The sequence below is a fragment of the Esox lucius genome, chromosome 11 (assembly GCF_011004845.1).
Source record: "Esox lucius isolate fEsoLuc1 chromosome 11, fEsoLuc1.pri, whole genome shotgun sequence".
In the NCBI taxonomy this organism is placed as follows: Eukaryota; Metazoa; Chordata; class Actinopteri; order Esociformes; family Esocidae; genus Esox; species Esox lucius.
The window spans coordinates 10,797,669-10,941,847 of NC_047579.1; the positions used below are offsets into that span (position 1 = coordinate 10,797,669).

General features: G+C 42.7%; 2 protein-coding genes across 2 annotated transcripts; one reads left to right on the forward strand and one right to left on the reverse strand.

Moving 5' to 3' along the window:
* Positions 1 to 7,611: 7,611 nt before the first annotated feature.
* Positions 7,612 to 45,249, reverse strand: LOC114840344 (NLR family CARD domain-containing protein 3-like). Its single transcript, XM_034294910.1, has 10 exons — positions 45,174 to 45,249; positions 38,444 to 38,593; positions 37,817 to 37,915; positions 36,964 to 37,062; positions 26,159 to 26,397; positions 24,206 to 26,003; positions 20,811 to 20,984; positions 16,297 to 16,470; positions 13,851 to 13,880; positions 7,612 to 7,615 (listed from the first exon to the last, which is right to left on the reverse strand). The coding sequence occupies exons 1-10, from the start codon at positions 45,188 to 45,190 to the stop codon at positions 7,612 to 7,614; spliced, it is 2,784 nt and encodes a 927-aa protein (XP_034150801.1). The 5' UTR covers positions 45,191 to 45,249.
* A 27,869-nt stretch (positions 45,250 to 73,118) lies between these two features.
* Positions 73,119 to 112,136, forward strand: LOC105008547 (protein NLRC3-like). Its single transcript, XM_034295550.1, has 10 exons — positions 73,119 to 73,214; positions 75,566 to 75,730; positions 75,811 to 75,927; positions 89,722 to 89,798; positions 96,772 to 98,542; positions 100,950 to 101,120; positions 102,891 to 103,064; positions 107,605 to 107,778; positions 111,229 to 111,275; positions 111,456 to 112,136. The coding sequence occupies exons 2-10, from the start codon at positions 75,606 to 75,608 to the stop codon at positions 112,004 to 112,006; spliced, it is 3,207 nt and encodes a 1,068-aa protein (XP_034151441.1). The 5' UTR covers positions 73,119 to 73,214; positions 75,566 to 75,605; the 3' UTR covers positions 112,007 to 112,136.
* The last annotated feature ends 32,043 nt before the right edge of the window (positions 112,137 to 144,179 follow it).

Sequence of the window (144,179 nt, forward strand, 5' to 3'; positions counted from 1 at the left end):
CGCAGGGTGGCTGGGCGATCCCTTAGAGATAGGGTGAGAAGCTCGGTCACCCGGGAGGAGCTCGGAGTAGAGCCGCTGCTCCTCCACATCGAGAGGGGTCAGCTGAGGTGGCTTGGGCATCTGTTTCGGATGCCTCCGGAACGCCTTCCTGGGAAGGTGTTCCGGTCCCGTCCCACCGGGAGGAGACCCCGGGGAAGACCTAGGACACGCTGGAGGGACTATGTCTCCCGGCTGGCCTGGGAACGCCTCGGTGTCCCCCCGGAAGAGCTGGAGGAAGTGTCTGGGGAGAGGGAAGTCTGGGCATCTCTGCTTAGACTGCTGCCCCCGCGACCCGGCCCCGGATGAAGCGGAAGAAGATGATGATGATGATGACCAAGTATTCAATGTAGCTGAACTAGAATACCCAATTTGATAATGTCACCAGTAAGTCTGTTTCTCTTCTAAAGAGTCCAAACACGTCAAAAACCCATTTCAAACAGCCCCCCACCCCACACACTGGTGTTTGTGTCAGTCAGTTGAACACTCCAGAGGGTCTGTACCTCTCTTTACAATTTAGACTAGGTAAAACTTCTCAACTTGGTTTTCTAGTATAGATCTTGATGCAGAATTATTTCCTCACATAGCAAAACTTAGTAAACATGTAAGGAATAACAAAATGTGCTCTCTGCACCTTTTTACCCACTTGTTCCATAATGCATGAGATTAACCTCCTAAAGTCTAGGGAATTTGTCCAACTTTAATGCATGTCTATGTTACACCAACTAGTGGCGGTCAGCCAAAACCGCTACTTTCATGCATATGTGCTGCATCGACATCAAGATTGTTCTAGCAATTTACAATGGGGGATGACTTTAGGTCTCTACCCTCACTACAAGTATGGTTCAAAACCATACATTCCAACATGAAAGCTATTGAGAGGAAAACATATTTAGCTTGCACTTAACGTTTGATTATCCCAAAACTGAATATACTCATATTGGGGAATTTACCACAGATGAGACCAGTCAGAACACTCGAATTTAACCCGTAGTAATAGGCTACTTTGAATTAATGGAAAAGGTTGGTAAAGGACATGCTAGGGGGTCTAACCCCCTTCCTGAAGCCCTAAGCTTCACCCAGTTATGGTGGGCCATGAAAAAGGCCAAATGGTTGTGTGAAGTATATGAGATTTAAATACCCACACAAAGTAATCCGATACGGTCCTCAGATTATCCTTTCTATTCAGCCGACATCTTTCGTTAACTGAAGATTCTGATGTAGTGTCCAACCCATCTAACATCTGTGCTGTATGTAAAATGAATTGCTTATCTTATCAACACAGTAACAGCACAGAGAAAAAAACTGAGGAAAAACGAAGATGCACGATGTCACGAAAATCAAGGTACAATCAGTGAGTGATCCCAAGGACACTCAATCTAGAGCTCCAAACACTGTCACATCAAACCACCCCAATTGTCAGGTTAGAATTTGAAACGCCAGTAACGAGTATCAGGCGTAGGTCTGAAAACACAAGTATTATCCCAGTAACCATTGTAAAAACAAACAAAGTGAAACTACATTATTTAACCAAACCCAATTCAACATTTAAAATAGGACTTACAATTTGGCTTTGGCTATCTGGAGAATAAACGGGCCGTGGCTATTTTACCCTCTGTTGCAGGTTATGACTATATTGGATGCGAATCCAGTCTACAAGGGAAACAGCGCGGTTTCTTAACGTTAAAGACTATCGCCATGTGGTTCTGCATTCTACTCCATACAACGAGAGAGAAACACAATATTTTAACCTGTCCTAATTAAACCACAAGACCATATTCTACCAAAGTAGAAAAGCATCACTGTACCAATTTCCAATCTATCCTTCTAATTAAATTTAGGACATTATTCTCGTATACAATCCTCAGTTATCAGGCGAACACCTCCACGTGTGCCAGCCACCAGCACAACACTAGAAGGCCAGTTTCAATTTCGAGGATTTGGCACTAAGGCAAAAGCCGAAAGAATGGGCCCCGCCAAAGAAAACAACGACGCAAGGAGTGCGTTCACCCAAGTGTACACCCAACAAAGCAAAACCTGTCTAAGGCAAAACCTCCAGGCTAACAATAATCACAAACAAACACACAAATATTTTACCAAGGAATACACAATGCAGCCAATCGGATCCCTCATGCACAGGGAATACCAAAATGGAACAATGCATTTACTAGGTGTCGACCAGATATAGACAAATGCCTGGGACTCGGGCCACAATCTCATACAGAACAAGCACAATCGGCGCACGCGCATATACATCTTCATTAACGCAATTATTCGCCAAACCACAAGCTGACCAACAACTTTGGCATTTGACAGGAGCAATCCCTACTCCATCCTACAGTCTCTTAAAATGGTGGACATAGAGCCTGATAAAATCTGTGAGGGCCCCTGAGTGTAACAAGTGGTCGTGCCCCACAACATGGATACGTAACGGGTTGCACCGGGTAGCTGTCGGCAACAGGGTTCGCTCCCCCCGTGTCGCCGGAATTCAATCCGAGGACGTAGCACTGCTAACCCACAGGGACCGAATCTCCCCCACCTACCATACAGGCCATACGAGGAGACATAGGGGCCCAAAAAGCAAATAAGAAATATTTCTCGCATTTCGCACAGACAGTTGCACAGAAACCAATTCCACCAACAGAGAGCTACTTAAAATCCTGCACGAATCGCCCCGCAATAGGTTAAGAGCATGGGAGTGATACCCGTGCTATCAGGACACGGAACAACAACAGCCTTTTATTCACTACAGTTACTATAACTGAAATAGTGCTTAAAAAGTTACTTCTACAAACCAAACTTTCTCAAAACCACCTATCAACTTCCACAAATCCATCAAACCTGACTTACTAAACCCAACCACATAGTTTACTAAAGCATATGAAAGCTGTAACTCCTGTAACCTCCAAATATTAGAGAAAAAACAGGATTGCATTAACCTTTTCACGCGTGAGTTTCAAATATTCCTTACCGACCCCCCAGCGTGAGTTTTCTTGCGCGTGACTTCAGTACTCTGCAGCATTTGAACTCACGCCAGCATTTGAACAGTCACCTTGCTAGGTAAGGAACACTACATGCATTGCATTGCAAGCTTCTCTCGTTGACTCAAATTCTAAGAGCTACAAAAGTTGGTTGATTTATAACTGTAGCTAGCTAGAAAACGTCAGCTAACCGCTAGCAAACGTCAGCTACCCGCTAGCTAACAAATCGTGACCAGTAATTCAGTGCAGTGAAAATGAATAAACTATATAAAATGCATACAACGGGTAACATAACTTCTAGAAAGTTTTTGCAATGGTTTTGATCGGTAGTAGTCGCTAATATAATTCGTTTTTGTGTATTAGTGTTGGCTGTCTGTTGGTACGTAAGTAACCCTTCTTGTCTAGATTTGAATGCTTTCTACCTGGTTAATATCATAGTATGGTCTTGAAACAATTACAATCAGGAAATAAAGTTATAAACACAGTTAGAGCTAAATGTGAGTAAATAATAGCGCGGTGCGTTCTAAACAAGACGTTCTAATCACACCAGTGTGATCGTCCGAGTCAGGGGCCACTCTAGCCTGATCACACTGGTGTGACCGTACGCGTCAAACGGTTAAGGAATAATCTCACCGGTTGATGCTCTCTGATCCATCTCCTGACCGTCCGCACCCCTCCCTCAGGCAGGTTAGCGTTCCTGCGTGTTCCCGTTGGATCGCCCACGACGGGGACAAAGAGGCAGCTGGAACTGTCTCTATTCTTGCGGGAACAATACATCTAAACAACCGTCTTCTTGATTCCCAAGGGTATCTTCCCAAATCCATTGTCCAGTTGAATGTCTAGCGGTAGCTTCCTAAATTTCTATGTAATAGTTAGCATAGTCTCTCCCTCAACCCCGGGTCTGTAGTCTTCTTTGGTCTCAGTCGCTGCAAACACCGGAGATTACAGATCTGGTATTACTCCCCACTTATGGACCTTTTCTTGAAATGCGTAGACTCTCTCAACACTGCCAAAGTGGAGCAAAACGGCCTCAAGATGACCTACTGCATCACCACGTTCACAACAAAAAATGTCATAGAGTGAAACGAGTTGGGGGCTATCTCGGTCACCAGCGGGGTTGGCTACGTCAATTTCAGGCAAATGTTCTCCACCGATGCAGTGTCGCTGGGCGGGATGGGACGATGCAAAACACCAACTACAACACAGAGATCAATAAATCCCACACAAACTTTCCCAAAGCTTCCATCAGTCACCTCTTTCTACATACTGTAGCCTACGCCTTCCAAACAAATGTATATCACACCCTCTGCAACTTCCATACATCACCTCGGGCATATTCCTCCAACCTGCCCGGTAGGCCGGGCAGCCGTCACAGAACGAAAACGCCATTTACCGGAAAACCTAATAACTCTCAAAGATACATATGTTTACATGCCCAGACAACAGAAACATTAACTACGCCACCAAATACGTACCACAACGCTCACCCATTATCAAATGCAGCAAAAAACATGCAAACCGATTTTTATCAATTCAGCTCATTACACGTGAGCGCGCCCGCAACTTAATGTGCCCTAACACATATACCCGCGCCCCGCAGCTTAATGTGCCCTAACACATATACCCGCGCCCCGCAGCTTAATGTGCCCTAACACATATACCCGCGCCCCGCAGCTTAATGTGCCTTAACACATATACCCGCGCCCCGCAGCTTAATGTGCCCTAACACATATACCCGCGCCCTAACGCATAGAAGTGCCCTAACACATATACCCGCGCCCTAACGCATAGAAGTGCCCTAACACATATACCCGCGCCCTAATGCATAGAAGTGCCCTAACACATATACCCGCGCCCTAACGCATAGAAGTACCCTAACACATATACCCGCGCCCTAACGCATAGAAGTGCCCTAACACATATACCCGCGCCCTAATGCACAGAAGTGCCCTAACACATATACCCGCGCCCTAACGCATAGAAGTGCCCTAACACATATACCCGCGCCCTAACGCATAGAAGTACCCTAACACATATACCCGCGCCTTAACGCATAGAAGTGCCCTAACACATATACCTGCGCCCTAACGCATAGAAGTGCCCTAACACATATACCCGCGCCCTAACGCATACAAGTGCCCTAACACATATACCCGCGCCCTAACGCATAGAAGTGCCCTAACACATATACCCACGCCCTAACGCATAGAAGTGCCCTAACACATATACCCGCGCCCTAATGCATAGAAGTGCCCTAACACATATACCCGCGCCCTAACGCATAGAAGTGCCCTAACACATATACCCGCGCCCTAACGCATAGAAGTACCCTAACACATATACCTGCGACCTAACGCATAGAAGTGCCCTAACACATATACCCGCGCCCTAACGCATAGAAGTGCCCTAACACATATACCCGCGCCCTAACGCATAGAAGTGCCCTAACACATATACCTTTGCCCTAACACATATCCCCGAACCATATTTAACTGCATTGTGCCCTTACCTCCTGAGTTCAAAATTTAAGCCTGGGTACCTGTACTGATGAATCCCAGAAATAATTTAAGCCGGGCGCCCGGACTCTTTACGTAGCTAGCCCACAAGCGGGGGAGGATTTGGCCTCCGGGACCCAGTCTTCGGCCATGCAAGTTTAACCCGATAGGAAATGATTTCGAGACACCAGGTGAAGTAATCAAAGACGAGCTCCCAAAGTGTGATGGAAATTTCATCGATCAGAACTCATAAAGGAGTAAGGACAGAGACACAATTCTCTTGCACAATTTAATAGTTTATTTGCAAATAGAGAGACGCGTCAAACGCTTACAAAAATAATCATCCGAAGAGTCTCTAACGTAATACATGAACAGTTCTTATTTATAGTGGAAAAAGAGGTGTGGTAAGTTGCTGTCCTAACTCAACAGAACACATTCCCTTTGTTCTGTTACTACCTAGGCTTCACACAAGGGGCAAGCTGTCCTCCCCCACATGGGTAACCTCTTCACCCCCCTAAGATGGGTTATACAGATAGGCAGATTTACGAGTAACCCTATAATCTGCTGATACTAGTCAATAATGACCCTAAACACCAGATACCCCTCTCCTTAATTCCTTTTCTTATCCAAACAAGGGCACTCAGTACCTTTAACTAGTAACCCATTCATACATGTATAGGACCAAGTAAGTATCAGTTCAAGAATTTCCACAACAACATCCAGCGGGCGGGTTAACGGCTATAAAAAATGCGTCTTCATAACCCGGTTCCACTCCTTCCGTGACAAGGAAGCTGTGTTGCTGCAGATGGGGAGTGATATGGAGATTTTGAACTAAGGTGCATTTCAGAAATGTCAGCTTTTCTATTGCCTGGTATGTAACAATTTTCTTTGATTACGACACATGTTAGTATAAATATCAGCATCACTCGGTACTCTGACCATCTGTCCTTCTGCCTAGACCAAGAAGGGTATCAGTCCTTTGTTCCTTAGGAATGTGGCCCATGGGGGGAAGTAAGGTCAGTTGGCCCCTTAAGGTAAACACAACAGTAAACTCCCTCCCTTTGGGTAAAACCTATGTGACACAAGACAGATGTGCAGCAACTTACCACACTCCTTTTCCCCCTAAAAGTACTCATGATTGTCATGTATTAAGTTAGAGACTCCTCAAATGATTATCCTGTAAGCGTTTGACGCGTCTCTCTATTTGAAAATAAACTATTAAATTGTGCCAGGAGAATTATGTCTCTGTCCTTACTCCTTTAAATGTTTGATTGATGGAATTTCCATCACACTTTGGGGGCTCGTCCTTGGTTACTTCACCTGGTGTCTCAAAATCATATCCTAGTGGGTCATCCGTGCACTACCGGAGACTGGGTCCTGGAGCCTAAATCCTCCCCCCCGCTTGTGGACTGGCTACGTAAAGGGTGAGAGTCAGGGCGCCCAGCTTGCATGATTTTACCCGGGCTGAAATTTAGAACTCAGGAGGTAAGACCACAATACAGTTGCGGTTGGACCGCAAGGTTAAAAATCTGCAGTTGAGGTTGGACCTTATCGATCAAATCTGCAGCAAAGGTTGGACCTTTTGAGAGGTTGGACCTCTTTAGATCTGCAGTTAAGGTTGGACCTTATCGATCAAATCTTCAGCAAAGGTTGAACCTTTTGAGAGGTTGGACCTCTTTAGATTTGTAGTAAAGGTTGGACCTTTTAAACTAGATTTACTGGGTAACATTGTCCTAAGTGTCCCCCACAGGTTCCTCACCAGTCCCAACAACACAGCCACTAACCCTGTCCCCCACATCTTATTCTGACTTGTTTTACGTAATGCCTTCTTCACCAGTCCCACTAGACCAGTGTTTCCCAATCCTGGTCCTAGAAACCCAAAGATTTGCACGTTTTAGTTTTTGCCCTATCAATCACACACCGGATTCAAATGTTGCCCTAACAATTACATACTTGATTGAAGTTCTCAAACTATCATCTACTCTTTAATTTGAATCAGGTGTGTGAGTGCCTAGGCAAAAACAAACATGTGCAACACTTTGTGTCTCCAGGACCAGGATTGGGAATCAGTGCACTAGATGATTTACTAGACAGTCTCTTCAGCTGAGAGGAAGAGAGAAGGGAGAGCAGGGGTGAGGGACAGGGGAGGGAGACAGGGAGAGGAATTGGAGAAAGAGGATGATAGGAGAGGCAGAGGACAAGGAGGAATGAAAAGACAGGATCAGAGGGGGAGAGGAAGGGATGGGTAGAGGGAAAAATGAAAGTGAGGAGCAGAGGGGAGAAACAAAGAGAGGAGCAGAGAAGAGGAAAAGAGTACAGGGAGGGAGGAGGGGAGGAAGAGAGGAGAGGAAATAATGCTAAGAGAAGAGAGGAGAGGTGGAATGCAAGAGAAAAGGAGGATGAGAGCCAGAAAGGAGGGGGATAGGAGTTGGAGAAGAGGAAAGGGGGAGAGGAGACAAGGAGGTGATGGGAAGAGGAAGAGAGGAGCAGTGTGGGAGACGGGGAGAGGAGGCAATGAGGAGAGGTAGAGGGAGAAAGCCAGGGATGTTGAATTAAGGAGGAAAGGGGGAGAGGAGACATTGGATCAGAGGGGACAGGAGATGGAGTTAGAGAGGAGACACTGGATCAGAGGGGACAGGAGAGGGAGGTAGAGAGGAGACACTGGATCAGAGGGGACAGGAGAGGGAGGTAGAGAGAGACACTGGATCAGAGGGGACAGGAGAGGGAGGTAGAGAGGAGACACTGGATCAGAGGGGACAGGAGAGGGAGGTAGAGAGGAGACACTGGATCAGAGGGGACAGGAGAGGGAGGTAGAGAGGAGACACTGGATCAGAGGGGACAGGAGAGGGAGGTAGAGAGTAGACACTGGATCAAAGGGGACAGGAGAGGGAGGTAGAGAGGAGACACTGGATCAGAGGGGACAGGAGAGGGAGGTAGAGAGGAGACACTGGATCAGAGGGGACAGGAGAGGGAGGTAGAGAGGAGACGGCTGTTTGTGTAAGATTTCTAAGTACAATTAAAAGGCCTGCATCTTGCGATCGTAGGTTACGTGTAGGTATGTATGGCTGGATTATTTCAGTTTAGTAAACGATTTACAGCATTCTATCTGTACACACACACACAAGATTTTCAACACCTTGAATAATCTGTTTTAAAACACCTTTATTTATTCTGTCAAATCTAGTAGTCATATGGTTACAGAAGCAGAAAGTTTGGTCAACCATTATATAAACAAACATTCTACTGACATCAGTGTTTACATACACCAAAGATAAACATTAAACACCCGATGAATGATTTCTAAATAAGGTTTTACAAACCAGTGTAGTAATTAATTCTATTGATTAATGACTCTAGTTTAAAGGTTAACAGTGCAAGTCCCGCCCCCCAGCCCACAGTGACCCTGCAACCAGACCAGACCTGTCAAGTATCCCGTTTTGGCCGGGAAAGACACGTATTTTACCCTTCTTTCCCGCCGTCCTCCCGTATTAGTATTTTCCCGTAAATCTCTCGTATTTTAACCTGCGTTATTAAAAAAGAATAATACCCCAGGCCTGGGTGGAGTAAAAAAAAAACATTCCCAATCTGAGCTCTGTCACTAGCCTCGCGATAACCGCCACCTGCAGTAGCCTACTACAGGTACTGTAGGTGGCAGTTGTCACAAGGTTAGTGTGTGAGGTCAGATGACAAGCGACAACACTGGAAAAAAAACCAAAAAAAAACAGAGACGGATGATGGACGCTACTACAGAGACAGAAGGCACTCCTGCCAAAAAACCAAAACCCTCATGTAAATACAGCGATCAATGGGACAGCAAATTTACTTTTCTGGAGAGGAGCAGTGTGGGGGACAGTCACACGTTTTGTAAGTTTTGTAACTGCGACTTTAGCATCTCACACGGGGGAAGGAATGATGTATGTCAGCACCAGAAATCCGCCAACCGCCGACCCTTTTCGGGATTTCTGCCTACAGGTCAGCTGAAACCGGATATGGCCCATGACAATGACCAATGGAGAGTGTGAGTTGTTTTCATCGTGTTTTACTACGGTGTGTCCAACTGAACATGACCATGATTAGAGTGATACATCATGTTGTGTTTGACACAAGGACCATCTGACACAGAGACACTGAGGACTGAGAAAAATTTACCCTAAACCCTGGATAGAGGGGCTCAGTGAATGTGGTGTTGAATGTGTACAGGTGGGTCAGTGTGTCAGAGGAGACCCTGTAGAAGGACAGAGTGCCGGCTGGCCAGTCCAGATACACTCCTACTCTGTGGGAGTCTGAGGAGGTGACAGGTATGTCAGTTGTCTTACTATTGTGACAGACAGAGTAACTGTCATCATCACAGAACAGACACCAGGACTTGTCATTGTATCCAAGACCACAGTCACCACCTCTTCCTCTCCTGTTGATTCCTTTATATGTCACTCCTATATCAGCCTCTTTCCCACTCCACTCTACCTCCCAGTAACAGCGTCCAGACAGACCCTCTCTACACAACACCTGTTCCTTGACCTCAAATCTCTCTGGGTGATCAGGATACGGCTGCTCCTCTTCCCCACATGTCACCTTTCTGTTCTCCTCAGACAGAGAGAGGAATCTGTTTACTGTGTTTAGGTCCAGTGTGAGATCACAGACATCTGATGGATGAGACCAAGACACAATATTACACATCATCAGCATTCATATTATACACACACATGCACATTTTCTTTATGTGTTAAGACACTCAGACAAACACACACACAAGCAGAATGAAACAAATATGCACAAACGTGTTACACACACAATCATACATGTGAACACACACACAAGCTGTATATGTTTTCTGTATAATAAATAACTTACATTTCTTCAGTCCTGAATTCAACCTCCACTCTCCACCATGATCCAAACTGTGGAAGAAGCACAGAAGCAGACTCATTCAGTGTCACACAATCTATCGCACACACAACCACACAGCTTACATACCCGCAACACAAACACTGTTGTGGAAATTCTTGAACTGATGTATACTTGGTCCTATACATGTATAAATGGGTTACTAGTTAAAGGTACTGAGTCCCCATGTTTAGATAAGAAAAGGAATGTAGGAGAGGGGGATCTGGTATTTAGGGTCATTATTGACTGGTATCAGCAGATTATAGGATTACTCATTAATCTGCCCATCTGTATAACTCATCAGGGCATCTATTGTCTGTCCGGAGGCTGTGAGTTCTCTTCAAGAGTTGAAGAGGTTACCCATGTGGGGGAGGATAGCTGCCCCTTGTGTGAAGCCTAGGTATTGACAGAACAAAGGGAATGTGTTGTATTGACATAAGACAGATGGGCAGCAACTTACCACACCCCTTTTTCCACTATAAGTACTGATGATTGTCATGAATTAAGTTAGAGACTCCTCTGATGATTATTTTGTGTTTGACGCGTCTCTCTATTTGCAAATAAACTGTTAATTGTGCCAAGAGAATTTTGTCTCTGTACTTCCTCCTTTAAGAGTTCTGATCGATGAAATTACCATCACAACACATAAAGACATCACAGACAACCCCCTCCCAGACAACACACAACTCCCATCCCGGACTGACACACACAATCCCCCCTGTTCTCTTGAAAGAGCCCCTCTGTACTATTTACTGTATGAGTGCAGTAATTAGTACAGAGGAGCCGTATGGGGACAATAATTAGTACAGAGGGGCTGTTTGGGGACAGTAATTATTACAGAGGGGCCGTACGGGGACAATAATTATTACAGAGGGGCCGTATTGGGACAGTAATTAATACAGAGGGGACGTACGGGGACAATAATTAGTACAGAGGGGCCGTATTGGGACAGTAATTAATACAGAGGGGACGTACGGGGACAATAATTAGTACAGAGGGGCTGTATGAGTGCAGTAATTAGTACAGAGGGGCCATATGGGGACAGTAATTATTAGAGAGGGGCCATATGGGGACAGTAATTATTACAGAGGGGCCGTATGGGGACAGTAATTATTACAGAGGGGCTGTATGGGGACAGTAATTATTACAGAGGGGCCGTATGGGGACAGTAATTATTACAGAGGGGCCGTATAGGGGACAGTAATTATTACAGAGGGGCTGTATGGGGACAGTAATTAGTACAGAGGGCCTATTGTAAGTGTGTTGAATCAAAAACCTGTTGAAACAAAAACTAAACTGTGAGATGGCTGGGGGGTCCCCAGGAGAGGGTTGAAGATCTATGGGTTACATCTTACTTCTCCTAACTATTACATCAGCTTATTTTCTGATGTAATAGTTGAGGCAGTGATGTAAGGACAGTGATTATTACAGAGGGGCCGTATGGGGACAGTGATTATTACAGAGGGGCTGTATGGGGACAGTGATTATTACAGAGGGGCCGTATGGGGACAGTGATTATTACAGAGGGGCTGTATGGGGACAGTAATTATTACAGAGGGGCTGTATGGGGACAGTGATTATTACAGAGGGGCCGTATGGGGACAGTAATTATTACAGAGGGGCCGTATGGGGACAGTGATTATTACAGAGGGGCTGTATGGGGACAGTGATTATTACAGAGGGGCTGTATGGGGACAGTGATTATTACAGAGGGGCTGTATGGGGACAGTGATTATTACAGAGGGGCTGTATGGGGACAGTGATTATTACAGAGGGGCTGTATGGGGACAGTGATTATTACAGAGGGGCTGTATGGGGACAGTGATTATTACAGAGGGGCTGTATGGAGACAGTGATTATTACAGAGGGGCCGTATGGGGACAGTAATTATTATAGAGGGGCTGTATGAAGACAGTGATTATTACAGGGGCCATTGTAAGGGTGGGACATTATAGGGCTGATTACACCCAGCTATTGTTTACATTGTGTTCACAAAAAAATGCAAGTCATTTATTTCAGTAATTTGCAAGCTCATAGACCAGTCATTCATCCAGGTGTGTGTGTGATTATGACCAGTTATTATGGGTAGACAAAAAAGTGATGTGGTCAACCCAGTCCATCAGTACAGTAAGACAGCTAAACGGCTCAGTGGCTCTCTACCTGCACTCAAACCATCTGCAATTTGTGCTCATAGGTTTGCATAGCCTGACAGAAATTGTCAAATTTAGGCATTGATTTTGAAAATATGATTTTTATGTATTTTATTTAAGGATAGTGATCACAACCATAAGCGCTATGTTTGAAGAGGGGTCAACAAGGCCTATAATGAACAGAATACCATCCCCACTGTGAAGCATGGTGGTGGCTCACTGATGTTTTGGGGGTGTGTGAGCTCTAAAGGCACAGAGCATCTTGTGAAAACTGATGGCAAGATGAATGCAGCATGTTATCTGAAAATACTGACAGACAATTTGCATTATTCTGTGCAAAAGCTGCGCACGGTACACTCTTGGACTTTCCAGCACGACAATGACCCTAAGAACAAGGCCAAGTTGACCATCCAGTGGTTACAGCAGAAAAAGGTGAAGGTTCTGGAGTAGCCATCACAGTCTCCTGACCTTAATATCACCAAGCCACTCTGGGGAGATCTCAAACGTGCAGTTCATGTAAGACGACCAAAGACTTTGCATGACCTGAAGGCATTTTGCCAAGACAAATGGGCTGCTATACCACCTGCAAGATTTTGGGGCCTCATAGACAACTATTACAAAAGACTGTATGCTGTCATTGATGCTAAAGGAGGCAATACACAGTATTAAGAACTAAGGGTATGCAGAATTTTGAACAGGGGTCATTTCATTTACTTTATTGCTGTGCTTTGTTTTATGATTGTGCCATTCTGTTATAAACTACAGTTGAATATGAATCACATACGATATAAAAGAAATGTGTTTTTGCTGCTCACTCATGTTTTCTTTCAAAATGGTACATATATTACCAATTCTCCAAGGGTATGCAAACTTTTGAGCACAACTGTATGTAGGCCCTCTAAATAGGCTACAGATACACTTGTTCAGGAAAATAAATATTGATGGTGTGGTTACTATCTATAGAAAAAAAAGACAGAGTAGCTGATGTCTGAACATATTAACATTCATAGTGCAGTCATATTTAAATAATAATAATGAATAAATTAGTTTTCCTCAAATGTGTGCTTTCCCCCCAGTTGTTCAGCTTGATATCAAAGAAACTGTGTTCATGCTATGGAACATTACGGATTACCGATGGAGCAAACATCTACAGGACCTACTTGAGTTTCTCCAGTCTCCAATGTGGATCCTCCAGTCCAGCAGAGAGCAGTCTGACTCCTGATTCTCCTGGGTGATTGTAGCTCAGATCCAACTCTTTCAGATGAGAGGGGTTTGACTTCAGAGCTGAGACCAGAGAAGCACAGCCTTCCTCTGTGACCAGACAGCCTGACAGCCTGTAGAGAGTCAATCCTCCTTGAGTACAGATAAGGCTGTTTCTATATAAACACACTGGACAGTAGTGGGGTCGGGTGTTTCAGCTGTTTCTATATAAACACACTGGACAGTAGTGGGGTCGGGTGTTTCAGCTGTTTCTATATAAACACACTGGACAGTAGTGGGGTCGGGTGTTTCAGCTGTTTCTATATAAACACACTGGACAGTAGTGGGGTCGGGTGTTTCAGCTGTTTCTATATAAACACACTGGACAGTAGTGGGGTCGGGTGTTTCAGCTGTTTCTATATAAACACACTGGACAGTAGTGGGGTCGGGTGTTTCAGCTGTTTCTATATAAACACACTGGACAGTAGTGGGGTCGGGTGTTTCAGCTGTTTCTATATAAACACACTGGACAGTAGTGGGGTCGGGTGTTTCAGCTGTTTCTTCTCCTGCAACTGCTCACAATTCATAATAACCCATTTGCATCTATATGTTGAAGTGAAATTCATATAGATATAGAAAATGCTGCTGAAACATACAGTTCAGGCATCATTGCCCAAGAGGCTACATTGTTTAGTTTGCAGAAGAAGAAAACTATTCTCTGCCGACACATAGACAAAGGTCTGTCACGAAATGCACTTAAATATTTATATCATGTTATCTTAATTACTTTGTAAACGTCTGAGATAAATAACAATAACAGGCAGGTGCAGGCTTAGCTCACAGTATAAACATTAAGCAATAGAATTGTCTTGTACACAGTAGCTCTGTGGATAGGACAAGTACCCCTAGTGGTCCTTGTCCCCCTGATTGGGAACCACTGGATGAAGAGCTTTACACTGAGTCATCAGAGGCAAACTGTTGCCTAATTCTCTCTGAAGTAACAGAAAAACATTGTTAGGTCTAGAAATTTAATTATACCTTTTCCTTTCTCTAAATAATATTTTCTGACCTTATGACCCACTGCATGGTGGATTTCATTGCTGGGCTGTGGGTTATGAGACAACCAGTGTATCACTACTAGACCACAGACCTGTCTGAGTGACATCATGGTTTCTGTCAGAATGCTGCTGTGCTGATCTACTGTTAAAATTAGTGAGGTTGGTTATATCAGCATCTGCACACACCTCAATGAAATAATCTACAAATTCCTGCCTTCCCTCATTAGATTTCAAACTGCTTGGCAATGTTGTTTGAATTGGTGCAGATGCTTCCTTTCCTTGTTTAATGCAGGTTATCTACATGTGATTTGAGCTGGTCGCTGCAGCTCTCTTTTCTGACCAGTGGGCAGGGCTGGTTAAACCATCAGAATGACATTGGTTTATAGAAATAATACTCTGTTTCTGCACTGTTAATGTAGATTTTTGTTTTGGTCAGACATGCCTCTGGACATTTTTCAGTGACAAGTTCCACATGAAGACTCACATGACACACTGCCACAACCACTGAGCTAGAATTAAGGAACAACAAACACACACACACACACACACACACACACACACACACACACACTGTAATATCGTCTGCAATCTCTGGGATGGAAAAATTATAGGGACCTATTTGTGTGGCGAACACATAAAAATCAGTCAATAGGAAAAATGTTTGGGTTTCTCTACCCATTTTTCTGTTTTTCCCTCCCAATTTCATATTATTGATCTGTCTATTATGACCTTTCCTTGTCTCAACATCTCAACAGAAGTTATGGGATAATTAAAAGACTTAGACATTTCCTATAAGCATGTTTCACCAAGCTGTTCTGATTCTTATCACATTGCTCACTCAATCAGGAAATGTTTATCTGATACATGTGTGCTTGAGGGAAACACATTCTCCAGCTTTATAACCATGGCTGACATTACAGTCACTAGAGTGCAACATGACAAGGCAGCCCTGTGTGACATCCACCCATCCACCCTGGCAGAACTGAGACAAATTACTCTGTACTATGATGGATCCCTGGGCAGCATCAATATGATGTAACCAGACAATTCATGAAGAAATGTAACAGATGGGAAGTTCAAGTCCCTATGAGACAACATGGTAGAATGAAGGGATGTCTTCAATAAGAAAGAGTGTAACAATAATACAGTGGGAATGAATGGTGGATCAGTGGACATCAGAGGGGTGGAATGAAGATTAGTTCTAATGTGTGATGGACTTGGACTAACAGAAATTATTATTTATTATGTAAGAATGTGTTTTTGTTTGTCATGGTGGTCCTGTTAGTTGTGGTGTCTTTCCTTCCAGGCCTGTTGGGATGTCTGACAGGGATTGGTCTTTACCAGGGATGGAGGCTTGGACCTGCTGGCAGCTCAGAGCAGGTGGAGGTGGGAACACAGCAGACTTGGATTCCCCTTTTGTTTTGTTACTCCTCTGTTTGTTGTCATGTTTATTGTTGTGTTGTCAGTTGTTTTGTTGTTTATTATTACTCACCTCAGAGTCTCCAGTCTACATTGTGGGTCCTTCAGCAGAGCAGAGAGCTTCTCCACTCCCGTATCCATCAAGTCATTGTAACTCAGATCCAGTTCTTTCAGGTGTGAGGGGTTTGACTTCAGAGCTGAGACCAGGGAAGCACAGCCTTCCTCTGTGACCAGACAGCTTGACAGCCTGCAGAGAGTTTAACATGATTTCACAATCACATTGTTATTCTTTGGCGGTGTAAATATATATATTCTTGAGGTAGATGATGAACAGAGTTTACAGTTTTTTTACAATCGCTGGGACCCATTTCTCAATACTTAGATCAGTTTCCAAACTCTGCACAGTTCTCCTAAGCAACTCTAAGCTTGGTACAGCAGTTCATTTCATATTCAAAATGCACTAAAACAACCAAAACTCTTCACACGTCTCAAATCAACACATTATTTCATAACACTAGCAAAGTTTTTAACCCAACAAGCACCCTTTTTCAATCATAAAGCAATAACCTAAAAAAACGTAACACAATTTCTGTTCCTGGGTAGGAAGTGTTGGCCCAATCCCAATGTCCACACTCACAGACTCACGGACTTTGAAGCGCGTTCTTGCTAAGTCTTTCAGGGCTTAGGGCTGTCCCACTGTCAAATAGTCAAGTGCTCAAGGGCTCTTTTACAGACATTTAGAGCCCTTTATGAACACTTTTCATAAGTCCGCATTTCTGCTGACTTTGTATTAGGAAATTGTCCACAGTTCATAGCGTTGTAATGTGTGTTATGGAAATTTCTTGAACTGATGCATTCTTATTGATTAATGTATTGATTCCCCATGTTTAGATAAGAAAAGGAATGTCGGTTGTGCTGTGGTAATGGAAGTATGAGGTGTTGAGGTAAACATAAACCTATAGCAGGATGGGGGTAGATACATAACAATGGGTCTTAGGACAGGATAGAGGAAGAAACACAACAGAAGGTAGGATGGATAAGGAACGTGTTGTTTCATGTGGTATGACCATGCAGATTCTTATCTCCACCCATTCCATCTATAAGTATCTAATGTATTTCCAAATGCTTTAGAGACTCCTCAGTTGATTATCCTGTAAGCGTTTGACGCGTCTCTCTATTTGCAAATAAACTATTAATAGTTTTTTGTCTCTGTCTTTACTCCCTTAAAATACATATAAATCAGGCAGTCGGTCTATTAAGTGCCTTGGCTGCGAAGAAAGTAAAAAGTCCCAGACCCACAATAGTGTGCAACATGTTTCTGTGTCGTCAAGGTAACGTGATAATGTCCAAAGTGGTGTCCCATTACTATTTGTAGCACTTAGAGCCCTAGCAGCCTCTTGCACTCAATCACTTACCAGGTGACATCAGTTAACTGTGAGGGTTCAGGGCTTAGGGTTTAGGGGGACATTGGGATTGGGACATATGTAGCAGGCTAGTCAATTAAAGCAACATTGGTGGGGAATAATAGCCGTTTTTTATACTTTTGAGGGTTAGGGTTTCATAAGCAATTAGGAAATAAGACTTACTACCCAGGAACTAAAAAAGTATCATTGTTAGACGGTGAAATCATTAACATTTGGTAGCATTGCACAATGTTTTCTTTTGTAAAATGTCTTTACAAAACAAGAATGACACCTTTCTACTGTTTAGAATTCATTGCAGTAAATGTTACAAGAATGAATCAGACATGATGCAATACGCTTCAAATTTTATGTCATATTTTGGCATTGAGTGATAATAATTTGTATATACACCATTGACCGATATAGATACAGTAGCAATGCTAGTCATCCCTGTCTTCTGCATTTGGCCACAGGATCTCATCCACATCACATCTTATGTCATCTTGGGCAATACATCTAGGAAATAATCTTTTGGCATGCCTGGTCCATCCCTGGCAATCTTCTGCAGATATGCCCAGGCATCCAGCCTTCATTAGATCCAGGGACATTTGATCATGTGGATGGTGGTCATAAACATTCCACCTCCATCAGCAATGGAGAGTAAGTTAGCTGGGTCCATGTTTAAATTATAGTACAGAACAATTCCTAAGATGTTCCCTTTTGCATAGATGGGAATTAAATTGAACACCTGGGAAGCTGTTCATATACAATAGGAATCAGCTGTGGTTGGTCTAATTGTTTTGATAGTATTTCATTTTTTTATTTGGAATATATTTCAATACAGTATTACTGTAGAAATGTAGCAAATTGCTGTCTTATTCAATTTGGTGTTATGTTAGGTTTTGAACTTAAGTATACCAGTTTTGAAAACAGTATGTAAACATGTGCAAATCGGCCTGTAGGCACATAGAGTTTTGGTGGTGGTTGTGTCTGAGTGAGAAAAGAATTCAGGACATTTGAAAGATGTTGTCACTGAATGCATTTTGTGTCAAAGCCCACACAGACTGCTGTTATGCTCGCAGTGTGAAGAGTTTTGAGAAATGGGGTCGAAATGTGTTTGAGGCTGAGCTGTGACTCCTTTATTTCTAAAAATAATCAACAGATATTATGCAGAATTACTAAAAAGTTTAAAAAAGAAAAATTTACCAATGTCTGCTGGAAATATTTAAATTGTTAAACGTGTTTAGGTAGAGAACAAGAGCACCTCATGAAGTGATTAGAATTCAGATAAGAGCATAATGACTTACGTTCTAATATGAGAGCAGTAATTTGATTAATATTTAGGCCTCCATGCTGAATAAGATCATGGGCTGAGTCCGTGTTATATGATGCTTGAAGAAGTAGGTATACATTTACTAAATAACTTAGTTCTGGGCATTATCCTTGTGTGGAAAATGAATTTATCATTAAATCCATATAAATGAATTATTCTGTTAGAGGTTATCTTGTACTCTGATTGCTTATAACATTATGTGTACTAATATACACGTCTCCTCTTGTCAACATCTTCCGTTTTCTGTATCTGTGTTCAGGGGCAGTGATGAGTGGAACACTTTTCCATCTTCCACACTAGTAATAACTGTGACATTTTCAGTTCTCCGCTCTGACTGACATTTCTGACATCCTCTGTCCATGAAACCCCTCCACTGTGGTGTACATTTCCATCTCTATGAAACCCCTCCACTGTGGTGTACATTTCCATCTCTCTGAAACCCCTCCACTGTGGTGATATTTCCATCTCTATGAAACCCCTCCACTGTGGTGACATTTCCATCTCTATGAAACCCCTCCACTGAGATGACATTTCCATCTCTATGAAACCCCTCCACTGAGATGACATTTCCATCTCTATGAAACCCCTCCACTGAGATGACATTTCCATCTCTATGAAACCCCTCCACTGTGGTGACATTTCCATCTCTATGAAACCCCTCCACTGAGATGACATTTCCATCTCTATGAAACCCCTCCACTGTGGTGACATTTCCATCTCTATGAAACCCCTCCACTGTGGTGACATTTCCATCTCTATGAAACCCCTCCACTGTGGTGACATTTCCATCTCTATGAAACCCCTCCACTGTGGTGATATTTCCATCTCTATGAAACCCCTCTACTGTGGTGACATTTCCATCTCTATGAAACCCCTCTACTGTGGTGACATTTCCATCTCTATGAAACCCCTCCACTGAGATTACATTTCCATCTCTATGAAACCCCTCCACTGTGGTGTACATTTCCATCTCTATGAAACCCCTCCACTGTGGTTACATTTCCAGCTATAAATATTTTGGAAGGTTTGGGCGTCTCACGACCACCGTTCACACAGCTGGGATTAAAAGGTGAATTTAAGTTCATCAGCTTTATGTTCCTTGTGTCTTATTCATTGATTCAGCACATAGCTCCACTAGACGACTTTGATACATATCAGTGGTCATTACAGTGAGTGTCTGGACAATGTCTACTGAAATAGAGGTGCTATACTGTGTATACCTGCGTTGCCCCACTACACCACTGGGCTACTATATTAATAAGGATTATATGTGAACCCCCTTATTCCTTCCTACCTGAAACACTGACAACAACCTCAGTTCCACTACAATATGATAATACGCTTGGCTTTCTAAATATCTTAACTATTTTGGGCAACACTGTTCTTATTATGTATCGTGAGATAAAGCTTCCGGCCCCAGTCAATGGCCCAATTCATAACATCTATTAAATATCTACAACACTGGGCAAGTTGTGCCACTAGAATGGTTTAGACTAGCCTCTTTCCTCTTTGCCATAGACCCTAGGCTAATACTTTTGACAAATTAGATCAGATATGTTGCGAATAATTTAGCAAAAGATCAGAATGTGTGTAAGAGCAGCCAGAGTAGCCTGTCATTTAAAGTAGCTAGACACTGTAAAGCCCCGCCCCCAGGAAATAGGGCTCCACCTCCTAACAAAGACCAATTTGACCATTGACAATAAATACAAGTATTTTAGTCTTAAAACAGACTAAGCCCCAATATACAGTCAGTAAAAAGTTTAATGTATGGTTATTATTTTATTGGCCGTTGCAACGATTGTGGATCTGGGCATCAGTTATCACTTATTGACTAACTACAGTAATACTGACCTCAGAGTCTCCAGTTTACAGTGTGGATGCCCCAGTCCAGCAGAGAGCATCTTCACTCCTGAATCCATCAGTTCATTGTCACTCAGATCCATCACTGTCAGGTGGGAGGGGTTTGACCTGAAAGCTGATGATATCACTTCACACACTTCTGCTGTGAGTTTACAGCCAGCGAGTCTGTCAATAAAAAGGAAACATATTGTATTAATTGCACTCCCATTCATTCATGTCACTCCATTTATGTCACTGTGTGTTTTCCTGCTTACACTAGTGAAACAGGTTTCAGAACGCTCCGAAAAACTTTGCGACACTGCGGTGTTGAAACATAGTGTCAAAGCTTGTTTCAAAGAGGCCAAGTTACGTGATCTAAGCAAACAAAGTGACCTCACGTCACACTGTTTCGAACAGGTTTCGATCACCTATGCCAGTCCCTGAAATACAAGCCAATGAAAATGGACAGATTTCGAGTGTTGTTTGATGTAGTAGAGAGACAGAAATTACTATCAGAACGATTCAGTTAATTTGGAGAAGTGGAGGGAGCACAAAAAATAAGTTGCTGAACATAACCTTGTAAAATGCAACAACTGGGCCAGAACTTGCATTCACAACTTTCATACAAATTAAGTAGAAGCATATACATGTACCCTTATATATCGAAGTCCACCAATACAACATGAGTATTTTATACACACTATACAGTGAGGGAAAATATAATTTGATCCCCTGCTGACTTTGTCCGTTTGCCCACTGACAAAGAAATGGTAGGTTTATTTGAACAGTGAGAGACAGAATAACAACAAAAAAATCCAGAAAAACAAATGTAAAAAAATATATAAATTGATTTACATTTTAATGAGTGAAGCAAGTATTTAAACCCCTCTCAATCAGAAAAAATTCTGGCTCCCAGGTGTCTTTTATATAGGTAACGAGCTGAGATTAGGAGCACACTCTTTCAGGGAGTGCTCCTAAATTTTAGCTTGTTACCTGAATAAAAGACACCTGTCCACAGAAGCAATCAATCAATCGGATTCCAAACTCTCCACCATGGCCAAGACAAAAGAGCTGTCCAAGGATGACAGGGACAAGATTATATATAAACACAAAAGAACTGTCAATCTCCCTCGGTCTGGGGCTCCATGCAAGATCTCACCTTGTGGAGTTGCAGTGATCATGAGAATGGTGAGGAATCAGCCCAGAACTACACGGGAGGATCTTAAGGCAGCTGGGACCTTAGTCACCAAGAAAACAATTGGTAACACACTACACCGTGAAGGACTGAAATCCTGTAGCGCCCGCAAGGTCCCACTGCTCAAGAAAGCACATGTACAGGTCCGTCTGAAGTTTGCCAATGAACATCTGAATGATTTAGTGGAGAACTGGGTGAAATTGAGCTCTTTGGCATCAACTCAACTCGCCGTGTTTGGAGGAGGAGGAATGCTGCCTATGAGCCCAAGAACACCACCCCCACCGTCAAACATGGAGGTGGCAACATTATGCTTTGGGGGTGTTTTTCTGCTAAGGGGAAAGGACAACTTCATTGCATCAAAGGGATGATGGACGGGGCCATGTACCGTCAAATCTTGTGTGAGAACCTCCTTCCCTCAGCCAGGGCATTGAAAATGGGTCGTGGATGGGTATTCCAGTATGACAATAACCCAAAACACACGGCCAAGGCAACAAAGGAGTGGCTCAAGAAGAAGCACATTAATGTCCTGGAGTGGTCAAGCCAGTCTCCAGACCTTAATCCCATAGAAAGTCTGTGGAGGGCAAAACGTCAGCCTCGAAAACCTTAATGACTTGGAGAAGAAGTGCAAAGAGGAGTGGGACAAAATCCCTCCTGAGATGTGTGCAAACCTGAAGGCCAACTACAAGAAACGTCTGACCTCTGATTGCCAACAAGAGTTGTAAATGGCCATTAAACAGAATCTGAACCAAATGTTGCCAAATAACTTTTTATTTGTTTATATTTTGGTTGACTAATAATTTTCACTGAATAATTAATGTGGACACAGTATTCTTATTTATTTTTACAAGAGTGTTTAGATTTTCTACTTCCCACACCTTTATTTTGAAATCTGTGAAAGTGCAGCGATGTAGTGTGTACGCGGGCGCCTTTTTCTCTACGTGCAGTGTCCTGATTAACGTTACCTGAGGAGAAATGTATGTTCTGTTACACGCTGTGCAAATGTAAAAAAGGTTTATTTCTAACTCTTAGCTCCTGGCTGATGACGGGCACAAGGTACAGTTTTAACTTTATTCGGTGTGGTAAACTTTGAGAAACTTTTAAGTGTTTGTTTATCAATTTACTCAAAAGCTGTTAGCTTGCGTTTAGTGTGTCGTTAGCATAGGTTATGAATATCAGCGATGACAATTTATTTTGCTAATGTTGTTATATTAGCCTGTATATTAGAATGTGATGTTATTATTACACTATTTATGGTGTAGGCTAATTAGATTGCACAATTGTGGTTTGTATGTTTATGAGTATTTACATGCAATAAGTATGTCTGATGTTTGTCTGTTTATTCATACAACTCTTACAGTGTTTTATGGAAATTAAATCCTTTTATAAACATCAGTTCCTGAGTGTGAATTGCATCTGTTCAGCCGGGAATGCTACAAGGGTTTTACCACCAAGTACTAAGTCATGTTTTGCAGAGGGGTCGAATAATTATTTAACTCAATGCAAATCAAGTTATAACATTTTTGACATGCGTTTATTTTTATTTTTATTCTTATTCTGTCTCTCACTGTTCAAATACACCTACCATTAAAATTATAGACTGATCATTTCTTTGTCAGTGGGCAAACGGACAAAATCAGCAAGGGATCAAATAATTGTTTCCCTCACTGTAGGCACATTTCCAGATTTAGGAACCTTAGTTTGTGTGTATCTTCCACGGCAAACAAAGCTGCGCTTAAGATGTTACCGCTCTTTTATTAACGTTGTAAGCTAAATATTTATGATATGTTCCATGAGTAGACACTGCATTTAGCTGCACTTAACTGTTAACTTCTCAATTTGCTATTCAATGATTAGGCCTATATGCAATTCCAGCGTATGCCACCCACTACACCACTCAGTTTATTTTCTGAGTCTTCCAGTTCCATTAAATGTATTTGGCCAGAAGATGTCACCAGAGTGCGATCTTTTGAGTGTTTCAAAACAGTGAATCCTTTTTCGATACGATTGTTTCAACTGGCTCATATTTTCGGGAAAGCTTTGTTTCTCTCATCACTTGCTTACACCATAATGTGTGCATCATGCATACATGGTGTAACTATGTATTTTTACTATCAAATGAATTATTTTGGGGATTGAAGTAGAAACTGTATTTACCAACATTTTACCTGTTAATATCGGTTTGTGTGTGAGTGATATTTACACTAATACTTACAGAGCCTTTCTGCAGCGTCTGACAGCTGGGATCAGTCTCCCACGACCCTCTTGTGATGTTTTGTATTTCTTCAAATCAAACTCATCCAAAACGTTCTCTGATATCTGCAGCATGTAGGCCAGGGCTGAACAGTTTGCAAGAGTGAGGTTTTTGGAACGGTTGTCTGACTTTAAGTATTTTTGGATTTCCTCCTGGACTGAATGATCTTTCATCTCTATCAGACAGTGGAAGAGATTGATGCACCTCTCAGGGGAGATATTCTTCTTCTGCATCAGCTTTAGGTATCTTACTGTTTTCTGGATGCTCTCTGGACTGCTTTCTGTCTGTGTCACCAGACCTTCTAGGAGTTTCTGATTAGACTCCAATGAGAGGCCATGAAGGAAGCGGACAAAAAGATCTAGATGTCCATTCTTGCTCTCCAAGGCTTTATCCACTGTACTTTTTAGCAACTCATGTAACGTTAGATCTTCAGATGAAGCTTTAGTCTTTCTCTTGAGGAAGGGCTTCAGTGCATCCATGTTCTGGGTTGTGAAACAATGGTACATGTAGACAGCTGAGAGGAACTCCTGAATGCTCAGATGCACAAAGCAGTACACCACTCTCTGAAATAACACTGACTCTTCTTTGAAGATTTCTGTGCACACTCCTGAGTACACTGATGCCTCTTGTACATCGATGCCACACTCTTTCAGGTCTTCTTCATAGAAGATGAGATTGCCCTTCTCCAGATGTTCAAATGCAAGCTTCCCCAGCTTGAGAAGAACATCCTTATCTGACTCCATCAGCTCCTCTTTCATCACAACTCTACCATGATACTTCTGGTTCTTGTGGCTGGTCTGAATGAAGAGGAAGTGTGTGAACATCTCAGTCAGAGTCTTGGGCATCTCTCCTCTCTTATCTGTAGTCAACATGTGCTCAAGGACTATAGCCAAAATCCAACAGAAGACTGGTATGTGACACATGATGTGAAGGCTCCTTGATGTCTTTATGTGTGAGATGATTCTGCTGGCCAGGTCCTCATCACTGAATCTCTTCCTGAAGTACTCCTCTTTCTGTGGGTCATTAAACCCTCTCACCTCTGTGACCCGGTCAACACACCCTGAAGGGATCTGATTGGCTGCTGCAGGTCTGGTAGTTATCCAGAGGAGAGCAGAAGGAAGTAGATTTCCCTTGATGAGGTTTGTCATCAGAACATCTACAGATGATGTCTGTGTTACATCAGATATGACTTTGTTACAGTTAAAATCCACTGGAAGTCTGCTTTCATCCAGACCATCAAAGATAAACATTGATTTACAAGCAACAAGTTTCTTCACACTGTGTTTGTCCAGATCTGTGTTGAAGTACTTCAGAAGTCTGGGCAAACTGTACTGTTTATCCCTGATCAAGTTTAGCTCCTTGAAAGGAAGCACAAATATGACATCCACATCTTGGTTTGCCTTGCCGTCAGCCCAGTCTACGATGAATTTCTGCACAGAGACAGTTTTTCCGATACCAGCGATGCCCATCATAAGCACAGTCCTGATGGGTTTCTCTTGGCCAGGTAAGGGTTTGAAGATGTCATTGCAGTGGATTGCTGTGTCGTGTGAGGTTGGCGTTCTGGATGCTGCCTCTAGCTGCCACACCTCGTGTTCATTATTAACCCCTTCACTTTCTCCCTCTGTGATGTAGAGCTCTGTGTAAATACTGTTGAGGGGAGTCTGATTGTTCGTTTTTACGTTGCCTTCTGTCACACATTCATACCTCCTTTTCAGACTGGCTTTATAATTCTCTAAAGCTCCATGCAAACTCTCATTCTCTGTAAGAGAATAATGAAAAAAATAATCAAACACATGGTTTAAAAGATGTTTACAAAGGTTTGCCTTTTAACCTGTATTACTTAATGCATGCAGTGCCCTACATTAAAACCATGTTGAAATAGTTAAGTACAAACACGTGTGCAAATAGTCTTACTGTTTTCAGAGCCTCTGTCATCCTCACTGGGTTCACTCAGCTGCTGTAGTACAGGTCTTGTTCTGGATCTCTTTCTACACTGAGGACAGACATATTCTCCTGACGAAGCAGGCTGCTCCCAGTATCTGGTGATACACTGTCGGCAGAACCTGTGTCCACAGTTAATAGAGACTGGATCCCTCAGAACCAGCTCACACACTGAACACCTGGACTGATCCTCTGTCAGAGTTGACAGTCCACTATAGAGGATAAAGACACAGAGAGATCAATGGATATAGTTAATTACACCTGGACTGATCCTCTGTCAGAATTGACCATCCACTACAGAGGATAAAGACACAGACAGAACAATAGGGAAAGTTAATTACACCTGTAAATGTCCTAGAACTGAACATACTGTATCTTTCATCAATTAACTTAATAGGTTGAATAATAGACATGTCACTCTTCTTCACGGACACACACCTGCCTCCGGCGGACTCTAACCACTTTGTCCTGGTATAGCTGCCCATTTGTCTTGGCAAAATGCCTCCAGATCATGCAAAGTCTTTGGTCGTCTTGCATGAACCGCACGTTTGAAATCTCCCCAGAGTGGCTCAATGATATTAAGGTCAGGAGACTGATGGCCACTCCAGAACCTTCACCTTTTTCTGCTGTAACCACTGGAGGGTCAACTTGGCCTTGTGCTTAGGGTCATTGTCATTCTGGAAAGTCCAAGAGTGTCCCATGCGCAGCTTTCGTGCAGAAGACTACAAATTGCCTGTATTTTCAGATAACATGCTGCATTCAACTTGCTATAAATATTCACAAGGTTTCTGTGCCTTTAGAGCTCACACAACCCCAAAACACCAGTGAGCCACCACCATGATTCACAGTGGGGAGGTTTTCTGCATACTACAGGCCTTGTTGACCCCTCTCCAAACACAGCGCTTACGGTTGTGACCATAAAGCTTTATTTTGGTCTTGTCACTCCAAATTACAGTGTGCCAGAAGCTGTGCGGCGCGTCAAGGTGTTGTTGGGCATAATAGAGCTTTATGCTTTATTGAAGATGGCGCCGTTGAGGATGCTCCCAACCAACTTTGCGGATTTATTGTTGTTACTATTGTGTCATTTTGCTACATTCTCAACCACATTATTAACCTATAACAGGCAATCACTATTGGACATGAGAACTGCACTGGAATCATCTCTTTCATCCAGAACATCAAGATCATCAAACAACCCGGGATACCCTTTGTTGTGCTTACCTGAGCAAGCACCTGGAAAACGACGCAAATGAAGGAAACGTCCAGTCACTAGACAGCAAGCTGGACCAACTCAGGATCAGGTTTGCTTTCCTCTCCCAAGTATTCTCTTAGTGAATGTCCAGTCACTAGACAGCAAGCTGGACCAACTCAGGAGCGGGCTAGCTTTCCTCTCCCAAGTATTCTCTTAGTGAATGTCCAGTCACTAGGCAGCAAGCTGGACCAACTCAGGAGCGGGCTAACTTTCCAGAGGGATATTAAGAACTGTAATGTACTGGTTTACACTGAAACATGGCTGGAGATGTGGCCAATCCCAGATGTGGCCATTGTTCAGACAGGGCTATCCATTCATCAGCATGATCGAACAGCATAGTCCGGTTAAAGCAGGGGGTGGTGTCTACTTCATGGTAAACAATCTTTGGTGACTGGATGTGGACTATATCTCTTCTGGAAGCTCTCCTGATCTGGAGCATATTACGATTAAATGTCGCCTTTACAATCTACCCCGGGAGTTTACATCAGTCATTTTAACATCTGTGTACATCCCCCCAAGCCAACGCTGGGGCTACGCTCAACAAACTTTTTCAAGTTATCAATAGGCTTGAATGTTTACATCCGGAGGCTGCCTTTATTGTTGCTGGCGATTTTAATGGTGCCAATCCGAAGAAAGTCCTACCGAAGTGTAAAAAACACGTCAACTTCCCAACATGCAGGAAAGATACTCTGGATAATGTCTACTCTTCATTTCCTCACGGATATAAGGCCCTCCCCCGTCCTGCTTGCGGCAAATCAGACCACGCGTTGATACTGTTGCTCCTTGCTTACAGGCAGAGTCTAAAACAAGAGAAGCCAGTGATGAGGTCCATTCAACGATGGATGGACGAATCAGACACCGATTTATGTCACTGTTTCCTCACTACCGACTGGGAAATGTTCTGAGAAGTGTCTGGAGGCAATATCAATGAACACACAGAGTCAGTGACCGGTTTTATCTGCAAATGCATTGACGACGTTGTACAACGTACAACTACAAAATCATTTCCTAATCAAAAACTATGGGTCAGCAGTGGTATTTATGCCATGCTAAAGGCTCGGACTGCAGCATTCAACTCTGGCAGCTTGGACAATTATAAGAAATCCTGGTATGATCTCAGGAAGGAAATAACAACCTAAAAAAGTAAATACAGAGTCAAAGTAGAATCTCTCTACCAGGGCTGCAATACCAGGAACATGTCGAGTTGTCTGAGAACCATCACTGACTATAATGGCAATACAGGTAGTGTGGGGAAGTGTCAGCTTCTCTCCCAGAGGAACTGAACTCTTTCAATGCTCGCTTTGAGAACATCATCCTTGGCATGGATACTCAAATGGACCAGGATGGCTGCCCTTTCCAAATGACCAGGTCAGACGTCGGCAAAGCCCTAAAAAGGATTAACATACTCCAGGCCCCTGGACCAGATAACATCTCAGGCCGTGTTCTCAGGGTCTGTGCAGATCAACTGGCTGATGTCTTTACTGATATCTTCAACCTATTGCTACGTCAGTCAGTGGTCCCCACCTGCTTCATAAAGTCCATCATTGTTCCTGTGCCAAAAATCTAAAAGTCCTCTGCATGAATGACTACCGCCCTGTAGCACTCACACCTATCATCATTAAGTGCTTTGAGCGGCTAGTTAAAACTCACATCACAGACACCATGCCTGCAACACTTGATCCGCTGCAGTTTGCCTACAGACTTAACAGATCTACAGAGGATGCCATCGCTCTGACCCTCCACTACGCACTCTCTCATCTGTACAAGAGGAACACATATGTGAGAATGTTGTTCATTGACTACAGCTCAGCCTTAAAGGGCTGTGTGCTGAGCCCGCTCCTGTACTCTCTCTTCACCCACGACTGCCCGGCAACCCACGTCTCCAACACCATCGTTAAGTTTGCTGACGACACCACCAACATAGACCTGATCTCTGACAATGACGAGTCAGCCTATAGAGACGAAGTAAGGTCACTGACTTCGTGGTGTCAGGATAACAACCTCCAGCTCAATATCAGCAAAATGAGGGAGATGATTGTTTATCACAGGAAGCAGCGGCAGGGAGACCACGCCCCCACACACACATCAATGGGTCTGCAGTAGAGAGAGATCACAACATCAGGTTCCTCTGGGTCAACATCAGCGATGACTTGACCTGGTCTCATCACTCTAACATCTTGGTGAAGGAGGCCAGGAAACGGCTCTTCTTCCTATGCCGATTAAGGAGATTTGGCATGGATTCCAGGATACTCTCCAACTTCTACAGATGCACTATCGAGAGTCTCCTGACTGGCTTGTCACCGCCTGGTATGGCAGCTGGATCACAATGTCTGACCTGTCATCACTGCAGGATCTCTACACATGGAGGTGTCGGAGGTGGAGCAAACAGATCATTAAAGATCCCAGCCACCCAGGCCATGGACTGTTTACCAAGCTGCCGTCAGGCAGAAGGTACAGGAGTATTCAGTCCAAAACTAACAGGCTATGGGACGGCTTCTTTCCACAGGCTCTAAGGCTGCTCAACTCGGGAACCCCTCTTGCCTTCCAACCGTAGTCCCATGCACACCTGTCACTTATATCATGCACATCTGTCACTTTTACATTGCATTACGGTTGTATAGTTGTTTATTTATTATTATTGATGTGTGTTTTTGTTTAGTGTTATTACTGATTGATTGTGTTATCTTATTTTTCGAAATTATAATTACTGTTACTTTTCAACTTTCAACTGCACTGTCGGGAGTGGGAAAACCAAGCATTTCATTGCCGTAACTTGTTATTGCAAATGACAAATAAACCTTTTGAACTTGAACGTATTGTAAGCAGGATTTTGGTTTGGCACAGTAAAGGCTTCTTTCTATCGTGTTCAAGTATCGTGGTATTGTGCTCCTTGAAACAACCACACCGTCTTTTTCCAGAGCAGACGGTATTTCTCCTCAGGTCCTGATTGGCATTTGCAAGGCTTTGGATATCTTTTTATATCCTTTTCCATCTTTATAAAGTTCTAATAGCTTGTTACACAGGTCGGTTGACAATTATTTTCTGCTCCTCATGGCTCAGTATCTAGCCTGCTCAGTATCTAGCCTGCTCAGTGCATTCACGTGAAGGCTAACAAGCTTATTGACTATTTATACACAGACATTAATTGCAATTTAAAAAGACACAGGTGTGGGAAATTCTGCTTTTATTGCCATTTTCACCTGTGTGTGCTTTATTCAATTTATCTACATATGTTTTATAATTTATTGTACATTAATATTGTGATCACATGAGTCCGAAAGATGCAACTGATGAGCAGTGAATGCTGTGACCGTCTTGTCAAAACCCTGTTATTTACTGTAATATCTTTCTGCAACAGCCGATGCTAAAGCTATCAACCCAAGATCCTGGTGTAAGAGAGTTTTTTTCCTCAGTCTGCAGTCAGTAACACAAGACACCTACGTAATCTAGCCGAGGAGGAGATGAGCTAACAAGCTAATGTAATGTTATTGTATGCCAGAGGTAGTTAAAAAAGTAACAAACTAGATACACATTGAGCAGTAGCTGACTACTGTAGCAACCAAACATCCTTATACTGCACCTAATTGTGTTAATACTAGAGCTATCAAACAATTAAAGTAATTGTGATTAATCGCATAAATGTCTGTAGTTAATGATGATTAATCAACATTTTTGAATGTGTTCAACTTTGGTCCTAAATATAAAAATGTCTGTTTAAAAAGCAGTGCATTATGTTAAAGACATATAATGTACTATTGTAAACTGGACACTGCTTGATTTGAAATCAAATGTGCAGGAGTTGGTCCATTCAAACAGGGTATATTATGGCCCTTAAATGTCTCCCCTCAAATTATCACAATGACAAGCAAAATCTATTTGTATCCCAATAGTGTAGTTTGGCGTTTGCTCTGTAGCCGACTGGAAGGCCCTGCAACGGGTGGTGGAAACCGCCCAGCACATCACTGGTACCCAGCTCCCAGCCATCATAGACCTCCAGCACATCACTGGTACCCAGCTCCCAGCCATCATAGACCTCCAGCACATCACTGGTACCCAGCTCCCAGCCATCATAGACCTCCAGCACATCACTGGTACCCAGCTCCCAGCCATCATAGACCTCCAGCACATCACTGGTACCCAGCTCCCAGCCATCATAGACCTCCAGCACATCACTGGTACCCAGCTCCCAGCCATCATAGACCTCCAGCACATCACTGGTACCCAGCTCCCAGCCATCATAGACCTCCAGCACATCACTGGTACCCAGCTCCCAGCCATCATAGACCTCCAGCACATCACTGGTACCCAGCTCCCAGCCAGCGTAGACCTTCAGCGCAAGCGGTGCCTGTCCAGGGCGGGTGTTATCAGGGACTGTTCACATCCATGCCGCAAACTGTTTGCCCTCCTACCATCAGGCAGGTGGTACAGGTCTCTTCGTTCCCACACCAGCAGGCTCAGGAACAGTTTCTTCTTTTAATGATATGTGGCAGGAATTGTTAACTGTGGCGTATGTCACATGTCACTACTTTTTAGGAGTGCAGTTTGTAGACAAACTAGTATGCAAAGCGTAAATACAAAGAAAATGTAAAACGCAAACCCTTGGTTAACCAGCGGAAATATACAGGGCTTTTCTTGATAGGCATGATTGGCTGAGATAATCAAGGGGCTGAACATGCTGACATACTGAGTTCTGATTGGTCTGCCAAGTCACAAACAAATCTTGCACCTTACATATTTCTTATACATTTTGGTTATTTATTAATGCTCAGTCTACTGTTTTTATGCCCAGTACACTATTCTTAATTGTTTTGATATATTTTGTAAAAATTGCTGTTGTGAAACTTACTTGGCAATAATGTTGATTCTGATGTGTGATGTAGACAACCCAGTCCATCAGTACAGTAAGACTGCTAAATGGCTCAGTGGCTCTCCACCTGCACTCCAACTATCTTTACTTACAGTGTTGCTACTATTTATTAGGAATCCTGCAACTACGCTACTTTACCTTTCACTGTACTGTTTATACCTGATATATCAAGTCCACGTGGAAAAAAAACTAACTTGTATTTTATTATTTTATTTGGTTTGATATAGCATGTGTTTATTAGAGACCAACCAGACCAGTTTAGCACAAGGCCAGTGTGTCCCCATTTGTGACAGAATTCCTGAACAGGGTCCTATTGCAAAATTAGAGTTTGGCTTTTTTTTAAATAAAGTTCCAGATTCAGAACTTTGTACTGGTACATAATACAACTGTATTTGATGAAGTTATGGGAAAGATTTGTTGCTTTAAAAGTTGATCATCTGCTCTACTTAGTTCTGAGAAAAAAGCATTGAAAGACTCACACTTGCCAGAGAGCTGGTCCTTGTTTACGCCCATTCAGCATAGTTCACACCCTCTTAAATCTAAATAGAAAGTTGCTGGTCTATGATCCAAAAGTTCTACCATCTTCTACCATTGTGCTCTTGATCAAGGCACCAAGTACAATAACAATTGTTAGAGTATGTTTAAAACACCCATCAGCTCTTCTCTCCGGGAAAGCTGCAAGCATGTTATCTACCAGTGAATCACACCTATACTTTTTGAGTTATTGTACTTGATTATTTTACTTGATTATAAGGCTAAAATGTGGTTAGAATGGGGTTCAGGTCAGGGCCTGCATACAAGTAGCTTTGGCCACAGCCAAATACGTATCTTTATTAAATGATTTCCAAATGCCATAAGATAGGTTACTTAAATAGGCAAAGGCATAAGGTAGGGAATGTAGCCTGAGATGTTTAACCACAAACAATCAGGATCAGATATGTAATTTATTCTAAGCATAGATGTTTTAGTTATGTGATTCACAGACAAGTGGTGAGAAAACACGATTTATGACATGAATGAGTAGGCTACACTTTGTTTTATTGATTGTTTTATTGAAAAATAAATTAATATGAAGCGCTCTCAACCGCTCCATTTGTGCCATAAATGTTTTTATATGTATTAAAGAATATTGAATAGGTCATTCTGAGATCACTCAGGCCCCCAACATGCTCCAAAATCAATCTAAATAATTGTGCCGGTTTTTGCTGTAAATGCTTTTGTTTGTGCTGCATCTGTGTTTTTAATATTAGAAATGTAATTATTGGCGATGACGTCACTCAGCCCCCAACATGCTCCAAATTGAGTGAAAATAGGCTCATTGGTTTGTACTTCGTTTGTGCTGGTTTGTGCTGTTAAAGGTTTTGTTTGTGCTGCACCAGTGTTTTTTCTATTAGACATTTGGTTATAGGTGAAGACGTCACCAGCCACCCAACTCCAAATGGACTCAAAATAGGCTCAATCCTTTGTGGTCTGTTTGTGCTGGTTTGTCCTGTTCACATTTTTGTTTGCACTGCTATCATTTTTAGACACTTAAAATTCAATTAAAATTAACTGTCTAATATATAGACTTTTAATGGCACAAACCAGCACAAATGGAGCCCAAACAAACTGGACTATTTTGGTTGAATTTGGAACATGTTGGGGGGATGAGTGTCCTCAGAATAACCTATACAATTGTATTTAATATTTCAAAAAATGACTGTACAAACAAAAATATGTACTGCACAAACCAGCACAAACGAATGAGCCTATTTTGACTTAGTTTGGAAAATGGTGGGGTGCAGAGCGATGTCATCACCAATAATTAAATGTCTAATATATAAAATATACAAGCAGCACAAATGAAAATGTTGCCAAACTGTCACGTTGGGTGGGGGGCCAACTTCACACAGATCAGCATGAGTGCCAAATAAAGTATACCCGTATACTGATGCCAATGAATAAGTGACAGCTCCTGCTCAGGTCAAGCACTAATTATGGTTCTGAGGCTCAAAAGAAAAATGTGTTAACAGCGACAACATTTTTTATGCCGTTAAGCATTTTTTATTAATCACTTTTGACAGCCCTAGTTAATACCAATAGTATTATTGTCTGAATATCTACATTGGTGATTCACTAAAATATCCTACAGATTACATTGTAGTATTAGGTGACTTAGAAAGAATGGCAATTTTCATAAACTAATTGAATGATGGAAACTCAGTCACGTTTGTGATGCCTTCTGCTGGTTCCCTGCCTGCACTCAGCACTCCTTCATGCAAAATTGACCAACCCGGCCCCTCATCAGCCGACTACTGATCACCACTGTTTAATTACCACCTGTACTGCTACCCTGTAGATTATATTCTGTTGGGAGGTATGAGGTATAATTCCGTTGTGAGGTATTGTTTGTTCGCGACACTACAGAGCTCTTCTGTATTGCCAAAATGTACATTTTTAATACTTTGTTGAGAATCCTTAGCAAGCAATGATCTGTAAAGTGAAGCGCCGTCCAATCAACTTTGCTGAATTTGGCTGAATCTGAGAAGACAATAAATCCCGATACACTTCAGAATTAATCTGTCTGCTTCTGTCACATCATCAATAAACACTAGTGACCAAGTGCCATTGGAAGCAGTGCATGGCCAGGCCTTCCCACTGCCACCACCTTGTTTACAGATGATGTGGGACGCTTCGGATCATGAGCTGTTCCTAACCTCCTTCATACTTTTTTTCTTCCCATCATTCTGGTACAGGTTGATCTTAGTTTTTCTCAGAATGTACCAAACTGTTGATTTGCAGCCTAAGGGTGGCCTGTTTCACTTGCATTGAGAGCTCCTTTATCACATGTTATGCATATACACTCACCTAAAGGATTATTAGGAACACCTGTTAAATTTTTCATTAATGCAATGAACTAATCAACCAATCACATGGCAGTTGCTTCAATGCATTTAGGGGTGTGGTCCTGGTCAAGACAATCTCCTGAAGTTCAAACTGAATGTCAGAATGGGAAAGAAAGGTGATTTAAGCAATTTTGAGCGTGGCATGGTTGTTGGTGCCAGACGGGCCGGTCTGAGTATTTCACAATCTGTTCAGTTACTGGGATTTTCACGCACAACCATTTCTAGGGTTTACAAAGAAATGTGTGAAAAGGGAAAAACAGTATGCGGCAGTCCTGTGGGTGAAAATGCCTTGTTGATGCTAGAGGTCAGAGGAGAATGGTCCGACTGATTCAAGCTAAAATAGAAGAGCAACTTTGACTGAAATAACCACTTGTTACAACCAAGGTATGCAGCAAACCATTTGTGAAGCCACAACACGCACAACCTTGAGGCGGATGGGCTACAACAGCAGAAGACCCCACCGGGTACCACTCATCTTCACTACAAATAGGAAAAAGAGGCTACAATTTGCATGAGCTCACCAAAATTGCACAGTTGAACACTAGAAAAATGTTGCCTCGTCTGATGAGTCTCGATTTCTGTTGAGACATTCAGATGGTAGAGTCAGAATTTGGCGGAAACAGAATGAGAACATGGATCCATCATGCCAGGCTGGTGGTGTAATGGCGTGGGGGATGTTTTCTTGGCTCACTTTAGGCCCCTTAGTGCCAATTGGGCATCGTTTAAATGCCACGGCCTACCTGAGCATTGTTTCTGAACATGTCCATCCCTTTATGACCACCATGTACCCATTCTCGGATGGCTACTTCCAGCAGGATAATGCACCATGTCACAAAGCTTGAATCATTTAAAAAAAATACCCTTGTATTATCTTAAAATCTTTCTCCAGCTGCAATAATGCCATCAAATCTAACAGCCTGACTTCTATCCTTTAGAAGTGTTTCTCAACCCTGCTCCTTGGTGCCGACCCTGCCCTGCATTCAAGCCCGGCTGAAGTTTGCAAAAACACACATCAAGTCCCCCAAAAGCATGTGGGAAAATGTGCTATGGTCTGATGAAACCAAAATTGAACTTTTTGGCCATAATTCCAAAAGGTATGTTTGGCTCAAAAACAATAGAGTGAAGCATGGTGGTGGCAGCATCATGCTTTGAGGCTGTTTTTCTTCAGCTGGAACCGGGGCCTTAGTCAAGGTGGAGGGAATTATGAACAGTTCCAAATACCAAGCAATTTTGGCACAACACCTTCAGGCCATGCGTTAGAAAGATGAAGATGAAATTCACCTTTCAGCAGGACAACCACCCAAAGCACACATTCAAATCCACAAAAGCATGGCTTCACCAGAAGAAGATTAACGTTTTGGAATGGCCCAGCTAGAACACAGACCTAAATCCAATTGAACATCTGAGGGGTGATCTGAAGAGGGCTGTGCACAGGAGATGTCCTCGCAATCTGACAGATTTAGAGCACTTTTACAAAGAATAGTGGGCAAATATTGCCACATCAAGATGCCATGCTACCCTCGATAGAATGAGTTAGAATACATTTGTAAAATAGAGTGATGAACCAGGCAACTGTCATTTGAATTAAATATGAAATGTGTGGGACCTTAAGATCTGTGAAAGCAACTGTTTTCCTTTTTTACCTACAAATATTTCCCAAAATACAAAAAAATGTCAATTCACCATTTGTAATTCAGTAATACGAGAGAATCTGACAGGGGTCTGAGTACTTTTGCAATGTGCTGTATATGTCCTAGAGCTGAACATACTGTACCTTTCATCCTGGAACTTGATAGGTTGAATCATAGAGTTTTTACTCTTCATGGAAACACAGCTGGGTTCAGGGGAGGCTGGTCTCTCCAGCTGGATTGAGCTTCAAAACATCAGGGACAAACATAACTTCATTTATTTACTCTAAACTCTGACAGGGGAACATACTTTTCATTCTTTAAGAGCAACTGCCTGATTTTGCTTTGTTGTGTACAGCTTGTTCTTTAACACATTATTTGTATGGTAGCCCATATCAATTGTGGTAAATGTTTAAAAAACGTGCTTCAGCAAAGTGAGTGTTGCAAAACAAAACCTGTGTTACTGGTGGAACTTGGACGATATCTAGCTAGCTGCAATAAGGATTAGCTACAATAGTATAATTTGCAATTTTCCTTCAAAGTAAAAGTCAACCATTGGAAAACATGCAAAGAACTATAAACAGTGTAATCTTCCAACGATGGACTTTATTTTAAAGGCAAACCACAAATGTCACTATTGTGGCAAATTGTTATTATGGCTAGGTGGAACCAGGTACATTTCATTTGGAACCTAGGGCATATGAAGGTGTTGCTCTTCCATATATAGGCAAGTTAGGACATGACTTGTTGACATTGTCATTCAAAACCAACCCAGTATTACAGTGTGACACAATCAGGGGGACTTTGAATTAAATATTTATGTGTAGGGGTTGAATACCTGTGTAAGCAACAGATATCTTTTCATTCCTTACAAATATGTCCCAACATACAAAAACATTTCTATTCACCATTTGTAATTTATTAATATAAGAGTGTCAGTCAGGGGTCTGAATTATTTTGCAATGTGCTGTATATGTCCTAGAGCTGAACATATTGTACCTTTCATCCTGGAACTTGATAGGTTGAATCATAGAGTTTTTACTCTTTATGGAAACACAGCTGGGTTCAGGGGAGGCTGGTCTCTCCAGCTGGATTGAGCTTCAAAACATCAGGGACAAACATAACTTCATTTATTTACTCTAAACTCTGACAGGGGAACATACTGTTCATTCTTTAAGAGCAACTGCCTGATTTTGCTTTGTTGTGTACAGCTTGTTCTTTAACACATTATTTGTAGGGTAGCCCATATCAATTGTGGTAAATGTTTAAAAAACGTGCTTCAGCAAAGTGAGTGTTGCAAAACAAAACCTGTGTTACTGGTGGAACATGGACGATATCTAGCTAGCTGCAATAAGGATTAGCTACAATAGTAGAATATGCAATTGTCCTTCAAAGTAAAAGTCAACCATTGGAAAACATGCAAAGAACTATAAACAGTATAATCTTCCAACGATGGACTTTATTTTAAAGGCAAACCACAAATTTCACTATTGTGGCAAATTGTTATTGTGGCTAGGATGAACCAGGTCAATTTCTCAAGTGCAGAATGACATGGTGACACAGAGGGAACATTTCAAAAGTGAAGAGAGTTATCACTCTGGTTGCATTTTAAATGTATCATCTCACCTGTTTGCCTTGATGTTATGGTCACCAAGTGCACTCAATTCAGAGGCAGGGCACTCTTCTCTTTCCCCAGAGACACTCGTTTTAGAGGCAGGGCACCCCTCTTCTCTTTCCCCAGATAGACTCATTTTAAAGTCAGTGTCCCTTCCTTCCCTATTAAACACATAATGAAGAGAGAAATACACACTTTCTGGGTTAAGACCTATTGGCTTGAGGAGAGAGCCATCAATAGCAACATGTACAGATCTTCCTTCTTAAACTGTCTGCCATTTTACTTAAGCACCGTCAGATGAGTTGAGACATTTACTTGTTTAAAAAGAGACCACTGCACCTTTTCTTTCCTTTCCAGAAAAGTCGAAAAGGAAGGTTTTGAGTGAGGAAAAGGGTTAAAAATAAGAGACTACTGCAAATTGAACGCTTCTGTTCCTCACTCAAAACCATCCTTTTGAACTTTCAATTATGTATTTCTTTTTACAAGAAAATTTGAGTTCGCGCTGCTAGCCCCGGGGTTGGGGCTCGTATGCGAGCGCCTGGTGGCCGGGCCTTCCCCCATGGGGCCCGGCCGGGCTCAGCCCGAACGGGCGACGTGGGGCCGCCCTCCCGTGGGCTCACCACCCACAGGAGGGACCATAAGGGGCCGGTGCGAAGAGGATCGGGCGGCAGTCGAAGGCAGGGGCCTAGACAACCCGATCTCTGGACACGGAAACTAGCTCTAGGGACGTGGAATGTCACCTCGCTGGCGGGGAAGGAGCCTGAGCTAGTGCGTGAGGTTGAGAGGTTCCGATTAGAGGTAGTCGGGATCACCTCTACGCACGGCTTGGGCTCTGGAACCACACTCCTTGAGAGAGGATGGACTCTTCACCACTCTGGAGTTGCCCATGGTGAGAGGCGGCGGGCTGGTGTGGGTTTGCTTATAGCTCCCCAGCTCTGCTGCCATGTGTTGGAGTTCACCCCGGTGAACGAGAGGGTCGTTTCCCTGCGCCTACGGGTCGGGGATAGGTCTCTCACTGTTGTTTGTGCCTACGGGCCGAACGGCAGTGCAGAGTACCCAACCTTCTTGGAGTCTCTGGGAGGGGTGCTGGAAAGTGCTCCGACTGGGGACTCTATTGTTCTACTGGGGGACTTCAACGCCCACGTGGGCAACGACAGTGACACCTGGAGGGGCGTGATTGGGAGGAACGGCCCCCCTGATCTGAACCCGAGTGGTGTTCAGTTATTGGACTTCTGTGCTAGTCACAGTTTGTCCATAACGAACACCATGTTCAAGCATAAGGGTGTCCATCAGTGCACGTGGAACCAGGACACCCTAGGCCGCAGGTCGATGATCGACTTTGTTGTCGTCTCATCTGACCTGCGGCCGTATGTCTTGGACACTCGGGTGAAGAGAGGGGCGGAGCTGTCAACTGATCACCACCTGGTGGTGAGTTGGATCCGATGGCGGGGGAGAAAGCTGGACAGACTCGGCAGGCCCAAGCGTACTGTAAGGGTCTGCTGGGAACATCTGGCCGAGTCTCCTGTCAGAGAGATCTTTAACTCCCACCTCCGGCAGAGCTTCGACTGGATCCCGAGGGAGGTTGGAGATATTGAGTCCGAGTGGACCATGTTCTCCACCGCCATTGTCGAAGCGGCCGCTCGGAGCTGTGGCCGTAAGGTCTCCGGTGCCTGTCGAGGCGGCAATCCCCGAACCCGGTGGTGGACACCGGAAGTAAGGGATGCCGTCAAGCTGAAGAAGGAGTCCTATCAGGCCTGGTTGGCTTGTGGGACTCCTGACGCAGCTGACGGGTACCGACAGGCCAAGCGGGCTGCAGCCCGGGTGGTTGTGGATGCAAAAACTCGGGCCTGGGAGGAGTTCGGTGAGGCCATGGAGAAGGACTATCGGCTGGCCTCGAAGAGATTCTGGCAAACCATCCGGCGCCTCAGGAGAGGGAAACAGTGCCCTACCAACGCTGTTTACAGTAGAGGTGGGCAGCTGTTGACCTCAACTGAGGATGTCGTCGGGCGGTGGAAGGAATACTTCGAGGATCTCCTCAATCCCGCCGTCACGTCTTCCATTGAGGAAGCAGAGGATGAGGGCTCAGAGGTGGACTCGTCCATCACCCGGGCTGAAGTCACCGAGGTGGTTAAGAAACTCCTCGGTGGCAAGGCACCGGGGGTGGATGAGATCCGCCCTGAGTACCTCAAGTCTCTGGATGTTGTGGGGCTGTCTTGGCTGACACGCCTGTGCAACATCGCGTGGCAGTCGGGGACAGTGCCTCTGGGATGGCAGACCGGGGTGGTGGTCCCTCTTTATAAGAAGGGGGACCGGAGGGTGTGTTCCAACTATAGGGGGATCACACTTCTCAGCCTCCCCGGGAAAGTCTATGCCAGGGTTCTGGAGAGGAGAATACGGCCGATAGTAGAACCTCGGATTCAGGAGGAACAGTGTGGTTTTCGTCCAGGCCGCGGAACACTGGACCAGCTCTATACCCTCTACAGGGTGATGGAGGGTTCATGGGAGTTTGCCCAACCAGTCCACATGTGTTTTGTGGATTTGGAGAAGGCATTCGACTGTGTCCCTCGTGGCATCCTGTGGAGGGTGCTTCGGGAATATGGGGTCCTGGGTCCTTTGCTAAGGGCTGTCAGGTCCCTGTACGACCGAAGCAGGAGCTTGGTCCGCATTGCCGGCAGTAAGTCAGACTTGTTCCCTGTGCATGTTGGACTCCGGCAGGGCTGCCCTTTGTCACCGGTTCTGTTCGTAATTTTTATGGACAGAATTTCTAGGCGCAGCCAGGGGCCGGAGGGTGTCAGGTTTGGGGACCACACGATTTCGTCTCTGCTCTTTGCGGATGATGTTGTCGTGTTGGCCCCTTCAAGCCAGGACCTTCAGCATGCACTTGGACGGTTTGCAGCCGAGTGTGAAGCGGTGGGGATGAAAATCAGTACCTCCAAATCCGAGGCCATGGTCCTCAGTCGGAAAAGGGTGGCTTGCCCACTTCAGGTTGGTGGAGAGTGCCTGCCTCAAGTGGAGGAGTTTAAGTATCTAGGGGTCCTGTTCACGAGTGAGGGAAGGATGGAACAAGAGATTGACAGACGGATCGGTGCAGCTTCTGCAGTAATGCGGTCGATGTATCGGTCTGTCGTGGTGAAGAAAGAGCTGAGCCGCAAGGCGAAGCTCTCGATTTACCGGTCAATCTACGTTCCTACTCTCACCTATGGTCATGAGCTTTGGGTCATGACCGAAAGGACAAGATCCCGGATACAGGCGGCCGAAATGAGCTTTCTCCGCAGGGTGGCTGGGCGATCCCTTAGAGATAGGGTGAGAAGCTCGGTCACCCGGGAGGAGCTCAGAGTAGAGCCGCTGCTCCTCCACATCGAGAGGGGTCAGCTGAGGTGGCTTGGGCATCTGTTTCGGATGCCTCCGGAACGCCTTCCTGGGAAGGTGTTCCGGTCCCGTCCCACCGGGAAGAGACCCCGGGGAAGACCTAGGACACGCTGGAGGGACTATGTCTCCCGGCTGGCCTGGGAACGCCTCGGTGTCCCCCCGGAAGAGCTGGAGGAAGTGTCTGGGGAGAGGGAAGTCTGGGCATCCCTGCTTAGACTGCTGCCCCCGCGACCCGGCCCCGGATTAAGCGGAAGATGATGCGATGCGATGCGCTGCTAGCATAATATCCTGCTGCTAGAAGGTAATGAAGGCTTGTATGCATCCATGGCCATCACTACCTGTAGCAGACATACATCCCTAAGCTCGAGCTCACCAGTGCTTCCCTTCGTTCCTAACTGTGGTTTCATATTAAGTCTTATAACTTCATTTTCAGAGCGATTGTGGCATAGACTGTATATATAATGGACGACGCCCTTTTGCTCTTTTCCATTGGTGAAAAATGAAGCCACCAGTGTCCTGATACGGCGCTGACATCTTGGACTTGCGTCTGCGCAGATAGCGATCTTGGGACCAGTTCTGCGCAGTAGTTATGCGCAGTAGCGAGAAGGAAGTAAAGCCGTAAAGCCGCGAAATCAACGGCGCCACCCCTGTGCCCCGCCCTCACTCTCCCTCGCAGAATGCGCATACCGTAATCAATCGCAAGTCCAAGTACAGTACAACCTTTGCTTGTTAAACCTCATGTTTAACCTTAATTTAGAATAGGCCTAATACAAAAATAATTGGTAACTTCTAGCTAACGATCACCTGCTAGCTATTAACATGGCTATTAACGAGGCTTGTTGTCTTTTAGCTAACGTTAGCTAGCCCATTACATTTATTTACTAATTAAATAGCTTATAAATTTAACTTACGGAAAAAAAAATTGGGATTGGAAATGCCAGATCGGTTATCACAATGTACTGCAGAACAACCCATTATGTCCGTGTGAAATTCTATCAATTATAGAAATTTAGAGATTAAATGTAAAGTTCCAATCTCCTCAGTCCTCCAAAGATTCAGTGGCTCCTCGGCTCAGATAGCTGTCAATCACAGCTGTGAATCACGACGTCACACCACCGTTTTTAGAGCATTAAATAACTAACTAAAAACAAACTTATTTTAAAAACAAACTCTTGAATTTACATTAGCGTGATACAAACTACAGTAAATGACAGAAACCAGCTTCGGAAAAAATATATTTGAAGAGTAATTTAATTGTTTAGTTGATCTCGCGTCCCATTGAATAACATGGGGAGGGCGGGGTTTATGACCTATACTGGGACCACTCACCAGGGGGCGATCGAGACGTTTTGGCTTCACTTTTCAGGGCTTGTGCGGCACGCTTGGTGGGTAGGCTTGTATTCCAGTATTTGTGACCAAATGGGACGTACTACCTCGTCATGTGGTGGGGTGTGAAGAGATGTGTTGTTAAGTCCGCTTATAATACGCGACTTTGGGCTTTATTTGTTTTTTAAGTCTTTTGAAATAATCACGCGGGTTGCGGTTTTTTGGGCTTGTTTTAAAAGGTTTGGTCGCTTTTTAGGAAAATCTGACAGCGACTTTGTTTTTGTACATTTATGGTCGCTCCTTTCCCTGAATGCATTGATTGACACTGTCTGCTCACAGCTTCACAATAATAATAATAATAATGTAAGTGTTGTAGTGTGATTCGCTAAACTACAAATCCCCACGTGGATCTTTCCCGCCCCCACCTCCCTCCAATTGGCGGAAAATCAAGTTAGAATCGCAAGCGATGCTACAAGATTCAACGTTTATTTATCAAATGCACCGAGTAACTCAGCGTCATCCTGAACAATTAAATTATTGTGACGACAACTATGTAGTGATAGTTAAGTAAAATATATAAGCAAAGACATATATATAGCTAGACAAAAAATAAAATAAAGCAAATGCACATAACACTGCACACTAGCAGCAGTTTAAAAAAGTGTACTGTAAACTAGGAGAAATCTGGGTATTAACCTAACATTGATTATAGATATGGCAAGTAAGGCAGTAATATATATAACAATGTAAACTACCAGCTATTTTATAGAATTATTGACTGTTATAGATACATGAGTGTAATAAGCTAATGAATGGTGACATAGCAAACTACAACTATGTAGTGAGAATTAAGAAGAAAAATATATACACAGCAAAAATATAGCAAGAAGAGAAAGCAATAATATACATAACACTGTACACTAGCATCAGTTTAGAAAGAGTACTGTAAACTAGCAGCAATATTGGTGGTAGTATTGAAATTATACATAGGCCTATGGTTAGTATGGCAATAATATAGACAATGTAAACTAGCAGCAATTTTTGAAAGAGTAGGATGGGGAGTATGAACAGTATGGTAAAAGTATTGAATATTATAGACACTTAGTACAGCAGTGATGATGAGTTATCATTTATGACATTAGATGGCATAGCACTAGATACATTTCCACAAAAGATGCCACCAACAAAGTGGTCCAAGGATGGCAAATAGTACAAGAAAGACTGAACATCAAGTGGTCCGTGATGACAGTAAAGCTCTTTGCAGATACTGCAAAGCAGAAGCTATTATTACAGTTTATAACAAAAAAAACAAGCATACCATAGCCTACTCTTATATATATATATATATATATATATATATATATATATATAGCCTACTAATAGTACATACATACGGTACTAATGTATTTTACGCACCCCCTACTGCTCCTGTCCCCTTTGTTATCCATCTCTCCTCTCATATTCTGCTAGCAGGTGATCAGAGGACTGGATGGGGCCTGCTTTACATATACGCGCTGTTGACGTTTGATTATTTTTTGTAAATAATTATTTGCTTGTTGATGTTAAAATACATGTTTTGCGTTTCAAAATCTGAGTGCCTTCAGTTTAATATGTTGCAGGCTCATTCATTGAGCGTAACACGCTTTAACAGTATTGGGCTTGTTTTGTCCTTGTTTTGACGCTGCGGTTGCTTGTTTGACTCACGAGAGTTGGCAACACAGCGTTAAGGCCACCACATCATATACACATGGCAGAAATACCAAGCATTGTTGATGATGATTACTGGTATGTTTGTTGTGAGCAACTTGTTGTTTCCCAGGATATGGAAACTTAAATAAACACACTAAACTCATCATCTAAAATGTTGTCCACCATCTTACCCACTGTTTTACTAATATTATATTTCAGTTCTGGGTTACTAATTATTTCATTTTTGAAACCGCTGATTGCCAACCACTATTACAGAAGTACCAGCCCTTCTAACTAGTTATCTGTCGCTGTCAGAATCGTTGCCGTTACTTTAGATTATGGTTCTGAAATACTTACTTTCTTTTATTCGTCATAGTAGTAGCGCATTTTCTGCTGCGTTGTTTAAAAACTGCTCCTGGAACATTATTTTCACTTTCTGTTCTAGGCAAAAAACTAAGCCCCACCTATAATATAAGTGTTGCAATGGTTTCCTCCACAAGATGGCAGTAAACACCTGTTATAACCACAAAAACAGGATGTTCTGTTTCTAACTGGCCATGGTGACTGATGAAAGAAAACCACTGTTTTGTTCTGTCCCAGGTAGTTGTACATATTGTTCCTAAATGCAACAATTTCAAAGAGTTCCTTGAGTTCTGATAAAACCAAGATTAATACGTGAGGAACACACTTCTCCAGGTTTCCAGGGGTCATTGCTCACTGAAGTTGTCTAGAATGTCCTTCAAGTCAAGACCCTGAGGGCGGTGATGACACCAGGCGCGTCGGACCAGCGGGGAGAAGGGGTACTAAGTATAGAGAGGCCCTCGAAAATGTTTGAATCTTGAACAAAGTGGGGAGGGGCTCTCAGAGACTGCCTATGTACAGGGCCCAGAATTGTGTGCTACACCCCTGGATAACACAGACTGTCTTCCTTGAAATAGTTTCTGACATTTCCTGCAGATATTCTTCCATTGTCCAAACCCACAGTTTCATCAGCTGTCTGAGTTGCTAGCAATGTTAATTGTGTCAACAAAAACAGTGACAAAAATATTAGTTAGATTCAAATGATTTGTTAAACAACAATGAGATTTTTCCCACAGACTTTTGCGTTCCTATTTAACTAGTGGGGTTGCCGGTTGTATCAGTGGGGAAAAGTGTGCTTCTCACAAACATTCAGAACCATGGACCCTCCACTCATGAGAAACACAGGACCATGGACCGTCCACTCAGGAGAAACACATGACACAGGAAAAAATCCTCGAAGAGGGTCTTGAAAGAACTGTGAAGGAGAAAGAAAATGTTTTCTGGCTAAATAAGTGGAATTCAGAGGAATTTGTATATGGACAATTGGAGAGTGTGGAACACACCAAGAGAAAAGACAAAGGAAAATTAAGATGGCAGAGAGAGGACAACAATCGCGAGATGAAGAAGAATCGAAGGAAAAATACAGGATGGACAGACAGTTAGAACATGAGACATTCTGCCCACATGCCAAGCAGCGGCAAGGAAAGATCTCCCATGTATGGAATCCAGGAATCAAAGATGGAGGATTTCCTGGCGATACCTGGAACAGGAAAATAGTCCCACCCTGGGTTCAGAAAGCAGCACAGGGGTAGGAGTGCTTGACCCAATCCCTCTCCACACTGCCCTGGGTTAGAAAGAGTAACATAGGCTTAATTGGGTGGTCATGTCTGTTTTTAGTTTAGTCGTAAGTTTTATGAATGTTTTGTAATTTACACAATAATGTTAAATTACTTTGTAGATCTGTCAATTGCATTTTTACAAACTGCAAACAACACTAGATGGGTAGGACAATAAATCCGAACCTTCACTTAAAGGATATCGGCTAAGTTGAAAAAATAACATATTTGGAAAAAAATTACATCTGGACTTTATTTATAGCTCACCATATGTGGGTGAAGCCAAAGGCTCCAGGAAAGGGGGCAGACCCCTTAGGATGACCCCAAACAACCTCTCCCTTTAAATCAGTGTAGCCTATTACTAGGGGTTAAAATTGAGGGTAGAGACCAAAAGTCATCCTCCATTGTTGATGATGGAGTCATTTTAATGTCAATAGAACCACAGACATGGCCAAAATATAAGTTGTGATTTATTGTTTGGCTGACCGCCACTATTTGGAATAAAAATGAATCAAAGTTGGAGAATATTCCTTAAATATAGAAGGTTAATCAAGGTAGTTTGGCGGTTGCCTTTAAAAATGCAAAGTTTGTGTGCTGTAGATATGCTAATACAATCGCCCTGGTGGTTGCAGTAGGTACACCACTGGAACTTGGGCTGGAGATTTTCACTCCTACAACTTTGTTGCGCAGCTTATCCCCTAGTGGGCAAACCAATTAATGTCGGTATGAGCCACAAACCTACAGAATATTATAAATGCATGATAGCCAATTTCGCAGACCTATGTGAAGGTACTGAGGTAAAGTCAAATTTGAGAGCTGTTTAACTCTGTAAGACAAATGTGTCAATAGGTTATATGATTTATAATTCCTTCGCACAATCAACTGTGTTACACATTGATGTCTTTGATTGTGTTAGTGAATGTTTGTGTTTTTAACATTTCCACTTTGTTGTTCTTGATGAATTTACAGTATGCAACACCTTCTCAAATGGATTATAGATCCATCCCTATTACCAATTCTCTTTTTTTCATGTCGGTCCTGTAATGATGGCCAGTGCGGGTTCAGGATGGCGCCTCCTGTGGCCGTATTTGTCATTGTTCTGCTTTCACTCATGGTGTCACTTCCCATTGACTTAATGTAGTAAAAGCACGGGGGATGTATGATATGATAATTGATCATGATTGGAAAGAGTTGAGCTTAGGGCTCAAAGCAAATCCAATTGGTAATGTTAAAGAGTTACATGAAGAAAAAAAAAAATCTGTTTGCACAGTTATAATGGAGCAATGGAATCTGTTATGTTTCCCATCTTCCATTCACAGGATTTGCTTTTAATTTGTTTATTTGGAAATGTATTGTTTGATGTAAGGTCTAAAATTTTAATGGTTGAATAGCATAGATCTAACCCTTTTTGATTTGGCTAAGCAAAGTCAAGTCTGATCAGAAAACGGAATCTCATTCCACTGCCATGTGCTATCAGGCATAGAAATAGCATATTGAATGAACCATCAACCAATCCAGTTATGGATGGAAAAGGAAATTTGACATAAACTATTATGGAAACTTGTCTTAATGGGGTGTACGCTTCACTCTAATGATGGAATTTCTGAGATCCACAGGTTTTCAGGACTGATCTATTGTGTTCATTGCTGGGAGTTGGGGAACAATACCCAGTGGATGAAAGTCAGATGGACTGTTTAAACACACTAATCGTTGTTTTGCAGTTATAAGTTCAACAGATCGGGACATCACAGACACTGTTGTTAGTGAAGTGTTGGAACCTCACTGTTCCACTACACACCTTTACAGACAGAGAAGACTGAAGACAAAAACTACAGGACATTTGATGGGAATCTTAATTCCTAACAACCAATTGTTTTCCTAAACTGACTGGTGTTTTGATATTACATATGTGCAGTGGGGCAAAAAAGTATTTAGTCAGCCACCAATTGTGCAGGTTCTCCCACTTAAAAAGATGAGAGAGGCCTGTCATTTTCGTCATTGGTACACTTCAACTATGAGAGACAAAATTAGAAAAAAATCCAGAAAATCACATTGTAAGATTTTTTATGAATTTATTGGTAAATACCTTGGTAAAATAAGTATTTGGTCACATACAAACAAGCAAGATTTCTGGCTCTCACAGACCTGTAACTTCTTCTTTATGAGGCTCCTCTGTCCTCCACTCGTTACCTGTATTAATGGCACCTGTTTGAACTTATCAGTATAAAAGACACCTGTCCACAACCTCAAACAGTCACACTCCAAACTCCACTATGGCCAAGACCAAAGAGCTGTCAAAGGACGCCAGAAACAAAATTGTAGACCTGCACCAGGCTGGGAAGACTGAATCTGCAATAGGTAAGCAGTGTATTGTGAAGAAACTGTGGGAGCAATTATAAGAAAATGGATGACATACAAGACCACTGATAATCTCCTTCGATCCGGGGCTCCACACAAGATCTCACCCCGTGGGGTCAAAATGATCACAAGAATGGTGAGCAAAAATCCCAGAACCACACGGGGGGACCTAGTGAATGACCTGCAGAGAGCTGGGACCAAAGTAACAAAGGCTACCATCAGTAACACACTACGCCACCAGGGACTCAAATCCTGCAGTGCCAGACGTGTCCCCCTGCTTAAGCCAGTACATGTCCAGGCCCGTCTGAGGTTTGCTAGAGAGCATTTGGATGGTCTAGAAGAGGATTGGGAGAATGTCATACGGTCAGATGAACCAAAATGTGACTTTTTGGTAAAAACTCAACTCGTCGTGTTTGGAAGAGAGAGAATGCTGAGTTGCATCCAAAGAACACCATACCTACTGTGAAGCATGGGGGTGAAAACATCATACTTTGGGGCTGTTTTTCTGCAAAGGGACCAGGACGAGTGATCCGTGTAAAGGAAAGAATGAATGGGGCCTTGTATTGTGAGATTTTGAATGAAAACCTCCTTCCATCAGCAAGGGCATTAAACATGAAACGTGGCTGGGTCTTTCAGCATGACAATGATCCCAAACACACCGCCCAGGCAACGAAGGAGTGGTTTCGTAAGAAGCATTTCAAGGTCCTGGAGTGGCCTAGCCAGTTACCAGATCTCAACCCCATAGAACATCTTTGCAGTCCGTGTTGCCCAGCGACAGCCCCAAAACATCACTGCTCTAGAGGAGATCTGCATGGAGGAATGGGCCAAAATACCAGTAACAGTGTGTGAACCTTGTAAAGGCTTACAGAAAACGTTTGACCTCTGTCATTGCCAACAAAGGGTATATAACAAAGTATTGAGATGAACTTTTGTTATTGACCAAATACTTATTTACCAATCAATTCATAAAAAATACTACAATGTGATTTTCTGGATTTTTTGTATCTCATTTTGTCTCTCATAGTTGAAGTGTACCTATGATGAAAATTACACCCTCATCTTTTTAAGTGGGAGAACTTGCACAATTGGTGGCTGACTAAATACTTTTTTGCCCCACTGTATGTTCACTCCTCACAAGGCAGGTAGAGGACTACATATGATCACTACCCAAACATTGGTCATTGATACTTGTTTTTTTGTGTGAAGTTGCTTAATTGTCATAATTAAAACTATCCTGATATGTTTAATACTCATAATTACAATAACTATCCTGATATGTTTAATAGTCATAATTACAACAACTATCCTGATATGTTTAATAGTCATAATTACAACAACTATCCTGATATGTTTAATAGTTCCATATTCCTTTTTAAAGGTAGAATCTGTCACTAGTACATTCATTGGAGTTGAGAGTTGTGTTACGTTCAGGATATGTTGAGTCGTTAGTTTGATGCTGATGCATGATTAATGATATGGACAAGGGGGGACTTTGATTATTTAAAGGGTTTATTGGGAATGAACTATGCATTTCATGAATATGTCATGTTAAGTCTGTTTCTGTTGGACACAGGTTAGACTGATAGTGGCCTGGGACTTGATGTGTATGGTAAAGATCACAATGGTCACTACGACCATCATACAGTGCAATGTCATACAGTTATTGTTGTAAATGTTCAGGAGAGTGGATAGAGTATGTATTTCATATCCATTGAGTTACATTGTGGAAAAAGAGTGTGTGGAAAATATTGTGTTGCTAGATGTAGCACACCATTCCCTATGATTACACAGGTTTGTCTTACTCTACACACTCTTTTGAACATTTCCTACATTGCTTTCTCAGTGGAATATTCAATAGTTTATGAGTTATGAGGTAATATGTATTCCATATTTGGTCATTGGCATTGTCTGAATTTTGCCCTTGGAATGTGTTTTAATACCCACTTTTTATATGATCAAATATTAATTGTTATCAATGTTTTGAGAGGTACATTTTCTTAAACAATTAATAAACTCAATATGTGTTCGTTTTGAAGTACTACGTTGGTCTACTTTATTTTGAAAATGTCAACATTTTCGTGACCTAGAAGTGTTTCTTTAATGTTGCTCACTAGACACTGATGCACCTGGTTCAGGTACTGACAGAGTCAGTGCACCAAATGACAGTCTGTCGTTAGTGGCTGACTTTCAGTAAGTACTTCAAACAAAGGATATGTTATACATTCAATAAAACACTCAATAAAATAAAACACATAACCGTCACCAGCCTTCATTCTCACTAGATTGAATTACAGGTCACACTTTATGCTAGCAAGCGGTTTGCTGATGTTTGTTAGCTACAGTAAAATCAATCAGTATTTACAGCTGTTTGAATTCTAGTCAATGAGAGATGCTTACAGTGCAAGACTGTAGTGTTCCTTAGCTGGCAAGTGTGCTCCTTCGTGTCTACCGTCTGAAAGGCACTGAATGCATGTAGCTATTGTGAGGTTAAATGCAGAAAATTTGTTTTGTGTTGGTAGGGTTCACACACAATAGCTGAATTTCCAGAGCTACTGTAGTGAGTCAACCGATGGCGCAAACTAAAACAGTATTACAGTACAACTATTTGTGTCCCCCTCAATAATTGCTCTTGAGAAAATGTTTGGTTCCCTTTTATGATGTTAATATGTTACTTCATAGAATTGGAACCAACTTACACACAAAGGATGTCACGTCCTGGCTGTGCCCCTAGCCATCTCTGCGCTGGGCTCGGGGCATAGCCAGGACAGGACAGGAGGTGGCCTTTAGCCACCTCTACTCCTTTTTTTGGTTTCCCCAATTGGAGGCAGGTGTTAGTCATTGCCTCCAATTGGGGACCCTATTTAAGTTTAGTTTGTAGGCCCCAAGGCGTGGTTCATTTTGGTTTTGTTTGTCCTGTGTAAGGAATACCCACGTCACTGGTTGCTGCCTTTTTGTTTTGTTGGAGTCCTTCTTTCTTTTGTTTGATTAAAACATGGATTACCCTTGTGACCTTCAGTCTGCGCCTCTGTCCTTTCCACCCCACGACCGTGACAGAATGAACCACCAAAAAAGGAACCGCAGACGCACGAGGAAGACCCGCCATGGCCACAGGGACAACTCCCTGTGGTTGTGGGAGAAGCCAGAGACGCCGGAGGAGGAAGCTCGGCGTCTCTGCGCTTATTCCGGCTACGCCCCTCCGGTACACCCGTTGAGAGGGGAGTATGCCTGGAGAGGCGATTGGGGGGCTGACTCCCTCTCCCCGGACGACGAGGATGTGGTGTATGGGAGAGTGGAGGAAGACCCCCCGGAGGCGCAAACCCGGAGGTCGCCCCAAGACTTTTTTGGGGGGGTGCTATGGGGCGTGGACCAGTGGGGTGATGTCAAGCCCCTCAGCCGGCAGGAGGAGGGGGTCGTCAAGGAGCTCCTACAGGAGATGCAGAGGACGGAGAGGACGGGCCGTAGGAGGGGAGGCCAGAGGAGGAAGCAGCAGCCCGTGCCTCCTACCAGCCACGGGTTGGATGGTACGAGTGGTCCCTTGTCCAGTCGGCGTGCCCCACTCCCTACTCCGCAGCCTGCTCCTACCCCGCGGCCTACCCCGCGGCGCCCTGCTTCCCCTGCTGCCCGGGAGCCGCAGCAAGCGCCGCAAGCGCCCCCCGCTGCCCGGGAGCCGCAGCAAGCGCCGCAAGCGCCCCCCGCTGCCCGGGAGCCGCAGCCAGCGCCGCCAGCGCCTCCCGCTGCCTGGGAGCCGCAGCCAGCGCCGCCAGCACCCCCTGCTGCTTGGGAGCCGCAGCCAGCGCCCCCCGCTGCTTGGGAGCCGCAGCCAGCGTCCCCCGCTGCCTGGGAGCCGCAGCCAGCGTCCCCCGCTGCCTGGGAGCCGCAGCTAGCGCTCCCCGCTGCCTGGGAGCCGCAGCCAGCGCCCCCCGCTGCTTGGGAGCCGCAGCCAGCGCCCCCCGCTGCTTGGGAGCCGCAGCCAGCGTCCCCCGCTGCCTGGGAGCCGCAGCCAGCGCCGCCAGCGCCCCCTGCTGCCTGGGAGCCGCAGCCAGCGCCCCCCGCTGCCTGGGAGCCGCCGCCAGCGCCCCCCGCTGCCTGGGAGCCGCAGCCAGCGCCGCCAGCGCCCCCCGCTGCTTGGGAGCCGCAGCCAGCGCCCCCCGCTGCTTGGGAGCCGCAGCCAGCGTCCCCCGCTGCTTGGGAGCCGCAGCCAGCGCCCCCCGCTGCTTGGGAGCCGCAGCCAGCGTTCCCCGCTGCCTGGGAGCCGCAGCCAGCGCCGCCAGCGCCCCCCGCTGCCCAGTGGCCGCAGCCGCCAGCTCCTCCCGCTGCCCAGTGGCCGCAGCCGCCAGCTCCTCCCGCTGCCCAGTGGCCTCAGCCGCCAGCTCCTCCCGCTGCCCAGTGGCCGCAGCCGCCAGCTCCTCCCGCTGCCCAGTGGCCGCAGCCGCCAGCTCCTCCCGCTGCCCAGTGGCCTCAGCCGCCAGCTCCTCCCGCTGCCCAGTGGCCTCAGCCGCCAGCTCCTCCCGCTGCCCAGTGGCCTCAGCCGCCAGCTCCACCCGCTGCCCAGTGGCCTCAGCCGCCAGCTCCACCCGCTGCCCAGTGGCCTCAGCCGCCAGCTCCACCCGCTGCCCAGTGGCCTCAGCCGCCAGCTCCTCCCGCTGCCCAGTGGCCTCAGCCGCCAGATCCTCCCGCTGCCCAGTGGCCTCAGCCGCCAGCTCCTCCCGCTGCCCAGTGGCCTCAGCCGCCAGCTCCACCCGCTGCCCAGTGGCCTCAGCCGCCAGCTCCACCCGCTGCCCAGTGGCCTCAGCCGCCAGCTCCTCCCGCTGCCCAGTGGCCTCAGCCGCCAGATCCTCCCGCTGCCCAGTGGCCTCAGCCGCCAGCTCCTCCCGCTGCCCTGTTTTCGCCGCCGCCAGGACCCGCCGTGGACTGGCCGCCGCCCGGGCCCGCGGATGACTGGCCGCCGCCGCCCGGGCCCGCGGATGACTGGCCGCCGCCGCCCGGGCCCGCGGATGACTGGCCGCCGCCGCCCGGGCCCGCGGATGACTGGCCGCCGCCGCCCGGGCCCGCGGATGACTGGCCGCCGCCGCCCGAGCCAGCGGATGACTGGCCGCCGCCGCCCGGGGCCGTGGATGACTGGTTGCCGCCGCCCGAGCCAGCGGTTGACTGGCCGCCCGAGGCTGCGGATGACTGGCCGCCGCCGCCCGAGCCCGCGGTTGACTGGCCGCCTTGTCCCGCAGCGCCTTCACCTGCCCAGGAGCCCCCGCATCGTCCCACGGCGCCCTCGCCTGTCCCGGCCTCAGCGGCGCCCTCGCCTGTCCCGGCCTCAGCGGCGCCCTCGCCTGTCCCGGCCTCAGCGGCGCCCTCGCCTGTCCCGGCCTCAGCGGCGCCCTCGCCTGTCCCGGCTCTCCCTGTCCCTCCGCCGGCTCTCCCTGACCCTCCGCCGGCTTCCCCGTCTCCGGCTCCTTCGCCGGCTCTCCCACAGGGTTCTGACCCTCCGCCGGCTCCCCCGGCTCCTGCTCCTCCACCGGCTCCTATTCCCCCGCCGGCTACCCCGTCTCCTGCTCCTCCGCCGGCTCCTGCTCCCCCGCCGGCCGTCAACCCTCCGCCGGCTCCCCCGGCTCCTGCTCCTCCGCCGGCTGCCAACCTGCCGCCGGCTCCTATTCCTCCGCCGGCTCCCCCGTCTCCTGCTCCTCTGCCGGCTGCCGACCTGCCGCCGGCTCCTATTCCTCCGCCGGCTCCCCCGTCTCCTATTCCTCTGCCGGCTCCTGTTCCTCCACCGGCTCCCCTGTCTCCTATTCCTCCGCCGGCTCCCCCGGCTCCTACTCCTCCGCCGGCTCTTCCGCCGGCTCCTATTCCCCCGCCGGCTCCCCCGTCTCCTGCTCCTCCGCCGGCTCCTACTCCTCCGCCGGCTCTTCCGCCGGCTCCTGACCCTCCGCCGGTTTCCCCATCTCCTGCTCCTCCGCCGGCTCTTCCGCCGGCTCCGGACCCTCCGCCGCCTCCCCCGGCTCCTGCTCCTCCGCCGGCTCCTATTCCCCCGCCGGCTCCCCCGTCTCCTGCTCCTCCGCCGGCTCTTCCGCCGGCTCCTGACCCTCCGCCGGTTTCCCCGTCTCCTATTCCTCCACCGGCTCCCCCGGCTCCCCCGGCTCCTGCTCCTCCGCCGGCTGTCGACCCTCCGCCGGCTCCCCCGGCTCCTGCTCCTCCGCCGGCTCACGACCCTCTGCCGGCTCCCCCGGCTCCTGCTCCTCCGCCGCCGGCTCTCCTGCCGGCTCCTGTCCCTCCGCCGGCTCTCCCGTCTCCTGACCCTCTGCCTCCCTGGCCTGTCCCTGCAGCTCCGCCTCCCCGGCCTGTGCCGGCGGCTCCGGGCGCTGAGCCTCCGCCGGTCCGGGTGTGGTCGTCCCGGTCTTGCGGTCGGGAGCCCGCACCTTTGGGGGGGGGTACTGTCACGTCCTGGCTGTGCCCCTAGCCATCTCTGCGCTGGGCTCGGGGCATAGCCAGGACAGGACAGGAGGTGGCCTTTAGCCACCTCTACTCCTTTTTTTGGTTTCCCCAATTGGAGGCAGGTGTTAGTCATTGCCTCCAATTGGGGACCCTATTTAAGTTTAGTTTGTAGGCCCCAAGGCGTGGTTCATTTTGGTTTTGTTTGTCCTGTGTAAGGAATACCCACGTCACTGGTTGCTGCCTTTTTGTTTTGTTGGAGTCCTTCTTTCTTTTGTTTGATTAAAACATGGATTACCCTTGTGACCTTCAGTCTGCGCCTCTGTCCTTTCCACCCCACGACCGTGACAAAGGATTTCCAATGCTTTTGTGCTGTAATAAATGAAGCATTTTTGTGCTCAAATAATAATTGAAGTATAATAGTTCTTTGACCTTCTTAAATTTCTCTTTTGAAACTCCCTTTCATTGCAGATGGCTACACCACAGAACAGTTCAGTTACAGAAAAGTTTTACTTTATTCTTTAATTTTTTCAGGAAAGAAACAGTTAAATGTATCTGAATTTTTCTATATGAAATTGATGTTCACAAAAAATGCTGCACACAATATAATGTTTCAAATGTTCTGTTCTGTACTACTTACAACAGCAAAAAAATATTTATTTACGGATATATATATCGGCCCCAAATATAGATTATTGGTCTGCTTGATCACTAATTATCGGTATTGGCCCTGAAAAAAACATATCGGCTGACCCCTAGTGCATATTGTAAGACACCAGTTATTAGTAGGCTCTCCCTTCGAACCTATTGAAAAGTAATTGTATACATTTTTTTCTCAGACCCAGTGACTACACTTCTCCCAAAGAGATTTCATTTACAGTATAAAGAATAACGTTCTTATTCAGTAAATGGAAAATCAAACACTTCAATATCAGATCATTATTGCATGCTAACAAAACAGTGACTGCATTTTCACTCGCCTGCATTCCATTCGGTTCTATATCGGGAAGCTTTTCCCATAGGGGCTTCGCTCCTATTGGTTTACCTCTCTGCCAATAGGCAGGCACTGAAAATGTAAATATGCAAATCGCACCTCTCATGGCCACCTGTCCATGGCTATAAAAGAGGTCGTCATACTCTGTTCTGGCTCCCTTCCTTCTTCATGAGAAGGTTTTTAGTATGCAATCGGTGAGGCCCTGGTGCGCCAAAAGAAGGACAGGGAGGAGCGGCTCCGTTTTGGGTCCCCTCTTGCTGGTCCCTTCCTGGAGGTTGACTGCGTCACTGGGCGCAGCATCGCCTGCCAGGTTTGCAGGTGCTTCTGAGCCGGATGCGGCATGTCCAGCCCCCCGTTGTTGTCCCCTCCTCCTTCCCGCCGACAGAACAACGGGGGCCGGAAGGCCCCACCGTTCAAGAATACCTGACTCTTTGGGGGGGGAGTCTCCCTCAGACGCTTCCCCGCCCTGTGTACGTTTGGTGGGGAGCTCCTCTGTGTTGGTAAATAAAGCTGTGTTCACCTTATTTACCTGTGAGTGAGCCTTCATTGCAGATGGCTGTTGTAGTCCTGGGTAAGGTTAGTGAACGGTCTCCCTGCCCTCGGTCTCTGACGGAGGACGGTGGTGCCCAACTCCATAAGTCCGTGGCTTCCCTCCCTGCCGCCTCTGAGGTGGGGGCCCGGGCAGTTTTCTGTTGGGCGGAGCAGAGTTCTCTGCTCACCCCACTGAGGTATCAGGTCGGCTGTGGCGGTCAGGGCCGAGGATGTGTACAATCAGTGGCTGGCCAAGGCTTCCCAGCTGCGTGCTCGCCCGCTCTCTCTGTTATGCACTCTGGAAAATGGGGCGGTGACCCTAGTCCCATTGGGGCAGAGGGAGAAGGGGCTTTACTCCCCTTACTTCCTGGTGCCCAAAAAGACTGGGGGCATGAGGCCGATTCTAGACCTGCGCATTTTGAACAAATGCGTATCATAGAGACCATTTCGCATGCTCACGACAAAATGTCTCCTTGAGTGTGTACACCCCGGGAATTTTTGCGTCAGCATCGACCTGAAGGATGCCTACTTCCATGTTCCTATACTGCCACGCCACAGGAAGTTCCTGCGGTTTGCCTTTCAGGGTCAAGCATACGAGTACACGCGGATTCTGTTCGGGTATGCGTTGGCCCCTGCACTTTCACCAAGTGCGTAGAGGCAGCGTTGGGACCGCTGAGGTGTCAGGGGGTCAGGGTTCTGGCCTACCTGGACGACCTTTTGGTTCTGGTGCACTCGGCGGAACAGGCACGGGTTCACACGTTCCGGTTGGTGACTCAGCTCACTCGGCTGGGTTTTGCGTTGAGCTGGAAGAAGCGTGCTCCTCAGCTCAGTCAACTGCTGGTATTTCTGGGACTCCAGCTATCCACAGTCTCTATGAGGGCTGGGGTGTCCGAGGTGTGGAGAGAGGCCACTCTGCGGGCCTTGGCCCACGTCCGGCCGTTACGCACGGTGTAGGTATACGCGGTCATGTCTCTCCTGGGCTTGATGTCGTCAGCTCACGCGGGGGTCCCACTGGGCCTGCTACACATGAGAGGCCTTCTATGCTGGTTTGCCCGCCTCCGCCTGGATCCGGTGCGCCACCGGCGGCGGCTGGTCAAGGTCCCGGGCTATCTGGAGCCAGACTTGGCGTTCTGGAGAGACCTGCGCACTCTGCTGCGTGGGGTTCCTATGGGCAGAGTGTCGGTTCGGGTCCCTGTGTTTACAGACGCATCCCTGATGTGATGGGGCGGGACATGCCAGTCGTGTTCAGTCAGAGGCGTGTGGCCCCCTTTGGAGCGCCACATCTACTGGCTGGAGTTGGACACGATCAGACGCATGTTGCTGCACTTCACACCGACCCTGTGGGGTCGGAACGTGTTGGTATGGTCAGACAATCGCACGGCGGTCGCCTACGTGAACAGGCAGGGCGGGGTCATGTCTCTGCCCCTCCACCTGTTGGCGGTGCAGATTTGGGAATGGGCTCACGTGCACCTCAGGTCTCTGAGGGCTCTGCACATTCCCGGAGAGCTCAATGTGGGCGCAGACCTGCTTCACGATATAGAATAATTGTTACTTTCGTAACTCCAGTTCTATGAGTGGAGCGTCACCCATAGGGTTCATACCCTGACTGATCACTGACTGCTTTTCTCGTGAAGAAATGTATGTCGGGAGACAGAGTATGATGACCTCTTTTATAGCCATGGGGCAGATGGCCATGAGAGATGCAATTTGCATATTTACATTTTCAGTGCCTGCCTATTGGCAGAGGGGTAAACCAATAGGAGTGAAGCCTCTATGGGCGACGCTCCACTCATTCGGTTTAGTGATCCATAACATCACCAGTCTACAGTGAGGGGGAAAATGATTACATCCACTGCTGATTTTGTATGTTTGTAGTTTTTTTACTCAACATTCCAACAACACTTCTGAACACTCTGCTTATGTGCTATTGGCTTTAATATTATTGTTACTGACATTTTGTTCTATTCAATTAACTACAGAAAAACAATCACTTGTATTATCCATTGTATTAGTTCTGCTGTATGAATGCATTGAGTAAATAACTTGTAACGAGGACGCGCATGGAGGACGCGCGTCACCCCTCCCGACGTGGTGTTCGGCGCGCGTCATCGCCGGCCTTCTAGCCACGCCGCTCCTCCTCCCACGGCACTGTCCTGTCTTGTTATTGCACACACCTGGTGTCCATTCCCTCATTAGATCGCTTATATAAGTTCCTGTGTTTCTGGCTGTCTTTGTGTGGTATTGTTCTATGTTTGGTGTTTGTATTGCGTAGCAGTTGCACGCTTGTTTGTTTTACGCGTGCCTATTCTCTAAATAGAAAGATGAGTAACTACCTCCCTGCGTTTGGCTCCCTTATTCACGCACCTTGACACACCTTTGACATAACTTAAAACTTTCCATTACAGACGGACCATCAAAGTTTGATGTCCACCGCATTACTATTGGATCCTATAGGTCTTTAATTCTCCACGTAATTAAGTACCAAATCATTACTTCAGATAACTGACTCTGTGATATTAATGTCCATAACCATGAATGTCTGGTACTCACCATGAAGTATGTAGTTTCCCTGTTCTCCTGCTCTGTGTGTTGCTGTGTTCTCCCTCCTGTTCTTCTGCTCTGTGTGTTGCTGTGTTCTCCCTCCTGTTCACCTGCTCTGTGTGTTGCTTTGTTCTCCCTCCTGTTCTCCTGCTCTGTGTGTTGCTGTGTTCTCCCTCCTGTTCTCCTGCTCTGTGTGTTGCTGTGTTCTCCCTCCTGTTCTCCTGCTCTGTGTGTTGCTGTGTTCTCCCTCCTGTTCACCTGCTCTGTGTGTTGCTGTGTTCTCCCTCCTGTTCTCCTGCTCTGTGTGTTGCTGTGTTCTCCCTCCTGTTCTCCTGCTCTGTGTGTTGCTGTGTTCTCCCTCCTGTTCTCCTGCTCTGTGTGTTGCTGTGTTCTCCCTCCTGTTCTCCTGCTCTGTGTGTTGCTGTGTTCTCCCTCCAGTTCTCCTGCTCCGTGTGTTGCTGTGTTCTCCCTCCTGTTCACTTGCTCTGTGTGTTGCTGTGTTCTCCCTCCTGTTCTCCTGCTCTGTGTGTTGCTGTGTTCTCCCTCCTGTTCTCCTGCTCTGTGTGTTGCTGTGTTCTCCCTCCTGTTCTCCTGCTCTGTGTGTTGCTGTGTTCTCCCTCCTGTTCTCCTGCTCTGTGTGTTGCTGTGTTCTCCCTCCTGTTCTCCTGCTCTGTGTGTTGCTGTGTTCTCCCTCCTGTCCCTGTGACCTCTGTATCTGACAGTAAACCTGTACATGTGACAGGAAAACTGTTTGGACATATTTGATTAGAACTTCTGGTTTGACCGGTTGGACTAGTTGGGTACATTCTAACGAAAGAACACTTTGCATCTCATGTCACACCCTCTGGTAGGTACAGTTGTGCTCAAACGTTTGTATATTCTTGGAGAATTGGTAATATATGTACCATTTGGCTCAGTATCTAGCCTGCTCAGTGCATCCACATGAAAGCTAACAAACTCATTGACTATTCATACAGACACTAATTGCAATTTAAAAAGCCACAGGTCTGGGAAAATTCAAATTTAATTCACCTGTGTGTGTCACCTTGTGTGTCTGTAACAAAACCAAACATTTAAGGGTATGTAAACTGTTGATCAGGGCCATTTGGATGATTTCTGTTATCATAATGCATTAAAAAGGAGCCAAACAACTATTTGATAATATGGCTTCATATGATCACTATCTTTAAATGATCAGTCATATTTTCAAAATCAATGCCAAAATGTAATAGTTTCTCCTAGGGTATGTAAACTTATGAACATAACTGTAGACCCTTAGTCCAGATTTTATTTCCATTTCAATTGGATTCATTCTAATCTAAAATTACACAGTGCTTTTAATTGACTTCCCTGTGATCCTTACATAATCTGATGATATTCCTGGTATTATCAATGTGGAGGGGGTGATGGGGTCCTCCTCAGCCTGACTGAAGGGGCTGATGGATGGCAGGCGGGTGTTTCGGTGGGCGGGGTAGGTCATAGCGGTGGGCGGGGTAGGTCATGGCGGTGGGTGGGGTCAGTCATGGCGGTGGGCGGGGTCAGTCATGGCGGTGGGCGGGGTAGGTCATGGCGGTGGGTGGGGTCAGTAATGGCGGTGGGCGGGGTCGGTCATGGCGGTGGGCGGGGTAGGTCATGGCGGTGGGCGGGGTCGGTCATGGTGTTTCTGCCTCCACAGTTGCCGGGTAACTGTGATCCACCATCTCCGGGATCCTCTCACCGGAAGGGAGAAACATTTCTTCACCTGCAGTTGATACACTGCATTTATAGTTGTATGTTACGTTGGCACAGTCACTCTCTGACCCTTTCTCTAAACCATAACTTTGCAATATGGCCAACTTGTTTGCCACTACCGCGGCATGTTCCCTGGCCCTAACTGACTCACTGCTTCGACTGGTCCCCTGCAACAGCTCCAGGATGGACGTGAAGCCGGAAGACACGATTTTCCTAAGGACCCCCTGGCTGCAGGGGCGCTCAGGTGAGTAAGGTGGCTGTGGTTGGTCCCTGGGCTTCAGGCTGAGATACAGCTGGCTAATGTCACCCACTTGGAACTATGCAGCATGTCTGACTTAAATGATGCAGGTGTTAAGTCTGGGGTGAAGGAAGGCTGGGCATTGGGACTTGAGCTCCCCCTGCTGGTTAAGATAGGGCTAAGGATTCAGAATGACATCATTGTGGCTTTGTACAAACAGAAGAGACTTTCGGGTAGAAAATGCGTTATATGATCAGCTCTACAGCATTGTTGGAGGCAGTGAAGGAACATGCAGGTGGACTACTTGCATTTTTACTGTAATTGTACAAAGATTGGGTTATATTGGGAAAAGGTTAAGGCATTTTGGGATATGCTATTCCAAATACCTACCCTGTTATGTATCTTGGGAACACTGGCGATGTTGTGATGAAAGATTCTTACTTGCGGCAAGTGAGAAAGACATTACTAGAAACTGGGTTACTGTGACACTAGAACAGTGGCTGGAAGTTGTCCAAAACTTTGTTCAAGAAAATATTTCAAGAATTCACATTTGAAAAGAACTGGGGGAAATGGAATAGTTTTATAGGACGTAACACCAACTAAGTAAATGCCTAATTGAAGGATACTGTAGCAACACAAAGGCTATTGTCCATCTTCTGTTCTCACCATCTGCAGTGCTGGTGAATCTGCTCCAGCTCATAGGTGGTGTTTGGCTGGATGGACTTGTGAGAGGGCAGGCCAGGGGCGGAGGGCACGGTGAGTAGGTATCTGTATCCAATCACATAAAGAAGGGATGGCCCTAAGAGTAAGAGAGAAATACAGAGAGACAGTATCAGAGACATTTCGATCTTACTTATTCTGTTTTCCGCGTTGTATTATTCTATAAAAAGAAAATGGATAAACTGTTTGGTTAAAATTTTGAATGCTGATTGGCTGATAGCTGTGGTAGATGAGACTGTATATTATGACATCACACACTTCTTACTGCTTTAATTGCATCATTATCTGGTTTATAATAGCAAAAAGGTATCTCTGGGGTTTGTGATATATTGCAAAAACACCACAGCCACTCGTGCCTTATTGCCTAAACATACTATTGTTGCACTTATGGTCGGGGGGTGAGCATATCGACATGGCAGTCGCAGGAGATACATTTCAAACTCTTTACTAGTTGACTAAGAAAGATACACATAAACATGAACAGCTTTTTTGAGAAGTTCCAGTCAGGTTTCCAGCAGGCCCACAGCACTGAAACAGCCTTACTCAGGGTCACAGATGACATTCTGACAGCTGATGCAGGCTCCCTGTGTCTCCTCATCCACCTAGACTTGCGACCCCCCACCAGATCCAGTACTCCCCAATAACACACCTCACCACTGCAGGACAGATCATCCCTCTCTCTCCAACAGTCTCCAATCTGGGTCTAAATGTGATTCTACTCTGACTTTTGACAGCCATTTCATACAACTGTGTATCATTCTACCAGAGAAGCTCGTCCATGCTTTTATCTCTTTAAGGCTAGACAACTGTAATTCACTCTTCTTCTGGCTCCCTGGAAACCATTGTGCAAATTGAGCTGATTTATTTATTAATTACAGCATTGTATAGGAAAGTGTAAAATCACTAGCTACCTACTGTATTGATAGGAAGTACATTCATTCACATATTGCACTTCCTACTACTAATAGAAAAATGCAAGATGTGTTGATACAGAGATAAACTAATTAGAGAAATAAGCCTAGGCTGATTGACACAAGATTTACGTGTTGATACAGAGATAAACTAATTAGAGAAATAAGGCTGATTGACACAAGATTAACGTGTTGATACAGAGATAAACTAATTAGAGAAGTAAAGCTGATTGACACCAGATTAACGTGTTGATACAGAGATAAACTAATTAGAGATATAAGGCTGATTGACACCAGAATAACATGTTGATACAGAGATAAACTAATTAAAGAAATAAGCCTAGGCTGATTGACACCAGATTAACGTGTTGATACAGAGATAAACTAATTAGAGAAATAAGGCTGATTGACACCAGATTATCGTGTTGATACAGAGATAAACTAGTTAGAGAAATAAGGCTAGGCTGATTGACACCAGATTAACATGTTGATAGAGAGATAAACTAATTAGAGAAATATGCCTAGGCTGATTGACACCAGATTATCGTGTTGATACAGAGATAAACTAGTTAGAGAAATAAGGCTAAGCTGATTGACACCAGATTAACATGTTGATACAGAGATAAACTAATTAGAGAAATATGCCTAGGCTGATTGACACCAGATTAACGTGATGCTCTAAGGTCAGTTATTTTGTGAGATGTTTTTACATCCCTTTCCCGTACAATATGATTTTTTTCTGAACTATACGACAGAGAGACTATCACTGATGTTGTATTAGTGTCTTTCTGTCTCTATTTGCAAATATACAGTGGATATAAAAAGTCTAAATACACCTGTCAGGTTGTTGTGATGTAAAAGAATGAGACAAAGATAAATCATGTCAGAACCTTTTTCACTTTTAATGTGACCTATATTGTGAACAATAAAAATTAAAATAAATGGAAAATGAAATATTCGAGGGGGCAACATGAAAAATAAAAACCTTACAATAACCTGGTTGCATAAGTGTGCACACCCTCTTATAACAGGGGTGTGGCTGTGTTCAGAATTAACCAATCACATTCAAACTCATGTTAAATAGAAGTCATTACACACCTGTCATCAAGTCACTCTGATTAATCACAAATAAAGTTCAGCTGTTCTAGTAGGATTTTCCTGACATTTTCTTAGTTGCATCTCAGAGCAAAAGCCATGGTCTGCAGAAAGCTTCCAAAGCATCAGAGGGATCTCATTGTTAAAAGATATCAGTCAAGAGAAGGGTACAAAATTATTTCCAAAGCATGAGATATACCATGGAACACAGTGAAGAAAGTCATCATCAAGTGGAGAAAATATAAAAATAAAAAAAAGAAAGAAGAAATGGACGTCCCTCCAAAATGTATGAAAAGATGAGAAGAAAACTGGTCAGGGAGGCTTCCAAGAGGCCTACAACAACATTAAAGGAACATCAGGAATTTCTGGCAAGTACTGGCTGTGTACTACATGTGACAACAATCTCTCGTATTCTTCATGTGAATAGGCTATGGGGTAGGGTGGCAAGATGGAAGCCTTTTCTTACAAAGAAAAAACATCCAAGCCCAGCTGAAGTTTGCCAAAACAAACATCAAGTGTCCTAAAAAATTTGTTATGGTCTGATGAAACCAAGGTTGAACATTTTGGCCATAATTCCGAAAGGTATGTTTGGCGCATAAACAACACTACACATCACCCAAAGAACTCAGTGCCCACAAAGAAGAATGGTGGTGGCAGCATCATGCTTTGGGGCTGTATTACTTCAGCTGGAACCAGGGCCTTAGTCAGGGTGGAGGGAATTATAAACAGTTCCAAATACCAGGCAATTTTGTCACAAAGCCTTCAGGTGTCCGTTAGAAAGCTGAAGATGAAGAGGAAGTTCACCTTTCAGCACGACAACCACCCAAAGCACACATCCAAATCCACAAAAGCATGGCTTCACCAGAAGAAGATTAACGTTTTGAAATTGCCTAGCCAGAGCCCAGACCTGAATCCAATTGAACATCTGTGGGCTGATCTGAAGAGGGCTGTGCACAGGAAATGTCCTTGCAATCTGACAGATTTGGAGCGCTTTTTGCAAAGAAGAGTGGGCAAATATTGCCACATCAAGATGTGGCATGCTAATAGACTCCTATCCAAAAAGACTGAGTGCTGTACTAACATCAAAAGGCTCTTCAATGTATTAGTTTAAGTGAATTTGAACGTGGCATGGTTGTTGGTGCCAGAGGGGCTGGTTTGAGTATTCTAGAAAGTTCTGAACTACTGGGACTTTCGTGCTCTACCATCTCCAGGGTGTACAGAGAATGGTCTGGAAAAGAAAATATCCAGTGAGCGGTGTTTATGACCCTAGCACCAAATGTAAACTGACAAACTAAGCGAAGGTAGCAGCACTCAAAAATGTATAATGACTCACTCCAAGTGGTCGATCTCTTCTTTGATCTTTGAATAGTCAAAATGAGAGCAGGAACTTTACTTTTGTTTTCATCTGTTACCTGGACACTCCTCCACACCTTTATTACCTCAGTCACCAGGAGGTGGAGCTAACAGACATTTCATCTCATTACATTTGTTTTCATCTGTGTTACCTGGACACTCCTCCACACCTTTATTACATCAGTCACCAGGAGGTGGAGCTAACAGACATTTCATCGCATTACTTTTGTTTTCATCTGTTACCAGGACACTCCTCCACACCTTTATTACCTCAGTCACCAGGAGGTGGAGCTAACAGACATTTCATCTCATTACTTTTGTTTTCATCTGTGCTACCTGGACACTCCTCCACACCTTTATAACCTCAGTCACCAGGAGGTGGAGCTAACAGACATTTGATCTCATGACATTAACTAAACGTACATATAATTAGAGACAATCAGAGATATGTACATATAAAAGTGGTTAAAAATAATAGCCTTTTCTGAAGTGTCCATTATAAAGATTTAACATAAAGAGAAAAAAAAGATTGATTTGACATTACATGATGTCTGATCTGTCGCACAATTCAAAAATCACAATTTACAACTTGTCTTAAACAATTTCCATACATTATATTTTGAAACTTAAAGAAATATCTAAATTAACATCCATCATTTTTTTCTATAAAAAATGGTACTGGGCAAGCTTTAAGTGTACATTTACCGTTTTATTCCAGTGCATTTGCACTTACCAGCCACTACATTAGGTATACCTTGCTACTACTGGGTTGGACCCCCTTTTGCCTTCAGAACTGCCTTAATTCTTGTCTTAAAAAGGTGCTGGAAACATTCCTGAGAGATTTTGGTCCATATTGACATTGTGGCATCACACAGTTGCTGCAGATTTGTCGGCTGCACATCCATGATGTGAATCTTCCGTTTCACCACATCCCAAAGGTGCTCTATTGGATTGAGATCTGGTAACTGTGGAGGCCCTTTGAGTACAGTGAACTCATTGTCCTTTTCAAGAAACCAAATGATGTGAGCTTTGTGACATGGCGCGTTATCCTGCTGGAAGTAGCCATTACAAGATGGGTACACTGTAAAGGGATGGACATGGTCAGCAACAATACTCAACTAGGCTGTGGCATTTGATAATACCAGTCTGAACTGTTGATACAAGATAGGATGGATCCATGCTTTCATGTTGTTTACGCCAAATTCTGACCCTACTATCTGAATGACACAGCAGAAATCAAAGCTCATCAGACCAGGCAACGTTTTTGACAGTCATGGCACCCACTGCATGAAAAGGGTCTGCCAATACCTGTGAAAATCTTTGTAATGATGACAAGTAAAAGATCTGTAACCAGTCGTAAGAAGTCAACTCTTGACATTTCTAGAAACTCTGCACTCTTTGCACAGGCAAATTAGCTATTAATACTTGTCCTTTGTACTCATTTTAATTTCAACAGTTACACTCAGCAGGCAATTTAAGTGAAAAAGCAGTATATTTTGGAAACACTGTTGTACTCTGGGACATAAAATAGTATTGAAATAGTTCAGTGAGTGAAAATGGATTCAATTATTTCAAAATGTTGTATAGGCTGCTTGTATATACAGTGGGGCAAAAAAGTAGTTAGTCAGCTGCCAATTGTGCAGGTTCTCCCACTTAAAAAGATGAGAGAGGCCTGTCATTTTCATTATAGGTACACTTCAACTATGACAGACAAAATGAGAAAAAAATCACATTGTAGGATTTTTAATGAATTTATTGGTAAATTCCTCTGTAAAATAAGTATTTGGTCATCTACAAACAAGCAAGATTTCTGGCTCTCACAGACCTGTAACTTCTTCTTTAAGAGGCTCCTCTGTCCTCCACTTGTTACCTGTATTAATGGCACCTGTTTGAACTTGTTATCAGTATAAAAGACACCTGTCCACAACCTCAAACAGTCACACTCCAAACTCCACTATGGCCAAGACCAAAGAGCTGTCAAAGGACGCCAGAAACAAAATTGTAGACCTGCACCAGGCTGGGAAGACTGATTCTGCAATAGGTAAGCAGCGTATTGTGAAGAAACTGTGGGAGCAATTATAAGAAAATGGATGACATACAAGACCACTGATAATCCCCCTCGATCTGGGGCTCCACACAAGATCTCATCCCGTGGGGTCAAAATTATCACAAGAATGGTGAGCAAAAATCCCAGAACCACACGGGGGGACCTAGTGAATGACTTGCAGAGAGCTGGGACCAAAGTAACAAAGGCTACCATCAGTAACACACTATGCCACCAGGGACTCAAATCCTGCAGTGCCAGACGTGTCCCCCTGCTTAAGCCAGTACATGTCCAGGCCCGTCTGAGGTTTGCTAGAGAGCATTTGGATGATCCAGAAGAGGATTGGGAGAATGTCAGATGTCAAACCAAAATATAACTTTTTGGTAAAAACTCAACTCGTCATGTTTGGAGGAGAAAGAATGCTGAGTTGCATCTAAAGAACACCATACCTACTGTGAAGCATGGGGGTGGAAACATCATGCTTTGGGGGTGTTTTTCTGCAAAGGGACCAGGACGACTGATCCTTGTAAAGGAAAGAATGAATGGGGCCATGTATCGTGAGATTTTGAGTGAAAACCTCCTTCCATCAGCAAGGGCATTGAAGATGAAACATGGCTGGGTCTTTCAGCATGACAATGATCCCAAACACACCGCCCGGGCAACAAAGGAGTGGCTTCGTAAGAAGCATTTCAAGGTCCTGGAGTGCATAGCCAGTCACCAGATCTCAACCCCATAGAAAATCTTTGGAGGGAGTTGAAAGTCCGTGTTGCCCAGCGACAGCCCCAAAACATCACCGCTCTAGAGGAGATCTGCATGGAGGAATGGGCCAAAATACCAGCAACAGTATGTGAAAACCTTGTGAAGACTTACAGAAAACTTTTGACCTCTGTCATTGTCAACAAAGGGTATATAACAAAGTATTGAGATTAACTTTTGTTATTGACCAAATACTTATTTTCCACCATAATTGACCAATAAATTCATTAAAAATCCAACAATGTGATTGTCTGGATTTTTTGTATCTAATTTTGTCTCTCATAGTTGAAGTGTACCTATGATGAAAATGACAGGCCTCTCTCATCTTATTAAGTGGGAGAACTTGCACAATTGGTGGCTGACTAAATACTTTCTTGCCCCACTGTAATACAATGTACAAAATTATGAACATAACACTTCCTGTTACGCCATTTATCATGAGCTGAACTCAAAGATCTAAGACTTTCTCAATGTACACAAAAGGCCTATTTCTCTCAAATATTGTTCACAAAACTGTCATTTCTTTTTGTTAATGAGCACTTCTCCTTTGGCGAGATAATCCATCCACCTCACAGGTGTGGCATATCAAGATGCTAATCAGACAGCATGATTATTGCACAGGTGAGCCTTAGGCTGGCCACTAAAAGGTCACTCTAAAATGTGCAGTTTCATCACACAGCACAAAGCCACAGAATATGCATGTTTTTAGGGAGCGTGTAATTGGCATGGTGACTACAGGAATGTCCCCCAGAGCTGTTGCCTGTGAATTTAATGTTAATTTCTCTACCATAAGCCGTCTCCAAAGGTGTTTCAGAGAATTTGGCAGTACATCCAACCGGCCTCACAACCGCAGACCACGTGTAACCACACCAGCCCAGGGCCTCCACATCCAGCATCTTCACCTCCAAGATCGTCTGAGACCAGCCACACGGACAGCTGCTGTACTTCCTCCTTTAAGAGTTCTGATTGATGAAATGACCATCAAAGTGAGTGGTTTGCTGATGTCAATGTTGTGGATCGAGTGGCCCATGGTGGCGGTGGGGTTATGGTATGGGCAGGCGTGTGTTATGGACAACGAACACAGGTGCATTTTATTGATGCCATTTTGAATGCCAAGAGATACCGTGACGAGATCCTGAGGCCCATTGTTGTGCCATTCATCCACAACCATCACCTCATGTTGCAGCATGATAATGCACAGCCCCATGTTGCAAGGATCTGTACACAATTCCTGGAAGCTGAAAACATCCCAGTTCTTGCATGGCCAGCATACTCACCGGAAATGTCACCCATTGAGCATGTTTGGGACGCACTGAATCAGTGTATACGACCGCATGTTCCAGGTCCTGCCAATATCCAGCAACTTCACACAGCCATTGAAGAGGAGTGGACCAAAATTCCACAGGCCACAATCAACAACCTGATCAACTCTATACAAAGGAGATGTGTTGCACTGCGTGAGGCAAATGGCGATCACACCAGATTCTGACTGGTTTTCGGACCCCCCCGGGCCCCCCCAATACAGTGAAACTGCACATTATAGAGTGGCCTTTTATTGTGGCCAGCCTAAAGCACACCTGTGCAATTGTAAAGAAGACGCGCGCCATTCCTCCCGACGTGGTATTCGGCGTGCGTCATTGCTGGCCTTCTAGTCACGCCGCTCCTCCTCCCACAGCACTGTCATGTCTTGTTATTGCATACACCTGGTGTCCATTCCGTCATTAGGTTGCCTATATTAGTTCCTGTGTTTCTGGGTGTCTTTGTGTGGTATTGATCTATGTCTTACATTATTGTTTGAGCGCTTGTGCACAGTGTTATAGTGTGCCTTTGATTTTGATTGTTAAGAATACAAGTTTTGTTTATCGCCTCCCTGCGTTTGACTCGAAATTTCTTCTACACACTCCACTACACCTGCATCGTGACACCCAGGGGCGTTGGACTGGAGGGAAAAGGGGTACTAAGTATATAGGGCCCTAATGTGTAGAGGGGCCCTCAAAAATGTTTGAATCTTGAATAAAGTGGGGAGGGGCCCTCAGAGACCGCCTATGTACAGGGCCCAGAATTTTGTGCTACATCCATGGTGACACCAATAATCATAACACAGATTTAGACAGATTTGTGGACAATATTTGAGAGAAATATGCCTTTTGTGTACATAGAGAAAGTCTTAGATCTTTGAGTTCAGCTCATGATAAAAGGGGGCAAAAACAAAAGTGTTGCATTTATAATTTTGTTCAGTGTATATATATATATATATATATATATATATATATATATATATATATATATATATATATATATATATATACAGTATCTCACAAAAGTGAGTGCACCCCTCACATTTTTGCAAATATTTGATTATATCTTTTCATGTGACAACACTGAGGAAATGACACTTTGCTACAATGTAAAGTAGTGAGTGTACAGCTTGTATGAGTGTAAATTTGCTGTCCCCTCAAAATAAAACAACACACAGCCATTAATGTCTAAACCACTGACAGCAAAAGTGAGTACACCCCTAAGTGAAAATGTCAAAATTGGGCCCAAAGTGTCAATATTTTGTGTGGCCACAATTCTTTTCCAGCACTGCCTTAACCCTCATGGGCATGGAGTTTACCAGAGCTTCACAAGTTGCCAATGGAGTCCTCTTCCACTCCTCCATGACGACATCATGGAGCTGGTGGATGTTAGAGACCTTGCGCTCCTCCACCTTCCATTTGAGGATGCCCCACAGATGCTCAATATTGTTTAGGTCTGGAGACAGTCCATCACGTTTACCCAAAGCTTCTTTAGCAAGCCAATGGTCGTCTTGGATGTGTGTTTGGGGTCGTTATCATGTTGGAATACTGCCCTGCGGCCCAGTCTCCGAAGGGAGGGGATCATGCTCTACTTCAGTATGTCACCGTACATGTTGGCATTCATGGTTCCCTCAATGAACTGTAGCTCCCCAGTGCCTGCAGCACTCATGCAGCCCCAGACCATGACACTACCACCACCATGCTTGACTGTAGGCAAGACACACTTCTCTTTGTACTCCTCACCTGGTTGCCACCACACGCTTGACACAACCTGAACCAAATATGTTTTTCTTGGTCTCAATATATCACAGGACATGTTTCCAGTAATCCATGTACTTAGTCTGCTTGTCTTCATCAAAACAAATTATTGTGCATCATCTTTAGAAGAGGCTTCCTTCTGGGACAACAGCCATGCCGACCAATTTGATGCAGTGTGCAGTGTATGGTCTGAGGCTGACCCCCCCACCCCGTCAACCTCTGCAACAATTCTGTCAGCACTCATACGCCTATTTCCCAAAGACAACCTCTGGATATGATGCTGGACACGTGCACTCAACTTCTTTGGTCGACCATGGCAAGGCCTGTTCAGAGCGGAACCTGTTCTGTTAAACTGCTGTATGGTCTTGGCCACCGTGCTGCAGCTCAGTTTCAGGGTCTTGGCAATCTTCGTATAGCCTAGGCCATCTTTATGTTGGGCAACAATTCTTTTTTTCTGATCTTCAGAGAGTTCTTTACCATGAGGTGCCATGTTGAACTTCCAGTGACCAGTATGAGGGAGTGTGAGAGCGATAACACCAAATTTAACATACCTGCTCCCCATTCACATAATCAAATATTAGCAAAAATTTGACACTTATTAGACAAATCTTACTCCACATGGTTTATTTTATTGTTGAAAAAACACAATGCTCTCAGTCAATCCAAAATATAATTAAACCTAAAACCTGAATGTTTTAGAAAAAGTATCTTTCTCAGGGGAATACATAAGTTTGCACAATTATTAGGCAACCATTAGTAAGCACAATAATAAGGCAACAAAATTAATTTCTCCAACTCACTTGTTTATTCTAAATGTATAGATTAAGTGCAACAAAAAAGTAACAAAATGAAAATAAAATAAAATGTCTGGCCTTTCAAAAATATTCAGTGTCCAATAACTGCTATGAGCCTTCCATCCATGCAGTCTGTCAGTTTCTTGATCTGTTCACGATCAACTTTCGATGAAGCAGCAACCACAGCCTGGAGGTGAAGCATGGAGGTGGAAACATCATTCTTTGGGGATGTTTTTCTGCAAAGGGGACAGGACGACTGCACCGTATTGAGGGGAGATGGATGGGGCCATGCATCATGAGATCTTGGCCAACAACCTCCTTCCCTCAGTAAGAGCATTGAAGATGGGTCATGGCTGGGTCTTCTAGCATGACAACGACACACAGACAGGGCAACTAAGGAGTGGCTCCGTAAGAATCATCTCAAGGTCCTGGAGTGGTCTCCAGACCTGAACCCAATAGAAAATCTTTGGAGGGAGCTGAAAATCTGTATTGCCCAGCGACAGCCCCGAAACCTGAAGGATCTGGAGGAGGTCTGTATGGAGGAGTGGGCCAAAATCCCTGCTGCAGTGTGTGCAAACCTGGTCAAGAACTACAGGAAACGTATGATCTCTGTAATTGCAAACAAAGGTATCTGTACCAAATATTGAGTTTTGCTTTCTGATGTATCAAATACTTATGTCATGCAATAAAATGCTAATTAATTACTTAAAAATATACAATGTGATTTTCTGGATTTTTTTTTTAGATTCCGTCACTCACAGTTGAAGAGTACCTATGATAAAAATGACAGACTTCTACATGTCGGCTGTGTATCAAATACTTGGTCTCCCCACTGTATGTTGTCCCATTGCAAAAACTTTGAAATACACAATGGTGTGAACATGTTATTTAATCTTTTAGGCTATGATCTGTTAATTACTTGCTCACTGACCCAGGTTACAGGAAGATCTCTTTTAGAGATGTGAACCATAAACAAAGGCCAGTTCATTATTTGGTCAAATATCAAATTTACATTTACTTTTACCCACCAGAGGGTGTGACAAAGTGAGTTCTCATCCGAATGTGACCAACTAGAACAACTGGTCCAACCAGGTACAAACAGTGTTCCTGTCTGTCACATGACTGTACATGATTACTGTCAGATACAGATATCAGAGGGACAGGAGGGAACACACAGCAACACACAGAGCAGGTGAACAGGGAAACTACCTACTTCATGGTGAGTACCAGAAATTCATGTTTATGGACATTAATATCACAGAGTCAATCGACTGAAGTAATGATGTGGTACTGAGGAGGATTAAAGACCTATAGGTTCCAGTAGTAATGATGTGGTACTGAGGAGGATTAAAGACCTATAGGTTCCAGTAGTAATGATGTGGTACTGAGGAGGATTAAAGACCTATAGGTTCCAGTAGTAATAATGTGGTACTGAGGAGGATTAAAGACCTATAGGTTCCAGTAGTAATGATGTGGTACTGAGGAGGATTAAAGACCTATAGGTTCCAGTAGTAATGATGTGGTACTGAGGAGGATTAAAGACCTATAGGTTCCAGTAGCAATGATGTGGTTCTGAGGAGGATTAAAGACCTATAGGTTCCAGTAGCAATGATGTGGTACTGAAGAGGATTAAAGACCTATAGGTTCCAGTAGTAATTTTGTGGTACTGAGGAGGATTAAAGACCTATAGGTTCCAGTGGTAATTATGTGGTACTGAGGAGGATTAAAGACCTATAAGTTCCAGTAGTAATGATGTGGTACTGAGGAGGATTAAAGACCTATAGGTTCCAGTAGTAATGATGTGGTACTGAGGAGGATTAAAGACCTATTGGTTCTAGTAGTAATGATGTGGTACTGAGGAGGATTAAAGACCTATAGGTTCCAATAGTAATGATGTGGTACTGAGGAGTATTAATAACCTTTAGGTTCCAGTGGTAATGATGTGGTACTGAGGAGGGTTAAAGACCTATAGGTTCTAGTAGTAATGATGTTGTAATGAGGGGGATAAAAGATCTGTAGGTTCCAGAGGTAATTGATGGTCCTCCTGTATCGGAATCTTTTATCCTCAATGCATTCCTTTAGCACAACTAATACAATGAAGAATTCAAGTGATTGTTTTTCTATAATTGTTTATAGAAAATAAAATATATGTAGCAATAATACTAAAGCCAAAAGCACATGAACAGAGAGTACAAGAGTTCAATTCTTCAGGGAATGCTGAGTAACAAAAACAACTGTATTTCCTCATTCATAGACTGGTGATGTTGTTCATGACTTAACCTAATAAACTGAATGGAATGCAGCAGAGTGAGTTTTTACTGATACTGCAGACAGTGTTTGATCAGCACGCAATTATGATCTGTAATTTAAGTGTTTGATTTTTACTTATTACTTAATAAGAAAGAAATTAACATGAAACATATTACATGTTCTGTTCAAACACCATTTTATTATTAAATATATTAATGAAACGATGGTTGAACCTGGAACCTATTGCCTGGTTAACAACCGAAACGTACTTCACGGGCTATCATATACTTGATCTATATTTTCGTTTGGGTCTACTCTGGCATATTGTACTTTACTAAAGAAATATGGTGGGGAAAAAACTGTATATTAAGCTACTTCCGACATCTACTTATAGATATAAAAAGGCCTCTTGGAAGCATTCCTGACAAAAAAATTTCTCGTCTTTTCACCAATTTTGGAGGGACGTCCAGTTCTTAGTAATGTCACTGTTGTGCCATATTTTCTCCACTTGATGATGACTGTCTTCACTGTGTTCCATGGTATATCTAATGCTTTGGAAATTATTTTGTACCCTTCTCCTGACTGGTATCTTTCAACAATGAGATCCCTCTGATGCTTTGGAAGCTCTCTGCAGACCATGGCTTTTGCTCTGAGATGCAACTAAGAAAATGTCAGGAAAATCCTACTAGAACAGCTGAACTTTATTTGTGATTAATCAGAGTGACTTGATGACAGGTGTGTAATGACTTATATTTAACATGAGTTTGAATGTGATTGGTTAATTCTGAACACAGCCACATCCCCAGTTATAAGAGGGTGTGCACACTTATGCAACCAGGTTATTGTAAGGTTTTTATTTTTCATGTTGCCCCCTCGAATATTTCATTTTCCATTTATTTTTATTGTTCACATTATAGGTCACATTAAAAGTGGAAAAGGTTCTGACATGATTTATCTTTGTCTCATTCTTTTACATCACAACAACCTGACAGGTGTGTGTAGACTTTTTATATCCACTGTATATTTGCAAATAGAGACAGAAAGACACTAATACAACATAATAGAGCATTACGTAACTTACTGGCATAGCACCTAAATGAGTGCCTATGTATGTTTTATAAGTGAATTATTGGGTCTCTGTAAAATGTTTATTAGTAAAATATGGAAGATGAAACAGGAGTTCTGTTCTTGTTTTTGATGGGTGTGTGTTTACACAAAGTAATGTGTCATTACATTCAGTTTGTGTCTGATTCAGATATTATTTGTCTCTGTAGTCTTCAGTCTTGATCCAAGAAGTGTGTTTCCATGATGTGTTTACAGGTCAAAGTAGAGAGTGGAGGAGAGGTTCTATGCCTCTAAAATGAGTCTTTCTGAGGAGAGAGAGAAGGGCTCTGACTCTAAAATGAGTCAGTCTGGGGAGATCAAGGAGAGGGACCCTGCCTCTAAAAGGAGGCTCTGTGTGGACGATGAAAGCAAAGCCAACATGTAAGATTAAAATTTAAAGAATGGTGTTTCCCCATCAGGGTTCAGCTTAGATAAGTGATGTTGTCTCTGTTCTTTTAAAGCCCAATTCAGCAGGAGAGACCAGCCTCCCCGGATCCCAGCTGTGTGTCCATGAAGAGTGACAAGTCTATGCATCACCCTGTTGGGTTCAGAGAGGGAGACGTTTCTACTGAACAAAGGTAGGAAGGAGTCATGGGTCTTGGTCATTGATTGTCAACATTGTCTTTTATTAGTTTATCTGGTTGCCCATTATTTGACGCCATGACAACAGGTAGGGCCATGGCCTCCCATCCCATACTATTGAAAGGGCTAAATAGGCTGTTCTTACTTATTAGCTATAATAGCACATTAAATATCATCCTTAGTAAGGGGTTCTGCCTTGGCTATAGATATAGGTCTTTCTGACTCATGGCGTTGGTATTACTGTGAATAAGGTTTTGTTGGGGTGCCAATTACTGATGGTTACTGTTACGAATTGTTCTCACACCTTTGTCAGCTCTACCTGCCTGGTTAAATTGAAACCAAATGGCTTCCACGGTGTTCCCTTGTATAATTCTCTTTTTAAACGAATACTTTTTATCAGAAGGGGGTTTGATCTGAACCTGTCTTGGCCTTGAGAGTTGTGCAGCTTATACCTTCTATGAGTAGGATGGTACTCGTCAACCATCATCGTGCTGTTCTGTGCCACCTGGGCTTTCCATTTCCTCTTGTAAACTTGGACGTGGACTTCATCACCCAGTGGCAAAAATATTCATCACAGGTTGATCAGGGTTGGATAGTCCTTGTGTGGTGGTCCTTGGGTCTGCCTTACCTGTGAGTGAATGTCTCATAGCTGTGATGGAAATTCCAATGTATCGACACTCGGAGTAAGGGACACAGAGACAAAGTTCTCTTTGTACATTATAACCGTTTTATTAATTATTATGCACAGAGACTTTTATGAGAGACACGTCAACCGCTTACACACACATAATCGTCTGAGGTGTCTCTAACTCCATACATGAACAATCCGTATTTATTACATAGAAAAAGGGGTGTGGTAAGATGCTGCCATCGGTCTTGTCACAAGAGTTTACCCAAAGGGCGGGCTGTCCCCCCACCTTATCCTTCTCAACTCCTGAGGAGACACAATGTCTGGATAGTCAACAGAGACACTAAAGGGTTATACAGATTTACGAGTACCCCTCTAATCCACCCGTGCCGTCAAGGATGTCTCCTATTCAAACACCAGACCCCTCTCTGCATCTTTAACTAGTAACTCATTCATACATGTATATGACGACAAAGAATACATCCTTCTTCTAGGCAGGAGGACATGGCCCAAATACCTAATAATCCTCTGATATTATACAGACATGTGTGTCACAATCAAAGTACAGATTTACATACCAGTCAATGGAAAGACAGACATTTCTCAAATGTACCTTAGTTCAAAATTTCCATAACATAGCACATGTAGTAATTGCAGGTAATCACCTAGTTCTTGGTCAAACTTTTCTAAATCCTGCACACCTGAAGCACTAGTCATTGGGACTGTCATTGCTCTGTCTACCTGTAAGTGTATGAGGTGTCAGGCCTGTACCTCTGTTTACTGAGGCTCTTGTATTCATTAAGGCTAATTCATTAAGGCTAATGGTAAAAAATCTAACTAATTCAGCCCTGTCTCTTTGCATGCTCTAACTACTTTAGAGTGGTTTTCAGGTTCATATTGGCCCTTTCCACAACTTCTGCACTTTGTGTGATATATGCAAGAAATATTTGGATTGATGCCCAATGCAGTACACCTGTTCTGAATTTGATCTGCAGTGAAATGTGTACCATTGTCTAAGGATAGTGTTGTGCACATACCAAACCTCTGGAAATATCCTTGGGCCAGGCATTTCGCCACTGTTTTAGCTACACAGTGCGAGGAACCAAATGCTTCCATCCATCTCGAGAACCTGTCAATCACCACTAGGCAATAATCTTTCTTTGCCTTCTTCTCAGTCTTGTCTATGAAGTCAATTACCAGATGGGGAAAGGTCCCATATGTTAGATTCTGTCAATTTTTGATCCATGAACAAAATGTATGCAACCGGTAGTCAGGGGAGAACCATTTCTATTCCGCATGTGTCCAATATTTTGAGCTGTTAAAAACATGTTGAACAAAAATATAATTCCAAAGCAATAGCCTGAATCGTGAACCCAGTAAGTAAGACAACCCTTTACCGATGTTGTAATTGGCCAATGACGGAATTTGAAAGGATATTCATAAATGTACATATAAACTTATTTTTATATTACCATTTTGTAATATACACAATTTGTTAATATGTGTTTAGTTTGTTATATAGCCTTTATAAAAACAAGAAACCAGGCAAACTGGTTCAGCCGGCCCGCAATAGAACATTTTGCCATCTTGAGATTCAAACACAGGACGCCCACGTGAAAGACTGTCATTAACCACTACACCACAGAGCTGGACATTGGCTGGGTGTCAGTATAGCCTCTATCCTGAACAAATCCTTTTTTGCCCCTGAGTGGTGGTAAAGTCGGGCTTTGGTTTACACCAGCCTATTCAGGGTCACAGATTGTGACCCACAGATTGTGTACTGTGGCAACATCAGTTACATTTGAGAGAATGTTTACTAAAACGGGACAAATTATAACCAAAAGGAGGAACAGAATCAGCCTTGCAAAAGTGAGACAACTGATTTTTTTTAACTAATCTTCCCAGAAGAAGGATCTCCTTATCCAACTACTTTGTGACACTGAATGAGAATAGGCTTGCTGAACACTGAGACATGTTTATATTTCAGCTAATGATTAGAACTGCCATGTTGATCTGGTAATAATAATATTATTCAGTCAATGTTTCCTTTAACCATTTTACATTATTAATGTGCAATATTTTTTTATTGTATTCTATTGTGATCTGTTCTACTATTATTTCAATATTAAAAATGTTTCAGCAAAATGAAGTCATTGCATTGTTAACAAGAATTTGCACTTATTTTTTTGATGCATGGAACCTGATAGGATTAAAATGCATACATTTCAGTGAAAGATAAATAAGTAAATAAAAGTGTTATTTTCCACAGCTTTACTAAGGCCAGTACATTATTATGGCTGTTAGATAATTTGGGCTGCTTAGAAAAATTTGTATAATTATATTGCAGTAAAGTGTTTATTTAAGAAAAATACTGAACGAAGAGCAGTTTTGAGAGCCAAAAGAAGATCTCGTTTAATTGAACTGTGAGCCAAATCACAAAAAATCCTCAAATTCTGTTGGGTTCAATTCACCAAACTTCTATATAGTCTATTTTGTCTAATGAGAAAGAACCACACCAAGAGTCAGAAAGACGTTTTAGAAGTCACTTCTGCAGAAGGGAGAGAGCCGTTGATCTCCACTGAGCCAGGAACGAGCCTGCATGTAGGATTCAACTCAGCCACTCACACCTTCTCCATGGGTGGACCCGTTTTTATTTAGAAGCACAGCGTTCAGTAGTCATAACACACATGTCCTTTTCCTCTTGGTTATCTCTAGTTGTTATTGCATACTGGAACATCTTGTTATTGAGCGTTATAGGTAGGAAGCATGTGGACAGTAATGAAAACCACATAACTGTTTCAATTGGAACATGTTATTCTAGGCTTATACTGAATGTAATTTAGATAGATTGGTGAAAGCTTTCACAATGATTGAAACAGATCTTATATGAAACATTAACTTCTTACATTTCCCTCCTGTTGTTCCCATTGAAATCAGATGATGCACCTCTCCGGGTTAAGGTTTTCAGTGCAACCTTCATAAAAGGAAAACAGGATAGAAATGCACCAGACAGCACTCTGGGGGAGGCGAAAACCCGAAAGCATATGGGCAAAAATTCCTCCTCCGGCCCTCGGAAGGAGCGACCACCCTAATTTTGGTCAGGCACCGTCTGGTTATTTACATTATTTACACAGTCTAAACATCGTCATACGGTCTGTCACACATTACTTGTCCATTGAGTTGTTGGTAATGTATCTCTGCATACTGGACCATAGCCCCAGTCATAGTGCGCTTAACCATAACTTGAATGATGGGAATACAACAGCAGAAAACAAACATACAAACAACCAGCATAATCCCTAACGGGGCCACACATTTTAACAATACCATAGCCCATGACCCTGACGTGAACCAGTCCAACCAACCCTCAGGAGGGTGGTAGTCAGCATTCATTGCCGCTTGCAGGTTGGTCATTGTGGCTAGAGCTTCAGCAAGGGTGGAATTACTTTCTGCCGGTATGTAAGTGCAGCACGTCTCCCCTATCATGGCACAGACCCCACCCTCCTTGGCCATTAACATGTCCAGGGCCAATCGATTCTGGAGGGTGGTTAGTCGAAGTGCCACTAGTTCCTTCTGCACACCTTTCAGTCCCATGACTGTTGCATTGATGAAAGCTTGAAGGCGATAATCCACAGTTTCCAACCTGAGTGCATTCTTTGCTGTGCCTGCCCATGGAAAAAGGGCTAGAATTATTTTAGCTCCCGTCGTGTGGTGTTTGAATTCCGGTGGTACATCTGATCCCCATATCGAATCATGAGGGATGAAAGTCAGGCTCCGGCGTTTCCTAGTATGTTTCTTAGGAATGTCTGGTTCTTGGTAGAGGATGTAGGTATGGTCTGATACTGTTACTGGGGCACACATCCCAGATCCGTTCCTTGGCACGGCGGCATGCACTTTCCATCCGCACATCCACCATACTTGATCCAACATCTGGGTTTCTACGTCTGTTTGGGCTTGGGTTATGGTCGCACACTCTTGTTCTGGAATCCCTCCCATTCCGAGATTCGGGCCGGTGAAATTCACACACTGGGCATGGCAATGAGAGTGGTTGTTACAGATCACAAGGTTTCTAGTATTCATGGTTGCATGGAGGCTGACAACTTGTTCTGGCATAGTTATTAATGGGTATTTTGTGGTGGTGTTGTCTGACCGCAGCACTGCTTTTATTACCAATTTAGCCTCGGCATCCACCATAGGGGTAGCAAATACTCTGGGTTGTGCTACTGACTGTGGAATGTACGAGCACACATAACACCGGTCCTTATGGGTCTGTCGGGCTACCCAGGTGGCGTACCTGTACCACACATTTGAGGAAAAAGGATGCTCGGGGTCGGTTTCTTGGTCTAGCCAGTTTCCGAATAGGTCTTTTCCCTCATTCTTAATTGACTCAGTTCCCCCGGAAGTTTTCTCAACCTTCATCTGTTGTTTTATCTCGGGTTTCAGATATGGATCGCTGGACCGTACCATGGCCTCTATTTTGGTGGTGGTTATACATACCGTAATGGGGAACCATGGGTCCTTCCCTGAGACGTCCGGTCTAAGGTAAAGGTCTATGCAGCCCACGGTCACTGGCTTGTGTGGGTTCAGTCATGTAGACCACACCTGAATCACCCCTCCCCATCTGCCGTCCTACCAGCCAATGTTCTCCAGTGGTGTGTTGTCCCACCATGCTGATCATGATCGGGTGTGTCAGGGCTGCCAATTTCGCTGCAGCGTCGGCCAATGCATTCCCCTTGCTTACATCATCTGTCCCCTTCGTGTGTGCCTTACATTTTACCACGGCCAATGCTCTTGGAAGCTGTATAGTTACTAACAGCTTTATGAGTAACTCCGCATGTTCCACGGGTCTGCCAGTGGAGGTGGTCATGCCTCTTCTTGCCCACTGTGCAGCGTAGACGTGTATGGTTGAATGGGCATACTGGCTGTCAGTGTAGATCGATACCTCTTTTCCTGCATATAAGATGCATGCTTCCGTTAATGCAATTATCTCTGCTGCCTGTGCCGAGAGATTTGATGGTAGTCGTTCAGCCTTTAGCGTCTTTTCTAGTGTAACTACTGCATATCCCACTTGGTTCTTTCCCGTTGCTGATTTGGACGCAGACCCATCCACAAAAACCTGGTCTGCTCCAGGCAGGGCTACATCTTTCAAATCTGGTCTCGGCTTGCAGCACTTCTCAGTTCGTTCCATGCACTCATGCGGGTCTCCATCTTCAGCTGTCGGTAAAAGGGTGGCCGGGTTCAAAGTAGTGCATCGCTCAATAGTCAGATGTGGTTGTGACAACAGTATAGCTGATACTGCCAAGTGTCGAGCCGGTGACATGAATGACATCTTGGTGCACGTTATTAACATATCGACGGCATGAGGGACTCGGAGAGTAAGTGGGTGGAATAACACCACTTCGGCTGAGGCTTGGATTGCCAAGGCCGCAGCACAAACTGCGCCTACACAGGGTGGTAAGGCTGCCGCCACTGGATCCAGTCTTTTGGAGTAGAAAGCTACAGGTCTTAGTTTTGTGCCGAATGATTGGAGCAGGACCGAAGTCATGAACTTGCCTTTATAGTCCACTGTTTGGATGAACAATTTTGCATAGTCCGGTACGGCCAGTACTCCTGCCGATGCTATCTGGTTCTTCAATATTTCGAAAGCTTCGGTGCCTTCTGGATTCCAGATGATGTTATCTTTCATTGCCATTTCTGTGGTGTAGATGAGTTCCAGTAATGGTTGGGTGATCTTCGCATAGTTTGGAATCCATGAGCGGCAGTAATTGGTCAGTCCCAAAAAGGCCATCATGTGTTTCTTGGTGTTTGGCTTTGGGCAATTCTGCACGGCCACTTTCCGGGCATTTGTGAGTTGTTTCCCTTTGTGTGAGATTTGATGTCCTAAAAATACCACTTCCTCTTGACAAAACTGCACTTTCTTCAGTGAGGCTTTATTTCCCGTGTTGGCTAAATGCTTTAATAGCTTGATGGCTTCTTCCTTGTTCTCCTGTTCTGATGGACTGGCTAGTAGTATATCATCGACATAAACTAGGATCTGGGAGGTTGGTTTGGTATCATGTAAACTCAAACATGCTTCAATTTCTTGGCTGAAGATAGTAGGGCTTTCACAGTAGCCTTGGGGAAGTCGGGTGTAGGTGTATTTCTTCCCATTAAAGGTGAAACCAAACCAATGTCTGGCATCAGGATGCAATGGAATGGAGAAGAAAGCGTTACTCAAATCCACCACGGTGAAAAACTTTTGGTGGGGTTTCAAACTGTTTAACAATGTATGTGGGTCGGGGACGCACGGGGCTCTTGATTTTACTGCTGCATTCACACCTCTCAGGTCTTGCACCAGCCTCCATGCTCCTGAATCTGCTTTTTTTACTGGGAAAATGGGTGTATTGCATTCACATGTTGGGTCTTCCACCAGTACAGTAGCTTTTGCCATGTCCGAGATTACTGGTGCGATTCCTGCAATTGCATCTGGCTTCAGGGGGTATTGCCGTATCCTAGGTCTGTAAGATGATTTGGGTGTTATTTCTACTGGTTTGGCCGTTGTCATTAGTCCCACATCAGTTTTAGACTTGGCCCACAGCGTGGTAGGGACCCCAGGAAAATCTTCAGCTGAATATAAGATACAAGGACTTTGTCATTCCATTATGTGGCTTGTTGTGGTAGCTGTCGTAGTCCAATTCAGAACAATCCGTTTTATCCAACCCCCTGGGGTGTCGGTTATTTGTTGCCTGGGCCCCATGGATTTCCAGCAGGTTTCCGGAATTTGTTCAGCTCTTCCCGCCACGAGTCCGACATCTTTCCAGGTGAGATTGTATGTCTTCTTGAGTGACACATGGGGCACATTTCCAAATGGCATTCTCCTCAGTGCGTCCATTTCTCTACTCAAGTTAGCTGACGCCCATGTTGCTCCCTTTTGGGTTGAGTATAGATATCTCAGTTGAACCTTTTGTGGTGGAGATCGGAGAAATCGTTGTTTGAAATGTTCTTGGTCATCATACTGGTCCCCAAAACGAATGGTGACATGTAAGGGCCATTCGTTCTGTTCTTCCCCTGGGTTGTCTTTGGTCCGTTCTTTCAGGGCGGTGGTGACCGACCCAGGTCCCTGTTCTACCAGGTCCAGTGTATAAAATTTTGTGGGCGTTCCTGATCCCTCCAATAGGAGAATGTCATCCAGCTGTCCCTCCTTTCTTGGTACCATCCCCTGTTCGGTCACAATGAGGCATATTTTCATCTTTGTCATCAGGTCTCGCCCCAGGAGGTTTACTGGACACTGGGGGCTCAGTACAAATATCCCTTCATGTCTTTCTCCGTCCTCATCCACGAATGTGGTTTCCTTTGAGTATCGTAGTACTGAATGTTGGCCACCTGCGGCTATAACTGTGATCAATTTATTTCCTGGTGTTATTCCTGGGACCTTATCCCTGAGTACAGACCTGTCTGCGCCCGAATCACAGAGGAATTTAACAGGGGTCTCTTGAGGCCCTATTGTTAATGTATAATAGGGTTTATCATCACTATGTGCCATACCTATTTGGGTTAAATCTAAAATTTCTAGTGGTCCCTCTTGATGTTGCGAGGCATCTCCCCTGTTTTCCTCTACATCCTGGCGTCAGTCCTGGTAGTCAGGGTTGTACGGGGTTTCGCGTCCCTGTTCATGCGGGGATCGCCTCTCTTCCCGTCCATCCCGACCCTTACTCCGGTTTTGTCTTCGTGGTCTCAGCGGTTCTGTGCAATCCCTTGCGTAATGTCCCCTTTTTCCACAGTTATAGCATCTGTCATCTCGTTGTTGTCCCTCTCCTTTATTGTCTCCTCTTTGGTTCCCCGGGCCTCGATCCCTCTTTTGTCTCTGTTGATAATACACTTCCCCTTCTTCCCCTTCTTCAGCGGTTAGCGCGGCTAGGGCTGAGGCCACTGCCATGACCCCACCCTTCCCTGCCTTTTTCTTCTGGACCTGTTCGGCATGTGAGGCCCACTCTAGTAGTTGGGGTGTATTCAGCGTACGGTGTCCAACACAGTGTTTAGTGATAAAATCCCGGACACATGGACGCATGTTGCTCATCAGATGTTGTCTTAAATTTACCTGATAAGGCCCATTGTCCCCTCCGTCGTTTACCAGTCCACTGTGGACTCGGAATACCTCCTCGAGCCTTGTTCTGAATTCGTATGGGTCTTCCCCCTCTTTCTGACGTGTGCTATGTATTTTCCCATAGTCTGGTCTGGGTCTCCAGAGGGCGGTGGCTCTCGCACATATGCCTTCTACTTGCGCATTCAGTTGATCACCTTGTGGGGTTGGCAGTCTGTTTGGTCCCATCCCCTCGAAGGTTCCCCTCACTCGGGCCCAGTTGTGTCCCAGGGAAGCTTTACACGCTTTTTCCACTTCCCTTCCATTCAGTCCATACGACTGACATAGCAGCTTCAGGTTGTTTCCCCAAGCTTCTGGGTCTTCAGTCACGTTTCCCAGCCCCTTACATGCCTCAATGCATTCAGCATCAGTCCATGGGCGGAACACCTGGATGGTTCTATCCATGTCACCATCTAGACCATAGTGTGGGTTTGCCACCTGGACTAAGGGATAGGCCCCTGCCAATTCAGTCAGGCATGGATATATCCCTTTCTTTTGGGGTTTGGGTAAGAGTGCCCCCGTTTCTTCACCACTCTCTTCATCCTCCGACTCTTCTTTCCCCCTCCTATTCTTTTTCTGGTATCTGGTGACTAATCTCTTTCGCCCCTCCTTTTGCTCCTCTCCCACGGGTGTCTGTGAGGTTGGTTGGGCTGGAACATCCTCTTTTTCTTCTCCAGGGCCCGCCCCATCGGCACCTTGGGGAGGGGGCCCTGGCACTCGTTGTGTTGCTCTACTTCCTGTTTCTTCATCAGGCTTGATGTTGGCCAACCCCACCAATGCTTTTTCTGCTTTCCGCTTCTTCTTCTCCTCCCTGCATTGTTCCCTCTTCTTTGCTTGTTCTATCCACACAGCTATTGCCGTTAATTGGGCTTGGATTTTTTCCCGTCTTCTTCCCTTGCTTAAAATTTCCTTACTTTGCAAATTTCGCCTAATGAACTGCAGTTCTTCTAATTTAAAGTTGCCTGAAAAATCAAAATGTTTTTTCCATTCCCCTATATACGTTATGGCACCCGGGTGATTATTGCGCATGTATTTTTCATCTGTGGTTAACGTTTTCTCATTACATTGCCCCATTTTGTAATACTAACATTGCATTTACTTACCTGGGACGTCCCCTCTAATTTTAACTTTAATTCAATAAAAGGTTCTTATCTTGTTTATAGTGAATCCTATCGAATCCACCATTTACTGTCTCTCCACGAAAATCCCAGATCTCAGCGTTTAGGTTGGTTGGAAATCCCCGATTCCCCACCAGGTCCCAGACCTAGACAACGTATCCCTGACACGTTTTTAATCTAACCCACGACTGTCGTTTAGGTTGGCTGGAAATCCCTGATTTCTCCACCAGGTCCCAGACCTAGACAACGTATCCCTGACACATTTTTAATCTAACCCACGACCGTAGAGAGCGTTTAGGTTGGCTAGAAATCCCTGATTTCCCCACCAGGTCCCAGACCTAGACAACGTATCCCAGACACGCTTTTTATCTAACCCACGAATACAGTTTCTTAGTGGTTTCCACACGACTCACTACAATTTTCTAAAAGATAACGAAAACTTTTACCGTTTTTCCGGCTCCCGGTGAGGTCCTGGTTCGACGGGATCCTTCACTGTCCCTCGGGACGGCCGCGGATCAACACCTAGGTGGTCCCCCTCCGTGAAGGTCGGCGGGGCCGTCGACGGTGTTAATGACCTGTTGCTCCTCCGTCGCCCCGACGGGCAGGTATCGGATCCCGGGTTTCGGCACCAATTAATGTTGGGTTCAATTCACCAAACTTCTATATAGTCTATTTTGTCTAATGAGAAAGAACCACACCAAGAGTCAGAAAGACGTTTTAGAAGTCACTTCTGCAGAAGGGAGAGAGCCGTTGATCTCCACTGAGCCAGGAACGAGCCTGCATGTAGGATTCAACTCAGCCACTCACACCTTCTCCATGGGTGGACCCGTTTTTATTTAGAAGCACAGCGTTCAGTAGTCATAACACACATGTCCTTTTCCTCTTGGTTATCTCTAGTTGTTATTGCATACTGGAACATCTTGTTATTGAGCGTTATAGGTAGGAAGCATGTGGACAGTAATGAAAACCACATAACTGTTTCAATTGGAACATGTTATTCTAGGCTTATACTGAATGTAATTTAGATAGATTGGTGAAAGCTTTCACAATGATTGAAACAGATCTTATATGAAACATTAACTTCTTACAAATTCCTATCACTATATTACTGTAATGGCCAATAATAGATTGGTCACGTTGTATAGGTGCCGCTTTTATATTAGCCAATCAACGGCATTGTAACAAAAAGAAGACGTGATTAAGCAATATGTCCAATAATCATATTTGAGGGACCACGTACTGTTTCTACTTGTGTTTCTACTCTCTCAACTAGATTTGTCTTCTCAAAGTGGTGCATGAGTTTTGAGACTGATGAGACGCCGTAGAAGTTTAGCAGTCTAAGTAGAGTAGTGGGAAGGTAATGACACAGTTGTATAACTGACTGACTGATCCCGGATCGTTGATCAGTTGGAACAGGAGCCATCTATAAACGGTGTCAGATCATAGTCCTTGAGAGGTTTAGTTTATAGGTCAGGTCTGGCTCCCCTATATTTTTCATTATCCACAATGCAGTTGTGGGCAGTACCTTGGTCCTTCATCACCATGGGCTCAGATGGGTTGACAAGGAGACAACTCTTGATGGTGACATTGGGTGCAGACAGTAGGATGTCTTAGCCACTCATTCTTCTGGGCGTGAAGAGTGTTTTTTTTTAGCTGATCAGTGTGTTCCCTGAGTGAGAGACATAAACAGTGAGAGAACATGGTAAGGAATGTTGATTTTTCGACCAGATAAGCTGCTGAAGCAAGGCCTCTGTCACGTGACTAAACACTTATCAGTGTTTAGTCAACTTAGCATGCAGGTCACTTGTTCCCCATGGCAAATGCTGTGCCAGGGGCTTCCCTCCAGTTGGGTTTGGGTGCAGAATCATTGGGCACTGCAGTCATCTGTTGGACCTCCATGGGGCGGTTTGTGTTCTGTTAAGCACTCTCTTTTGTGTTCTGGCAGGGCCCTATTCAGGGCTTTGGCCCTCAGCCTTTGTGCCCTCAGTCTAGGAACCTAGTTAGGGCTGGTACAGGGAATGTAATCTAGGTTGTTCTGCCAGTTTCAGTTCCTTGTCAATCCAACAGTACTAACTCTGGGTCATCCGCAGCAGGAGCTATGGTGCTTCAGAAAACTACATCCAACAGCTGTTTAACAACTCCCCCATCAGCCCTGACAATCCTGCCTCATCTTTGGCCTCATCCACATATACTTGTTCGGCATCCTCTGTATACTTTTCTTTGTTTTATCCGATGTCAGAAGGAAGCCTGGATCTGGTGGTTCATCTTAGTTTCTTAGCATACAACAACATTTCAGTTAACAGCCATTATTGATTTATTCTCATTAACCTTTTTATGCGTATGTTTAACCCTAACCCATCACTTAATGGCCCCCAAGCATGATTTATTTTTTTGCTTTCAGTATTTAGAGTTCCAGAATGTGATTATGAAGTCATAAAAAAAAACTTCATCCACACCTTTCCACAAACACCTCACTGCTTACTAGTTATGCATCTATTTTTTATTTTAATTATATTTGCAAACTACTACCAGTAATAATACTGGTAAAAAAGTATACTGAATAATTATTAGCCAACCATTAAAAATGCTGTCCTTTTTCTAAAGATTGCGGTGCAAAAGATACTGACACGCTTCACTTTTATCAATAAAACATACTCTAAATATCAGGCAGTAGGTTGGGCGTAAATGTATTTACGTAATTATTCAGAAGCTATCAAAAATGTATGACAAATTAGGAATTATGATTTTTGCGTATTTAGTAATGGACTAATACGATCAGCGAAAAAAATTGTTTTTGAAGATTAAGTTAAGCTTTTTTCTCAAGAGCAATTGCTGAGGGGGACACCAAAAGTAGTGTTGTAATGCTGATTTAGTTTGTGTAATTGGTTTGCTAGCTACTGCAGATCTGCAAATTCAGCTATTGTGTGTGTGAACCCTACCAACATGAATCAAACTAACTGGATTAACCCCACGTTATCTTTGCGCATTGAGTGCCTTTCAGATGGTTGACACGAACACAGTCACCTTGACAGCTGAGGAACACAATATACATTGCATTGCAGGTTTCTCATTGACTCAAAAACTGGGTCAATGAAAAAACTGCAAAAACTGGTTGATGTTAATGTACCTATAGACATATTTATAACTGTCAACAGACTTTATTGTCTCTGCATTGAATTACAGTTCACATTTTGTTAGCAGTTAGCCAATGTTTTCTGGCTAGCTACAGTAACATCAACCCGTTTTTGCAGTAGTTAGAATTTGAGTCAATGAGACGAGCTTGCGATGCAATCTATGTAGTGTTCCTTAGCTGGCAATCATCTGAAATGCACTCAGTGCCTGTAGCTAACATGAGGTTAATCAAATCAGTTTGTTTTATGTTGGTAGGTATCACACACAATTCTGCATTCAGTACAGACTGAAATCGCAGAGCTACAGTAGCGAGCAAACCGATGGCCCAAACTGAAACAGTATTACAGCACTACTTTTGGTGTCCCCCTCAGGAATTGCTTGAGAGATTTTGTGTAATTGTCTATTTCAAAGAGTAGCCTTGACATATGAAAGAGGCTTACAAATTCTATTGAAAAATAACCAGCAAAACCAGTTAAATTATTTGTATTATTTGTAATAATCTGCAAGGTCAGGCTCACTTCTTTCTTCTCATGATTCAGTATCCAGGTCAAGATTTATGATAAAATTTGTATGGTATGGTTTTTAACTGTGAGGTGAAGGGCCATGTTTCTGTTGCAAAGCTACAATAGTCAATGTTGCATTATGAGTAGTAGCATTAGCATTACCTGCTACAAATTTGGTTATCACACCTCATTTGCTTTTTTTTTTTTTTACCCATTTTCACATCTCTATTTCAACTTTCTCATTTGTAACTTCTTCCCCCTCCTTTTGCTTTATCCGTTTCTTTCTTTAGAGAAAGGCAGGATGAGGTCACACTTCATGACCCGAGGAACATGAACCAGAAGGAGCTTGCTGAAACACTGGAGAAAAGTAAGTTGTCTGACTTAACTGTTAGTAGTAAATCCAGAGAAGCAACTGACCTTTTTGATGATTGATTGACAGGTGGTTAGGAGTTCCGATTTGGGGGTGGGACTTTCGGTTTAGCGAGTGGGACTTCCGGTGTATGCTGGGGGTGGGCCTTCCTGTGTGACGTTTGTTAGGGGGTGTAACTTCTGGTATGACATATGCATGTCCGGGGAAGAAATATGGTAAGGGGGTGTGTGGTTTGTAATTTATGGTTGTGTAGCTGGGTAGACTTTTTTCTGTTCTTTAAATACATAGACCTTCAGATTATATTAATATAGATAATAGTATAATTAATGAGGTTATTCACCTTGACCTTTTGTTAACCCTCGGAGTACTACGCTTAACATTTTTGGGTGTCACTACTTTTATATTATTTTATATATTTGGGCTCATAAACAATATGTAATGTAAATCAAACATTGTGTATTTGGCATCAAAATATTCCAAAGTATCTCAGCTAATATAAGCATGCATGTTAATGTTCTTATAAGGTAGTGTTTTAGGGGAAAATGCACAATAAAGTAAATAATTTCATAAGCAAAATCAGATTTATTCTATATATCATTGAATTCTGACCATAACATTCCCATACGGAGTGATACTCCCAATACAAATGTTCTGTGCAAACACAATGTACATCTGTGTAAGAAAAGGCTTCACAATGAATGTGAACAGAAAAATGAAATAATTTGCCTTTTGTTCAACATGTTTTTGACCGCATTTTTCATTGAAATCAGCCCAAAAACCCTTTTGGAACTGTTCTGCCATTACACCAACACTTTCTTGCAAAAAAAAGCATTGTATCACAATAATGTGAACAGAACAATGAAATCAGTCACCTTTTGTGCAAGCAGTCCAATATGTTTATGACAGCCATAATTATGTCACTATTTATCCTTGAAATAAGACCACAAAAAGCCATGTGGAACAGTTCTCCCATTCTAAATACGCAAAGCAGACAATATCTATAATGATCACATTTGTATTACATTATTTCATGATAAATAGGTTATTAGATGTTTCTTACCAGACTGTTCTTGCGTTAGCATTAGCCTGTTGTTAGCATTCGTCCTTTGTTGTCCGGTAACTCAGCTATCCAGCGTTTGATAACCGTGACGGACAATGGCTACATTTAGTAAATGTTTTTTTTTGTTTTGCCATTTTATACTAATTAGAATACTTCTAAAACTGTTGAGAACACATATCCTTTCTTTGTATTTTCGACAAGTTATCGTTATTCAAGGACACGATGCTAAAACGTTCGCTAATGCTAAGTTAGCATGCTAGCTAAGCTGACATAGTACTACAACCTCTTCTACAGTCAGATTGAGAAAATGAAGAAAACTAAACTTATGTCCCACCCAGCAACCTTATGATTTGATTTGATTAAATAAACAACAGATACCTTCCCTTGATGAGGTAGAATAAACTATTCTGCATAGCAACAGCCGTCCATTGGATGCTGTCACCCAACAGCCCATCCATTGGTCAGGTTCACAAGGGTTGCCTGGATTTGGACAGGATGACGACAACAAGGAAATGTGCCACGTAAACACAAAGCACATCTACGTTCTCATCAGAATCTAGTAGAAACAGCAAAGAAAACAGAATCTCTCTATCACAAACTGTTAGAAAATATGTAATACTATGTAATTGTTATGCAAATACGCATAGAGTGAAGCGGCGGTTATCGGCTACCGCAAGCCCGAGCCACGAACAGGCCTGCCACGAAGGGTTGAGAGTACAAGAGTGAGAGTGTGTGTGGGCCCATGTTAGTTTTTATTTAACAATTTAATGCATTTATATTGTGAGCTGTAACTCTGTATGTGTATTTAGAGCAATATTGTTTATTGTTAAGTCTATTCTTTTTGGTTAATTTAACCTCTGCATCAAATATATTATTTTATATTTCTAAAAAGGTGTTTGAAGTCATTTAAATCTAAGCCTTATTCATAGATCAACCAAAACAGAGTTTTAGATTGTGAGAACTAGATAGCATATTCAGGACCCAGGTGTTCCCTTTAATGTAGGACTATTTGAAATAAAATAAAAAGTTATTACACAACATTACTATATGGCTGGAGCGTTACAGTTGTTTTGATGTTTAACAATGGGGCTCCATGGGTAAGGCTTATTATATCCCCAGACATTCAATGTTGTGATAAGTAACAATATGTTTGATGTTTAACAATAGGGCGCAGGAATGTTAAATCCCTAGGCAATTGATGTGTGCAACAGATGGTCTTGGAAGACGGGTGTATTGGTGGATACATTTTCAACCCTGATATACCAAAATTCGCATTTTATGAATTGTCCAAAGGCAAAGTGTTTAAGCCGGGTGTGCCTGACCTAATGGCCTGTAATGCTAGTTTAAAGAGCTCCTTTCGAAAAGTGTTTTATTTGGGGCCAAAGCAGGGCACACCTAATATGTTAGATGTGCAGTTTTAAGACATCGAAGGTATGAAGCAATATGATTGGAGCTATTTCCGGATAATGTAAGAAAGTTAGAGTGTGACTGCTGGACCCTGATCCCGCGACTCAAGTGGGTGGAGGGGGTCCAGGGAGGTGGTTATCAGACTGGCAGCTGGTATCGTCTTGATCTGCAACACAGCCAGGAGGACTTTGGACAGTGGCAGCAATGAGTCTTGAAAACCAGGACCCGCGAGGTGTGGGCCAAGACCTCATGTCCTCCTAAGTTTGAACGGAGCAGGAGACAAAAAAACTTAAGAGAGTGCATTCCTTAGATTTACAAGGATTTACAGTGGAGAAGGAGAACTGACCCTACTCCCCCAGCACATTAATATATCAGCGTAAGACCTTGAGGCTGAGACAGGGGGTCCAGTGACACTGTGGCATTTCAGTGGGAGGCCCCATGGTGGTATCTCATGGCTGCCAACACACATCGTTATGCTGATGTGATTCATTGGTTCGTGGTTACAATAATAGCTTTTAAGATAATGCCTATTGAGGTTTGTGAAGAAAATGTTAGACTTGTTCTCAGTAACCTGTACGGTATAACAATGATCAGAAATGGAAATCAGTTCTGAGTTGGAGTACCGAGTTGGAGATACTGTGAGACTGTGAGAGGGGCATTTAACAAGGGGTATGAATAAATGCCTTCCTAGGGTGCCTTCTGTTTATAGAATAAAAGATTATGATGGCCATGTGATCATTGGGAACTTTTATGAACAGGCATTACTGAAAATAATCGTGGCAAAGGATAAAACATTTGAAAGCAGATCTGGATGAGAAAGTACTGAAAAAGAAGAAGATGAGTCTTGTGAAATGGCTTGGTTGACCCGAGAAATTCAACAGTTGGATAGCATCAGAGGTCCTTGACTTACAAACAGGATAAAAACTCTAGGATTTGCTGGAACAGCATTGGTGACAGCGGGTTCTACATAACACTGCCTAGTCACTCATCATTACATATCTATTCAAACAATTCAAATTGAGCGATACCACAAAATTTGCCAAAGGTATAGATTTGAAAGGTGATTGGGAAGTTTCTTTTATAGAGTTCCAATACCCGCATACGAGGATTACTTTTAAATGAAGTGAAACATAGACATGTACCTACATATAAAAGTCACTAATTCGGATGGGACTAATATTGATGCCGGACCACGTGTTGGGGTTATCAACTACCCGATAGCCACACTATTTTCACAAGTGGATGTCTCCTTGGGTGTTCGTTTAATTGGTCACAATAGCAACACATACCCGTACAGAGCTGTTATAGAGAGCATTCTGAATTATGGAAGTGATACTTTGAAGACACAATGTTCTGCCGGTTTGTTTTTCAAGGACACCACAGGCCACATGGATGTTACGGACCCTGCAGGAGATAACAAAGGACTTTTGAAAAGGGCTGTCTATTCAATATTCGAAATGATCAGCCCTGCTTTGCGATATCTTCTTTCAAAATAAACTTATGTTGAACGACATGGACATACAGTGGGGAGAACAAGTATTTGATACACTGCCTATTTTGCAGGTTTTCCTACTTACAAAACATGTAGAGGTCGGTAATCTTTATCATAGGTACACTTCAACTGTGAAAGACGGAAAATCACATTGTATGATTTTTTTATAATTAATTTGCATTTTATTGCATGACATAAGTATTTGATCACCTACTAACCAGTAAGAATTCCGGCTCTCACAGACCTGTTCTTTTTTTTTAAGAAGCCCTCCTGTTCTCCACTCATTACCTGTATTAACAGCACCTGTTTGAACTGGTTACCTGTATTAAAGACACCTGTCCACACAATCAATCAAACAGACTTCAACCTCTCCACAATGGCCAAGATCAGAGAGCTGTGTAAGGACATCAGGGTTAAAATTGAAGACCTGCACAAGGCTGGTATGGGCTATAAGACAATATGCAAGCAGCTTGGTGAGATGGCAACAACTGTTGGGGCAATTATTAGAATATGGAAGAAATTCAAGATGACGGTCAATCTCCCTCGTTCTGGGGCTCCATGCAAGATCTCACCTCGTGGGGCATCAATGTTCATGAGGAAGATGAGGGATCAGCCCAGAACTACACGGCAGGACCTGGTCAATGACCTAAATAGAGCTAGGACCACAGTCTCAAAGAAAACCATTAGTAACACACTACGCTATCATGGATTAAAATCCTGCAGCGCACGCAAGGTCCCCCTGCTCAAGCCAGCGCATGTCCAGGCCCGTCTGAAGTTTGCCAGTGATCATCTGGATGATCCAGAGGAGGAATGGAAGAAGGTCATGTGGTCTGATGAGACAAAAATAGAGCTTTTTGGTCTAAACTCCACTCGCCTTGTTTGGAGAAAGAAGAAGGATGAGTGCGTGCAAACCTGGTCAAACCTGGTCAAGAACTACAGGAAACGTATGATCTCAGTAATTGCAAACAAAGGTTTCTGTACCAAATATTAAGTTCTGCTTTTCTGATGTATCAAATACTTATGTCATGCAATAAAATGCAAATGTATTACTTAAAAATCATACAATGTGATTTTCTGGACCTTTAGAGTTTTTAGAGTTTTTTTGACATTTTGAGTTTTAGATTCCGTCTCTCACAGTTGAAGTGTACCTATGATAACAATTACAGACTTCTACATGTCTGTAAGTGGGAAAACCTGCAAATTCGACAGTGTATCAAATACTTGTTCTCCCCACTAGAGATATGGAGTTACTTTTGTTTCAATAAGAACAATAAAAAGTATTAATATTGCAAACAAAATAATTAACATTAAAAGCAAATCATCAACTAAGAAGTATTGAGATCAATTATAGACAGCTGCAGAAAAAATTAAGGGACCACTACACCTTTTCCTCACTCAAAACCATCCTTTTAAATTTTTTTGGAAAGTAAAGAAAAAGGTTCAGTGGTGTCTTAATCTTTTCCGGAACAGTATACATATTGTAAATAAAATCTTTAGAAATGCAAAAACAAATTGATTGAAAATTAATGCAAATAATATTTTGATACAGATTTATTTTCTTGACCACGTGATTGCGTTAAAATGATATGTTTGCCTAATAATTGTTTATATATGAGCATTTTTTTATTTTGGATAAGAAAAGGTTCAATAGTTAGAAGGTAGCCTATGGTAAGTCATTTTTTTTTGTTCCTTGTTACAGTTGCTGCAGTTAGATAACTAACTAGTGAGGGTTCTATTGTCTGTTTAGGCGGACCAAATTACTTAAATAGATGGTAGAAGTGGTAGAAATGTTGATACCATAAGTATCTCATCTTTTTCTATAACAGATGATTCAAGTGGCCTAGATACACCCCTATCAATTAAGCCTACTAATACTTAGGATAGGTAGGAATTGGAGGGGCAGATTGTCGTGATGTTAATAACATTTTATCACAATGTCTGTAAATGTTTAGACTCACACAAAAAGTATATTTTCAGGATTTTATTTCTTTGTTCAACAGTAAACCCCCGGCCGTAAAATTACAACTGTACAGTTCAATTGACACCGCTGTTGGTTACATGGTCATTTTGCTTACCTGAAATGACATATCTTGAAATGTCAGCGAATCAGCGCTGTCCTTGCCAATTTAAACTTAATCTTCTGGGTAATTTTGTAAAGTTTTGCCATATAATGCAACTCAAAAGATAATGCTCAGAAGTTAATGAGTAAAAATACCTATTTTGATGTGACAATTCATCATTGCTCATACACAAGCATGTAGCAAAGTCGTCAGTTTTATTTTTAATAATATTTGTAACCCAATCACGACATATTCAACCTAGCCATAATGTCTGATCGATCCAGGTTTAGTTACTTCAGAAAATGTCGCCCACATGATAAAGGGGTTACATAGAGCTGTGGTGGAGTATAAACCTCGGTAGAACACTGGATCTTTATCAACCAAAATATACTGAAGTCTGTACTAACAAACACTTCATAGACAATGGGCAGATTTGATCTTTAGACCTGTTCCCTGTTAAAATTATGTGGGCTGAAACTCTCCAAATCATAAGTCCCAGCCCCTTCTCTATACCTTACACAAAAAAGGTAGCTTTAGTTAATGCTCTCACACATGAAGTTCAAACAGGAAGTACCACTCCGCAGAATATGTCACAACAGAAGTCCCACTCTCATCAAATGCCACACAGGAAGTCCCACCCACCAAACAGAAGGTCACATCCCCTAACCGGAATTCCCGCCCACCTTTCAAACAATCAAAAATGACAATTGCCACTCAGGATTTAGTACTACTGTTGAATATTCCATTAAGAGGAACATCTAAGAATTAGCTGTGTAACTCAGTAAGAGTGACTTCTTTTAGTAGTGATGGCTTGTGTTCAAACATGTAACATATAGGACAGATTGAGAAAAGAGACAGAAAGATTACAATTCACAACATTATATTTAAATCCAGCAATACTCTACATATTTAAAGAGACATTCATATTCTCTGTGTTATTTCTTCATTCAGATGAGCGTGCAGTAAAAAGTCAATGTGAACTCAAATTAACTCTGAAGAAGAAGTGTCAGTGCTTATTTGAGGGTATCGCTAAACAAGGGAACCCAACACTTCTCAATAAGATCTACACAGAGCTCTACATCACAGAGGGTGGAAGTGGAGGAGTCAATAATGAACATGAGGTGAGACAGATTGAGACAACAACCAGGAAACAAGCAAGACCAAGACAAGAGACAGCCATCAAATGTAATGACATCTTCAAGCCCATACCTGAACAAGACAAACAAATCAGAACTGTGCTGACAAAGGGAGTTGCTGGAATTGGAAAAACTGTCTCTGTGCAAAAGTTCATTCTTGACTGGGCTGAAGGAGAAGCCAATCAGGATGTCCAATTTGTATTTTCGCTGCCTTTTAGGGAGCTAAATTTGATGAAAAGTAAAGAATTTAGTTTTATTCAACTCATCAATCATTTCTCAATTGAAACCACAAAAGCAAGAATCTCTAACTACAGCGAATACAAAGTTGTGTTCATCTTTGATGGTCTGGATGAGTGCCGACTGCCCCTTGACTTCAAGTACAACAAGAGCTGTTATGATGTCACAGAGACAACCTCAGTGGATGTGCTGCTGACAAACCTCATCAAGGGAAATCTGCTTCCCTCTGCTCTCCTCTGGATAACTACCAGACCTGCAGCAGCCAATCAGATCCCTTCAGAGTGTGTTGACCTGGTGACAGAGGTGAGAGGGTTCAATGACCCACAGAAAGAGGAGTACTTCAGGAAGAGATTCAGTGATGAGGACCTGGCCAGCAGAATCATCTCACACATAAAGACATCAAGGAGCCTCCACATCATGTGTCACATACCAGTCTTCTGTTGGATCGTTGCTACCATCCTTGAGCACATGTTGACAACAGATGATAAAGTAGAGCTGCCCAAGACCCTAACAGACATGTACTCATACTTCCTTGTGTTTCAGTCCACTCACAGGAATGTAAAGTATGATGGGAAAAAAGAGAGCACTTTGAAACTGGGACAGCTGGCTTTTCAACAGCTACAGAAAGGCAATCTGATATTCTATGAAGAAGACCTGAAAGAGTGTGGCATTGATATCAATGAAGCATCAGTGTATTCAGGAGTCTGTACACAGATCTTTAAAGAGGAATGTGGGCTGAACCAGTACAAGGTGTTCTGCTTTGTCCATCTGAGTATTCAGGAGTTTCTAGCTGCTGTATATGTGTTCCTCTCATTCAACAACAGTAATAAGAATCTAATGGATGAACAACAATCAACGTTCTTAAAAACTCAGTTCAGGAAAATACCTGAAATCAATTTTCACAAGACTGCTGTGGATAAAGCCTTCCAGAGTAAGACTGGACACCTGGACCTTTTCCTCCGCTTCCTTCTGGGTCTCTCACTGGAGTCAAATCAGAAGCATTTACGAGGTCTACTGACAAAGACCAGAAGCAGCTCACAGAGCTATGAAGAAACAATCAAATACATAAAGGAGAAGATCAGGGAGAGTCCCTCTTCAGAGAGGTGCATCAATCTGTTCCACTGTCTGAATGAACTGAATGACCATTCTCTAGTGGAGGAGATCCAAAGATACCTGAGTTCAGGACGTCTCTCCGGAAAAAAACTGTCACCTGCACAGTGGTCAGCTCTGGTCTTTGTGTTACTGACGTCAAAAGAGGAGATTGATGTGTTTGACCTGAAAAAATACTCCAAATCAGAAGAAGGTCTCCTGGGGTTGTTGCCAGTGATAAAAACCTGCAGAATTGCTCTGTAAGTACAGTCATGAAAATACCTCCCGACACACACGCAAACCATTCTATTACATCTGCGCGACAGTATATTTACTGACAACATTAATCTTTCTCTATACAGGAACTTATAATATACTGTTGTAAAAATAGACACCAAAATGTCTGTTTTAAAATTTGACCTAATGTAGAGTTGACGTGACAGTTTTGTAATCTATAGAGGCTATTATAAATTTGTCTTTACAATTTTACTTTGAAAAGTATGACCTGAAGTTGTCCATGTCAATGTCTTGTCTAATAATCTATTAATAGCCTAATACTCGTTGCAGTCCTGCTTTCAAGGTATTTTAATCACCCACTTCCTCAGTTTATTACCACGGTGGTTCCCAACTCCGGTCCTCCAGTTCCCCGACAGCACACGTTTCTGTTGTAGCCCTGGACAAGCACACCCAACTCAATGAGAGCCTGATAATTAGTTGACAAGTTGAATCAGCTGTGCTTGGCTGGGCCTACAATGAAAATGTGTACTATTGGGGGTCCTTGAGGAGCGTAGTTGGGAACCATTGTATTACCATTCCTGCTACTCCCTTCTTCATACAACATTGATCATATTCTATATAGGAAGTTTATTTGCAATATAGTGAGTAACATTATTACAGTTTGGTAGGAAAATATTTAGACAATGACAATTTTCTTGATTTTGCCTCTGTACGCCACCACAATGGATTTGAAATGAAAAAAACTGAGATGCAGTTGAAGTGCAGACTTTCAGCTTTAATCCAAGGGGTTGAACAAAAATATTGTATGAAACCTTTAGGAATTGGAATCATTTTCATGCAACGTCCCCTTATTTCATGGGCTCAAATGTAACTGGACAAAAGAACACAATGATAAATAAAATGTTCATTTTTAATACTTGATCCAGAATCCTTTGCAGGCAATGACTGCTTGTCTGGAATGCATGGACATCTCCAAACGCTGGGTTTCTTACTTTGTGATGCATTGCCAGGCCTTAACTGCAGCTGTCTTCAGTTGTTGTGTGTTCGTGGGTCTTTCTCCCTTAAGTTTTGTCTTCAGCAAGTGAAATGCATGCTCGATCAGTTTGATCAGGTGATTGACCTGGCCATATTCAACTCCTTTACATTAAAAAACTCCTTGTTTTCTTTCACAGTATGTTTTGGGTCATTGTCCATCTGTAAAGTGAAGCACCGTCCAATCAACTTTGCTGAATTTGCCTGAATCTGAGTAGACAATATATCCCTATACACTTCAGAATTAATCTGGCTGCTTCTGTCTGATGTCACATCATCAATAAACACTAGTGACCCAGTGCCATTAGAAGCCATGCATGCCCATGCCATCACACTGCCTCCACCGTATTGTACAGATGATGTAGTATGCTCACGAGTCGTTCCAAGCTTTCTCCATACTTTTTTCTTCCCTTAATTCTGGTACAGGTTGATCTTAGTTTCATCTTTTCAAAGAATGCTGTTCCAGAACTGGCTTTTCTAGATGTTTTTTGGTCTAATCTGGTCTTTCTATTCTTGAGGCCTATGAATTGCTTTGCATCTTGTGCTGAGCCCTTTGTATTTGCTCCATAAAGTCTTCGCTTTAGGGTAGACCTGGATAATATTATGCCTACCTCCTGGAAAGTGTTCTTCACATGGCTGGATGTTGTGAGGGGTTTTTTCTTTACCATTGGAAGGGATCCTACGATCATCCACTGTGGTCTTCCATGGATGTCCAGACCTTTTTGTGTTGCAGAGCTCCCAATGCTTTCTTATTTTGTGTACCACACTTTTGATTTGGCCACTCCTAATGTTCCTGTGATTTCTCTGATGGATTTTTTTTGTTTTCAGCCTTCGAATGGCCTGTTTCACTTGTATTACGAGCTCCTTTCCCACAACTGCATGTTTTGGGTTCACAGCAACAGCTTTCAAATGCGAATGCCACATCAGGAATCAACTCCATTTACTTGCTTAATTGGTGAAGAAATACCAAAGGAATAGCCCACACTTGTCCATGAAACAGCTTTTGAGTCAATTGTCCAATTACATTTGGTCCCTTGAGGATACATATTTTAGACCTGTAATTCCTAAACCGTGTGACTTGAATACCCTCAATTTAAAGGTGAGCGACTGCACTTTAAGCCCATATTCATTATTTAACTGTAACTTGAATATATTTTGATAAACAGCCAAAATAACAAAACTTATGTCAGTGTCCAATTATTTCAGGCCCTAACTGTATTTATATTCATATATAACCACATTCATTGTCATGTATTGGCAATATCGGTTTAGTATATTGTATACACTGAAGTAGAACTGACATGATAGTAATGTAAAATACATGATGTAATATATAGAGGCTATTCTAAACTTGGTCTAAACTATGGTTTTGTTTGTTACATGATATTCTCTTTCCAGACTGTCAGGTTGTGGAATCACAAAAGGCTGTGCTTCTCTGGTCTCAGCTCTGAAGTCAAACCCCTCACACCTGAAAGAACTGGATCTGAGTAACAACGACCTGAAGGATTTAGGAATTATGGAGCTCTCTGCTTTACTGAAGGATTCACAATGTAGATTGGAGACTCTAAGGTGAGTAATAGTAGTTTCATTTTTTTGACATTGTGATGATCAGTAGCGGCTCTAGCTAGTATGGAACCCCCTGTTAAGCACCCCCCCATAAATGATCAAAATACAATAAGATTTATAGCTTTCAAAAAGAAGTAACAAAGACAAATACAGTTAAATATCAAAAAAGTTGTGATGCTGCATAAAATGCAAATAGAAACAGAATGCAATGCTGTGCATATAATTTATCCCTATATTTAATAAAAAATTGTACAAAGACAACACGTCAAATGTTCCAGAACTATATACCCCATTTTAAATTTTATGCCAGCAACATGTGTCAGAAAAGTTTTTGACTTACAGGGAAATGTTTTCTTTTAAGAATACTCTTTAAGCGTTTGGTAACTCAGGAGACCAAATGCTGTAGTTTTTAAAGTGGAATGTTGTCCCATTCTTGCTTGATGTAGGATTGCAGCTGCTCAACATTTCGGGGTCTTCTTTGCATTTTCTAATGCAATGCTGTTTCTCATTTTAATGCTATAAGTCCCAGGAACATAAATGAGACATAAGCTAAATATAAACCATATATGAGCCTGGTACCAAATGGAGAACAAGGTATACCTGGCTAGAGTTCTGACAGAGAGGGGAACTAGGTGTAGTGTGTGAGTCTTAGCTGGTTATCCCGACTGGCCGTTCTCTGCCCTCTTTATCCTGGTTTTCTATGGCTTGGTATGTTGTCTTTGTTCTCTTTACACCAAACTACACTGAACAAAATTAGAAATGCAACACTTTAGTTTTTTCCCCCATTAATCATGAGCTAAACTCAAATATCTAAGACTTTCTCTATGTACACAAAAGGCCTATTTCTCTCAAATATTGTTCACAAATCTGTCTAAATCTTTGTTAGTGAGCACTTCTCCTTTGCCGAGATAATCCATGAACCTCACAGGTGTGGCATATCAAGATGCTGATTAGACAGCATGATTATTGCACAGGTGTGCCTTAGGCTGGCCAAAATAAAAGGCCACTCTAAAATGTGCAGTTTCACTGTATTGGGCGGGTCCGTGACCACCATTTGCCTCATGCAGTGCAACACATCTACTTCGCATGGACTTTTGAACAGGGGTCAGTTAATTTTTTTCTTTGTTTTCCATGTTTTGTTTTATGATTGTGCTTTTCTGTTATTACCTACAGTTGAATATGAATCCCATATTTTGCCAACTCACTCTTGTTTTCTTTACAAATGGTACATCTATTACCAATATCTTCAAGGGTATACTAACTTTTGAGCACAACTGTATCAACCATTAGAACTTCTCCATTTCAACCCCCTAATGTCTACAGATCCACCCTTCTTTCTCAGTTTATTACCATTCTTGCTACTTTGCTCCTCTTACACACACACACACACACACAATTTTCTCACATCTACAGTATTTTAATGAACTAACAACATTGATAATATTCTATAAAGGAAGTTTATTTTCCATATAGGATGTATCTTTACTACATAGGAAGTTTCCTACATCATAATGATATATATTTACATCATAATGATTTATAGCCAATGTTGTTTTAAAAATATGCCCCTAAGTAATGTTGACATGACAATGATGTCATATATAGCTCTGAAAAAATTTAAGAGACCACTGTACCTTTTTCTTTTCTTTTCAAAACCAAAATAAAATAAAAAGGGCAGTGGTCCCTTAATTTTTTCTGGAGCTGTATTGAGGATGTTCTATAGTTATTCTGAACTATTGTTCTGTTTGTGACATCATGATATTCTCTCTCCAGACTGTCAGGTTGTGGAATCACTGAGGAAGGCTGTGCTTCTCTGGTCTCAGCTCTGAAGTCAAACCCCTCACACCTGAAAGAACTGGATCTGAGTAACAATGACCTGAAGGATACGGGAGTGGAGAAGCTCTCTGCTCTGCTGAAGGACCCACAATGTAGACTGGAGACTCTGAGGTAAGTAATAATAAATGCCAACATAATTGACAACACAACAATAAACATGACAACAATGCAACAGAGGGGAATAAAAACATCTGTGTTTCCACCTCCACCTGCTCTGAGCTGCCAGCAGGTCCAAGCCTCCATCCCTGGTAAAGATCAAACCCTGTCAGACATCCCATCAGGCCTGGAAGGAAACACATATTCTTACATAATAGATAATAATTTCTGTTAGTCCAAGTATATCACACATTACAACTAATGTTCATTCCATCCCTCTGATGTCCATCGATCCACCATTCATTCCCAGTGTTTTATTAATACACTGTTTATTTTTGAAGACATCTGTAGTCTGTAGTTTGTCTCATAGGGATTTGAAGATCCACATTTGAAAAAAAAAACGGAATTACCTGGTTGCAGCATACCAATGCTGCCCAGGGATCTAACATTTGAGCACTATCAGCAGTGTAAAAAAAGAGTACTGTAAACTAGCAGCCATCTGGGTAGTATTATTGATATAGCAGCCATCTGGGTAGTATTATTGATATAGCAGCCATCTGGGTAGTATTATTAATATAACAGCCACCTGGGTAGTATTATTAACATAGCAGCCATCTGGGTAGTATTATTGATATAGCAGCCATCTGGATAGTATTATTAATATAGCAGCCACCTGGGTAGTATTATTGATATAGCAGCCAGCTGGGTAGTATTATTAATATAACAGCCACCTGGGTAGTATTATTAATATAGCAGCCATCTGGGTAGTATTATTGATATAGCAGCCATCTGGGTAGTATTATTAATATAGCAGCCATCTGGGTAGTATTATTAATATAGCAGCCATCTGGGTAGTATTATTAATATAACAGCCATCTGGGTAGTATTATTGATATAGCAGCCATCTGGGTAGTATTATTGATATAGCAGCCATCTGGGTAGTATTATTTAACATTTAAAAATGGCAAGTATGGCAGTAATATACATAACAGTGTAAACTAGCAGCAATTGTTAGAGTTGTTGAATATTATACATACACGAGTGCAATTAGCTTATGAATGGTGGCACGGCACACTACAACTATGTAGTGAGAATCAAGAAGAAAATGTACACAGAAAAATATAGTAAGGGTATAAAGCAATAATATACATAACGCTGTACATAGCAGCATTTAAAAATAGTACCGTAAACTAGCAGCAATATTGGTAGTAGTATTGAATTTTCTAGGCAAGTATGGTGGTAATATGACAGAATCGCCATCAGAGCATCTGGAATGTTCATGTGTGATCAGTATGATTATGGATCAGTGTTGCTGGTTGAGGAGCCTTATGGCCTGAGGGAAAAAACTGTGAGTCTGGAAGTGTGTGCTCTGATGCTCCAGTAGGGTCTACCGTGACTACGGAAGAACATTGGGCTCTGCAAGCGGTATGTGTTCTTGTGTTGTTTCTTAATTCTAGCTGAGTAGTTGTGGCAGTTTGTGGATCTCCATGTGGAACCTGTCACTCACTGTGCATAACATAACTGTTGTGAAAAATGTCCAGAGACAAAATAATGGTATAATGATATGCAACAACATGTCATTTCAGTATGTGGCCTCTGGGTGTCTTTGGTTTGGAACTCACGGGAAGCGTTGATTGCCATTGGCGGGCTTTCAAGCAGCAATTCCAGTGGTCGGATTTGATGATAAACTTGACGAAAGAAAGATAGCCATACTGCTATCAGTGGACAGAAAGCAAGTGGAATGTTCAACACGTTTGTTTTTGAGGAAGGAGACGAAAGAGCTTTGAGCAAGTGATAAGGACGTTTGATGCACATTGTTCTCCCAGGAAAAATTAAACATAAGAAAGATACGGATTCCGTTTACGGACGCAGCTGCTTAATGATAGCTTTCTCATTGATCACAGTCATGCAATGTTTTGGATTTGAAGTCATCTATGACATACGCAATTAGATATTTTTTGGCATCTATGATACAAAAGTGAGAGAACAGTTCTTGAGGGAACCTGAACTGTCATTACAGGGTGCTGTAAAAATATGCCATTTCAGTGAAAAACGTAACAACGTTACTGAAAGTGTAACAGTGTGACAATCAGTGCTGTGTCGTTCAAGGGGACGTGCGTTGAGAGGACAGGAATACAGACAAGTAGTCGAAGCAAGGTGTGTTCAACTGCAAGCAGTGTGGTTTCCTTCACCAGCCAAGAAAATGCCCAGCATTTGGTAAAATTAGCACGGGGGGCAACGAAAAAAAAAAATCCCTTTGCCAAACAATGCTTTTCAAACCAAACATAGGACTGGCTGTACAGGCTGTTGAGGACAGTGATTTAAGTAATACATTTGTCACGACTCCTGGGACTCAGGACAGAGGTAAGATCCAGAAGCAGATACAGACACCGGGGTAAAAGGACAATGATGATGATTATTGTAGTAGTCGGAGATGACAGTGGAGATACGTAAGAATTACGTAGGTGGGTATGAATGTATTGTTGGAGGGTGGATAGTGGGTATGAATGTATTGTTGGAGGGTGGATAGTGGGTATGAATGTATTGTTGGAGGGTGGATAGTGGGTATGAATGTATTGTTGGAGGGTGGATAGTGGGTATGAATGTATTGTTGGAGGGTGGATAGTGGGTATGAATGTATTGTTGGAGGGTGGATAGTGGGTATGAATGTATTGTTGGAGGGTGGATAGTGGGTATGAATGTATTGTTGGAGGGTGGATAGTGGGTATGAATGTATTGTTGGAGGGTGGATAGTGGGTATGAATGTATTGTTGGAGGGTGGATAGTGGGTATGAATGTATTGTTGGAGGGTGGATAGTGGGTATGAATGTATTGTTGGAGGGTGGATAGTGGGTATGAATGTATTGTTGGAGGGTGGATAGGGGGTATGAATGTATTGTTGGAGGGTGGATAGTGGGTATGAATGTATTGTTGGAGGGTGGATAGTGGGTATGAATGTATTGTTGGAGGGTGGATAGTGGGTAGCAGTGGTACGAAGTCCGGGAGGCAAGAATGGTCAGAAGGTCAGGCAGGATTCGGTCAACAGAGCGGGGAGTCAGTCCAGGCGAAGGTCGATAACGGGAAGGCAGAAAGGTGGTTGGGAGGGAAGTACAGGACGGGTCTCGGAACGGGTCTCCAAGGGGCTGGAAACGAACGGGGGAGAAAACACGGTGAGCAGAAGATAACAAAAACAGGATACTCGGGAAATAGGATAGCTTGCTTAATTAGGTAGAGAACACTATAATAATTACGTGGCTGTACAATAATCCGGCAGGGACTGAAAGCAGAACTCTCCTATTTATAGGAAGAGTGGCAATCAGGCCCCCAGGTGTGTAGACTGATGCAGGTGCTCAGGATCAGTGGTGATTATGGGTGCCTTCGTGGAGTGCCGGGAACAAGGAGACTGGTACTCGGGGAGATGTAATGACAGACAAACAGCTCAGGAGGGCTGAGTCCTGACAACATTTTTTGTAGGCATGGTTTAATGTGATGACACATCAAAGAGAGACACAGAAAATGTGCGGCCCACAGCGATGGACAGTGTTGAACAGACAGTCAGTGGCTTTCTTGAGCAGCTGTTTGAGAATATCATTCTGTAAGTTTAACCAGCACGGTTGATTGGTAAGAAAAGATAGCTGTAGTGACCGCCTCAAATCAAACGTTTCATATCCGCAATTTTAGATATAGCTATGTCTGCTCTGTCTGTATAGCTAGCCATATTAACACCAATAGGGCAATTAATAACAACAGTATTTGATTTGCTAGGTAGCTATTGTTTTAGCTAGCTCACTTATTTAACAGAAGAACTGCCACATCAGTGTTGCAGTTTAATGCATTTTGCTCCTTGAGTTTCATACATCGTGGATAGGCAGCAACACCAATGTTCACTCATGTTTTTGAATGGCGTCATTCTGTTACATTCCGTTACATTCTGAATTTCTTCCATTTTTTATAAAATTAGCTAGTGTCTCGCTGCTTGATTCAGAAAATTAGAGTAGTCACTTCCTTATATTTATCAGCCTCTGCTCTTTGTTACATCAAACGCATCACTTCCTGTGCGGAAAAAATAAAATTCCCGCCACTGTGAAAGCCAACCACTTTTGTCCTTAGCAAAAGTACACCATATACAGAGGTTTTTCAGATGCAGGCCTGGGACCATCTGATATGGTAGGTATTCGTCCATACAGATTAATAAAACAACGATGTATTAACACAAAAAACCTACATACTTCAGCTATAAATTTGCCCCAATGCAAAAGCACATCCCTTAGACAGATATTCTTCTTGACATTTAACTGGACAGTTTAAAATAAATTATTGCCTGGGAAACAACCCCAACATTCGGACTGAACTCTAAACATCAAATCATTTATTTATGAAAGTAATTAATTACAGGAGATGTATTTATTGTGAACTGTTTAATAACTAAAGTATTTCATCTTTTTGAAACAATCCTCAAAAGGGTTCAGAAAGCATTGGTTGCCCATCAATACTTGAATGTGCAGAGACTTTGCTAATCCAAGTAGTTTGTAAAATCATGATCAACTTTGTGCAGGCTGTCAGGCTGTTTGGTCACAGAGGAAGGCTGTGCTTCTCTGGTCTCATCTCTGAAGTCAAACCCCTCACATCTGAATGAACTGGATCTGAGCTACAATCACCCAGGAGACTCAGGAGTCAGACTGCTCTCTGCTGGACTGGAGGATCCACACTGGAGACTGGAGAAACTCAAGTATGTCTTTTAGAGTTTTTATGTTTTGGTAATCAGTAATCTGGTATAAAGTTGTCATGTTGTTTTGTATTATGTAATATGTGTCAAATACAGACCTGCCTACCTGTACTCATTTTGCATAGCATGAACACAGTTTCAAGGTCAAAGTGCCATTATGTGATATCAAGCAGGATAATTGTGAATTTGAGGAAAACACATTTTGAAATCACTATTATTATTTAAATACAACCCAGTTTCCAAAAACGTTGGGACATTGTAAAATGTAAAAAAAAAAAATGAATGCAATGATGTGCGAATCACTTAAACCCTATATTCAATGGGAAATACTGCTCCACAAAGGCAAAAGACCTTAACTCGCCAGAGTGTAGAACACAGAAAAATGACTTTAAAGTTGTTTTGTTGTCCAGCCAAATTAATTGTAGGCAGAATATTGGAAATGTGGCATTATATTTTTATCTACATACAAATATTGAGGTCAAACTTGACCTTTGACCATTATTCGGAGGTGAATATACTCTGTCTTTGCATTGTCTACAAAATAATAAGGGGTCTTGCCAAGCCAAAAGGCATTAACTTCCAATTGATTTGTATTGTTTTTTGACATGACAAATATAGACACAGATGTCTATCGATCAACCAAAATAATTTTGCAAGTTTGGAGGATAACAATTTGCAACCAGTTTATTGAGTGCAATGTTTACTAATGCACTGAATAGTAAAGGATATGACACACAGGTTTTGGATTTAATTGGATGCATGCCAGAGTAGGATACTCAAGAACGATTGATGTTATGGATTTAACGTGTTGAACCCCAGCGACTAATGCTTAGAACCCATGTTGTGGATTTAACTTCTTAGAGGACGTTGTTTGCAATGGATTTTTATCAGGTTACAGGAAAGGTATGCTATCTATTTAATTGTGAAATGTTACTGCTGAGCTTGTGTGTGTATGTGTGTATGTGTGTATGCGTGTCTGTGTGTGTGTGTGTGTGTGTGTGTGTGTGTGTGTGTGTGTGTGTGTGTGTGTGTGCGATTAGGCTACTTAGGAGTGTGTGTCTATATGACCCCTAACCCACTTGTGTTATCTTGGCTGTCACTGATTAACCTGCAAGACACAATCAAGTGTTCATGGTGTATGATTTACAATTGCTTGTTACTGTTTGCTTCCAATGCTTCGTTTGCATTCTGATCACTTTGTTTGGTTTTGTTTGTCAAATAGTTAACTAACAAGACATTTGAGTAGATTTCCTTTCTTGCTATCTACCTATCTATCATCCATCAATCGATCTTTGTTGTAGACTAATCTAGTATTAATACATGGGCATAACCCTGTAATTCAGTAACTTCACTTTGATGCGCAGCAAAACAAATGCGGAGCAACTAGTTAACTCAATTTGAGGGTTCTGGAATGCAGCGAAACAAAGACAAAGAACTGTAATTGATGTTAAGGGATTCTGCTTTGACTTCACTAGGGCTTTCGGAAGTAACAGCAAAAACTACACACAATATAAAACAATAACGACAAAATTGCCTTAAGATATCTGTCCACAAGATAGAGAAATTTAATATTCCAAAAATGACAATAGCTAAAAGTTACAGCCTTTTGCCTTTGCATGGCAGAATACTACAAAAACAACATATCAGATGTTGAAACAGAGAAATGTTATCGGTTCTTGAAAAGTATTTGTCCACTTTGAATTTGATGCCAGCAACACATTTAAAAGAAGGGACATGGGCAACACGACTGGAACAGTTTAATGCTGAAAAAAAACCTGGTGAAACATCTCACAACTAATTAGGTTAATAGGTAAGGTCAGTAACATGACTGGGTTTAGAAGTAAAGATGGGGAGGGGTTTACTACCCTGTGGAAGACTGAGCAAGCAAATTTAAGAATAAAGTTTACAAAAGCAAGGCTCCTTGGGTACTAAATTGGCCTGCCTTTCACATTATGAAACAAGAAATATGACAAAGGAGCAGCTGAAATCCTATATAAAGCTAGAATGGGACAACAATTCACTTTCAAAACTACAGCAATTGGCCTTCTCAGTTCCCAAACGCTTACAGAGTATTATGGTCGACGTCCGCGATATCGCGGACAGTGCTCATTTGCATAAATATTTCGAAAAATAGATTCTCCATAATCGTCCGATTCCAATGGTATATTATTTGTAGCCACGTTCCTGAAGCGTTCCGTGCATAATTGGGGTTTTCCGTGTATAATATGGGTTGTATAGTTGTATAGTTTGGGTTGCTATGAGAACCTTTCACCAGGCAACGACATTGCCAATGCATCTTAGAAAGGCTCATTTGTACACAACTATGAATATTACATGCGTGTACATCACTATATATGATGTTTTGAACCATAATACATTGTTTGTATTATATATAAGATATAAAAATTAATATTTAGTCAATATAGTATGGGGATGTTCTTGAGTTTTTGGGAAGAAGTTGGTAATTTTTCTGAGTTTATAAAATATATAAGTCCAAACGTAACTAGCGATCTAGTGCTGCCACCTGCTGGCCGTTTTGTGTCATTAAACTAAAGGAACCGTTATATTGGGTTTTTATCTTTTATGTTATAGTGTTTCATTTCTAGGTTGAAGAACCAAATGCCTATATTTTTTACCTTCTATTATATAATTATTTCATTATTTACAGTGTCATTTGATATTAAAGGCATGAAAGTATGAGGAAATACCATTGACACAAAATCTCATAATGCTTTAAAAAAAAAATCTTGATGCTGAATGGCAGAAATGTTTTCCGAAAACTATTTTTTTGCCTTTCAAACAGATGAGTTTTATAAATAGTGACCCAGAAGTCTGTTTTTATGTGTTTTTATTGTAGCCAGAGGGGTTGCTATTAAAAGGATACATCATAATAGGTTGTATCTGTTACAGAAATGAATCTAGGACCCAAAATGTCCCACTAGTGAAATCCGGCCGAGAAGAGGTGATGCAACACAGTGGTAAAGATGCCCCTGTCCCAAATCTTTTGAAATGTGTTGCTGGCATCAAATTCAAAGTGAGCATGTACAGTTAGGTCCAGAAATAATTGGACACTGCCACAAGTTTTGTTATTTTGGCTAACAAGTAACAATTAAATAATGAATATGGGCTTTAAAGTGCAGTCTCTCTGTTTTAATTTGAGGGTATTTTCACATCCAAATTGGAGGATGGGTTTAGGAATTACAGCTCTTAAATATGTAGCCCCCTCTTTTTCAAGGGAGCAAAAGTTATTGGACAATTGACTCAAAAGCTGTTTCATGGACAGGTGTGGGCTATTCCTTTGTTATGTCTTCATCAACTAAGCAGGTAAAGGGTCTGGTGTGGCATTTCTCATTTGGAAGTAGTTGCTGTGAACCCAAAACATGTGGTCAAAGGAGCTCGTAATGCAAGTGATGGTTGTTTGTCACTGAATGACAGTCTGCTCCTCTTCCACAGTATGGATCATGGTGGAGAGCGGAGGTTGAAACCAGGGCCCCAAAAATGTAAGTGCTTTATTAAACTGGTGTGTGCTCACATGTTTGTCTGTGTGTGTGTGGGGGATGGGGGGGTAGTGTGTTTTGTCTAGAGTCCAGTATATGCCAAAAAATTTATAAAATGTACATGTGTGTGTATATTATGAATGATGATGATGTGTAATATTGTGTCTTGGTCTCATCCATCAGATGTCTGTGAACTCACACTGGACCCAAACACAGTAAACAGAAACCTCTCTCTGTCTGAGGAGAACAGAAAGGTGACAAGGAAGAGAGAGGAGCAGCCGTATCCTGATCACCCAGAGAGATTTGAGTACTGGGAACAAGTGTTGTGTAGAGAGGGTCTGTCTGGACGCTGTTACTGGGAGGTAGAGAGGAGTTTGGGAGCAGCGGTGATAGGAGTGACATATAAAGGAATCAAGAGGAGAGGAAAGGGTGATGACTGTTGTCTTGGATACAATAATAAGTCCTGGAGTCTGGTCTATTATGATGACCGTTGCTATTTCAGGCACAATAATAAGACAACTGTCATACCTGTCACCTCCTCAGACCCCCACAGAGTAGGAGTGTATCTGGACTGGCCAGCCGGCACTCTGTCCTTCTACAGGGTCTCCTCTGACACACTGACCCACCTGTACACATTCAACACCACATTCACTGAGCCCCTCTATCCAGGGTTTAGGGTTTATGACTCCTCAGTGTCTCTGTGTCAGATGTTCTCTGTGTCAAACACTACATGATGTTTCACTCTAATCATGGTCATGTTCAGTAGGACACACCATAGTAAAACACTGATAATAACTCTCTAGTAGTGAGTAAATATATCATGTGATTGTGAATATTTCTGATTAAACGCCACTGAAGATGTAACCTGTAAACTAGAGTTGATGTCTCTGTGATGCATACAAAAGATTTGGTCGCAGTTTGTTTGATTCAGGTATCATTGAGGGTATGTTATACATCTGTTCTCGTCTGAATTAAATCCTAGTTTGGTTGAAGCTAGAACAGGCTTGCTTGCTTTATCACGGTCAATGCGATGTGGGAAGGAGTTAGCATGGAGGGAACACAACTGCTTCACCGTTCATTGAATGGGTTTTAAAAGTGTGGTTGTAGGCTCCAGTTTTCTATTCAATTGACAAAAGGCTGTTATTGAAGCTGTGTATTAGGAATGGATATGCATTTTTATTCATCTTGTTAGCACACATAACCTGGACATAGTCTGGGAAATATGTTTTCATTGTTAATGATAATCATTCAGCTTACGGGTAAGTGATTGGGAATGGTAGAGTATTACTGTGAGTAGCATGTTGATCACACTATTATAGTGGATTGTAATTGTAAAGTTAATTGAGTGATGTATAAATATGTAATTAGCTATGTATCCCATTCACACTCAATGGTGCTGATTTATGGATAGCTGAGTAACGATAGCCCTGTGTATTGTAGGGAGAACTGAGTATGTAACATAAAGACGTTTGGTATATACAATACAGATGTATTTAAATGTTAAATCATTAGGAGAAGATTTTAAAGACACAAGCAAACTTTTCTCTGTCTCTTAATTTCTCCTGTTTATAGGAACGTATTATCAGTTTTCTTGGTCTCATACCTGGGACCTGTAACATCTCTCCATCCCATTTACTCCTCTTTCTCATTCTCTCTTTCTCCTCTCTTCCTCTCCTCTTTTCCTCCTCTCTCTCTTAGCCTCCCCCTCTCATCCTCTCCTCCTCACTTCCTCTCTGCCTGTTCTTTTCCCATCTGCTCCACTCATTCTTGCCCCCTCTCCTCTTTGGTCCTCTCCTCGTTTTCACTCCTCAACATTCCCTTTATCCACTTCCCCTCTTCCTCTCCCCATCTGTTCCTTTCTTCTTCACCACCTTTCCTGTCCTCCCTCCCTATACTCACTACAGCTCCTCCTCTCCAGTTCCTATCTCTTTTTCTCCCCCCTTCTCCTCTTGTCCTCTCATCTACTCCTACTTGTTTCCTATCCACATCTGTCCTCACTTTTTTTTCTCTCCCAGTCTATTCTCCTCCTCTTTGCTCCTCTTCTCTTCCTCTCCTGCTCTATTCCTCTCCTCATCTCTCCTCCTCACTTCTTTCTTCCCAGTAGCAGCAGGCTGAACAGATTCTCTGGGCAGAGCAGTCACACCCAGGCTCCTTAGTTATTGGTCTTGGCCATTTCAACAAAGGTAACCTAAGCCCTGAACTCCCAAATTAGTTTATTCAAATTCTGACCAGAGAGGCAAGCACTTTGGATCACGGCTGCACTAGAATCAACAATGCCTATCAGTCTGTGCCCCGCGCTGCTCTAGGACTCTCAGACCACACCATGGTCCATCTAAGACCCACATACAGGCAAAAATAAAACTTTCTAAGCATGTCATGTAAAGGTCAAAGACATGGAGCAGTGAAGCAACAGAGAAGCTGTGTGTGTGTCTGGAATGCACTGATTGGGCCATTTTTGGGTCTGCCACTAATAGTCTGGATGAGTACACTGATAATGTGACATCATACTTCAGCTTCTGTGAGGATGGCTGCGTACCGACATGAACCAAGTTGAGTTACAAGAATGACAAACCCTGGCTCACAGCTAAACTCAGACGACTGCATTTGGAAAAGGAGGAGGTGTTCAGGAGCAGGGACAGAGACGAACAGAGAGGTTAAATACAGCTTTGGTAAGGCAGTGAAGGAAGCCGAGTGCCTGTATGGAGAGAGACTAAAACAACAGTTCTCAGCCAACGTCTCTGCTTCTGTTTGGAGAGGCCTCCACCTGATTACCAACTACAAGGATTCCGTTGTGCAAGAGCAGCAACAGAACAAGCTAGGCTTCCCCATCCTTCCTGGAGGGTGGCTTCTTGCTTCTTCCAAAAATACCAAATAGTTTATTTTGAAAGATCAAACTTCTTGCCTTTCTATGATCTGATGTTTTAATCTATAACACAATTGATGCAACTGTTATTTACTCTTATTGACTATATTTCCATTAAATACATGTTGAAACTGATGCATAAAAAGCACAAATTGGTGCATAGAAATTCACCAGAATGCAGGAAATGAAGTGTCTGACATTCAAAACCTCCCGGGTTTGCCCACACAATCTATGTATTAAGTAGTATTATGTTGGAACTAACCTGGTGTAAAACGCAGAATGTTTATCAACCTGAATGTTTTACAGTTAAAGGTTATTCCCTATTTCTGTGGACCCTTACAATGGACCCTTACAATGGACCCTTACAATGGGCAGATCTGATTCTAAGACCCATTTCATGTTAAAATAAGAAATGTTCTCACAGGCTACCAGAGTCCTGGTTGTGTGTTGGAGACACATAGATTTAATCTTCTACTTTCACATGGTAAAAGCACTCAATTAGAACATTCATGCCAAATCATGTCATCCATCTCTACATTGATAAATTCCCAATTAACAACATGATGTGAATGCACCAGTACTATCTAAAGTTATATGTCATACTTTCATCATTGCTGCTGTCCCCATATTTGATAGGCCTTTTCGTTGCTATTTTAAGCAAAGTTTCATCATCGCTCTCCTCAGCTGACTTTCTTTCAGCATTTGTGCTCCATCAAAGTGCTTTTTCAAAGTTGTCTAGAGATTTCCAGAGCATCCTTTTAAACAAAAAATATGATTGCTTTATGCACATATATGAGTTTGAATGTGTCCAACATTGTTCTGGCAAAGACACAGATTTCCCTTACTGTCCAGCTTTTCTCATCAGACTGTTCCAATTTCTTTGCCATTTTAGTGGGTTGGTTTGGTTGCCAGTAACTATGCTGTTGCTGAAATATATTTAACAGTATTTATGTAAAGTAGAATAGACATTAAAAATAATATGCCAAAATATGCTGAAATAATGTCAATCAACAATAATGTTAATAAATCCAATATTTTCCATAAAGGTCCAACATGCTGCCACTATTCCAAGCAGGAAGTTCCTGTTGTCGAGTTCTCCAAAGGAACTCAACAACATAGTACATTCCTTTAAAACAGAGAAGAATATGTAACTTTGATTCCAAGAACATTTGACAGACACAGACATATAGTGTTCTCAACACATTCTGCTACTTTTAGAGGTTCATACAATCTCGAATGTGAATGGTGGTTTTTATAAGTATATAGATTTCATCATTTGGGAATTTTGGTAACCTCATGGATGTTGGATTTGAAATCTTAATGCATTTTCTTTCACTCCCTGTCCCTTTGATGGGCTCATGGTTCCGATTTGGATTGTTTCATCTCTGACATGACCACAGAGGAGGTCGTCCAATAGATGGGAAGGTGCAGCATATCAGTTGATGGGGGCTCATGAGGTAATTTGCATGTTTTGTCTGTTTAGACGCCAACTTGATAGAATAAAATAACTCAAACTAGATGTAAAATGGATATGAACATGGTCTTCTGTGTTATTTTTTGTTATTTATTTTGTTCTCACAGGCCCCAATCAAATGGGGCTACATGGCTCTGTGAAAAAAGCAGCTGGTTGAGAATAGATCCGGCATAGCAACTGCCCTTTTTCTCCCTCACCTGTACAACCTCACTGCTCTCCCCACCTGTGGGCATGTAGGCCTGATCTTTAGTCTTGGATGTGGTTTAGTGGTTTTGGCTCTGAAGAGGTCTGGTGCATCCTTCCTCTAGCCTTTTGGCAACTTGTGCCAGTGGCTGCATCCTAGACTGTTACATGTTCTTCACCTTCTGTAGGTGGCTGTCAAACATAAATGCACTACAGTTGTCCAAACCATTGAAGAGCACAGCAGCTGCTGTCTTATGAAGCATAGCATGTACGTTGTACACAAGAAACTCACTACCATACAGTTTTCCCCTTCACCATAAAGTAGTGCAGCAGGTTGTGTGCATGGGTAGCATGCTCATGGACCAGTGTACAGCATAAAATGAGCTCAGTTGCTTTCCACCACTCTAGTCCTTCCAGACCTCTGGGTGTGCGGGCGAAGATGGAAAGTATGAATTCCTTCATTTGCAGAAGCCTGCTGCTCATCTCATGCACCTGGCTGGCAGAAATCCTCATATTCTTCCATCTGCAACAGGTCAGAAGGAGTTTCTTTGTTACTCCCAGACAGGACTGGTGCATATAGTCCAATGGGAAGCTTGTGACCATGTCAAAGTGTAGATCCAATAGTGGTTTAGTGCCTTGATGGTGCATGAAATGTTTGTCAGCAGGGTGAGCTTCTCTGTCTCCTGGTATGGCAGCCTATTATACCACACACCTCTTTGTTCATGTTTCACAGCCATAGTAGCCATAATACATTTTTGTATTTTTTACCATGGCTCTTCCTGGGGTATCACACACTATACATCTAATTTTTACTTTGATATTTCTACCTTTGTAATCTAGGCCATATCATATGTTTGAGGTCAACCACTGCGCCTTCAAGGAATGCAAGGTAATTTGTTTTCTTCTCACCATATGTCAGTGCTGTTGGAAAAATACAGTGTTCAGCAGCACAGCACAAAGGAAGGTCACTACGACATATTAGAACTCTTGAAAAGAGGCAGTCCATCAATGGTGAAGGAAAGCTCCAAGGTTTCAAGGTCCGATACCTGTTGTGTTGTGTAATTGTCAAGGGCTTCTGCTATTATCTCCTGCAGTGATTAATGAAGATACTGCATGCCAGACTTCTCTACAATTTTCACTTGCCTTGGTGTTTTAAAAAGACTACGGGTTGTTAATGGAAGTTCAGTGTGGCCGTGACGACTCAAGAGTTTCAGCAACCGGTCCACAGCATTGTGCTTCACACCTGACCCTCACTAGCCCAAAAAGTCCAGTCAGTGGCCAATGACCTACCCTCTTGTACATCTCTCAAGTCTAAGTCACTGCTGAAATCTATAACACCAAGTCAATTAAACTTCAGGGTAGTGATGGCCATTCGAGGCTTCATTACCATTCTTCTAGCTGCAGGATATTATGCTAGCAGTGCTAACTCAGATTTTCTTTTTCCAAATAAAATATCTAAGGCAATATTGTTAACACTCTGATCTGTAAAAAAATGTTTTATGTCCGTTCCAATCTTATTCTTGTTTGTTCTTTTTCACTGACTAGATTGTTAATTACATTCCCTTATACATTTCAATGATGGTTTTTATTGTGATAAAGAAAATCTGAGTGCTGCCAGCTTAATATTGTGCTGCTAAAATAATGCTAATAAAGCTAGAAATGGCCATCAGTACTTCAGGGATATCAGTCTGTCCAGTTAGCAAGCATAAGCGATTGTGAATCAATGTCACCTGTTTTGATGCAAATGAAAGTGACAACAGGTGCACTGGAGAGGCAACGGCAAGACAACCCCAAGAAAGGGAATGGTTTTGCATGTGGTGGCCACAGACAATTTGCACTCTCCTTATCCTTTTAGACTGATTCTTCTCTAGTTTTGTATTGTGCTAGTGTCCTTGTCACTACTGGTAGCATGAGGCATGACCTCCAGCAGGCTACTGGTGTACATGTTTCTGACCAAGCTGTCAGGAACAGACTCCATGAGGGTGGCATGAGGGCCTGACATCCTTCAGTGAGAGCTGTGCTTACAACCCAGCACTGTGCAGCTCAATTGGCATTCGCCAGAGAACACCAGAATTGGCAGGTCCGCCATTGGGCCCCCTTTCTCTTCACAGATGAGAGCAGGTTCACACTGAGCACATGTGACAGACATGAAAGAGTCTGAAGACACCGTGGTGAATGTTATGCTGCCTGCAACATCATCCAGCATAACTGGTTTGACGGTGGGTCAGTGATGGTCTGGGGAGGCATATCCTTGGAGGGTCACACAGACCTCCACATGTTAGGCAACGGTTCCCTGACTGCTGTTAGATACCGGATATCCTCAGACCCATCGTGTTATGGAAATTCTTGAACTAATGTACATCTGAGAAATGTCTGCTATACTATTACCTGGTGTGTAACTCAGTTTATTTGTTTCTGACTTGTCTGTAGCGGATCATTATTACCTCTGACCAGAGGCGTCGCTAGGATCACAATACATTCGGGGCTAACGACGCCACTGCCTCTGACCATCTGTTAATCTGCCCAAACCCATACGGGTGTCTGTCCTTTGTTCTTCAGGAATGTGGTTGACTGTCTTTTATGATGTTGCCCTACTTGACAGTGAACACCAAGGACAGGAAGGATAAGGTGGGGGGTGATGGAATATGGACATGAGGAACTTAACACAATACATATGAGCTGACTAACTCTGAGCAAAGGACAATAGATGGCATGTGGTGCTGGGCCTGTTATTGGTGAGCCCCACACACCCTGTCCATACCTCCTGATAGGAGCTAGCGTATCGCAAACAGTTGGTATCCGCTATTGAGGGGCCCCACACAACCTGATAAGTGTGTGGAGCCAAGAATTCAAGAGGGGACACTACCAGGCCATGTAAGGTTAGGATATAGAATACACGAATGTGATTGGAAGACTGACAGATATTGGATGGGGTGTGCTGGAGGATAATAGACTGTGTAATGATTGGCTATGTCCACTGACCATTTCCTATGTGTATTGGCATAAAAGACTTTGTAACTTTTTGTAATTATTGGAAAAACATGTAAGAACTATGGAAGATCAACATTTTGGACTCATGCTAAATAAAGACTCTCCCCTGACTTCCGGTTGCATTCATTTTGTTCATGGATCAAAAATGGACAGAATCTAACAGGGGACAGCCCGGCATTTAGGTAAACCCTATGTGAATAAGACAGCAGGGCAGAAACTTAACACACACCAATTGAGTAATTCCAATCAAGACTCTCTGGGACATTATGTTTCGGAGCATCCGACAACACAAAGTAGCACCACAGACTGTCCAGGAGCTCACTGATGCCCTGATCCAGGTCTGGGAAGAGGACACCATCCGCCGTCTCATCAGGATCATGCTCAGTTGTTTTTGGGAGTGCATACAGGCCAGTGGGGGACATACAAACTATTGAGTCACATTATGAGTTGCCGTGATGAAATTCACGCAATTTGTAACAGCCTGTGATTTCTATTGTTTACTTTGATTTTGGGTGTGAGTTTGATACGTTTTTTAAATAATTTTGTTCTCAATGATTTACACAATTTGCAGTTAAGATATAGATCTTTAATATATTTTGATCATCAACACCTGTTGTGTGATGTCAGTGTTCCCTTCATTTTTTCTGAGCAGTGTAGTTCTAGATTGGTTAGCACAGTATTTGAGAAGAGAATTGCCTTAAAGGAGCTTTTTGATTACTTAGAACACCATGATGAGTATGAGTAGTATGCTGTGTACTGTGCTAAACGATGTAATGCGCATCTGGTTGATTTGGAGTTTTGGTTTTTGCTTTCCACCTTTCATGAGATTTTTGAGTGTCAAATTAGCTTTTTGGAATATAATAGAACAAAGCACTCAATGTACAATTCTGTCTGGGAGAATTGAAAAGTATTGTGACAAAAACAGGTGCGCCAAGCCCACGGAGAGAGAAACTCCACAGAGACTTTTCGGACAACATCCTTGTCCAGATCCAGAACCAGTCATGTTTCTCACCCTCCTCGACCCTCAGCAGTTTCAGACATACCGGAACTAATTCCCAGCTGCGGCCTTCTCCAGCTCGCCACAGAACTCTTTTTGACCTGGCCCGGTTACAACAGAACTAATGTATGCCCTGACTGATTGTGAAGGAAAAAGCCCTGCGGACCTTGGCATGTTTGGCAGTGACAATCCCAGTATCTACTGCCTCGGTCGAGCCGAGATTTTCAGCCCTAAAACGTATTCAAGAAATAGGACTGGGCAGGATCCACTGACCTCCATGGCAGTAGAAAAGGACCTTTAATTGGAACTGAAACACAAAAATGTGCTTTACAACCACGTCATGAAAGTATTTCTAAAAAAGAAAGGAGGATGAACTATTCTTCAAATAATAAGCAGCTATCTTAGGTTTGATGCAGGGTCGGCGCCACGAGGGCTCATACGTGTTTTCATATTCAATTGAAACAGGAGGAGGAGAGGTGTGTTTAGGTCCATACGTGTGTTTTTAGGTCCATACGTGTTTGTTTAGGTCCATACGTGTTTGTTTAGGTCCATACGTGTGTTTAGGTCCATACGTGTGTTTTTAGGTCCATACGTGTGTGTTTTAGGTCCATACGTGTGTTTAGGTTCATTTGTGTGTGTTTAGGTCCATACGTGTTTGTTTAGGTCCATACGTGTGTTTTTAGGTCCATACGTGTTTGTTTAGGTCCATACGTGTGTTTTTAGGTCCATACGTGTGTTTTTAGGTCCATACGTGTGTGTTTTAGGTCCATACGTGTGTTTAGGTTCATTTGTGTGTGTTTAGGTCCATACGTGTGTTTTAGGTCCATACGTGTTTGTTTAGGTTCATACGTGTGTGTTTAGGTTCATACGTGTGTGTTTAGGTCCATACGTGTGTTTTAGGTCCATACGTGTTTGTTTAGGTTCATACGTGTGTGTTTAGGTTCATACGTGTGTGTTTAGGTCCATACGTGTGTTTTAGGTCCATACGTGTTTGTTTAGGTTCATACGTGTGTGTTTAGGTCCATACGTGTGTTTTAGGTCCATACGTGTTTGTTTAGGTTCATACGTGTGTGTTTAGGTTCATACGTGTGTGTTTAGGTCCATACGTGTGTGTTTAGGTCCATACGTGTGTGTTTAGGTTCATACGTGTGTGTTTAGGTCCATACGTGTGTGTGTAGGTTCATACGTGTGTGTTTAGGTCCATACGTGTGTGTTTAGGTCCAGCAGCATGGCAGGAGTCTCTGGGGAAGCCTGAATCCTGATTGTTGGGCCTCCTGACATTTTTACTTGCTTCTTTGTCATATGAGTAAATGTGAATGGTTGTTGTGAGTTTGTTCTTCTTTATTTGGTAAGGACATTGATTTGGGCTATGCGATGCCTGTGTTTGATGCAGCTGTCTAACTAGATAATTTACTGGACAGTCCCTTCATCTGTCCCACTAGATAATTTACTAGACAGTCCCTTCACCTGTCCCACTAGATAATTTACTGGACAGTCCCTTCACCTGTCCCACTAGATAATTTACTGGACAGTCCCTTCACCTGTCCCTATAGATAATTTACTAGACAGTCCTTTCACCTGTCCCACTAGATAATTTACTAGACAGTCCCTTCACCTGTCCCACTAGATAATTTACTAGACAGTCCCTTCACCTGTCCCACTAGATAATTTACTAGACAGTCCCTTCACCTGTCCCACTAGATAATTTACTAGACAGTCCCTTCACCTGTCCCATTAGATAATTTACTAGACAGTCCCTTCACCTGTCCCACTAGATAATTTACTAGACAGTCCCTTCACCTGTCCCACTAGATAATTTACTAGACAGTCCCTTCACCTGTCCCACTAGATAATTTACTAGACAGTCCCTTCACCTGTCGCACTAGATAATTTACTAGACAGTCCCTTCACCTGTCCCACTAGATAATTTAATGGACAGTCCCTTCACCTGTCCCTATAGATAATTTACTAGACAGTCCCTTCACCTGTCCCACTAGATAATTTACTAGACAGTCCCTTTACCTGTCGCACTAGATAATTTAATGGACAGTCCCTTCACCTGTCCCACTAGATAATTTAATGGACAGTCCCTTCACCTGTCCCACTAGATAATTTACTAGACAGTCCCTTCACCTGTCCCACTAGATAATTTAATGGACAGTCCCTTCACCTGTCCCACTAGATAATTTACTAGACAGTCCCTTCACCTGTCCCACTAGATAATTTACTAGACAGTCCCTTCACCTGTCCCACTAGATAATTTACTAGACAGTCCCTTCACCTGTCCCTATAGATAATTTACTAGACAGTCCCTTCACCTGTCCCACTAGATAATTTACTAGACAGTCCCTTCACCTGTCCCACTAGATAATTTACTAGACAGTCCCTTCACCTGTCCCACTAGATAATTTACTAGACAGTCCCTTCACCTGTCCCACTAGAAAATTTACTAGACAGTCCCTTCTCCTGTCCCTATAGATAATTTACTAGACAGTCCCTTCACCTGTCCCACTAGATAATTTACTAGACAGTCCCTTCACCTGTCCCACTAGATAATTTACTAGACAGTCCCTTCTCCTGTCCCTATAGATAATTTACTAGACAGTCCCTTCACCTGTCCCTATTGATAATTTACTAGACAGTCCCTTCTCCTGTCCCTATAGATAATTTACTAGACAGTCCCTTCACCTGTCCCTATAGATAATTTACTAGACAGTCCCTTCACCTGTCCCTATAGATAATTTACTAGACAGTCCCTTCACCTGTCCCTATAGATAATTTACTAGACAGTCCCTTCATCTGTCCCTATAGATAATTTACTAGACAGTCCCTTCACCTGTCCCACTAGATAATTTACTAGACAGTCCCTTCACCTGTCCCACTAGATAATTTACTAGACAGTCCCTTCACCTGTCCCACTAGATAATTTACTAGACAGTCCCTTCACCTGTCCCACTAGATAATTTACTAGACAGTCCCTTCACCTGTCCCTATAGATAATTTACTAGACAGTCCCTTCATCTGTCCCTATAGATAATTTACTAGACAGTCCCTTCACCTGTCCCACTAGATAATTTACTAGACAGTCCCTTCACCTGTCCCACTAGATAATTTACTAGACAGTCCCTTCATCTGTCCCTATAGATAATTTACTAGACAGTCCCTTCACCTGTCCCACTAGATAATTTACTAGACAGTCCCTTCACCTGTCCCACTAGATAATTTACTAGACAGTCCCTTCACCTGTCCCACTAGATAATTTACTAGACAGTCCCTTCACCTGTCCCACTAGATAATTTACTGGACAGTCCCTTCACCTGTCCCTATAGATAATTTACTAGACAGTCCTTTCACCTGTCCCACTAGATAATTTACTAGACAGTCCCTTCACCTGTCCCACTAGATAATTTACTAGACAGTCCCTTCACCTGTCCCTATAGATAATTTACTAGACAGTCCCTTCACCTGTCCCACTAGATAATTTACTAGACAGTCCCTTCACCTGTCCCATTAGATAATTTACTAGACAGTCCCTTCACCTGTCCCACTAGATAATTTACTAGACAGTCCCTTCACCTGTCCCACTAGATAATTTACTAGACAGTCCCTTCACCTGTCCCACTAGATAATTTACTAGACAGTCCCTTCACCTGTCCCATTAGATAATTTACTAGACAGTCCCTTCACCTGTCCCACTAGATAATTTACTAGACAGTCCCTTCACCTGTCCCACTAGATAATTTACTAGACAGTCCCTTCACCTGTCCCACTAGATAATTTACTAGACAGTCCCTTCACCTGTCGCACTAGATAATTTACTAGACAGTCCCTTCACCTGTCCCACTAGATAATTTAATGGACAGTCCCTTCACCTGTCCCTATAGATAATTTACTAGACAGTCCCTTCACCTGTCCCACTAGATAATTTACTAGACAGTCCCTTTACCTGTCGCACTAGATAATTTAATGGACAGTCCCTTCACCTGTCCCACTAGATAATTTACTAGACAGTCCCTTCACCTGTCCCACTAGATAATTTAATGGACAGTCCCTTCACCTGTCCCACTAGATAATTTAATGGACAGTCCCTTCACCTGTCCCACTAGATAATTTACTAGACAGTCCCTTCACCTGTCCCACTAGATAATTTAATGGACAGTCCCTTCACCTGTCCCACTAGATAATTTACTAGACAGTCCCTTCACCTGTCCCACTAGATAATTTACTAGACAGTCCCTTCACCTGTCCCACTAGATAATTTACTAGACAGTCCCTTCACCTGTCCCTATAGATAATTTACTAGACAGTCCCTTCACCTGTCCCACTAGATAATTTACTAGACAGTCCCTTCACCTGTCCCACTAGATAATTTACTAGACAGTCCCTTCTCCTGTCCCTATAGATAATTTACTAGACAGTCCCTTCACCTGTCCCTATTGATAATTTACTAGACAGTCCCTTCTCCTGTCCCTATAGATAATTTACTAGACAGTCCCTTCACCTGTCCCTATAGATAATTTACTAGACAGTCCCTTCACCTGTCCCTATAGATAATTTACTAGACAGTCCCTTCACCTGTCCCTATAGATAATTTACTAGACAGTCCCTTCATCTGTCCCTATAGATAATTTACTAGACAGTCCCTTCACCTGTCCCACTAGATAATTTACTAGACAGTCCCTTCACCTGTCCCACTAGATAATTTACTAGACAGTCCCTTCACCTGTCCCACTAGATAATTTACTAGACAGTCCCTTCACCTGTCCCACTATATAATTTACTAGACAGTCCCTTCACCTGTCCCACTAGATAATTTACTAGACAGTCCCTTCACCTGTCCCACTAGATAATTTACTAGACAGTCCCTTCACCTGTCCCACTATATAATTTACTAGACAGTCCCTTCACCTGTCCCACTAGATCCAGATGGAACAATTGCCTTTCATACCCAAGGCTTCCCCAAGGAGCAGATGGAGAAAGAGAAGGAGAGCATGTGAGAAGGGGATTAAAGAGATAAAAGGAAGAAAGGTGAATAGGAAGAGAGGAGGTGGAAAGTAAGAGAAAAGAGAGAATGAGAGGGAGAAAGGAGAGGAAGGATAGGTGAGTTGAAGAGAGGAGGAATGAGGTGGAAAGATGGAGAGGAGACAAGGAGAAGATGGGTAGAAGAAAAAAACTGGGAAAATGGAGAGGGGAGGAAAAAGGGATGGGGCGAGGAAGACAGGGGAGTTGAATAAAGGAGGAAAGGAGCAAGGATAGGGGAGGAGATGACAAGAGGAGATGGCACAAGTTACAAAGAAGCAGAGGAGAGACAAAGATAGCAGAAAAGAAGAAGGGAAGATGAAGTGAGGAATGGATGAGGAAGAGAAAAGGAGAGGGGGACAGGAGAGGGAGGTAGAGAGGAGACACTGGATCAGAGGGGACAGGAGAGGGAGGTAGAGAGGAGACACTGGATCAGAGGGGACAGGAGAGGGAGGTAGAGAGAAGACACTGGATCAGAGGGGACAGGAGAGGGAGGTAGAGAGGAGACACTGGATCAGAGGGGACAGGAGAGGGAGGTAGAGAGGAGACACTGGATAAAAGGGGACAGGAGAGGGAGGTAGAGAGGAGACACTGGATCAGATGGGACAGGAGAGGGCGGTAGAGAGGAGACACTGGATCAGAGGGGACAGGAGAGGGAGATAGAGGGGAGACGCTGGATCAGAGGGGACAGGAGAGGGAGGTAGAGAGGAGACACTGGATCAGAGGGGACAGGAGACGGAGGTAGAGAGGAGACACTGGATCAGAGGGGACAGGAGACGGAGGTAGAGAGGAGACACTGGATCAGATGGGACAGAGACACCCTGAAACACAGGAGAAGATGTGTGTGTGTTTTCTATCCATTTTTCTATCAGGTTCTGTTCACCTGATGTGCTACATGGTTCTCTTTCTTCATGGTTAGTAGATCAGTTAACAGGAGGAGGTTCACTAAGTTTCTGTTGTTGGACGGTCAACTGTCACATCAATCCAATGGCTTTGGTGGTCTGTGTTTTGTAAAGTATGTACAGCATCTGTCCACACACACACACACGTGAAAACGATGTTGAATAATCTATTTTAAGACACCTTTATTCTGTCAAATCTGGCACATTGTAATTCCATTACAGAAGCAGGAATGTTTTTTCAACAATTAACTAAATAAACATTCTATTGACATTCTACATTCTACTTAACAAACACCAATGATAAACAATAACAACCAAGTGAACCATTTCTAAAAGAGAAAGTTTTACAGACCAATGTGGTGATTCATGCTGTTGAATAATGACTCTAGTTTACAGGTTACATCTTCAGTGGTGTTTATTTAAGAATATTTATATTATATGATATATTTACTCACTACTAGAGAGTTAATGTCAGTGTTTTACTATGGTGTGTCCTACTGAACATGACCATGATTAGAGTGAAACATCATGTGTTTGACAAAGAGACACTGAGGAGTCAGTATGAACATAAAACCCTGGATAGAGGGGCTCAGTGAATGTGGTGTTGAATGTGTACAGGTGGGTCAGTGTGTAAGAGACCTTGTAGAAGGACAGAGTGCCGGCTGGCCAGTCCAGATACACTCCTACTCTGTGGGAGTCTGAGGAGGAGACAGGTATGTCAGTCGTCTTCTTATTGTGCCTGACAGAGTAACTGTCATCATAACAGACCAGACTCCAGGACTTGTCATTGTATCCAAGACAACAGTCATCACCCTCTTCTCTCCTGTTGATTCCTTTATATGTCACTCCTATCACAGCCCCTCCCACACTCCACTCTACCTCCCAGTAACAGCGTCCAGACAGACCCTCTCTACACAACACCTGTGACCAGACCTCAAATCTCTCGGGGTGATCAGGATACGGCTGCTTCTCTCTCCTCCATGTCACATTTCTGTTCTCCTCAGACAGAGAGAGGATTCTGTGTACTGTGTTTGGGTCCAGTGTGAGATCACAGACATCTGATGGATGAGACCAAGACACAGTATTACACATCATCAGCATTCATATTGCCCAGGGCATCACACTCCCTCCACTGGCTTGTCCTCTTCCCACAGTGCATCCTGATGCCGTCACTTCCCCACAGCTGTCCACAGGAGCACCCCACAAGCCTTGCCATATCAATGATGCTCTGACCCTGTGGTCTGGCCAACACTTTGGCCATTGTCATAGTCGCTCAGGTCTTTACTCTTGGCCATGTCTTCTGCATCCAACATGTTGACCAACAGAACTGAGTGTTCGTTTACCATCAAATCTACCCACACCTTGACATGTGCCCTTGTTAGGAGATGGTCAACGTTATCTGCCTCACCTGTGAGTGGTCATAATGTTTTGTCTCATCAGTGAATGTGTTCTGTATGATAAATCACTTACATTTCTTCAGTCCTGATTTCAACCTCCACTCTCCACCATGATCCATACTGTGGAAGAAGCAGAGGAGCAGACTGTCATTCAGTGACACACAATCTGTCTTACACACACACACACACACACACCTTACACACCTTACATACCTGCAACACAAACACAGTGGGGCTCATTTACCAATATCTTCCTACGTTTTTTTCTGAAATGTGTTCTTAAGAAAGGTCCTAAAACAAGTCTACGTCGAATTAATGACGTGTTTTTATACCACAGAATTGCTCGCATTGGTTTTTATAATGATGAATCCCATTGTCCTGGTAAATTTAAAGCGCATGCCGGTTGTTCCTAATTAGCAGAGGTAAACACCCTGCCAATCCCCATAAAAGGGCGAGAGACTACAGGGCCGTGCACACAGACATCACACATTTTATTCTAAAGAAAAGTTGAGAGTAAGGCTGTCGCAATTATTACATATTTACCTGTAGGCGATTATTTGAGCCAGATCCCAATTCTTTTTAAGACAATTCTTTTTGCACAATATTTTGATTCCATGTTTCCAATGTGGAAAAGGGAGATTTACCCTAACCCTGTTAGAAATGTCTAAACAAATCCCTTGCGAATCATGTCTATTTTCATCATTTATGTAATTTATGTCTATTTCTCTTCTCTTTTTAATTTTCTTCAAATCTTTTATTCTTTTGCCTGTTTCATTTTAGTTCTATATTTGTTTTAATCATATATTTGCAATTTTATGTAATTTTTAAAAGAGGACCTCAGCATAGTTCTTTAGTATTTTTATGATGGAGGAGTTAATATAGCTGTTGGAACCGCTTGGAAGATTTTGTCACCCGAGCGCTCCTCCGGTCGGCCTGTGGGTCCTGTCTGCTAGGTGAATCAACAAATGCAAATGCTTATGTAGTAAGGGAAAAATTGGACAGTGGTTGAAAAGGTTACCACTTAAAAGGTTACCAGGGAACGGCTAGGGAGATGAGTGCAAGGAAACCTTAGTGATAAATAAAAACATAAATGTTTCAATAATCTGACTCCGTATTGTTAGTAAATATATGCAATCATAAATTACCATGATATGCTGGAAGTTCTTAAGTGAGATTGATAAGCTCAAAAGGTAGCTAATCTTTCGTCACACAAGTCAAACATTTAAAAGATCATATGTTTCACGGAGTGGGAGAAATGGTACCTATCTAGCCTTTCAGTTAGAATACTTTCCATATGTTATATTTGTAGCATAGAAGCCTCTCTTGAATAATGCGACAATCAGGCCAAGCTGTTAGAGGTCCATTGTTTCTACTGGCCCCATTTTCATGTAACTCTGAGACTCCCTTCCTGTACCTGCTCCCATCTTTATCCCCAAAAGATATTCACCTGACCATGTGTTACCTCCTGTGGTGTACCACTTGCCATGTCTGGCAAGATTCGGTGCTTCGCTGTCTTTTCAGGTTTTTGTCATTATATCTCAAGTTCCAGTGTTAGTGTATAAGAAATTGCTAAATTACCAATGGTGCAGTCCTTTCCAAAAAAAACCCACAATGATCTAGTTTGAAACCACATAAGTGTACTTTGACCTTGAAACTGTGTTCATGCTACACAAAATGAGTACAGGTAGGCTGGTCTGTATTTGGTCCACGTAATAGAATGCAAAAAGATTGAACCCTCATTACCGATTACCGATAGAGAAAACATCTCCAGGACTTACTTGAGTTTCTCCAGTCTCCAGTGTGGATCCTCCAGTCCAGTAGAGAGCAGTCTGACTCCTGAGTCTCCTGGGTGATTGTTGCTCAGATCCAGTTCTGTCAGATGTGAGGGGTTTGACTTCAGAGCTGAGACCAGAGAAGCACAGCCTTCCTCTGTGACCAGACAGCCTGAAAGCCTGCACAGAGTTGATCATCAGTTTACAAAGTACTTACATAAACAGTTTCTGCCCTTTCAAGTAATAATGGGAAATCAAGGCTTTCTGGACCCTTTGAAGATACTGTAAAACAGGGTTAAATACTAAACTGTACTTTTAATACAGTTATTAAAAAGTTCACAGTAGTGACATTTGCTGGTCAGAAATGAATAATTGGATGTTATGAGTTCAGTAGGAATGGGAGGTTTGTCTCCCAGGTCATTCTTAAGCAGTGCGTCCTTAGTAATGTTTGAGATAATGAAAAAAGTGTAATAGGATGTATGAAATGAAACATTATTTGAGCTTCTTTGGATAGAGTGGTTTCAACTGAAGGTTTTGATCTCATGTCACTGCCTGTAAATCATAAATAGTCCCCAACACTACTTCTTTAACCAACCTGTTGTAGAATGTACATAAACAGCAAGACCTACTCTCACCGGCCCCGGATAAGCGGAAGAAGATGATGATGATGACAACTATAGAAGTATATATCCTGAAGAAAATGTGGTGTGCTTGCTAGCTTTTTAAAAAGTATTTATGGTTTGAAATAGTGTTGACCAATTGAAAGGTTTGAAGTCTGTAATTTGGTGAGGGTAAATAGCATAAATTATCGTACATGACATAGTTACAGCTTATAAAATTGTTAATGACAGATCTCGTGTCTGTAGCTCGAACGGTTCAAAATATACAGCCTAGTAGTTAATTAACACAAATTACGCTAATTAGCATACGTAAAATTGATAACCGTTTAATCATTTGGAGATAGCTTAAACGTGTGAAACAAAGTTGGTTTCATGTCTGTAGCTCGAACGGTTCAAAACATACAGCATAGTAGTTGATAGTATAAAAAATCTGAATATAAGCAACTCAAGGTGGGCCAGTCTGAACATTTTAGCATTGGTCTGGACTTTATTGCTTAAACATTCTAGGAGGAGATGCGTCTAGAAAATTTGACTAGGTTCTCATTGAAACCCATGTTCATTTATGCAATATTTGAATGTTTATAATTACATAAGTAAACATAGTATAACAAATCTGAATACAAGCAACTCAAGTTGGGACAGACTGAACATCTGGGCGTTGGTTGGTCATTAAAAAATATAGGAGGAGATGTGTCTAGACATTTTTGACTTTTTTAGTAAACTCTTTTTAGTACTCTTTTAGTATAATAGCTATCAAAAAGATTTGCTCAAGCAACCTGAGTTAGAGCATTTGGGACATTTGGGAGTTGGTTTCTCGTGTTTATGACTTTTACCGTTGAGCTTTTAGAGCTGGAGGAATAGAAGAAGAAGAAAACGAAGTATGGGAGAAACCTATAGTTGTGCTTTGCCTTTGGCAAGGACACCTAATGAGAATAGTGGATTGAGCATAAAAACAATAGACTGAGCATTAATAAATTACTGATTTTTTTTTTTTTTTAAATATGTAAGGTGCAAGATTTGTACAGTTGAGGGTTGTGTGTGTATGTGGGGAGGGGTTATAGATTTGTCCAGTTGAGTGTTGTGTGTGTATGTGGGGAGGGGTTATAGATTTGTCCAGTTGAGGGTTGTGTGTGTATGTGGGGAGGGGTAATAGATTTGTCCAGTTGAGGGTTGTGTGTATATGGGGAGGGGTTATAGATTTGTCCAGTTGAGGGTTGTGTGTATGTGGGGAGGGGTTATAGATTTGTCCATTGAGGGTTGTGTGTGTATGTGGGGAGGGGTTATAGATTTGTCCAGTTGAGGGTTGTGTGTGTATGTGGGGAGGGGTTATAGATTTGTCCAGTTGAAGGTTGTGTGTGTATGTGGGGAGGGGTTATAGATTTGTCCAGTTGAGGGTTGTGTGTGTATGTGGGGAGGGGTTATAGATTTGTCCAGTTGAGGGTTGTGTGTGTATGTGGGGAGGGGTTTTAGATTTGTCCATTGAGGGTTGTGTGTGTATGTGGGGAGGGGTTATAGATTTGTCCAGTTGAGGGTTGTGTGTGTATGTGGGGAGGGGTTATAGATTTGTCCAGTTGAAGGTTGTGTGTGTATGTGGGGAGGGGTTATAGATTTGTCCAGTTGAAGGTTGTGTGTGTATGTGGGGAGGGGTTATAGATTTGTCTATAACCGGGATGAAATCCATGATGAAATCCTCAGATCCATCGTCAGACCATAAGCTGGTGCAGTGGGCCCTGGGTTCCTCCTGGTGCAGGACAATGCCCAGCCTCATGTGGCCAGAGTATGTAGGCATGACGAAGGCATTGATGCCATTCACTGGCCCTCACGTTTCCCAGACCTGAATCCAATTGAGAACCTCTGGGACCTTATGTATCGTGCATCCAACACCGCCATGTAGCGCCACAGACTGTCCAGGAGCTCACTGGTGCCCTGATCCAGGTCTGGTAGGAGATCCCCCAGGACACCTTCCGCTGACCCACCAGGATCATGCCCAGACGTTGTTGGGAGTGCATACAGGCATGTGGGGGCCACACACACTACTGAGTTACATTATGAGTTGGAACAGCCACCCAGCCCTGAATCGGTTGGTAATTTTGGTTTCCATTGACCGTTTACATCATTTTGTTCTCAACGAATTACACTATGTACAGTGAAGATTTTAATATATTAGAGTTGATTTCAGTGTTCCCTTACTTTTTGTGAGCTGTGAATATACACACAATAATTTCCAGTACCCATCAGATGTTTGTGTGATATCAGAAACCTTATAACAGTGCTTTGAAAACTGAATGATGCTTCGGACTGTCCCATCAATACTTTCATGCATTTTTTTACTTTGAAAAGACCATAAGAACTCACACATTTTGAAGTATTTCTAGCATGTGTATGAACCCTCTAAGAAAATGAAATACAAAACGGATTGAAACATTTGGGTGTTTACGTGAGCTTCCACCATTTGCACCAGTGTCCCAAAGCTGAGGGGGAAAAAAATAGTCAAATCTGCCAGAACTAATTAGCCCATCAGTGGCCCCATCCAGTGAGTGTCCAATGATGAAGCCTCTACAAGAGTAGTGGAACCCTATTGTTATTATTAGTATGGCTCAATTTTACACTAAAGGCCTAATTATATGACATGTGCATTTGTTTAAGTCTGGTTCTGAGACTTGAATTTCATGCCCATTTAATCAATTAAAAGAGGACCATATAGCGCATCATGGAAGTCACGAATGTTCCAGTGCTTATCTTTTTATTAAACACCACTACAGAAGTCACCCTGTTGGTCAGACACGCTTCACCATGAAGGGCAGTAGTGTGTAGGACAAAGGGGCTGGATTGGGATTTGTGGAATGCCTGAATATTGCAATGGCCCTATACACATTTTAACATATACACTACCTGTCTGTGTAATTAAGTGCATCATCAAAAAGGCAAAATGGCAATTTGTAAACAATTTGCTGTTAATGGATTTAAAGTCAAAACAGCGTGTGACACAAAGTTTAAACTTTATACCTTAAGGGTCAGAATATCATTAAAGGGCAAACAGGACCAGTAACATGTTGTATGTTAGTAGTCATTTGGTAAAATCCCTGTGGAAAAAGATAATGGGAAGGAGGAACAAAAGAGAGATACATTCAGAGATAAAGTGTTACAAAACTATTAGTCTACTCACCTCAGATTCTCCAGTCTACATTGTTGTCCTTCAGCATAGCAGGGAGACCCTTGACCCCTGAATCCTTCAGGTCATTGTTACTCAGATCCAGCACTTTCAGGTGTGAGGGGTTTGACTTCAGAGCTGAGAACAGAGAAGCACAGCCTTCCTCTGTGACCAGACAGCCTGCAGAGAGTCAATCATGATTTCACATTAAACTGCTTCTGCCTTTAAAAATCCAAATTTTAGTTTTTTCTAAATTCCCTTAAATCGGTTTTATATTTTTGTGATTCAGTTTTTAATGTCATACCTAAATATTATGTCTGATATTTCACCTTGTACATCACCAAAATGAGATCAAAATGAAAAATGTTAATGTATTTATCTTTTAATACTTTGTACACATTTTGTACATTTGTAGGGCATAATAAAGTAATGAAAAAGATATATCCTGTGTTCTTAGAAACAATTGTTCTATGTATACATTTTTATATTTTTTCTAATTCTTTAACTATTTAAAACAAAATGAACTGATGCTCTGGTGGGATGGTGTTGCTGCAAAGGTGAATGTGTACGCTAATAGAGACGATTCCTAAGCTGATGAAAAAAACGGCATTCGGCTCCGGCTGTTAATGTTCGTTTGAAAGGCTTGGCGGTCCCAGTGTTAAATCATTTGAAGATCATTGCAATCTGTATTTTTTCTACCCAGCATCCCAACTTTTTGGGAAGCGGGGTTGTAACTAAATAACGAAATAATTTACTATCATAGCCATGCAGATGATACTCAAATACAGTGGGGAGAACAAGTATTTGACACACTGCCGATTTTGCAGGTTATCCTGCTTACAAAGCAAGTGGTACTTCTCTGAGGATGTCATTGTATGTAGAACGGAGGAATGAATAATGATTCTCTGTTGATTCTCGAATATAAAACTAATTTCACCTCGGTGAAAAACATAAAAGAAGCACTCCGTTTAGTTGCTACACCATTACTGGTCGTTATTTGTTATTTGATGAAGCGCCATTAGGGCCTACTCATGTAATCCTGTTTCTGTACATGATCGTATTCATTCAACATCATAATTTAAAATCTCAAGTAAACTAACAAGTAATGTAACGGTATTCATAGTCTGGTCTCTAAAATGCCAACAGATGGTCTACTATTTACAGTGGATTTTGATGTATGCATCCCTGCTTGCTTTTTGGTACTCTCGTCTCTGGTCCTTTAGTCACTGGACTAAAAAGTAAGTTATCGTTACACATTGATAGTTATCCACCAATGTCTTTCACGTATGAAAGAAAAAATAACGTGGTTATGCGATGAAATAAAATAGCTTTGGCGGGGAAAAGTTAATCTACATTCTTGGTACACAGGCACATTCTTATGACAATTCCAAGTGGTAAGACACTAGTATTACTGGTTTATAAGCTGTTAAAACTGCCAGTGGCAAAACCTGTAGAGTTAATAGATTCTATTTGTTATGGAAGTAAACTCTTCATAAAAAACGTTAGTCAAATTAATGCAGTGATTAATGGTGTCTAGATTATTGTTCAAACTGGGCATGATGTTAATGCATGACAAAATGCGATGTTCAGATGCCACTTTATGATGAGGTAGTTCATTATTTCCCAATCAGTCCCAATACTGCCAAACTAGCATAGCCTACAAAAACGTTTGCAAAAAAGTTGGGATACTGTGTAAAATTTATATTACAAACAGAATGCAAATGTTGTATGTGCAAATCATTTATCCTTATATTTATTTAAAAAATATTACAAAGACAACATATAAAAAGTTAAAACTGAATGTGTTTGTTTTTGGAACAAAACATGCCCATTCTTGTTTGAAATCGGATTTCAGTTGCTCAATAATTTGGGATCTTCTTAGTCATTGTAATTATTTAGTTGTGGTGTAGTGTTGGTTAAGGAACCAGGCGCAGGCATTTCTCTTGTTCGTGGAGTTTAATCAAAAACAAACAAAACCGAACGGACAACAATATACTGTATGAAAAGAAAGGTGCGCGACAACGCGTTTTAACTAGCAAACTTCAACAGTACAAACAAGCAACACTCACCGATAAACGAACAAACATAACAGCAACAATTACCCACAATGTGGGAAGCAGAGGGGAAACATTCAAACACCTACAAATGATGTCAATTGGGACCTGGTGTGAAAGATTGGAGACATGTGACAGTGCGGGATGTGTTCGTGTGATTTGGGAACTTGAGAATATATGGCACGGTGGCACCATGAGTCATATTTTATTGTTTCAAAATGCGCCAAATGTTTTAAATGGGTTACAGGTCTGGACTGCAGGCAGGCCAGTTTAGCACACAGAGCTATTCTGTTGTAATACGCTGAAATAAGCAAGGCATTCTCTGAAAAAGATGTTGTCTGGTTTTGGCAGCATATGTTGCTCCAAAACCTGTATTAATCAGCATTAATGGTGCCTTCACAGATGTGCAAGTCACCCACACCATGTGCACTAATGCATCTCCATACCATCACAGGTGTTGCCTTTTGAACTGTGCACCAATAAGAAGCTGGATGGTCCCTCTCCTCTTTAGTCCAGAGGACTAAATAATTTCCCATTCTGATTCGTTAGACCACAGAGTTTTTCACTTCAGCTCAGTCCATCTTAAATGAGCTCGGGCCAGAGAAGATTCTGGATCTTGTTTATAAATGGTTTCTTCTATGCTTGGTAAGGTTTTAACCCCTTTTTACACCGGTGTGATTAGAATGGATTGTTAGAACTAGGGGTGTAACGATTCATTTTAACCACGATTCGATTCGTATCACGATTCGTGGTTGTCGATACGATTCAAGGCCGATAATGGTTCATTTAGAACGATACGATCCGAAACGATTCAGTGACTTGAAATCGATTCAGTATCTTTTCAGCCAAAAATTCAACCCGTTTGACTGAAATAAATAACTGGATACTGGACAGTGCAGGTGAAGTTTCCTAGATTCCTGTTGTTTCTTGTAAGGGAATCAGGTATCAATTAATTATGGATATAAACAAACAAGTAAACAACAATTATTGGCAAATGCATTCACATTTTATTTGAATAAAGTGCAACCAACACTTTAGGTTGAATTAACAGGAAGTTAAAATGTTCTGCTCTCATTTTCAATATTCAATACATTTTCAATAAAAGTACAAGTGCAACCAACATTTCAACAGTAGGTTTACCTGCTACTTGTGCTTTTGTTTTTCAACATAAAAATGCTACTATATTACTATCAAAAATAAAGTGCAACCAACATCTCTTCAGGTTGAATTAACAGTAGGTTTACCTGCTACTTTTGCTGTTGTTTTTCAACATAGAAATAATACAAATACAGTATTAATATCAAAAATGAAGTGCAACCCACACTTTCCACACACTGGTGGCTTGATAATTTCTCGCTCATCGGGTTCTCTTCTGCCATCTGCCATGTTATGTTTTGTTGTCTTTGCGCTGCTGCTGGCCCGGGGCGATGACGTCATGGATAGGCAGACTGAATCGAGTAACGTTTATCTCCTTTATCATTAAAAGTGCTAAGAAAAAACATTTCTATAAAGTCTGACGTGCTTAAATCCAATGGGTTATTTCCTAGTATCTATTAAAACGATGTTAGATCGATATATGTCGTCCGGAACATAGACATCATATATAAAGGCTAGACACCTTGTCCGCGCTAAAGGCTAATGGAGGTCGACGTCCGCACATGGCGGCCATCTTGCCACAGGCCGCTCACTCACTCATAACATTGTGTTTTATGGCGCATGTACTTTTAAATAACCATAACTTGCAAATTTTTCTACCGATTTTCAAACGGTTTGGTTTGTTATAAACGTCAGAGATAAAGTTATGACACTGCATACATATGAACCATTAAAACCATGGACTTCCATATCAAAATATCCTTGAACAGAACCAGATAGGTGTAATGAATATACAAACAAGGTATGTATGTTAAATCAATAAATAGGCTACAGAATGGCAACAAAACATATACACTTTTGTACTATTATAATAAAATTACTATTATAAAATAATTTTAATTACTACATGTTTTTTCTTTATGCTGGATAACAAGCATCTGTGAACTGATCACATTTCAGCCCTCTAGGTCACTTGATATGACTTTAGAAACAACTGAGCCCTAGCACCAGGTCTTGTGAAGCTGTGTGCAAAAGCAGATCAATATAGAATGAAATTGAGTACTTTAGACCATTATTTGCCAAGGTATGGTCATGCGTATTGTAAAATGCCCTATGGAAACTCCCCATAGGACTTAGTCAGACAAAATGCTGACAATAAAATGCTTACTGTGGGGCAACCTCTTCATGTAAAAGCATAATGAAATCAAATCAAATGAAAGGTAACAGTCTGATGTTACTTGTAGACTATTTGGATTGTATGTCAGGGGTTCTGATATTGAATGACTACAAAAAATATGGAATAATTACACAAGTCTCTATTTTTAAACTATTATAAGAGTGACATTTATTTGCACACAAAAAATAGGTACATGATTCCCCTCTACAAATATAAATAAATAATTTATATATACACAAATAAATAAATGCTGTAGAGAGCACTACACTACTGTTGAAGTAAAAGAGGACAGTACCTTGAAAACACATACCTTGGGCTAATGCCCTTTGAAAAGGACAGTTTTATTACGTTTCTGTCGCATGTTGTTGCTCTGTAAGCTGAGGATTGTAATTCTGGCGATGTGGTGCAGCCTTAACTTAAAAAACAGGGACAGAATTATTTTTAACAGCCTATGGTGGTGGATGTCTATCCCATACTGTCTATCCCAACACAAACATCCTCTGAACCGATCCTTTTTCAGACAATGTAGACAACCTCAAGCAGTTTGATGGGCTGTGATCGTCTGGTACTGCCTGATGACTGCCGAATGACCCACTCTGCTGCCCTGATGACACTCATGGTTCCCTCTGATGGAATCACCTGACCTCCATTGTTTTTTAAATTCAGCATGTGGTAGCTCTGGTCCTTGATGGCAGATGCAGCATGTCACCAGGCTGGCACGGCAGACATCACACGACAGCTTCTTCAGAGCCTGTCGCACAACAAATCCTGAATTTTTAGTTAGTAATATCATAACTAATAACAATAATCATTAATAAGCATGGGGAAATTAAGGGAACACTTCCCTTTTTGGACAATCATGAGATTGTTTTTCCCCAGATTGTGACTATTGGCACTTTTGGTTATAGACTTTCAGTTAGCCTTCACCTGAAATGTACATGAGAGCGTTGTCCACAAGACCATCGAAGTGGACGGGAAGGTAGCTGTGATCATGTACTAGGGCAGGAATGTCAGCAAACGGGATGGAAGATCTTCTCCTCCTGCTGCAGAGGACACATCTACAGCTGACAGGCTTGTAGAGGTGTCGATGACAGCTGGTAGGGACTCTGTGTCATCCTGTGCCGTCACATTGCCTCTGCATGGTTTAACAACCCCACACTGGGCCATCAGCTTTACCTCCTAAAGATGTACTTGAACTGGCTGGCATTAGGGTTGTTATTCGTTTAAGGAAAAAAAAAGATATACAAGAATTGTACACAGATGTTCAATACATGCTTTAAAATGTTTTATGCTTAAAATTTTTTTACAAAAAAAGACTAATTAGAACTATCCACCACTGAATGATCTTTCCACATAAAATAGGTTGAATGACATTATCATACAATTCAGACTGTATCAGTGATGATAAGTTCTGCAAACAAATAGTCAAACACAGGCATTTTTCTAAATACTCAAAATGGTTTGTGACACTTCCAGGTATTGTGTATGTCTTAGGGTGTATGTCTGCAGAAAACACATGTTACCAGAAGTAAAAAAACATATGGACCGACAAACTGAAAACAATACAAGTCACTTAGTGTTGCGGCTGGTAAATATAAATTATGAACCCTACCAAATACTCTGATGGAGTTGAAGAGAAGCTCCAAGTGGTCCTGGCTGAACCTGTAGGTCAGGACATATTGCTGTCCTTCAAGCAACACAGGAACCAACCGGATTGAAAAGCATGTGCAACTTTGCTAGTTAGCAGCTAAACTGTAACTTTAGCTGCCATAGGTCTCACTCAAAGCTTATTGTTATAAGGCTAGACGTCTCAAGGCAAATAACTACAACCACATCCACAAATATTGTAATTTAGACAAAAGATTAGTTGTCATAAAATCGTTATTGGTGTCAGTAAAACCTCTATGATCAAACAGCTCGTTTGTGATAACTGCCTTGATAATTTGCGCAAGTAGTCGTGATCCAACTATGCTGCACGATTTAGACGTTTTTAGAATAGTTGCAATTTCAACATTTTCAAGCATTCAGAATTATAGCCACGTTAATAACGTTTGTAAGAAACCAAACTGTTTGTAAATTCGTCAAGGTTTCAGCGAGATAAGAGTATTTGTGTTAGTGCTGATCACTCACCTTATATCAGGTACCACAGAGCCCGACAGGAAGCCTGCCTGTGACAAGATGGCCACCGGTGATGCCGGAAGTGACTGCGCCTTGAGACGTCTAGCCTTTAAATAAGATGTCTATGGTCCGGAAGGCCAACTTGCTGAGCACAGATCGATGTAGTTGGATCATAGGAATATAAATCGATACATCGATGTAGTAGATGGATCGTTACACCCCTAGTTAGAACACACCATTAGAATGTCTAAATACGAGTGACGCAAAAAAACACTGGTCAGACCGCGCTGTTATTTACTCACATTTAGCTCAAACAGTGTTTATAACTTTATTTCCTGATTGTAATTGTTTCAAGATCTACACTATGATATTAACGAGGTAGCAGGCTTTCAAATCGGGACACAAATGGTTACTTACGTACCAACAGGCAGCCGACACTGGCAGTCATATCTTTCTAAAATAAACATAATACGTCTGACCCAAAAATGTATTATATGAGCGACTACAACAGCTTACTATTGGCTGGGAGAGCTGACAACTGGTCAAAATAATTGTATAAAAAAATTCTAGAAGTTGCGTTTCCTGTTTGTGGGCACTGCCCTCAACTCTTGAGACCAGATGGCTAGCTGACGTTTGCTAGCTAGTCACGGTAACAATATATATATTTTTATGTTTTCTCGTTAAAATGCAAAACATTTTTGACATGCGTTTTTCTAGATTTTTTTATTCTTATTCTGTCTCTCACTGTTCAAATAAACCTACCATTAAAATTATAGACCGATCATTTATTGTCAGTGGGCAAACGTACAAAATCAGCAGGGGATGAACAAAATGTATTCCCTCACTATATGTGAGAATGCTGTTCATAGACTCAGCATTCAACACGGTCATCCCCTCTAGGTTGGTCAACAAACTCCATGACCTGGGGATCAGCCCCTCTCTCTGCAACTGAACTTTGGACTTCCTAACCAACAGACCCCAGTCTGTCAGGTTAACAACTTCACCTCCTCCAACCTGATCCTGAACACTGGTGTTCCTCAAGGCTGCTTGCTGAACCCCCTCCTGTTCTCCCTCTTCACCCAGGCCTGTGTTCCTCTACTAAGTTCCATAACCATTGTCAGTTTCGAAGACAACACCCCGGTGGTTGACCTGATCAGTGACAATGATGAGTCAGCCTACAGGGAAGCGGTCATGCGCCTGATGGCGTGTTGCGCTGATTACAACTTAGCCCTCAATGTAAAGAAAGGAGCTCATTGTGGATTACAGGCTGCAGTCACTCACCAGTTCTCATTGATGGCACTGAGGTGGAAAAGAGACAACGTTTGTCCATCTTCAAATTCCTGGGTGTCCACATCTCTGAGGACCTCTCCTGCACCCTCAACACATCAGTCCTCTTCAAAAAGGTGCGGCAGCTTCTGAACATTTTGAGGAGGCTGAAGTCTGTCTTCCAAGATCCTTGTGAACTTTTACCGCCCCACAATCGAAAGCGTTGACTAACTGTGCCACAGTGTGGTTTGGCGGATGCTCCGTAGCCAATCAGAAGGCCCTGCAACAGGTGGTGAAAACCTCCCAGCACATCACTGGTACCCAGCTCCCAGCCATCATAGACCTCCAGCACATGCAATGTCTGCACAGGGCACAGGCATCATCAGGGACCCTTCACATCCATGACACAAACTGTTTGCCCTCCTTCCATCAGGCAGGTTGTACAGGTCTCTTTGTTCCCACGCCAGCAGGCTCAGGAACACTTTCCATCTGCTGTAACCCTGCTGATCTCTGTGACCCATCACTAACCATATCCACCCTTTGTACTACTGGACTCTGACACTTCTTTGTAATGACTGATAAGGACGTTTTCAGTTGTTACATGTACACATCTACCTCAGGAACCTCATTGCTGCAATCTTTGCATTTCAGTTTCACATGCTAACTTACACCTTCAATTTGCCTCAGTTGCACATTTAGAATTGTCATTTGTACTTTCATTTGTTTTCATTGCACATATATGTATTCCACTTGTAACATGCATTATAGTTAATACTTGTTATAAAATATACAGCTCCGGAAAAACATTAAGAGACCACTGCACCTTTTTCTTTCCTTTCCAAAAAAGTTGAAAAGTAAATTTTTGAGTCAAGAACAGAAGGGTAAAAATGAATAGTCCCCACTGCAAATTGAACCATTCTGTTCCTCACTCAAAACTTTCCTTTTCAATGTTTTTGGAAAGGAAAAAATAAGGTGCTGTATATATTGTTCAATGACAATAAAGTTGAATCTAATCTAATAACTAGGTGAGGTTCTAATACATAAAACATCAGGGGGAGCCTCATGAGAGAGCTGCTGGAGGAGCATCACATCCCTCGCCGTCCACCCACAGGAGGCCGGCGTTCTGGTGACAACACCCTGCGCCTCACTGCACCACATTTCCCAGCTGAAAAGCCTCAGACAGATGCCCAAGGCAGCCGAACCACGAGGCACAAGCCTCTCTGTCCGGGATCAGGAGCAGGAAGCTGTGAATGGCTGTGTCTTTAACCACTACACACCGAGCAATACATTTGCTGTGTGTCGGTATAGCTTCTTGACATTATATAATTTAGTCACGCATTAACATCACGTCAAGTTTGAATATTTTGTGAGACACCATTTACCACTGTGTTAAACTTAGTAACATTTCTTATTAAGTTTAACTCCACCACAGATAGCATCTATGAACTGTATGGCTTTTGCCACCGGCCATTTTAACAGCTTTTTAGTCATTTGTGAATGACATTGATACAGTAACTATCAATATGGCCGACTATAACTGACTTTTTTTTGCAAGTGAAAATATGAGAATATTGTGAAGCCAGCGAAGCTTTTGTTTGTCCAGAACAAATCCTGAGGCATAACATGTTTATCAGTGACGGGAGGCGAATGCGGGACCAGTGTACTGTAGTCCGCGTCTCTAACCACTATTTAACAAGGAGCAGTCAGTCAGTCAGTCAGTCAGTCTTCTAGGCCAGCTCCACTTACACAGTGACTGTTTGGAAAGGGAGGACGTTTAATCACAGACCCGTTTTCAAAAAAGTTGGGACACTGTGTAAATTGTAAAGAAAGATGTGCAAATCATTATAACCATTTATTGAATAGAAAACAGTGGGGAACCGTCAGTGCCCTCTAGAGATGGCCTATGGATAGATACAAATCTGTATTTCTTTTTATATATAATAATTAGCAATTTATTTATTTAATATTTTTTTGTTTTCTCACACTTTTGCAGTAAGTGTACCTTTGATCTCAATCGAAAAATTCCTTATTTTGGATTTAAATTCAAAAGACAAGCTGCCATGAGCCTGCCAATATCCATTTCATAAAGGACAGCAAATTGCTAGACTTTTTGATGTTTTTTTCTTTTAGAAACAGACCTGCAAGAAGGCCAAAATGACTCCCTCAGAGGAGCTTTATGCAGATGATGAACTGAAGAGGAACGTAATACAGAGCACCTTGTCCATCAAGGAGAAGACTTACAAAGAACTGCAGATGTATAGGGACATACCACCTATAATGACATACCGACTATAATGACATCCCACCTATAATGACATCCCACCTATAATGACATACCGCGTTTTTAATGACATACCGCCTATAATGACATACCGCCTATAATGACATACCGCCTATAATGACATACCGCCTATAATGACATACCGCGTTTTTAATGACATACCGCGTTTTTAATAACATACAGCATTTTTAATAACATACCGCCTATAATGACATACCGCCTATAATGACATACCGCCTATAATGACATACCGCCTTTAGTGACCCTGCTCTCTGGTGGTGGAACAGTAGAGACACACATCCTTTGCTGTCAGACTAAGCCCTCTCATACTTGTGTCTACAGGCCTCCTCTACCCACTGAGAGGGTTTTCTTTTCTGCTGGACATACAATGAGCCAAGAGTGATCATTCATCCTTCTGGAAAAGGCCGACATGCAGATTTTTCTTCAGAAGATTTGTTTACTCTTTGACAATAACAACTGTCTGTTATTTTATTTTTAAAATAATATTGTAATATTGTTTTGTTCGTTGTTTTTTCTAATATGTATTTAGAAAAAATGTGTAATTGTTTTGTTGATCATTCCTCATAAGAAATAATATTATTTTTTTATAAATGAAGGGAAAAAGAAACCTTCCTGAATCCTGTCACCATTGACAGTTGAGTGATTATACCCTAAATGTGCAAATAATAAAAGTTAGGCAAATTTTCCTTCTTGAAATATGTTGTATTTCTTCACTCCCAAAAATATTGGAATCGGAAAAGGGATTCGATAAGAACCAGATTCGATAAGCAGAATCGGCATCAATGAAATTGAAATTATGCCCAGCCCTAATTTTCGGGGGTGTTACATGTATTTGATATATACACGTATGCTTTGAGAACAGGTGCACTGCATTTCTTTAGTACACCAAAGATACAGCGCAGACCTTGCCAGGCCCAATATCCAGTCAAAACTTAAGGCAACTGAAGGAATAACACCAGTGTTTGAAGCATTTTACTGTAGTCCCTATCTTGCCCACATGATGGTGCCTATGACCAAGCCAAGGAAATCCCTGGCAAGAAGAGAGTAACCATTTCTCAGAAGTGCTGACACACATTTCCTGAATGTCTGCTTCTTTTTCCCAAAACTACATATCCTATTGACGATACCCCAGACTTCTCATACAGAACTAAACATTATATATATTTGATGGCATATAAATGAAATGCTGCCCACAGAAGTAAAAAGCATAAAATACAATCACCCTACTGGATATCCAATTGGCTGTACTCTAAGTCCAGTGTCCAGGCCCGGCGCCAGGACCAACTGACTGAGGGGCCGGAACATAGTGGCAAGGGGGCTAATCTTTTTTTTGGGCAATTTTTCTATAAAGCATTTAAAACAAACGGGGGGTAGAAAATTCAACTAAGCCCCTTCTTGCCCCCTCGTGGCCCCTGGCCGGCCAGAGTCCCTGAGTGTCATAACGTGTATTAAAACACGGTCAGGTTCAGTGTCCCTGAGTGTCATAACGTGTATTAAAACACGGTCAGGTTCAGGGTCCCTGAGTG

Coding starts and splice junctions, on each gene's coding strand:
- LOC105008547 (XM_034295550.1), top strand. CDS start 75,606: ATGAGTCTTTCTGAGGAGAGAGAGAAGGGCTCTGACTCTAAAATGAGT. Junction 75,731..75,810: donor GATGAAAGCAAAGCCAACAT/GTAAGATTAAAA, acceptor GTTCTTTTAAAG/CCCAATTCAGCAGGAGAGAC. Junction 75,928..89,721: donor GACGTTTCTACTGAACAAAG/GTAGGAAGGAGT, acceptor TTCTTTCTTTAG/AGAAAGGCAGGATGAGGTCA.
- LOC114840344 (XM_034294910.1), bottom strand. Junction 37,063..37,816: donor ATCAAGTTCCAGGATGAAAG/GTACAATATGTT, acceptor GATGTTTTGAAG/CTCAATCCAGCTGGAGAGAC. Junction 26,004..26,158: donor TGACAGAGGCTCTGAAAACA/GTAAGACTATTT, acceptor ATTCTCTTACAG/AGAATGAGAGTTTGCATGGA.